The 137,617-nt window shown below is 43.3% G+C and overlaps 4 protein-coding genes and 1 long non-coding RNA gene across 12 annotated transcripts; 3 read left to right on the top strand and 2 right to left on the bottom strand.

The window, feature by feature from the left end:
- Positions 1–26,140: 26,140 nt before the first annotated feature.
- GTF3A (general transcription factor IIIA) lies at positions 26,141–30,913 on the top strand. Of its 2 annotated transcripts, XM_015852049.2 has the most exons (9): positions 26,141–26,425; positions 26,514–26,614; positions 26,934–27,030; positions 27,210–27,298; positions 27,801–27,874; positions 29,599–29,682; positions 30,017–30,246; positions 30,333–30,386; positions 30,629–30,913. In XM_015852049.2, the coding sequence occupies exons 1-9, from the start codon at positions 26,198–26,200 to the stop codon at positions 30,788–30,790; spliced, it is 1,119 nt and encodes a 372-aa protein (XP_015707535.2). In that variant the 5' UTR covers positions 26,141–26,197; the 3' UTR covers positions 30,791–30,913. The 2 variants fall into 2 exon arrangements, 1 of the variants encoding a protein (XP_015707535.2); XR_014942178.1 differs by lacking the exon at positions 27,801–27,874 and having other exon boundaries at positions 26,142–26,425.
- Positions 30,832–34,999, bottom strand: MTIF3 (mitochondrial translational initiation factor 3). 3 transcript variants are annotated; one of them, XM_015852050.3, is made up of 5 exons: positions 34,947–34,999; positions 34,058–34,261; positions 32,429–32,892; positions 31,636–31,781; positions 30,832–31,110 (listed from the first exon to the last, which is right to left on the bottom strand). In XM_015852050.3, exons 2-5 carry the CDS (start codon positions 34,069–34,071, stop codon positions 30,901–30,903), a joined length of 834 nt encoding a protein of 277 aa, XP_015707536.2. In that variant the 5' UTR covers positions 34,072–34,261; positions 34,947–34,999; the 3' UTR covers positions 30,832–30,900. The 3 variants fall into 3 exon arrangements, with proteins under 3 accessions (XP_015707536.2, XP_085392460.1, XP_015707537.2); XM_085536334.1 differs by having other exon boundaries at positions 34,708–34,990; XM_015852051.3 differs by lacking the exon at positions 34,058–34,261.
- A 95-nt stretch (positions 35,000–35,094) lies between these two features.
- On the top strand, positions 35,095–46,490 carry LOC146762813 (uncharacterized). The gene is made up of 3 exons (XR_014942179.1): positions 35,095–35,299; positions 42,538–42,713; positions 43,849–46,490. It is a non-coding gene; the product is annotated as an uncharacterized LOC146762813 (long non-coding RNA).
- Positions 46,491–54,047: 7,557 nt separating this feature from the next.
- LNX2 (ligand of numb-protein X 2) lies at positions 54,048–107,750 on the bottom strand. Of its 5 annotated transcripts, XM_032442150.2 has the most exons (11): positions 107,656–107,750; positions 92,056–92,153; positions 78,844–79,364; positions 70,754–70,989; positions 69,062–69,261; positions 65,388–65,762; positions 63,415–63,561; positions 61,672–61,849; positions 59,925–60,156; positions 58,113–58,271; positions 54,048–56,427 (listed from the first exon to the last, which is right to left on the bottom strand). In XM_032442150.2, exons 3-11 carry the CDS (start codon positions 79,242–79,244, stop codon positions 56,292–56,294), a joined length of 2,064 nt encoding a protein of 687 aa, XP_032298041.2. In that variant the 5' UTR covers positions 79,245–79,364; positions 92,056–92,153; positions 107,656–107,750; the 3' UTR covers positions 54,048–56,291. The 5 variants fall into 5 exon arrangements, with proteins under 5 accessions (XP_032298041.2, XP_015707541.2, XP_085392458.1 ...); XM_015852055.3 differs by lacking the exon at positions 92,056–92,153; XM_085536332.1 differs by lacking the exons at positions 92,056–92,153; positions 107,656–107,750 and adding an exon at positions 91,819–91,931.
- Positions 107,751–108,044: 294 nt separating this feature from the next.
- LOC107308285 (uncharacterized) lies at positions 108,045–123,958 on the top strand. The gene is made up of 3 exons (XM_015852056.3): positions 108,045–108,135; positions 116,139–116,213; positions 122,597–123,958. Exons 1-3 carry the CDS (start codon positions 108,110–108,112, stop codon positions 122,880–122,882), a joined length of 387 nt encoding a protein of 128 aa, XP_015707542.1. The 5' UTR covers positions 108,045–108,109; the 3' UTR covers positions 122,883–123,958.
- The last annotated feature ends 13,659 nt before the right edge of the window (positions 123,959–137,617 follow it).

Raw genomic sequence — 137,617 nt, 5'->3', positions numbered from 1 at the left:
CCTGGGCGAGGAGCATGGCATGGTTTAGATCTCAGATTCTCTAGTGCAACCCTGTCCACGTGATTTCATTTCTTTTCTTTTTGTTCTGTAACTAAATGTAATTTTTAATGAATATCTCCCCGGGTATCAAACAATAACCTAGCTCATAAGAAATTTCCAGTTTAATTACCCATGTTTGTGTGGGAGTGTTTTCTTTTCCTCTGGCAAAGTGTCCTTATAAGGAGTAATAACCCCGAAGAATCTGTTAGAGAAAACTGTTTACCAGAGCTTTACTATTTCAACAGGTTTTGCTGTAGAATCATTTACGCAAAGCTGTGAGTCACAAGCTGAAGTTCAGTGTTTGAAATTGCTGGCAGAGTGAATGAATTTTGTGCATCACAAAGAGATCAGTAATCTGCATGCATTACAGTCAATTCATAATTGCTTTAAAACCACATGGCAAATGATTATAATTAGGACAAGGGCTGTTAAAATCAAGAACAAAAGGAGGCCAGAACCTGGAGTTATTTGCCACTACGTTTCTTCTCCTTGAAGTTCTGTGAAAGACATTCTAACTCCTAACCGGAAAATGCAATTGAAATTGTCGGTGACCCTTTTGGCCACTACGATGGTGGTACATTTGGTCAGGACATCTCCAGAGTACAACAGTTACTCACAGTACCATGTCACAGGGACCTGGGCGTGAAGAACCAAAATAGATAGGTCTTGACAGTAGTAATGTCATTGCCCTGCCTAGATGGCTGAGCCTACCTAGCAAATTGAAATGACCCCTTCCTGCAGCTGCTCTGTCTGCTCTGCATCCAGGGCCAGTGATATCTGCTGGTACAGACCTTCATTTAAGAGGTCCTCTTTCCTTGAGCAAAGAGGAGTGATGTCTGTGTGTGATGGACATCTCTGTGGGTGAAAAGTGCCCTGGGGACGTTTATGTCACTCCTGAAAGAGGCGGCTATCCATCAGCTAAGGGACTGCAAAGAACAGAACAGGATGAATATCTTGAAAAGAGGTTTTTTTGTGGTAATAGGCTAAAAGCAAGCAACCCCCGGCAGTACAGGCAGTGACTGAGCTGGGAAACTGTCAGAGCAAAGATGAGTTTTTAAGTGAGACGTAACTGCAAGCCATGGCTGTTGCCTGTGGGTATCTGTGCTTTCTGCATGCACGATGGGCAGAGCAGCAGTGCTCATGTGAGCTCCCCCATGGGAGCAAGAAGGTTCTGAAGATGGCTGTGCGCAGAAGGATGCTGACTGCAGCATGCGTAGGCATAACTGAATCAAAGAGGTGAACTCAGCCAGTTTGTTGCAGCTGGTACAGATCATTATTTAACTGAATCAGTGCACAGCAAATGCTTCCTATCCTATAAATCCAGATGAGCCTGAAATATATATATATATATATCTTGATTTTGTTATCAAGATGTTGTATTTCCATTTCATTTGAGTATTTATTTTGGAAGGTCCTTTTTGACAAGGCCAGCTGTTGTGCCCAGCCTACTCTCTCACCTTTTTGGCTAATCCTAACAGGGATATTCACTTTATCATGGGCATGGTTTGGTGATGATGGCTCACGACCTCAGGAAGGGCAGCATGGATCCCCGTGCTGGTCTATGGAGTAACACAGCCTTGCATCTGATGCAAGGACTTGGGCTTCCTGACTTTGATCTACTCTTTAACACAACTTCCATCACTCTGACTTGTTGCTCTCTGCAAACCAAAGAAGGCAGCAATCCTACCAGGATTTCCCTTCCTTCTGCCTTGCAGGAATGGCTAATTTGTTCCTGTGTGAGGCAGAGGCCTCTCTTTTCCTAGAATTAAGAATATTCAGATATTTTGGAGGATAACTTAAAGTCTCCCTGAATAACAGAAGGAGCAATATATCAGGGCCCAAAAGCATAATAACTAATATCATCATGCCATCATGAGTTATAGCCCAGATTTTATCTCCTGTCAGCTATAAAAGAGCTAGAGAAAAGAAACTTCAGTAGGACCAGTACATTTTCACTGCTACCAAATCTAGACAACAGAGGATCCAGGATGATGCTTTTCAAGACACATGTGCAGGTCTCAGTGCAGCTGTTTCCAAGACATGAAGTGTTTGGAGTGTTGTCCAGAGGTCAGTGTGCCCATGCTCTGACCGCTCAGCAGCAGTGAGAGCGTACAATGTAGTGACTATGGAGACAATGCTAGCTAGGAAGAAAGGTGTGTTTTGTCAATAGCCAGTGTGAAACCAGATTTTTCTAGCTTGCACATGTGGCTGGTTGGATGACCAAGTAACAAATCCTATTCATCTGCTGGAATAAGAGTGTTTGGCATACAGCTGTCTCTTCTAGCAGAGCAAGGAAGAAGCCTGATGTGCCTCAGTTAAATGGTTAAGTGCAGGATAAGGCCAAAGAAACCGCAGAACTGAGATCAAAACCACTAAGTGCAAAGAGAAGCTATAGACTCTAGGTGATTCAAAGCTGTGCATTTCATTTCCCTAGATACATGTAAAACAATCTGGCTCTAAGTTTATCCTTTGTATGCATACCATTCTATGCAAAACCTTTGAGCACAAAGCCAGAAGGGTCCTATATGAAGGTTCCAGGAAGTGGACTTCCTCTGGGCTGACTCACGAGCTGCGTAGTGGGCTCAATTGTGAGCAGCCATAAAGAAGATCTGTGGCTCTGAAGGTTGTTCAAAGACACATATCCTAAAGACTTGTCACCTGTGTGGCTGTTCATTTTGGGGATCATGTGATTATCATTTAAGAGCAGAAAGGGTGGTTGGGAAGGCTTTTCCCATTTGTGGCCTTATCAAATTCTTTATATGTCTTTCTCAAGCCTCTCCTGCAAGCCAACAATTTTGTTGTAGCTCTGACACTTATTTCTTCTCTTTTCTGCAGGTCTGCAAGGAGATCCATCTCCAGTGAGATGTTCTAGTCTTATGAGAGGCAAACTGTAGTCTACAGCAACTTTAATTCAAAGCTCAGTCTTTTACAGGATCTACTCATGGAGTGGAAAGACCAAAAACCAGCAAAAGAGGCACAGGTGATGTGTTATATCATGGTATCTATATCAGGAACTAAAGACAGGTATTCACAAAGACCAGCCATATTTCCAGTATGCATTTGGAGCCACTGGACCTTTCTTTTCTTATAGAAAACTGATAGTTATTATAAATGAATGGATATCTACACCTTGCAGGACAGCAGCTCAGTAAAAGTTCATTGGAGGTTCTTAGAACCTCAGCTGTGCCCATCAAGTTAGTTTAGTGTGGCTTAAACAAACTGGAGCTGGGTATATGATTGGCCAGAGAGACATGTAGGTGGCAACGGGCTGAGGAACAGCGAGGAAAGGGAGCAGCAATAAATGCTATAGAGAATTTTCCATGAGCATTTCATCAGCTGAACCTTTAAGGCTGAGTTTGTCTTTATTCTCTGACTTCCTCTCAAGACAGGAGAAGATGGCTACAAAAATAAAAACCTCAAAGAAGCAAGATTCAAAGAGGTCTAATGCTGTCTGTAGGAAACCACTGGACGGCAAGGTGCAGTTGGCCTCTTATTGCCAGAGAGAAGGTGAGATGTCAGACTTCATGTCTTGACTTGACAAGGATCTCATCTGATAGGTACATTGTCATGTGGATATTACTAGTGCTTCTTGAAACTTGGCATGAAAAAGAAGTTTCTCCCAGGATATCAATTCTTATCTGTTTAGTGGTACAGAAAATTATAGGGAAATTCCTATCCAGGGCATCTTCAGTTGTGGGGGAAGATGCTGCTCAGTTGTTTATTCAATGGGCACGTCATTAGAAAAGTCACTGGTGAAATAGCTGTGTCATTTGTTGGACTTATGCAGACTTACTGTTAACTTCTCTGTCTCCTGTCTGCAAGCTTTCCAGTCTCACATACCAACACAGTTCACATGCTGGATAGATTTATTGCATTTCTCTCAGTTAGAGGCTACCCAGCCTCATTTGTTTTAGTTTCAGGTTTTCCTTGGGTGGTGAAGGCACAACTTTCTGCATTTTTAAAGAATGTTTAAGCAATTTCCAGAAAATAGATACTGATCAGGACTTGCTCCAGCTTTACCTAAATGATCCTTAAGAAATAGGCAGCGAATGTTTTAAGACAGAAAATCCCAGCATTTCACAAACAGTCTCAATTCTGTTTATTTAAAGAATGGACTTGATACGTCCACTGGGAGCATAATCATAAATAAAGTAAATTGGATGCATTTGCTATGACACTTTTAGCTGGAACTCTTCAGGAGTTTGTTTTCTTTGGAGTACAGTGCTAGCTGAAGACCCAAAAGCTGACCTTCATAATTCATTAATCATCACAAACCTCTTCCTTGAGGGGAAAAAGAAAGTATGTAAGGCATGTTCAGTGCTGAGAGGATGTCTTGCTACAGAGGAGACTGAGAGCTTGGGATCTGAGCCAGAGGATGGTTTTTCTTAAAGGAATGGTCCATCCAGCCCCTGTGTGCATGGCCGATCCACCTCGCCCTTGTATGCACTGCTCCCTCTCTTCAAGGGTCAGTTGCTCAGCTCTCAGCAGATCAAATGAAATGTAGGGCATGGTGACTTGGCCTATCACTCCAGTTATGTCTTCACACTAACTCTCTTACTACCATCATAGACGGTTTCTGGCATGGCCCATCTCTTTGTGGGCATCCTTTTGGTCTCTGGCTGCATCTGTGCAAGTAAACTAGCCAGGGACAAGCCATGAGCTTTGAGCACCAGCATGTAGCTGTACTGATTAGATGCTCATCAGCACATTCCCTGCATGGTTTTGGACTTTGGCAGCTACTCCTCTATGCAGCAAATTTCTAGGCACAGTTAAGGAACAGTGGAGACCAAGGACTATTCCCAGTAGGCTCAAAGGATGTATAGACCCAACAAGCTGTAGGATCTACACTTTAGTTGTGGGTTAGTTCAGGTTAGCCAAGCACACGCACGCTGTGCTGTGCCTCTTGCCCTCAAAGGCTAGAGGAGATGCCCTAAAAATGTTCAGTTAACACATTAGGTTGCAGTCACTTGGGTCCATTCTTCTGTGCTCTCCTCACACTAGGTTTCTCTGAAGACAGAGAAAACCTGTTCTGGTACCAAAGAAACAGTAGGAGCCCACTAGAAAGAAACTTTTTTGCCTTTCTTTCTCAAATACATGAGACTTATGAGGCCTCAGTTCACAATAAAGTATGCCTGACAGAAGCACTGTCTCACGCTTGGAAGAGTGTGAGCCTGTGCTTGGAATACACATAGGCCCCAAACTTCTGTTGGGAGAAGTACAGGTACAAGAATGCACCTGGAGATACAAGTGATGATGGGCAGTGAATCAGAGAAATGTCTGCAAGAAAACACTCTTGGAATGCCATTCACACACACACATTATGTTATAGAAGAACAGGTGAAAATTGCCTTTCTAATAGGCTTGATGCAGAACAGGCAGAGCACTCTAGTCCCACTCCAGCACTACAGCATCAGAGCAAGGCTTTATTTTAAGGGCATGTGTAATCTCTGTAAAACAAATAGGATTACTCATGTGCTTAAAGTTAAGCACAGGCTGAAAATTGCTTCTCTGGCTTTGGGCCAGAGTGCTTACCATGCTGGTTGTCTTTGGTGCCTTAGCAGCTCTGCTCTGCTGCCCTGGAGTCTGCCACCACCCCCCAGACAGAGTCCAGGATAAAGCAACAACAATGGGAGAAGACCAGGGATATTGACTGGTGGTCTCAGGGGGAAATCCTGAACACAAATAGAGTTTATCAAAGATACAGCACTGCGTGGGCAGAAGTGAAAATAGTCTGTAGATATCTGGGGAGAGTAAACATCATTGATAAAGAAAAATTGCTTAGGCAACCCTGCTGGCAGCATAATAACGGTAAATGGGAGGAAATTAAGAAAAGGAAAATTGAAAATAAACACTGGGAATGTATTATAGATGAGAGAGTTGATATGGTGAAACTGCTGCCTGCAGTTTTGCTAACTTTTGTGCTTCCAGTTCTCAGGGACTCTTCAGTCTGTAATCTAACAAGTTAACACTAATCTGGGGCTTTTGCTTTCATCTTAGTTTTAATTGAAATGTCCTTGCATGGTTCAATGTCTTTCTGTTACACATCAGACCACTCAGTGTCACGTCTGCAAGAAGAGAGATAATGAGCCGAATTCTGTTCTGAATACCAGTGCACATCTTCATTACCCTTATTGGTTTTGGGGTAGTGCAATGGAGATCATAGAATCATAGGATCCTGAGCTGGAAGGGACCCACAGGGATCAATGGGTCCAACTTGTGATCAGACACTGTTCCAGGTCGTTCAGGTTTAGGTGATGTAACATATTTTGGATGCCTACGTAATTTTTTTTTTTATCTTCTACTTGACATTTTGCAAGATCATTCAGGCAGCTCGTTCACATGGTGAAGGAAACCACACCCTGAGACACTGATATGCTCAGTCTGTCCAAACTGTGTGTGTCACTGAGGGAGAACCAAACACTGTGGTCTTGATGCTACAGTGTGAATATGGGCCCTTTGCTACCTGTGTGTTTGAGTTTCAGGTGGCTTTGCTTCCACAGAGGACACATTGATGGCTCAAACCCTGGATCCAGACCCACGAGACAATGTGAGGACTCCAAATGCCCATGTTTAGCTAGGTAACAGTGGATAGAAATGTTTGGCCATCGTTGGCAGCACTGCTTTACAGCTTGATTCATTGCTGCAGCTCTTCCCCACTATTTTCCTCCTTGTGGTCACTAGAAGGAGCCCCCATCAGAGCAAGGCTGGAGGCTTTGTTTACCTTCCATGGGAATCCTTTCCTTGGCAAAAGCATTTTCTGTCTCCACAAGCATTTGCTGGCTGAGCAAATCATTTAAAACAAGCTCAGTTTCTGAGGAAGCCTTGCATGTGCCCCTTACTATAACTCTCCATAAACACTGATGTCTCCACGAGATCAGACGGCATTGCTGCATTTCATGATAAACACAGATGGTGTTTGTACTTAAATATGCCAAATGTGCTAATGAGAGCAAACTTTGAAAGGATTTATTTTCACGTTGTTTCCATTCTGGCCTTTGATAATGAAAGCTGCTCTGACCTGCCTTTGAGAGGAGGCAAATATATTTATGTGGTGCTATTCAGGTTTCTAAAATAACTCAGGGAGGTTTTGATTGTTTCTGCTAAAGGACACTGAGCTCCTGTTTCCCAGAACGTTTTATTGCCCATCTTGAAAACTGTAGACCAAGAGTTACAGTGGTAGTGTGCTGCTGCTGTCTTAATGGATGTCTTAACTGCTTCTAAAGAATCCTTCCTTCCTTCCTTCCTTCCTTCCTTCCTTCCTTCCTTCCTTCCTTCCTTCCTTCCTTCCTTCCTTCCTTCCTTCCTTCCTTCCTTCCTTCCTTCCTTCCTTCCTTCCTTCCTTCCTTCCTTCCTTCCTTCCTTCCTTCCTTCCTTCCTTCCTTCCTTCCTTCCTTCCTTCCTTCCTTCCTTCCTTCCTTCCTTCCTTCCTTCCTTCCTTCCTTCCTTCCTTCCTTCCTTCCTTCCTTCCTTCCTTCCTTCCTTCCTTCCTTCCTTCCTTCCTTCCTTCCTTCCTTCCTTCCTTCCTTCCTTCCTTCCTTCCTTCCTTCCTTCCTTCCTTCCTTCCCTCCCTCCCTCCCTCCCTCCCTCCCTTCCCCCCTTCCCTCCCCCCTTCCCTCCCCCCTTCCCTCCCTCCTTCCTTCATTCCCGCTCTCACAATTTCTCTCCATTTCTCTCTCTTTCTATCTAGAAAATGGAGTTAATATAATGACTGTGAAACTTTTCCTCTTTTCTACGTGGGATTTTATGCTATTCTTGTGCCATTACACTGAGCCCCAGTGCATAGTGTGCTCAGCCATGCAACTGGAGCATGTCTTCTCTTATCCTGGCTTGAAGCAAGCATGTTGGGAAACCCAGTTTCAGATAAATGCTGACACTGGCAAGTGTGCCACAGGTGCCTCTCTGGAGGCAGAGATTTATCTTCTGTCTTTTGGCCAGTATGTGGGACATCATACAGAGCTGGTGTAGCCCTATGCTACCAACACTGGTGATGATTTAACTGAAAGAAAAGAGGCAGTGTGAAAAAGATGCTCATGTGGCAAATTCAGCAGTAACACACAGCTGCAGGGGGGTCCTCTGTCAAGGCTCAGCACCAGCCACACTGCACATGGGCTCTTGGGATTTAGATTCTGATCCTTATTATCCTGCTCTTTTATTACACTAAAGGTCACTGCCTTCCAGGCACTTCTTCTCTTATCAAATATAACCCACAGTAGAGACTCTTACAAAATGATCTCTTAAATGTCTCTGCCCAAATGTCACTTTTCTCTGCACCCAGGTGGGGCAGAGATACTGCAATAAGAGCAAACTAAGCAGAATTAAAGAAGAAAAAATATATTTTCTTTATATTATTCTAAATTTTTGAAATCTTCTTGATGTAATCACATCATGCAAACAGCTTTTGAGCTGTTTGAACTTTGGAGAATGCTGGGTTCTTTGATAATAACAAAAGTCTCACTGCATATTTTATGTCTCTGAGATCAAAATGGTGTTTAAAATCTTGTGAGCTTACAAGCAGGAGGGGGTTGGTTTTTTACACAGTCTGATAGTGATAGGACAAGGAATAGCTTTAAACAAAAAGAGAGGAGATTTAGTTCAGATGTTAAGAGGAAATTTTGTGCTCAGAGAGCAGTGAGGCACTGGCACAGGATGCCCAGAGAGTCTGTGGATGCTACAACCCTGGAAGTAATCCAGGTCAGGTTGAATGGGGCCCTGGGCAGCCTGATCTGATGGGCTGCAACCCTGTTCATGGCAAGGGGTGAGGGCAGGGTGATCTTAAATAGTTCTCCTCCAATCTAAGCCTTCCTATGATTCTATGATTATGTGACTCTATAATCTTTAGTCTCCCTTCCTGTGGTTTGCAGATATAGTGGGGAAGATATTAGGGTGCTTATTTTCTTCTATGGTTGTTACTATTATGATCAACAAGAGCTGTGTTATGGGCTGTATGAGTCTGTAAGACAGCAGCTGTGTTAGAGGAGGCAGCTGTACATATTTTCTTTGCTTCAGCTTGACAACTATACCTGTATTTATAAGCTTACATTTCCTGCACTGCCAAGCCTCCTCAGTTTCCATCTTTGAAAACAAGTGATTATGTATACTGCCTAGCTGAGTAACAGGGCTGAGCTCAGGGAACAGGAAATATCAGGTTCCATGGCTGCCTCAGCATCACAGCACCAGCCAGTGAGGCTCCCATATGCAAACCACAGGGCAGGAACTGCTGAGTATGCTCTTTTCTTTTTCTCACAGGATGCTGTCTACAGAGTCTATTTGCATTAAGATCTGACACAACTGAGACATTAACAGACTTGGGAGGAGAGGTTGACTGATGGGACCTTGGTGTGCTGATGGACAGTTGGCTGAATATGAGCCAGCAGTGTGGCCAGGTGGCCAAGAAGGCCAATGACATCCTGGCTTGTATAAAACCAAAATCCAGTTGGTTGCCAACAAGTTGGTTGTTCAAATAGCTGGTAAATACTCATGAAACTTGGGTCTTTAAGTCTGTGTTGTGCAGATTCCTCCAAGATCTTTAGCAACTGACCTCACACTAAGATTGTATCACCTAACTTCAGGTATTAAGTCATCACTGGAGAGACAAGGGCACTTCAGAACTCAGTCATCCTCCTGGTCTTCAGGAGGTTTTCCCTGCAGATAAATGTGTGCCAGCAAAGCCAATGGCACGGTGATGGAGCACATTAATGGTGTGCTGTCGTACATGGGTTGATATCCTTCTGGTACTGGAGAACCCAAACCTGGACACCAAATCTAGATGTGGTCTAATTCTTCCCTCAATCTACCATAATGCTTGTGTTATTTCAGCTGGTAGGAGCAAAGCCTGAGCAATAGTTGGTGAGCCCTGCCCTTTTTTCACTCAAGATCCCCATGATGAAAATACAGAACTCAGAACAACTGGTTTCTTAACAGAAACATTGGATTTCTGTTTGATTTTAGAAAGATTAACAAAAATCGTCACAGTCGAGTGTTAATCCAAAAGAAATGAGGCAAGAAAAATGAAGACATGGAGCTCATTACATTCTTTCCGCATCACTTAATATTAAACAGTTGTTCGGGATTAGATAAGACAGTGAAAGTGCTTTTCTTTTTAGAAAAACAGAATTTTTGAGGCAATGCCAACTGCCCTCCAGCATCTCGGTCTGGATCCTGATTGAAGAGCAGTGCAGAAACATGCGGAATATCTTAGAAGCAGTTGGAAAAGTTTGTAATTACAGTCCCTTTCTATAAGCAGAGCAAAGAGGTCTTGTAGGGAGGATGGCCCGGGGGTGCCAACCAGAGACGCAGTTGGGTGCTCGGATAACAGAGCCAGTCCCTCGTTTCTCCTGGCCGCGGGCTCCATCTGGTGGCATGCGGACCACCGCTCATAGCAAAGCTGACCTGAAGGCAGATGAGGTATTCCCATGTCCGGGGAATAGTCAAGGCTTGGCAGATGTCCAAGATATACTGAATATCCCTGACATTTATACGGCTTTAAATTCCAAAGGACTTGAAAAGCAACAGTTATAAAGCACCTCTAAATTGTCTCTAGTCGAGGAGGTGTCACTGAGGATAAGTGAGCAGAACATCTGATAGAAGTGAGAACGTTGCCAGAGGACACATAAGCTAAACCTTATTGCAAAAAAAAATGAGTACAAGATCTTAAAATACATGAGCTTTCCTTGTAGGACATAACACAGAAGAGCACTGCAAAATAATCTGTGTTAATGTTCAGCAAGTCTAGCATTAGAGATCAGATATTAAAGCTACTAAACACCTTTCTTCCGCATAGTCAACAGTGTGAAAAACTCGTTTTCTGCATGATTGCCATTCTTATATCTCCTGAAGGACTTTTGTTTTCTATTTCACAAGATGAGGCATCCCATTACTCATTCGTATCACATGTAAAACACATCATGCTAGTGTTCCAGTTTAGAGTGCTGGCTGCTAACTACAGGGGAGTAGTGAGTAACAGACCAACCGACAGCCTGTTTCTTATTGTTTATTTGTTTTAGAAGTTAAGCACGTGTTTTTGTTAATATTAGTTTCTACCCTTCGGAAGATAAAAAGCATTGGAGAAATGACCTTTATTTTGTCGTTTTGAAACAAACCCTGGGTCCAATGGCACAAAACATCACTAATATTCAATGGAAGGAACAGCTCCGAGATTTAATCACAACGAGGGATGAATAAATCTCTGCTCACGACTAAAGGTTTCCTGTGCTGTTCCTGGAATCCATTCTTGGCCTCCCGTCAGAAACACGAAGGGGCTTCTGTCACAGCACACACATTCTTCATAGAGTTATAAAAGGATTTATCAGCTCTCACCTTGGGACGGGTAAACAAGCAGTTAAACCGGCGTGCAAGCTCGGGTATCGTTTTATGGGCACGGCACTACCTACAGCCATAAAAGCGCACCGAGAGGCTGAAGATCGCTGCCGACGGACCGAGCGGAGGCAATGAGCGCTATGTCGTGAAGCCGTCGGTTGAGGGGGATGTTGTCCACGAAAAGCCTTGAACGTGGCACTTCGGGCCGTTTTCCAGCTTCTCCTTGGCTGTGACACTGTGCAGGGGACAGCAGATGTCACCCATGCAGCCAAAGCCGCCTCCAGTCGCTGCCACTGTTACACTTGTCTAATTCAGCTCATGCTGGATGCAGTCACTGAAAAGGTTTGTTTATAGAAAGGAGCCCAAAGTTTAGCTCCTGTGACAGCTGAAGCAGCCACAGGGAAATCCCTCGGTTCACAGGGTTGGTATCTACCCTGGCAATGCCTTCCTACTGCTGTCCAGCCCAGCCATCACCTAAATGACCATTTAACTACTCTTCACTCCAATAAGAGGCACATGGCTTGGACCTTAAGCAGCTGTCAGGAAACCTTGGGGGTCTCAGAATCACCAGCCTTGAAATAAAACCCATAATCAGAACAGCTGATGAGGCAGAGAGCAGCAGGTGAGTGTGCATCTGATGAGCATGGCCTGAGGCTGCTTCCAGGAGCAGCCAAAGCAAAATGTACTTCTTCGTAAATAAAAGCCCTGAGCTGGCACTCAGACTGGGTCTGCGGGGTCAGATTCTGGGCACCATTCCCCCTCCCCAGGTACCAAGGCTGCTCAGCCAAGGCAAGAAGCTTCATGCAGAAGCGTGTTCTTGGCAGGAATTATTTGCTTCAGGCAGCAATCTCACAGACACAGGCATTTTCCTCGTTTCCTCGCACTTGATATGAGCCATGTTAACATCCCAGTAAACATGTTTTCTTTTCAGCTACAGTGCTTGTAACACTATTTGCCTGAATTAGAGTGAGTTTGTTCTGCAAACTGCATTTACCTTTCCCAGATACAGAGCAGCTGTTCCCTGTACGCTCTCCCAAGGTCCTTGTTTGCACAGACTTTTGTCAGCAAATATACCCCCCTAAACAAGCCACTCACTTAGACTTTCCAGCACTGATAGGGGAGTTGTGAGCCCTGCAAGACACCTTCCTCCTTGCCTTTTTCTTTCATTAATAGGCACTTGCCTCCGAGACGGCGCCAACAAGGGTTTGCTCATGTCATCAGCCGTGGCCATCAATCAGTGTTCAATTGTGAGCCTTCCAGGAGTGTGAAAGAAAGCAGCAGATGTTATTAATTCCTTCTTGGGTGAAAGCTCTTCGATCACACCCTGCTGACACCTGCTACCTATCCCCACCAGCACAAACGTGAAGGCTACCAGCTCCCAGTTGGTACCCAATAGAGAACAGCCCCACCATGTCACCCTCCAATGGATGTCCCACTGAATGTTTTGGGTTTGGAGTGGGCAAAGAGGGAGCACCAATCAGGCTTCACTCCATCACCTGTGGAAACCATGTTAAATTGAAGTTCGGAACATCTCTTGGAACCTCCTTCCGACAAAGCCTAGGGAGGAAATATCTCTAATGGGGGCTTCTTTCTGTAGATACCTAAATAAAATGCATCTAAGCAATGTAGAATCTCATTAGATTCTTTAGACCGCTTACTGAAGATGCCATTACACTTTTCTCTCTACATGCATTGCAGTCTTTCAGCTATGTCAAACAGGCGCTCAGCTCACCACCATTCTCATGCATCACACAGGAGAACAAGTCATAAATGCAGGTGTAAACGACCTGCCCAAAATGTTAGAACCTGTAGCAAAACCAGTGACTGTGCTTTCATCTCTTAAGTCCCCACTTCGTGCCTTATCTTGAAGATCATCATTCCTCACAAATGCGTGAATGAAACCCAGTGCGAGAGGAGGTGAGGTGCTGGCAAATGTGAATCATTTGAGTAGGAAGGACCCTTGAAAGTTGTCTAGTCCAACTCCCTGCAACAAGCATGGACACCTACAGATCCACCAGGTGCTCCAAGCCCTGTCCAGCCTGACCTTGAATGTCTTCAGGGATGGGGCATCCATCATCTCTCTGGGCGACCACCCTTGTAATAAACCTTTTCCTTATGTCCCTACACCAATGGAAGCTCCTGACTGTGGCCAACCTGCCCCAATTGGCTTCAGCAGGGGTTTTGGTTCTTGCCTTCCTACTCCTAAGCAAGTCCACATTTAGTCCTTCTCTGCTCTCAGATGCAGCATTCCTACAAATCTGCATCTTCTGATCCAAACCAGAGTTGGCAGCTCACAACATTTCTTATAAATGTGTAAAAAAGCTGGAGTCTCAAAGCTAAGTTGTTGCCTAAAGTAAGAACGCAGGTTATTTCTGTGTCCATGGTACAGCAGTTTCAAACCTGTTTTCACTGGTTTATCTGCTCCCAGATTCCTTGTAGAACAAAAGCAGACCCCCTGGTAGAGAAGTGCTTGAGGATGACATTCCGGTCAGGTCCAGCTTTCAGGATGAGATGGGAGATGATCACCTCATACAGGCAGTGCTCATACAGGCAGTGCTCTTAGAACATGTTATTTTCCTTTCTCTGAGCTTCCTGCCATTGCAGATCTCCACCGGCCTTTAACAAGAGAGAGTTGGCCATGGGTGCTTTTAGACTTCAGGGACATGAAGACAAGACACGGCTCTCTTCCTGGAAAATGCCTGCAGCAACCCCACCCTGTGACTTGGCTCAATGCTATCTGAAGTCATTCGAGCTGACATTGCATGAGTAAGGAATGTTACACATCAACCACACATGAAAAGACAGCACAGTAATGGTCCTTGACTTCATCTTCAATGGCCTGAGCTGTTATATCTGGCCTATCTTGGGCTGGGAACACGTCCCCCTGTCTTGATAGCAGTCAGGTGCAAAGCTATTACAACAGCGATTCATGCCCTCAGCTGACTCCACAGTTATTACCAGGTTCAACAGTACTAATTCTAACTGTTCTGAAATGAAGTTATCCTGGAAGCTCCTCTGATTCATTGAGAGATGGACCATGGACAGAAGAAGCCATAGCTGCAGGCTGCTCTCAGGTAAGGGCTGTGGTCTGTGGAGCTATGCAGAATGATAAAGGCTTTTGTTTTCACACTGATTATTCAACGATAGGAAGAAACCATGGTGATTTTACCTCCTATTAGATAGTACGGGTGAGCTCAATAGATCAAATGAAGGTGGAGCTGGAATCTACAGTAACTTCTCACTAAGAATTTAGAGAAACTTGGGTGAACAGAGACGGGTAATATTTTCTGTCTATGAAGGCAGAGTAACTTCAATCCAATTGCACCAAGATAAATGTCTGCCATCAGAGCTGGCATTTGTAGGTGCCCCAGCCAATTCTCAGCATGGGCCCATTGCCTGTAGAGGCTTGCAGACTGTAGCTCAAACCTACGTGAGACCCTTTGGGCCTGGAGTGTGTTAGCAAGGACTTATTCTGGTTCACATATCTGACTCTGTCAACAAGGGATGTTGTAGGAGCAGTGTGGGGAGACTGCATAGAAGTCATGTGCCATTTCTTGCTGTACTGAAAACGTTATCACAGCAGGAAAGATCTGACTTGGTGCCTCCCCAAGGAATGTATTCCCGTGCTATCGATAAAACACTCTACTGAATGTTGTCTTATTTTCATCATGTGTTGGTTCTTTTCAAGGAAGATTGAGTTTGCTATTAAGGGAGATAACTGTCTGGCTTTATTACCGCCGTCTTCTCACTATTCAGGCCTGTTAAGCTGACAGAGCACTGGAAATGCATTGTAACCAAGTGACCAATCAAGGGAAACTGAGCCAAACCTAACTGAAGGCTGTATCAGCTACATCAAGAAACCTATGGAAAGAAGCACAAAACCTGCTTACTGCGTTATCGCTTCTTATCAGGCTGGGATTTACTTTGTGCTCAACAATTCAGTTTAACATGATAGTCAGCGGTGAAGAAAGGAGGGGAACGTGGTGACAGTCACAGCAGCATGGAAAGGCTTTAAAACGAACCAGTGAATCCAGAAAAGGAGAATGAAGAATGAGGGAAGTACAACATGGAACATAAACTGTTTGCATAGTCTTTAGGAGAGTTATATTTACTGAGTAATCTTGGTTATCTGTGCACATGGGCAGGGCATGGCTCTCATTATCTGTCCAAACAGCACCTGGCAAAATGGCACGTAAATATCATTGATGAAAATTTTGTGTTAGCAGCTACAAGCACAAAAGCAATGAAAGGCGATGTCTGCATGCAGGAAGCCCTTCACAAGAGTGGATGGCAAAGTTTACAGCTAGAAGGCCAGAAGGATGCAGACAGCATTCGAAAGAATGAAGGTGATCTACAACAGCGCAGTCATTAATTCACAGCATGGATGCAAAAAGCTTAAAAAATGCAACCCTAGTGAAATCTGATGAGTGGTACCAAAAGGAGACAATGACACACCTGGAGAACCTGAGTTTTTAGGGCTGTTATCTAAGAGCCCACTTTCCTCTCTTCCATACAAAAGCTTATAAAATGTAGGTACTAAATGTTGCCATCTGGTCGGTGGATGGGATGGCACTTTGTGCTGACATTGATTGGTGCTGGGAGGCAGTGGGAACCAAGCGGTGTTCCCCTACTAATGGTATTGATTGCACTCTGTGGAGATCCATCACGTGCTTGGGGATCAAACACAGTCCTTTCTGTGCCATGTGAAAACACAGCTCAGACTGCGTGCTGGGTATACAGCAGCACCAGTACTGCTTGGGGTCAGTGCCCATTTGAGCAGCCTTGTTGAGGTGCAGCTCGGCTCCCTTCCTGCCCTGTGTCTTCTTCTGGAGGAGATCACAAAGCCCATCCTCTGGTCGTGGTCATTGGCATGCATGTTAAACTGTGTAAAAGAATGTAAAGTTAACCCCAACATGGGGAAGAGAGCTCTCACACATGGCAGGGGCAGCGAAAATAGTCAGAGCAGCTCTGACAGCATCCAAGTGAAGGACATGAAGAGTGAAAGCACTTGGCAGCCCCAGGAGATGCACCCAAGGTGAAATGTGGTGACCTTGTTCCATGCTTGCTATGTCAAAGGCATGGTCCTTCAGTGGGACCATTACAAACACAAGCCACTTGCCCAAGGCACACAAGGATCTGAAAAGCAACATGGGTACCATGCAATTAATTTGCTTTCAGACAATAAACACTGGTAAACATATTCTCAGAAAGAACAGTAAACTAAGAGTAGTGAATTAAACTTTAGTAAGACTACAGGGTGATCACAGTCTCAGTTACTCACCAGCTGATGTGCCACAAACCATTAGGGAAATGCCACATGATTCAGTGTGAAACAGCACCGATCCTTCATTTTCTTCTTCCTAAATGTATTTTGGTAGCAATTCCAAAAGCAGGCCATCATGAAAAGTGCTCCTCAAGGACATCAGCACAGCCCTGATTCACTGATCCATTTGACAGCAGCACCACTCTCACTGAGTAACATCAGCATCACTGCAGGGCAAGGCAGCAAAAAGCTTTCACTGCAGCATCAAGCCTTCAACTGTGCTGGAATGGGACACCTGGGATATATTGAGGGACACCTGCAGTAGGTTGAGCAGTCTAGTAAAGCAGTATAAAATGGAGACTTGTTGAAGATAGTGCAGCTGTGCCTGCTCACCACACATGGTGGATGCAGTCAAGCTGCTCTTCAAGAGTAAGATAGCTGAAACTATGGGAGCTGCCTCAAAACACATATATATATTGACAAGCTGCTCAGGGGCTAAGCTGTGTAAGCAGAGGACTATTACTAGCAATGACTGCAAACACAAAGAAGAAATTGTTATTTTGATGCAGGTATGTGTACATATACAACCAGAAAAAGCAGAGGATTGCATGAAGCACTAGAAAAGCATGAACTGGAGAGAAAAGCATGCGTTTCTGGCTAGGGAAAGTGCCTGCTTCAAGGAAGGAGACCTCCAACACAGGCCTTGTTCCTCCAGGCCATTGTTTTTGTTCATTTTCTTCATTTTCTCCTTCCTTTTCTTTATTTCTTCTTTCTTTTTCCTCCTCTTGTTCTTTCTTCTTCTCCTTCCTCTTAATCAGCCAGGAGAGTTGCCTTGCAGAATTGCCTGACTGTCCTTCACTGTCCTCAAAACCACACAAGCATCAGCTCCTCTGGAAAGGAGTGGCAGCCTGTATTCAGACTGCATTTAACATGCTCATCTGAGAGGTCATGGACAAGCAAAATCCTTTAACTGCACGCTCAGGAGCATTGCATTATGAAGGAACACGAATCTTTTGAGCTGTTGTAGAATGACACAACCATCTGAGTTGGGAAAACCTTTAAAGGCCATCAGGTCCAACTCCCTGCAATGAACAGGGATACCCACAGCACCATCAGGTTGCTCAGAGCCCCATCCAGCTTGATCTTCAATGTCTCCAGGGATGGGGCATCCTCCACCTCTCTGAGCAACCTGTGCCAGTGACTCACTACACTTACTATAAGAGGTATTTTTCCTTATATTCAATCTACATCTCCCCTAAAGATGTGATAAATTGCATTTTGATTTGGTACGTAAATTAAATGATACTCGGTCACTTGTATCTCCATTTACAATGATCTGGATCAGATCCCACCCCAGTTGGAAGCGTTGTCCTTACCTTTCCCTATTCCCCTAGTAATGCTGCTCCTGTATTTCTAGTAGCAAGGCTCCAAAGATAGCTGGAGGTTGCTGTGGAATATGCAAAGGCCAGTTTGACACTGCTTGCTGACACCTAAAGAAACAAATTTCCTCTGGTGAAGGCTGCTATAGAAAATACAGTTATTATTATACATTAAAAAAAAGACACACATCTAAATCACGCACAACAAGCATGAAGGAAAGACTCCTATATAACCAACTTCTTTAGAAGCCTTTTATTCCCTTCTGAAGGGAGAGTCAGCCTCATCCCAGTCAGCAGCTCTACAACCAGCACTGCCAGCAGCTGTGCTGCTCCAGTGGCTTTGCTGATTCAGACTCTGAGAGTTAATAGCTGGCCACAGCTGCTGCAAATGGAGCTCTCCCTTAACGATGCTTGAAGTTACCGTCACATAGAATGATCAAAACACAAGTTTGGTGCTCTTTGTTTTTGTATTTTGTGTTAGCGTTTGCATATTTATCCTATTCTTGCTGGTTTGGCTGTTGGCAAAGAGATGGAGGAAAGAGATGGATAAGCTCATTGCCTGTGAGCCATTGGATGCACTGGGGTTCTTTCCTCCCACAGCCTCCTCTGAGCACAGCACAGCTGGGGCTGTGCTCCCACACACCACGGGGACAGGATCTGCAGTCCTCTGAGCATGGTCTGCTGGACCTGGGGAATGAGGAGGAGAGATGCTTATAATAACAACCCACTTTGCATTTTGTGAGTGTTGCCTGGAGCCATCCAGGGTCACCTGTTGGGAAAGCCTTCCACGTGAGCCAGCTTACGTGAGGGCAGGGAATGGCCTCGTGCCCCGGGTTCCTCCATCATGTCTTGCCTTGTATCCGCCAGATCAATTTTATCTGAACTGTTTGCTGCCCTCAAGCAGCAGTGGGAAGGCCGGAATGCTGCAGATAACTCTGCAAACAGAGAAGGCATGAAAGGGTCAGAGCCCCAAAGAAAGATCGATATGTTGGCTTTGCCAAGGAGATGAGCGAATTGCATCTGAGGGCTGGAGAAAAGCTGTGAGAGAGAAAAACATGGTGTTCTCTCCCTTTGCCCCTCTACCCAGTGTCTGCAGCCATCTCCTTTTGCTGCATTTCTCGTGCTTCAGTTCACTGCCCATAGGTTGCTCTCAGCAGCTCAGAAACACTGGTTTTTTCCAGGTCACTCATTGGCTCTTTCCAGACACCAATGCACAGTAAAATCATCTTCATCTCTCCTTGTTACCTAATGCAACCCTCAGGGACCTGTTCCATTCAGGATTTCTCCTGCCCATTGGATCCTCCCTCCCTGCCTCGTTTGATTAATGGCTGAGCCACGGGCACACACAGCGGCACACACCTGATCCGCTGACGCAAGCACTTTGTTTTTCCACCCTCATCACCATGGGATGATACTAATCAAACAACCATGGGTATAAAGCCAAGCTGAGGCTCCCTTCTGATAACAAGGCATGGTTTTCCCTTCAATATTACACTCCGTGGGAGGGGGGGGGCACTCAAACAGCCCTGAGCTGTTTCTCTTGAAATAGAATAGTAGTTTTTCCCCATAAAATGACATCTGGCCTAGTGAATGAGAAGCTCACAGGTTTGGGCATCACCCAATCATAGAACATTCAGAGTTGGAACAGATTCACAAGGATCACTGAGTCCAACTGCTGGCTCCAGATGGGAACACACAAAAATCTGATCATACAATTGAGTGCATTGTCCAAATGCTCCTTGAACTCTGATGAGTTTGGTGCCATGATCCTTCTGCTTTTAAGGTCATCTGGAGTCAAGGAATCTCCTCTCCAGGTAGGACTTGAGGTTGCCTACGCAGAAACCAAGAGCCAAGAGCTGTAGGCAAAGCAGCCCCCCACCAGCACCACAAGAGGCCTTCCTACATGCGCCCGGAGCATCCAGGTGATGCCAGCCCTGGGAAAGCGGGGACGTTATAAGCCTCTGTGTAAGAGTAGCGTCTATCTTTGCTTCCCTTTTAACAAGATTAGTCTTGCTTTTCTCTCCCTCTTTATTTCACTGTCTGCTGGCCACCTCAGTGCTCTCACGCTAATGTGATTAGCGGTGCATGTGGACCATACTGGCAGCAACTGTCACAAAGATCTCTGCTTACTTGAGTGCACCTCTTTCCTGAATGAACCGTCTTGTGTTTATGGTCACAGGGGGTATTGTTAACTCCTGGATCCGAATAGAAAGGGATATTTACGGCCCTCCTATAAAAGTTGATTCAGGGAGACATTGAGGAAAGGAGCGGACAGAAGACAGATGTGTTTCCTACCACAGATGCTGAGGATGTTCAATTGTTCTGCATATGTAATGACTTTTTATGGTTCCTTACAAATGCTTTTTACACCGCAAGAAAGGTGCCAAAGTCAAATACGCAGTCACCTACCGAAGACAATTTAGTGACCATATCACACCCTACAACTTCATATCTAGTTAAAGCAGTTGGAGATGGGCATCTCCCAGCGTATAGCCCAGATACAGCAATCTCTCACCTCTGTCTCCACATGCAGCTCTGGTGTCCCTCAGTGTCCCCTGAGCCTTTCATAGCATGTGTACTGTCATGCCCAAATGCTTAACACTTAAACAATGATGTGGTTTTTTTTTCCAAGTGAGGCACATCATCAATGTCAAGTCGCCAACTCAATTGCCTGCAGTTTACCTTGCTCCAAAAGAGCAGGAAAAAAAGTGCTCCTAACTGAGCAAACAAATAAGTGCTTGTAGGTGGCAGAGCCGGAACGGCTGTTGGATCACAGGGCTGGGGGGGGCAGATGAGCAGTGAACAAAGCCGACATAATTACAGGTAAGGGGAGAGGAAAAAGAAGGGAAATTTTCTTGTTGTGCCCCTATGGCCAGGAGGCACGGCTACTTGATGCCTCTGCCCAGGGCTGTCAGTTTTCACTCCCTTGTTACCTCCCATACTGTGACAAGGGAAACAGGAGGAAATGTGTACCTCAGCTGGTGAGCAGGCTTGGGGCTATTTAGAGCCAGCAACAACTGACCCTCTGTGCTCCTGCAACAGAAGGAAAGCAATTTCCCAGAGATCTTGCACCAAAAATGTTCAGGAAAATGCAGTTGTTTGATGGGATGCCCGAAGGGAAGTGCTGTCATCCTGCAGCTCATCTCAGCTGCACACAGCTCTGTGATGGCAGGACAAGGGGAAACAGCTATAAGTTGAAGGAGGGGAGATTTAGGTTGGATGTCAGGGGGAAGTTCTTTTCTATGAGAGTGGTGAGGTGCTGGCACAGGCTGCCCAGAGAGGCTGTGGATGTCCCATCCCTGGAGGTGTTCAAGGCCAGGTTGGATGGGGCCCTGGGCAGGCTGGTCTAGTATTAAATGGGAAGGTTGGTGGCCCTGCCTGGCAGGGGTGATTGGGGGTTTGTGATCCTTGAGGTCCCTTCCAACCCAGGCCATTCTATGATTCTGTGATCCAGGGGATCACCACTGACTGAGGACAAAGTACTCCTGTTGCTAACACATAGAGGAAGGGAAAGATGGTTGCAGGTTGGATATCAGGGCAAGTTTCTTCTCCAGAGGGCAGTGGGCACAGCCCCTATGTGCTGGAGTTCAGGAAGTGCTTGGGCAGTGCTTTCAGACATTGGGTTTGATTGTGAGTGGTGCTGTGTGGAGCTGGGGTTGGATTTGATAATTCTTATAGGTCACTTCTGACTCAAGATACTCTGTGATTCTATTATTCTGTTGGCAGCACAAGATAGCCAAGGAGGTTCTCTTTGAGCTCATAGGCAAATGGCCAGATTGGGACAAGATTGTTCAGCTGGGAGCCAAGCTGCTCTGATTCAGTCAGTGCCATTGGGATGGCTGCAGCTTGCAGGCTGCAGTGTGTGGTCCTGCACTGGAAGGACACAGAAGGGTTCCTCCCAGGGATAAATAAAGTGATTTTTGGTGACTTGGTATCAATGGACACTTTAGAAAGGGCCTGTCTGGTACCACGCTTTATCTTTTAGGGTCTAGTAGAGCCTGTACAACACCACTCATTTGGGGCATAACTCTGCTAGATCCTGCTCTCACCTTGTACATGAGGAAGGAGCATCACAAAGCTACTGGTGCCCTGACATGGGGAATAACCTCAGTGACTCTGTCTTTAAGTGGAAGATACCAGCTGCTGCCTGGCCCACTAGCAATAATCCACGTCACTTTTCAAAACTACCCCTTCAAGTTCTTCATTTCCCCAGCCATTTACTTCATCACACCTGAACCAGACCCACTGCCATACAGGCTTGGGGGGGAGGAAGGGGCAGCCCTATAATAAAGGGGGAGTGCTACGGGCATTTAGGAAATGAAGACAGGAACACTGCAAGTCCTGGGCCATAAAAAGCCTCTGCAGGCTGAGTCTTGCTGGGCAGTTTTAGTTCCCGAAGTTGTTTTTCCCTGATTGTTGTCATAAAATCTCAGGGAAACCACCTACAAGCTTCAGAAGTTGCATGGGGGAAGGGAGCATGTGGGGAGGTGGTTGTTACAGCCTGGAGGTGCCGCAAGTAGCTGGTCTTGGTAAGACTTAGCTCTGTAGGATGGTAAGAGAGCCAGGGATCCATTTGTAGAATCCCAGAATCCCAGAATGGAATAGCCAAACACACAATCTGACCCCAAACCAGAGGTCTTGTTTTGGAGTGTTTTGTGATGCAGACGGTGTTACATTTGTTTCCACCCTAAGTTGAACCAAACTTTGAAGCCAGAGCTTCTTCCAGAACTGCAGCTCACATCCTTCCCCTCCCTTCACTGCCCACTGCCAGCCCGGTGTCTTCAGCCATCCCTATGCCAAGCTCCCACAGGTACCTTCACCCTCTTGCTGCGAAAGCACCACCGTGCTGCACCCATTTCAGATGCTTTGAAAGTGATTTCCACTTCTCACCCACACACAAAGTGAAGGTCCTGTATGGAGAACCTCATGGGGTAAGGAGGAGGCCTCGGCTCGAGGGCTCTGTGGTGGAGACACTGGCAGTTTGTCTTCAGCAGTGTTGATTCAGGTCCCAAACAGTCTTTGTCTCAGCTTTATTGAGAGCTGCCTTTGGTCTCTCTTTGCCCTGGAGCAAACAGTGTCACCTCTGTGTCTCCACCAAGAGAATGCCTTCCTTCACAGAAGCTCTACAAGACCCGGACTGTGCTTGGAAAGGCTCACACAAAAGCTATCCTGGCTGCCTTATCTTCTCTATATAAACACAAAGTGTGTGCTGCTGCCAAGAAAAACCTAAGAAACCTCATTATCCCTTCATCTGGGGAGTTTACTGTAAAACAGCAGGTTCTGGGTCTTAATTTGCTGGGAAGTGCAGTAATGCAATTAACTAGACTGATAACGAATTGATGGGTGTGAATCATCCAGAGGAGAGGGGGACTGTGGTGGACAAAGAGAGAAGGGAAAGGGAAGAGGAAAAAGGTAAAGATTCCCCTGCCAAGAAACCTGGATCTTTCAAGATGTTGGTGATAGGGAGTTTTCCCTTGTTTGGCTCAAGCAGCTCAAAATGGATTTGTGGGGAAATCCATCCTCCCAAGAAATACATGAGCTCAGTCTGTCCCATCAGGATGATCTGTAGCTGAAGCCAAGCCTTGCCCAAGCCTGGCACCCCACTCTCTTCCCACTTTTCTGAGGCCTGAAGCCAAACCTTGCTGATGACCCAACACACCCTCATTGCATTGCACTGCCCTCCCTGCACCCAGCTCTCCAAACCTTTGCTGGCTTTGGGCTGCTGGGAATCAAACGAAGCTCCAGCTGCGTGAACACCATGAGATGCATCCGTGGGAGAGGGGCTCTCCTGCCGGCTGGTGGTGAATATTGACCTTTGGGGGCCTCTGTAGGTCTGTGAAATGAAGAATGCATTTCTCATGTCACTAGATGGCTCTATCTGCTTTCACTAAAGTCACACGGTTTTCTTTTCACATTCCCAAATCAGCAGCCGCGTGCTTGTAGGGTCAGCAGCCACACAAGGTGAAGGTAAATCTCTGGTGGGTGGAAAAATGGGCTTGTATCATAAAACAACCATATTCTACAATATTACACAGTATATTCAAGGGATCCACTGTTTGTATTGGTTTAAGGCTGGGTATTTTATCAGTCGACAGATCTCTCAAATGTCTTCAAGAAGTATTTGAAGCAAAATTCCTGCCAGGAAAAAGTTACTATCTGAGGATGCAATACAAACCCATTGAAGACTGTGAGCACCTCTCTCCTGATTTCAAAAGGATTTGGATCAGGCCCTGGGGAACAAGTCACATCAGCTTCAAGGAGACAACCCGAGCGAGGACAACTGCTGGCAGGGCAGTCTGCAGGACAGCAGCCTCCAACAAGACACAAGACAGGTGACAATAGTGGGAAAGGAAGCAAACTTGCACACGTAGATAACTAATATGGATTTGATTCAAGCACAGCTGTATAACGGTCAGTGGCAGACTAATGACTCATGAAGTAGCAATTGTTTTACTGACATCACAGTCCACAAAGACAGTCCTCCCGAAGAGGATGGGCAAAATTGTATTTCTCCAAGCAAACAGTCTACGTGCTGGAGAAATGCCCCGAGGGCTCAACTGGAGCAGGAAGGACTCCCACATCTGCTGTGTGGCAACACTTCTATTACAACCAGCCTTTGGAGAATGCCTGTTTTTTATGGCCACGGATAGCTGCAGGCATCATTTTGCACCTGCAATTTTGGTCGGATAGATAACTGCCTTCCTTACAGACCCACGGAGCTCAGTGCCTTCAGAGGCCTGTGTTGGGAGCACAAATAACTGTGTCTGATTTTACAAAGCACTGTTTGCAGGGCTGACACAATTCTGGACATTGTGCCCCTTTGAAAATCAGCAATGCCACGAGGCAGGAAAATGTGATACCCCCTGAGACGTTCTTCCTTTGGGAACAAATCTGCTTCCTGGAGTTGTCCTGGCACAATTTCCAATACAATGGTGCAACCGAGAAGAAAATCTGGTCCATTTTGCTTTAATCTGGTCTTGTCTGGCTCTTACCCCACAAGGTTGGGACAACTGATGGCAGGCTGGTTGGAAACTCTGGCAGGCAGCTCTGAGCTCTGCTCTGCTACTTCAGTCACCTGCAGCCCGTGGCCCCTGCAGACAGGAGAGAAAATTGGGTAATGAGGATTCCCTCTATTTCTTCTGTCAGGGGAATCGGTCTCTTGAGAAATGCATTAAAAACTGCCAGGCCAGAGAGAGAAAAAACATCACCTGAAGGGACAACGCTCTTACAGAAACCAAGTCTCTGATAGCTTGACATGCTCACTGAGCACAAGGAAAGCCAGTCAATAAAGTTCCTCACGGCCTAAAAGCAGAAACATCTGTTGGAGTCAATTTACTAAGCTGAATCTATAGCAGCAGGAAAGCCCAACTGATTAACTCCATCCTCCTCCCAGCGTGTTTTTGTGCTGATCAGAAATCCAGAAAGGGCTCCTGAGGACACGGGCATCATTAGGAGCCAGCCATAATTCTGTAAACAGAGAGATCAAGGACGCATTATCCTGACTGCAGTTTACCTATGGCATCCAGTGTGTGTAATTCACACCAACTTCATTGCTCTCCCTTAGTTGAGGGACAGGGAAAGAGGAAGAAGCCATGATGTGATGGAGAACAGAATAAAGCTGATGTTGTGAGGAGGAAAACAGGGCTGCTTTGCTTTTCTACAGCTATATCTAAGCGAGAACAATCGAAAGTGTATTACTTGTAAAAGGCACTGAGCAACTTGGATACTGTTAAATGCATTTAAATCAAATAGTTGCTTTTTTAACTTGTATAATCAAAATGACTTCAACTTGGAGCTCATTTTAGAGTGATACTGAATAACTTCTTTAGCTTTCCACACCCAAAGAACTAATTTTCACTGTTGCATTTCACACAGTCATAGTAGTTAACCCCATCACTTCTGTTGTTCACACAACACCAAAACGCTCCTGTAACCTTGGTACTGCTCACAGCTTTCACAGCCCAGCAGTGAATTAACTCCAACCCCTCTTTGCACTGGCACAGGCTGCCCATGTAGGCTGTGACACCCCATCCCTGATGCACTCAATCCCAGGCTGTTTGTGGCTGTGTGGTACCATGAAGGCCGCAGTCCCCGCCTCTCCTCTCTGAGGCCCAGCCCTCCACGCACCGCGCATGCGCACCGCCACCGCCTCGGCCATCGCGGCACCCGGGGTTGGGACCGCGGTCACGTGACCTCCCGCATGGCCGTGGAGGGCGCGGCGGGGAGCGAGTGCGCGCCCGGAGGCAGCGGCAGCGTCGGGAGCGCGCCCGCGGCCGCCGGCAGCAGCGGCGACGGGAGCGCGCCCGCCGGCAGCAGAGTCAGGAGCGCGCCGGCCGCCCGCTCGTTCATCTGCTCGTTCCCCGGCTGCGATGCCGCGTTCAACAAGGGCTGGCGGCTGGACGCGCACCTCTGCCGACACACGGGAGCGGTGAGCGGGGCACGGCTCCGTGCCGGACCGGGAAGGGCCGGGGGCTGCGGCCGCCGCCTCCTCCTTTGAGCCGGCCTGTCTCTTTCAGAGGCCGTACGTGTGTCAGTACGAGGGATGCGGCAAGAGCTTCACCAGGGACTTCCACCGCACCCGGCACTACCTGACGCACTCCGGGGAAAGGCCGTTCGAGTAAGGCTCGGCCTCGGCCGGCTGTGATGTTACTGTGGTGTTACTGTGGTGTTACTGTGGTGTTACTGTGGTGTTACTGTGGGGGGAGCGGGCTGGGCTGCCCCTACAACGACGGGCAATGGGCTGTTGTGGGGCAGCAGCGAGAAACCCGTGTGCTGTGCTGAAGCTCCGCCTTAACATGACATCCGGTCGCTTTAGATGCTGACTTTACCTTCTTTACCCCCGGCTTTTGGTGTCTTTCAAAAGCCTTCTTGTATTTGGGTTGTGAGCTGGGGGTACGTGCTTAGTGTTGCAGTAAGAGAACTTGCTTTGTTTGCAGGTGCACAGCTGAGGGATGCAATCAGAAGTTTGGAACGAAGGCAAACTTAAAGAAACACGTTCAACGCAAGCACGAAAATCAGCAGAAGCTCTATTTGGTGAGTCGTGACCTGTGGCATTACAGGACGAGGCTAAACAAGCTCCTCGTGTGGTACCTAAGGAGATACCTGGGCTTGTTATGCATAGTTTGCATCAGTTCATGTGACTGGGGTATCATGTGTGGACTGGGCTGCTGTTGTTTGGCCTCTGATGATTGATTGCTTCATTTCCTCAACAGTGCAACTTTGAAGGCTGTGGCAAGTCCTTTAGGAAACATCAGCAGCTGAAAGTTCACCTGTGTCAGCACACCAACGAACCGCCCTTCAAGTAGGTAGAGCATTTTCCTAATGAACATTTAAGAGTTGAAACAATAAGGTCGAAAACAGGTACCTTCACTTAACCTTTTCATGGATAGGGCATTTCAAAGCTGTAAATAAACTCTCAGGAATATTGCCATGGTTGCTAGTACACTTCAGTACAGGTTAATGGGAAAATCAAACCAGTTTTGAATGTACACAGTCTGAAACACACGCATAAACACTTGCATGGCTGCCCTAATTACTGTTGTTGTACAAGTCACTTCAAGCTTCAGCCTTCTGTGGGTTTGGACAGCTCCCTTTGTAGGGAGGGATATGAAGTTTGGTTCTACAGCTGAAATTTAACTGGTTGTAATGGGAAGGGTTGTGGAACTGAATTTTACAAGGGATGAAGCAGAACAAATCTCTGGGCAAGGTAAAGTCTGGGGTATTTTCCCCTTTTGTTGTGTGTGAGTTGAAGAAAAGATACGCAGGTGTAACGAGAGGAATTAAACCAGTCTGTTTTTACCTAGATGTGATCACGAGGGATGTGGGAAGAACTTTTCTACTCCAAATAGTCTAAAGCGGCACAAGAAAGTACATGAAGGTAATACAGCTTTTGTTTGTTTCAGTTGTGTTCTAGCAAAGGAAAAAGGACTCTTTCCAATGAGGGTAGTACGTCCTGGTGCAGACATGGAAGTGCTCTGTGCCTGATGATTGAGATGGACAAAGCCTTTTTGAGTTGCCATGTGGGTTACAGTATCAGGACACTGCATCGTTCCAGATGCAATGGGCTGAACCCAACCCTGAGTCATTTTTGACTTCTAAAGTGCTTCCTTGTCAATAATCTGTCTTCTGGAGATTAGATCAACTAATGGTTAAGGCTCTAGACTTGATGCCCACAAGATTAATTGCCAGTTCTGCTGCATATTTCTTATGTAACACTGGCAAAAACCACACAAGCTTACATTTCTAATGTTCTCACATGAAAGGTATTGAAGTAGAATTGTCAGGAGGTGGTCATGTAGATGTTTGAGCTTATTCTGCTACAGTGCTATCCATTCTTTTAGTACTTTGACAGCTAACTTTGTTGTTGTTGATTTGAATTAGCACTAGGAAGCAAGGAAACCTGCGACTAGGAAGAGTATCCCAAAAGCTATGACTCATACTGTGGTCCTTTCTTAAGGCTTGCCTATAGCTCTTTGATCTTTCCAGTCTTGGTATTTAAATAGCATTAGTTTTCTGTGGTTCGTTTAAAAGTCATCTTGTCCGCTTGATAAAATGGTAGTTTCTTTAGGCTTGGGAATATTGCTGTATGGTCGAGTTCTATTTCTAAATATGGAATACAAATATTTAGATAGAAATACATTATTACAGTTATATATTTGACTGAAAGTGTACAGTTGGTGGGATGTAAATTTTACTTAAGACACAGGGAGGTAGAGTTCCATAAAGGGAAATGGCCTCAAGTTGTGCCAGGATAGGTTTAGGTTAGACGTTAGGAAATACTTCTTTACAGAAAGGGTAGTCAGGTACTGGAATAGGCTGCCCAGGGAGGTGGTTGAATCGCCAGCCCTGGATGTGTTTAAGAGCCGTTTGGATGTGGTGCTCAGGGATATGATTTAGCAGAGGGTTGTTAGAGTTAGGGTACTATGGTTAGGCTGCGGTTGGACTTGATGATCTTCGATTCCAACCTGGGTAATTCTATGAAAGCCATTTAGGTTGGAAAAGAGGTCATCTGGTTCAAATCTGCTTCATTAAACCAAGTTATTTGGGACTGCATGCAGTCACATACTGAATGTCTCCAGGGGCAAGGATTTCACAGCCTCTCAATACAACTGGTGTCGGTGATAAAAAAGTTTATTCATAAAACCCATTAGGAGATTCTCATCTCCTAACTTGTAACCATTGCCTTGTGTCCTACCACGTAGTATGGGGAGGAAGATGAGGAATATTCAAACACTGAAAATGGAGTTCACCTTTGTAAAATTAGACCGTCTGCCAGAGTGTTAGCAGGACATGGGGAAATGGTTTTAAGTGGAAAGAGGCAAGATGTAGGTTGGATGTTAGGGGGAAGTTCTGCACTGGGAGAGTGGTTAGGCCCTGGAACAGGCTGCCCAGGGAGGTTGTGGATGTCCCGTCCTTGGAGGTGTTCAAGACCAGGTTGGACGGGGCCCTGGGCAACCTGATCTAGTAAAGGTGTATGTTTGGTGGCCCTGCCAGGCAGGGGGTTGGAACTACATGATCCTTGAGGTCCCTTCCAACCCGGGTCATTCTGTGATTCTGTGATCTGAGTGTTTTGTGACTGTAACCATCTGTCGTCTCTAACAGGATATGCATGCAAGAAAGAAAACTGCTCATATATTGGAAAAACTTGGAGTGAGCTTCTGAAACATAATAAAGAAAGCCATACAGGTAAACTTCAGCAGGCCAAGCTGAACTCACTTTCTTGTCATTGTGCCTAGACCAAGTGTTTACTAGCACTAAATGGCAAAATAGTTGTCACTCTGGCTAGACCTTTGATAGACGAAAATGTTAGCATACTAACTTTGACTTGTGATTCAGTTAATGAATAATTGCATAATGTAGGATTTTATATCTGGATAATTCACATTCTTTTCTAGTCTCTGAGTTCCCTACCTTTCATGTGAGTTTTTGCAGTCTTCTAAAGGATTGCTAGGGTTTAATTTTGAGCTCTTGCAAGAAGCTGTTCACTTATACTCTGCCTCTCTTTCCTTCCCTGACTCAGAGCCAATCGTTTGTACAGAGTGTTCTAAAACTTTTAAACGCAAAGATTACCTCAAGCAGCATAAAAAAACACACGCTGTGGAGAGGGAAGTCTGCCGATGCCCAAGGGAAGGATGTGACAGAACCTACACAACTCTGTTTAACCTTCAAAGCCATATCCTCTCTTTTCACGAGGAGCTGAAACCATTCTCTTGTGATCATCCAGGCTGTGGAAAAGTATTTGCAATGAAGGTATCTATTTTCACACTTTCCTAACCTGAACTGCATAATGTGAAATAACATAAATAACATTGCTTTTTTCTTCCTTGTAACTGCAGCAGAGCCTAGCGAGGCATGCAGTTCACCATGATCCTGAAAAGAAAAAGCTAAAAGTAAGTCAGACTCTTAAAGTCCTTCTCTGTGAGGTGACAGAATACAATTGAGAGGGTATTATTAAGTGTTCTAGAATGTGGAGAAGTAGAAAAGCAAGCCAGCTATCTACTTAATTTGGGAGATTTTTGTTATCTGAAGGTCTTGTAAATAACATGCTCTCCTTTTCGCTATTTTTTCTCTTGATCTCTATTGTTATTCTGTACACACGTGAAGTTGCTAATGCTGACCTTATTTCTGCCAGGCAAAGCGTTCTCGTCCTAAGAGGAGCTTGGCGTCTCGTCTGAGTGGGTACGTTCCCCCTAAAACACAGCCAGGAAAAGATGAGGCTGTGACAGAATGCAAGACACCAGATCAGCCCGTGGAAAATGGAGTAACAACTGCTGAAATTCTGACTCTGCAGTAAAAGTGAACTGCAAATTTTCTTCATGGAATGACCAGTGCAAAGCCCAGCAAGAAACCTTTATTTTATAGTCCTTTTTGTAATAATATTGTTTATACCTCCTCATAAAGTCATTAGCGCAACTCACTTGACTCTGCTTCTTCATTTTCATCTTTCTTTACCGTACTGTTTTTCTGTTTTTCCATCTTCTGATATGCTTTCAACTCTTTGTCAGACATGTGTCTCAGGATGCACGTACTCATTCCTTCCTTAATAGCTTTTGGCTTGGAAAGATAAGTGGCTTTGTCAGACACAGTCCCCAAAATCTGATCAAAAAGCGTGAACTGAAAAGAGGAAAAGATAGGATAAAATGCACAACAATGGTTAGAAAAATATTTCAGGCTGTTTTGCTAGTTTTGGTTCGAACATTTCAGCTTGTCTTTCCCCAACCATTTATTCTTTATTCATTAAATTCAGTTTAGGGAAGTCATCAGGATTAAGCCATTTCCTAATATTTAGGCTAAATTACTAATTCATTCATTAATAAGCCTTACTGCAAAAATACCTCAGTTGGCTTAAGGTACAGATGGGACAGTTTTACCAGCCCCCTTAATGAGGTGGTACTACAAAGAAGTAGGAACTGCCTGCACTCTGCTGTTAAGTCCCACTGTTTTGCCTGTGTTCTTAACAAAGCCTCGTACTTAATTGTCTCTATGGGACTGCAGTGTTTGAACAGATGAAGTGACTGCTAACTTCACAGGACAGACATTCACATCAAAACCGAATGATGCATTAAAATCAGAAGACAGAACAGTATGGGAGAAGTTAATACAGCTACAGCTGCTTCATGAAATGGACTGCCCACTTACCATATCTGTATTGTTATCTTTTGCCTGTCGGATAGTCACTTTAACGTGGTATTTCTTTTCAATCCACTGTGTTATCTGTTTAGTCTTGGTCTCCAAGTCATTCTTGGCAATAGCTGAAGAAAAGGATAACTCCTTCTGAACCAGCACTGTTTAAAACAGAACTAAGACCGTGTTAGCATAGCATGTGAGAAGCCTGTAATATCTGCTCTCTTTCAGCAGACTCTAGTGCTTTGCTTGACTCCTTTTTCCCCATGCTGCTTTCTCATACACAGAATATCCCAGCCTCACTGTGTCAGCACTTGCCACTCTCACCTTAGGTGGGGTAACTGCTATCTGTCACTGTTCTAAAGGGGAGACTCCAGGGTTTTTCCTCCTAGCAGTGGGCTAGGAAGAGAAAGTTTTACAGCCATGGTTCATTATCACTGGAGACAAGTTTGTGTATGGTACACAGAGCTGTAAAGTGTCCATCATTTATGCCTTAGTAAAAGAGAAATTCAGTGAGCCTTACAGAACCCGAGTCTAGCTGTATTAACTTCAATAAAAATAGCTTTAAAAAAAAAATGCCAGCAGATGCCAAAGTAGTAAATCCTGAGAAGGCAACAGTAGGCTTCCCTGGAGAAGACTAAACTAATCCAACATTTTATTTTCACCAGTGCAAATCCCTAATAGCATGGACTGCAGTGACGTTGCAGGATTTACACAAATGCAAGTAAGAGGATTTAATCCGCTGAAACCACTTTTAATACAGCATTTTTCAAAGTGCTCAGTGTTGTAACATTAACAATGTATGTACCTGTTTTGGAACTTGCTTTTTCTTTCTCTGCACGCTTCAGCTTCTCTTCGTGAATCTGCCGCCCAGTCATCAGTCTGTACACAGGAGGTTCTGCGTTCTCTCGAAGCAGAACCAGTTTCAGGTCATGTTCATCCATCAGTCTGAGCGCCTCTGCTCTGTGCATCTCTCCTAAGCTCTCTCCATCCTGGTTGATTACGTGCAAAATCCGATAGGGAATTCTTCGCCCAACGCTTCCAAACGCTGCTTTCCTTTTTGGATCTTTGCGAGATTTTTCAGCTGTACAAAATGGCTGAGTAAATACAAGCACGTTTGTCTTTGTAGTATCAGGTAACGCCATCCAGAATGGAGGGAAAACTCCCTTTTGTGTTGTCCATGACAGGAAAGTACCATAGAATCTTTTTGCGTATCTAGTCTCATTTCTGGTTGTTTGACATAAAAGCTTCAGCACACAAAAGTAAGTCATTCTGAGGAACAGGAAGAGTAAAAATAAACAAGTTACCCCCAGCTGTCAGATTCACCTAGTTAGTATTATTGCTCAGGGATATGATTTAGCTGAGGGTTGTTAGAGTTAGGGTACTGGTTAGGCTGCGGTTGGACTTGATGATCTTCAAGGTCTTTTCCAACCTGGGTAATTCTATGATTCTATGATTATCAGAAAGACCCAATTCTGGTTCAATAAACCCCAGTCCTTAGAATCCCTCTTTGGAAAAGATGCAGCGTTACTCTACAAAATGAGCAACCAACAGGAGCTTGACAGTAACAAAGAGGGCTTTAAGCCAGAGAGAAAATCTGACCATGAAAGAAAACGTACAGAGTTGATGTTCTCTTCAGTATCTTAACATTTGAGCCTGAACTTCTTTAGAGACTCCCAAACTTCCAGCTCATTTCTCCTCATGTGAGTATCTATTCTGCCACTGCTGAGCAGAAGTAAGCCAGTGGTTCATTATTTCTATAACCTAAAAGCAAAACGGGCTCACTGTCTCTAAACTTGAATTCCTCATTCAGCCATGCCCCAGAGTTGAAATAATACCTTAATTATACAACTATTTTATCAGGCATTTTAAGTATTTATTGCCTTTTTCAGTTTTACACGAACATTAAATTGAGGGTGGCATAATCATAATGAGCTGAGCTTTTTTCCAGTCGTTAAAACTAGAAAGATTTCTTACACCCAGCTATACGCCTATGCAGCATTAGTTGTTTGGGAAGTGCAGTTTATGGTAGGCATGTAGGTACGTCAGTATACAGAGTGCAGCCTCAGTTTAAGTTTGCAGATGACAACAAGGTGTGCGGTGTGGTCAACACATTGAGGGATGGGATGTCACCCAGAGACACCTCAAGCACTGGGCTCAGGAGAATCTCCTGAGGTTCAACAAATCCAAGTGCAACATGTTTTGTACCTGGGCGGTGGTAATTCCTGCTATCAGTATAAGCTGGGGGATGTAAGAATGGAGCACAGCCCTGACAAAAAGGGTTTGAGGGTACTGGTGGATGGGAAGCTGGACACGAGCAGCAGTGTGCCCTTGTAGCCCAGAAAGCCAACTGTATCCTGGGCTACATCCAAAGCAGTGTGGCCAGCAGGGTGAGGGAGCAATCCTGACCATCTACACTGTGCTGGTGAGGCCTCACCTGGAGCACTGCATCCAGATGTGGAGTCCTCAGTACAGGAGAGACATGGAGCTGTTGGAGTGCATCCGGAGGAGGGCCACAGAAATGATCCAAAGGATGGAACAGCTCCCTGTGGGGACAGGCTGAGAGAGCTGGGGCTGTTCAGCCTGGAGAAGAGAAGGCTCTGGGGAGACCTGGGAGCAGCCTTTCGGTATCTAAGAAGGGCTGTAAGAAAGAAGGGGACAGACTCTTTAGCAGGGTGTGTTGTGATAGGACGAGGGGGAATGGTTTCAAATGGAAAAAAAAAAAATCTAGATTGGATATAAGGATAAAGTTATGTACAATAAGGGTAGTGAGGCACTTGCACAGGTTGCCCAGAGAGGTGGTGGATGCCCCATCCCTGGAGACACACGAGGTTGGATGAGGCTGTGGGCAACCTGATCTAGCTGCAGTGTCCCTGTTCACGGCAGGGAGCTGGAGCAAATGACTTCTAAAAGTCTCTTCCAACTCAACTGATGCTGTGTGACCGTACAACGCACCCAGTCCCTGCCATGGCAGGGCTGCCCCACAGCAGCTCAGGCTGCCCAGGGCTGCACCCAGCCCGGCCTTAAGCACACCAAGGATGGGGCACCCACAACCTCCGAGCGAATAGATTTCCCCCGAATCCTGACCTAACCCTCCCTTCCTTCAGCCTAAAGCCGTTCCCTCCTGTGCTGTCACCGCAATCCCCTTCAGGCGCTGGAAGGCCGCTGTCCCCCCACCGCAAACACGGCAGTGCGGGCCGGCAGGCCGCGATCCGGTGTGGCGGCGGTTCATCACAAAGCACCAAACTCGCATTTATCTCAGCGGATCCCGGCTCCAGAGCAACACACCCTCCATCTTCCCGCAGCGCCCCACTGACCGCCCTTACCTGCCCCGGCCCGCCGGGAAGGTGGGGCTCGGCCTCCCTTCCTCTTCTTCCCCCTCCCCTTCCTCTTCCTCCTCCTCCCCCTCCTGGCCCTGTGGGCGGGCATGTTGGTACCGTCAGTGCCTGCTGTGCTGTGGGATATTCCAACACTGAGTGCTGAGCAGCCCCAGGGCTCTCAGACTGCCCTCACCTCACACAGGAGGTGCTCCGAGGCATTGATGCTTTCTGCAGCAGTGTCCTGACGGTGTAGGTGTTACCTACACGCTCTCATGCTACTGGGAAGCTTCCTCCATGTTCGTAGTCCTATCTGGGGGTCTCTGGGTTCATTTGTCCCTGAGGGGAGGAGGGTGCTGTAGGTAGGGAGACCTCATTGTGGCCTTTCAGTACTTGAGGGAGTGTATAAACAGGAGGGGGAACAGCTGTTTACAAGGGTGGGCAGTGATAGGGCAAGGGGAATGAATCACAGAATCACAGAATGGTTTTAAACTGAGACAGGGGAGGTTTAGGTTAGATATTAGGAGGAAGTTTTCCACACAGAGGGTGGTGACGCACTGGAACATGTTGCCCAAGGAGGTTGTGGATGCCCCATCCCTGGAGGCATTCAAGGCCAGGCTGGATGTGGCTCTGGGCAGCCTGGTGTGGTGGATGGCAACCCTACACATAGCAGGAGATGTGAAATCTTTGCAGTCCTTTTTAACCCAGGCCTTCTATGGTTCTATGAAGACTTTTATCACATAACTCAGCTAAAAACTCCCTTGTGTTGAGCTGAGCATTGCCATATGCTGCAGAACACACTGGAGTTAATGCATACTTAAAGGATATAGATATTCTGGGTGAGCTGCAGGTCCATGTTCCTGGTTCTGCAGTGCCTTGCTTACTCTCTTTACATCCCCGTCTTTTGAAAGCTGCTTAATACACACACTCCTCTATTTTTATTCTAACAAGGCAGCAAAAAATAAAAGCAAACCCAGAAATTCTGTAGGGTGGTAAGAACGGTCACTGCTAGCAGAGCCCTGCACAGAATGTAATAGCCAAAGAGCCACAGTTTAGTTTGGTTCCAAGAGTGTGCCTCTGTTCTGTGAATTAAAACAACTCTTTTGAAGATGCATGCTGTCCTTTAATTGCTCGGTCTGATTTAAAGAATCCAGGCAAGAAACTGATTTTGCTTCCTGAAAAGGGAGGCTGGCTGAATTTATTAAAATGGTAATCATAAAGCCAGCCTGTAGGTCCCCGCGGCGAGGCACAATTAAAGTTAAAACTTCCCAGTGCGGTAAGTTTTTTAAATGCCTGGTTTTACGTCTTGACTGTAGGGAGAGGACTTTCCACTGTACATCTAAGACATTGTTCAGCAGCCTTTGCAAGTTGCTGGGTTCAGCTGCGAAGATTTTAAAAGCTGCTTTTGTTGGCAGCCTAGGACACATCCGTGACCTTATTAAAGTGGAAGTGAAAGCTCTCCCCCCCTTTTTTTTTCTCTTTTTTTCTTTTTTTTTTCTTTTTTTTTTTTTTTTGCAACAGTAAATCTACTAATTTTACAGTCAGTTGAACAGCAATAGATTAATTTGTTTAAAGTCTGCATTCACAAAGAAAACGTGAACTTCGCTGCCTTGAATACCCGAAACTACAGTGTGATATTTAAAGGGTAGAAACTATTACAACTTGCCCTAGAATGGTCCAAGCAGTTCCCTGTCACCTGCTTCTCAGCACAGGTGCTGACCTCCCCGTCTATTCTATCCCTCCTGACAGCCTAGCAGTGAGGCTGGCTCTTTGTGTGCAACAGAGAGAGCTTTTCCAAGCGCTGGGCCAGTTTTCTTCAGCAACCACAGGAAGCAGAATAAAGAAGAGGTTAAGGGCCAGCGCCAGGGTCAGAATGGGTTAAATTTAGTTAACATCAGAGGTTATAGCTTTTAACAAGAGCATGAAGGAAACTTATTCGAAGATGCAATTTGTTTCTTCTTTGTCAACCATTATATTTTTTTTACTCTATTGATAGTGACAGCTTAACAAAGTTTTTATACGCCGGGGTTTTCATCCTTTAGAGGATAAAGAACTGTGATGCAAAAAAGAGATGCAGGTGGAAGACTTTATAAAGCCTCCATGATTTTCAAATTGAGGGTTGAAAGTAGGCTCCCCGCATGGCTAAGTCAAAAATAATTTGTAAATGTTAAAAAAAAAAAAGCATGTTATGGACAGAGGAGCTGTTTTGTTGGCTCGCTTTTTACCTTCAGCGTTTGCTGCCAATAGCGGTGCTTTATGGAACGCATTACAATCAGACGGATTTTGTATGTATGTTTGTTTTTTCCCAAGGTAATTTATTTCTTTAATAAGAAGTCTAAAGATGATCAAAGTGAAATGTGCCTTACAACAGCCTTGATAATCAGGATTTGTTAGTGTGGAGCATATCGTGCTTGTTCTTTGGTTGCTTGTTACTTTCCTCCCTGTTTAGTAAACGAACATAAGCTATGAGATACACTTGGTAGGTAGCTTTGCTGGAACGCCTTCATTCAGCTTCTTGGGGAGGAAAGTTTGAATCAACACTCATGAAAAATAAAAACAAAGAATACATTCAGGAGGGTTTTCCTCGTGTTTCTGCTCAACAGCTTCTCTTCTGCCCATTGGTCTTTAAAATGAATTTGTAAGATTACTGTGGTTTACTATTGTTTTATCCTGCTACAAAGTAAAGAAGTGAGACCTGAAAACACTTTAATTAACTCTGATGAGAATTCATAGGTGCAAACTGAGCACTTTCCTTAAATTTATTTTTTTTTTTTTCCCCCTTTAGAAAAACACATTAAAAAGCTTATGGGATCATTGTGCCCGCCTATTGATCTGTCTTATTACAGGTTTGCTTAGAAGAGCTTTCATCTCTTGGATGCTTCTGCCAACTTTGGTGAAGAGATAGCGGCCCCCAAATTTCCAGTGTGTTTATAATAGCTGTCAATACACATCTCTAAAAAAGAGAAATTGCAATAATTGGTATTTAAACAAAAGGAAGACACTCAAATTAACGTCTTGATCTGGCAAGAGATTTCATCCAGTTGACCAGGCAATATGTGCTGCTCTCATCTTTTTACCCACTTAGACAGAACCTCTTTGTTGCAGGATCTTTCCCTAATTCTACGTTTGGGCCATGCCTACAGCCAGGGAGCTGTGCTCTCACATGCTGGTATAGTCTTAATGAACAGGAAAGAAATACCTAGCCAGGGCTCTCCTGTTATCTCAGAGCTGGCAGTCTTAATAAAGTAAAATACTTGAAAAGATTGAGAGCTGTTGCCTACTGATCTATTGCTTGCTTTTTGTGTAGCATCTTTAATGTGGGAAAGTACCAATTGTGATACCTAGGTTGTTAGGAAATTATTATTTATAGTATTTTATGCTATTATATATTTGAGTGGCAGTCTGAGAATTTATTTGTTAGTGATTTTAAAACAGTTTAATTGTGTTGAGACATCTTTACATCCTCAGTAGTTTCTGTATGTATTTGGATTCATATCAGTGGTATTTACACAGCATCAGACCATGGGTTATTTACATAAATTAAACACAGATGCTAGAGCTAGAAGAAATGAATCATAGTTGTTTCTATAAAGAGCAGCAGGAGGTAATGGTTTGGATGGGAAATTCAGAAACTAGATCTGCGTGAACGCATAGAATTCTACTCAGAAATGAATTGAATTATTCCCATATTCACTGTGATCTGGTAACTCACAGGCATATATAGTATTGAAGAGACCAAAGAGAGTTTATTCATACTGTAAAGTCTGAGATGCATTAATTCTATGTAATTCTGTCAAACAGAAAGAGTTCTGCGACATGCTTTAATGAGAAAATGAACTTTAAAAATCCTGATTCTCTAACCTGCTGCCTTTGAGCATGATCCTACCAAGGGAGGGAGTGGGCATGCCTAGAGGAGCTGAAGCTTTGCATTTGTCAAGGACATGGAGCAACAGAGGCAGAACACTGTTTGTAACACCCCAATCTCATACTGATTCATCTAAACCAGTATCTTTCAGCATGCTATTGAAAAGGATAAGTTATTGCCAGCTGTTTCATGTCTGTGTGAAAACAAAATGGAAAAATTACGGTGTATTTTATTAAAAGGCAAAAAAAAGGGGGTTAAAAATAAAGTAGGCCCAAAATTAGTCCAGCTGATGCTTTATTTAGTGGTTATTTTTTTCCACTAGCACACCCTGCATTTGTAAGGTTTGATGAGGAGTGTTGTGTTATAACATTAACATTTACTTCTACAGTTTCTTGTGTGGGTAACGAGAAACAACCATTCTTTGTTAGCATGCAGTATAATTAAGTGACTCTCTAAAAGGTAAGTGGCTTCTTCTAATTATGTCTAAAAACAGCCAGAAGTCAAGCAAAGCGATTTTTATAGAGTAAATATAACAAGTGTCTAATAAGTATGTATGTTTCCTTCCATTATTTTTATATGTATTAACTATAGACTATTTGGAACACATTCATTTTAATGATGACACCAAGCTGAGTGGTGCGGTTGACATGCCAGAGGGAAGGGATGCCATCCAGAGAGGCCTGGACAGGACTGAGCGTTAGGCCAATGCCAACCTCATGAAGTTCAACAAGGCCAAGTTCAAGGTCATGCACCTGGACTGGATCTGTACCAAGCACAGATACAGACTTAGTGAGCTGAACCCGGAAGAGGATCCCAATGGGTGTTCAGGTTGGCACGTCCTGCTTGAAACGGGCTTTGTTTGTATGCAGAGCTCACTGAGACAAGATGTGCAGAGTATCCTGCAGACAGAAGACATCCTTTCAGCAACAATGAAAAGCAGTTCAGTTTTAAATGGGAGTTCTTCCATAGAGCTGTTTAAGTGGGGGAAAAAATGGACAAGCTCTAAGTGATAAGCACTCCCCAGATTTGCCAAGAGAAAGGGCAGAACACCACCGTTTATTTACCATATAAGCCCTTACCTTTCTTGTAACTTATATGGGTTGGAGATGCCTCCTTTCCACTGAGCAAGTCCTCAGTAGTGTTAGTTCAGTCGCTAGAATCGCATGTCATTTGCATAATCACTGCCATCCCAGTAACTACTTGATAACTCCGCGGGCAGAGGTAGTTCTGTTGAATGCATAAAAGAGGAATTACAGGAGCTGCTTTTCCTCCCCTCTTGGCTCCTGTTGATATAGAAAGGTCCTGTTATCTGGGGCAGGCACGTAGGGATGTGCACTCGGACAAACGGTTGCGGGCCATGTTCATTATATGCAAATTTGCAGGAACGTTAATCTGCTACGCATTAACATAATATCAATCAGTGCATCAGGGTAATTCTCATCTGATCTAAGACATCCCTCGTGTAAGCAAAACAGTTTAGCCATATAGAGAAATGATGAGCTAATTCATTCTGGATCTAACCATATCAAAATCAGCAACCACGAATCAGAGCTGAATGTGACCTGATTATATTTGTAGAAACCACTGCCTTACAGGCAGTTTATTCATTTAAATAACCAAATTAAACACGATAGTCCTAAATGCATCTTACTTAACTTGATTATTTAAATAAGCAGCCATCTGCTGCGAGTGGCAGAAATGAACCTTTTCTTTAAACATTTCTTCCTTTCCTTCTTAAGACCAGAACTACTTTACACCCTCAGACTATTTCATGTTATGTCTGTGCTGGAGAACCTTCATATAGGGATTGGGGACAGAAGTTAATAGAAATTATAATACAAATACAAGCTGAACTCAATGTCTCTAATAGTTGGTACTAATCAGCTAAAGGGAGTACATTAGCATCCCTATTTATACAATCATTTTAGCCACAGCGGAATCCATTTGTTACTAGAGGAATACAGCTGAACTCTATTGGGATTAAAGGGCAAGGAAGGATATGATCAAAAAGCTGAGCAAAAACCTTAGCAAGCTGAAAAAATCCCATTCTCTATTTGAGGTCAGGTCCTAATTTTATTAAAAGTATTTTTGTCTTTTTAAGTAAGGAACAATTTTTACTGTTCTTCATTAAACAGAGAATGCCTTTGGGGTTACACAGCATTACTAATGGTCTGGTTCCAGAGGCGTGTGTGTAGAGCCGCTCTACGCATGGGCCCATCCTCCTGCTGAATCTGAAGGGATAAAAGGCCAGAGAAAAGTTATGTATGCAGTAAAGTGCTGAAGAACTGGGACTGCAGATGTGCTCATTGTTGAGTATCTGTGTGTAGTATTGCTTGAAGCTTTCGATAATTATGGTTGCCAAGGTTGTACTACAGTAAAATCAGTAAAAGAAAATCATGTTTGATTGCGGTGGGATGGTTTTCACGATGACCTAACATAGACTCTCTCATAAAACATGCTGCCCTGTGGTGTGTACTATCTGAAGAAAGAGGACCCTCGGTTTTGAGACTGATGTGACATGTGCATGAGTAGCATGACCAGAAGTTGATTCTCTTGAGGATTCAAGCCTGTGGAAGAAAATCAAACAAATTTTGAGCTGTTAAAAAAGATCAACACGAGTCAATGCTGACAACTGAGACTTTAAGGCATTCCCAGTGTCTACATGCCCTGAAATCCTGCTCTCTTTACCATGTGGTTCTGGCAATCCCAAGTGTGCAGTGTTGCTGTGGCTGTCACGCCATGCACACCCTAGCACTGACAGCTGGATGTGGTGCTGGTCCTGGTTTCTAACTTCCATCAGCTTCAGAAGATATCCATCCTCTTTTGAATATGTTTTTCCTACAGCAATCAAAGATCCAATATGGAAGGAAAATAACACGACAAGTTTGCCTTGGTCCAAAGTTATTCTGACTGTTTCAATTTGATTTCAGTGTGAATGGAAGAACGGGAGATCTTTTATTATGCTAAAATAACCTTCCTTCCTCCCTAGCCCACACATGCACACACTGCTAGTGCCGCTAGTTGTAGTAATTAGCTCAGTGTGCTAATGAGAGTTTCCAGGGAAAATGCTGACAGGATTAATTAATGGGTGAATTTCACTTTAATAAATGTATAGGCAATTTTCTAAATGCAGATGGCATGGTCCACCCTGAGAGGGGCTCAGTCTAGAGCTACTTAATACAGTAACTGTCTGGGGAAAGTGGTTAATTTGTAATATGCTTCATGATACAGATTAGAAGAGGAATAATGCTTATGTTTGCTTCCCGATGCATTATTCATTTCTCAGCAACTTGACAATGCGGTGTCCTTTTCTGTTTGCTGCTCCCAGCTCTGTCCATCAAGTCACGAAGTGGGAGCAAACATGCGGTGTCATTAGAGCAGCTTCAGCCATTCTTGTCTTGTGAAGTGTTTCAGGCCACAGATTTGTTGCGTGTTGTAACAGAGAATGACAGCAACAGGACCCTCACTTTGTTGGTGACTCAGCCTAGGGAGCATAGAAACATAGAATGCCCCATGATGGAAGGGAACCACAAGGCTCACCGTGTCCAGCCCTGGCTCCACACATGCTAGATTTCCCATGCTAGATTTCCAATCTTAATAGATTGGGATGGGGAAAAAAGGTGTTGTTACCTGTGAGATCCCAAAAGACTTGAGGATTTTGCAATTCGGTTTCCTTCTGACAGTGATGTGAAGCGTAGATTACTTTTTTACCATGCCTTTCTCATTCACACACAGGTGCTGCTCTTTGAGGTGTTGATGTGCACATGCACTTCCTGAAAGCTCAAGCCAGCTGCCACCACCAGGTACTGATTGTGTGGGAACCATCAGCTCCAGCCAGGACCTGAAGGCAGAGAACAAGGCTTGACAGCTGTGACGGGTTCTTAGAGACGCACCTGCTATGAATGGAGCAGGTACAGCCACTCTTTCTTGGTCTTTGTGCTGTAGGAATTGTGTTTCTGTGCATGTTTGTATTTATACATCCACTCCTGTTTGTATGCCATGATTAAACGCAATTTTCCACTGTTTCTATCAGAAACATTTCTGTATTTCCACTGCAACCCAAAGCTGGAGGTTGCGTTGACATTCTTATTTTTATCCTGACTTCTTATGCAATTGGTATTTAATCTCTGTTACAACTCACCTGTGCCTTCACATCTCATACCTTCTAATAATGTTCTCTATGGTTTAAGTAAACAAGCTCTCTTTTAATTTCTTTTAAAACTAATGCCCACTGATTTATTCCTTGAGAAACAGCAGGTAACCATTCTTTGTTGTTATTTTCTAAATGATATTCATAATTTAACATATCGCCATCTTATTCCCCCTCAGTCATTCTTTCTGCAGACTTCGTTGTCCTCATTTTGGCAGTCACTTCACCCAACAAGCCATTCAATTAATGTCCTTCCCAGTTATTTCTGTCCTTATCCCATTGTTAGTGAGTTCCAGTCCATGCTTTTAAGAACGGAGACCAGAGCTGTGTAGAGGACTCAGGGTTTGAGTACAGCTCCACTACAGCATAATGATGTTTTCTGTTTCACTCTCTGTTTTTTTCCTAATAACTCCTGACATTCTATTTACCTTCTTGACCACCACGGAGTAATGAGCTGGTATTTCAGAGAGCTATTCAAAGATCTCTTCCCTAGTGATAATAGCTAATTTAGAACCCATTGCTGAGCATGCACTGTTACGATTGCTTCCCCCATGCACATTACTTAGCATTTACCAATGCTGAATTTCAGCTTCCATTTCACTGTCGAAGATACTCTGCAGCCTGAAATCCTTCTGTAGCCCTTCAGAGCCAGTTGTCATTGTTACTCCCTGACAATTTTGCAACTTCAGCAAACTTTTGTCTCTTCACCATTCGCCCCCTGTCCAAATCACTTATGAAAACGTTAGCCAGCACAGCTCCCCGGTGCTTGTATTCATCACTGTGAAGAAATGCCTCATCTTTCCCATCCTTCCTTTCATGTCTTTTAACCACTCTGGGTTAATTATTAGTTCTCAAAGGAGAATTTTTTATGACCGCTTCATTTCTTCCATTTGTAGGGCCCAGAGCAAGGGATTATTGGAAACCCGAAGAAGTGATGACACAAAGCTCCTTATCCATGGAAGGAAAAGTGCTTTCGAGGTCCTATTCACCTCAATGGCCTCAAGTTGCACCAGGGCAAGTTTAGGTTGGATATTAGGAAGAACTTCTTTACGGACAGGGTAGATAGGTACTGGAATAGGCTGCCCAGGGAGGTGGTTGAATCACCATCCCTGGTTGTGTTTAAGAGCCGTTTGGATGTGGTGCTCAGGGATATGATTTAGTGTAGGGTTGTTAGAGTTAGGGTACTGGTTAGGCTGCGGTTGGACTTGATCTTCGAGGTCTTTTCCAGCCTGGGTAATTCTATGATTCTATGATTCATCATAGGCATATCAAAACCTACAAAGTCCAGACTAAGAATGTGAGGCAACCCTTTGGGTTAAAAGCACTGATGGAGCAGAGGTGTTGTCCAGTCAGCCAAGGGCTGGGGAACTTCAGTCCTTGGAGTGCTTCAGCCCCTGGCTGGAGAAACCCAATCCTATTGCTTCTGGTTCGAGCTTTGGATTAGATGAACTCATGCTTCAGATGTCCCTTATGATACCCATTTTTTTACAGTCCTATGTTTGTAAGCATATACAAGGGCTGAATGTATTAGCACAGGGTGTCAAAGGTTTGCCAGTCTGAACATAACTTTTAATTTATGTACAGGGTCTGATTTTGGTTTTCAGCAAACAAAAAAGGGAAAGTTGTGCCTGCATTCAGTGGGAACAATTGTCTGGGTGGCAAACAGCCCTGTTTGTTCATAGTACCACTTTTATATCTCTTCTTGGTCCTTGTCTGCAATCTAAAACCATGACTTTGAGCAGCACCCGAGTACAAAATCACTTCACATCCCTCACTTGGGATAGCAAATTATCTTTGTCCCAGACAAGCCCGGTATTAATAGTCATTTATGACCACAAATTAGAGAAGGTTCACTATTAATGGGCTGTAAAAAAAAGGTGAATTGCTGTTTAATTCTAGCTGCCATTTCACTATTTAGTCATGACCTCCCTGTGTCCTTCAGGCCAGCAGGAAAGGTGAGCCTGGAGCTGCACTGCCTGGAGAGCTCAGCATCCTCCCAGGAGGAGCAGGGCTCAGGGCGGGGGGCACTGCTCACCCTGGTGCACCTGGCTGTAGGAGGTGATCAATTTCTTATCTGGAAGGGAACAGCAATGTGAGCAGACAAGGCACAGCCCTGTGGCTCTCTGTGCTCCTCCAGAGCCAAAACATGTTGCAGCACTGGGCAGGTGAAGGATCATGCTGCAGGAGTGAGGGGATGCATTCTGCTCCGCACCCAGCCTCATTGGGAGGCAGCTCTCCACCAGTCACCGCTCCCTCTCCTTGCCCTGCCCTTCCCTTCCCACCCACCATGCTGCCACCTGTGCTGTGCTGGCACCACAGCCTTGTGCTGCATGGAGCCAGGGAGCTGCTACAGCTGAAAAATGACTTTGCACAGAGGTGGGCGATCTTTCCTCTGAGCGCAGCAGTCCTGGTCACCATATGCTGCACAAATGAGAGCTGGCAGAAGGGAGCAGAAGAAAAACTCTGGAGGTGGGGTTGGGAGGAAATGCAGATTGACAGTCCAATTACTGGCAATGGAGAAATGCACACGATATAAATATATCTGGAATGTTTATAGTGTGAGAACCAGGATCGGTGTTGTCCCTGTCCAATGTGCCCTACCAGACTCCTCCAAACATTGGGGCCACAGAAGCATTTGAGTTGGAGGGAGCACTTAAAGGCCACCTAGTTCAACCCCCTGCAATGATCAGGGACACCTACAGTTCCATCAGGTTCTCGGAGCCCCGTCCATGGCCTTGAGTGTCTCCAGAGATGGGGCTCCCACCACTCTCTGGGCAACCAGTGCCAGTGCCTCACCACCCTTATTGTAAAGAAAAAAGTAAAAGAGCACACCCTGCCCTGCACTCACTGGGTAATGCCCCACATGCAGGAGGGTGGCCACGAGCGGTGAATGCTCAAGCTCAGACATCACAGAGGCATCCTAATGCGTTTGCATTAACACCTTTTCCTTGGCTCTTCAGCTAAGAGCCATTTCTGTGATGCACAGGACGGAGCCAGCGTTGCTTAGCAGCTCTCTGTGTCAACTGTTTGTGTGTATCTGTGCATTTGTACTTTTCCTCTCCTCACTCTGGACCAAACGAAGGCGATGCTTCTGCTCTCCCTGTGAGCCAAGGCACACAGATGGCACATCGCTGTGCTAAGCTGGTGCCCCATGCCTGCCTCTGAGCCTTGGTGAGGTGACTGTCCTCTATTTTCTTGCCCCGGAGATTTCTGGATCAAATAATTGCCTATTTTAATGTGGTTTGTTGGGAGCAGGCTGTAAATAACAGCGGTTGTAAGCATCCTGCCCATAATTCTGAAGCCAGGAGCACCTTATTGGTGTGGCGGTTTGGGATGGTCTGACAAGTTGGACTGGATGATCTTAGAGGTCTTTGTCCCTTTGGTCTTCCTGGGCCAATGAATGTGCTCAGGTCTTTGAGCCAAGGACACTGATGGAAACAGATGCAGCTCCTGTTATATCTAGTGCAAACTCCAGGTGTGTAAGCAAAAGCTGGATTTCACCTTTATTCCGTAATAAATGACTAAATGGATTGTCAGATTTGATATTCTGTCATGAATGTCTAATTAAGGAAAAAGCAAACCTCTGCTTCATAAAATCTCTGGCTGATAGTACTAATAAAATGGCATAAATGCAATGAATGTTGTGATAATGCTTCTGGAGAATAATTGCCTTCCATCATCATTAGTGCAGAACTGATTGGCAGCCACCTGCGATACCACCGTGCTGTGGTGGCTGGGATGGGGCTGACCAGGGTTGGAGGTGGGATGTAGGATGTGGGATGCTCATGTTTGATACTTGTTACTGCCTGTCCCTGGGAGGAGGGAGCCCAAAGGGATGTGCTATGCCCTGTACCAGAGTAGGCAGGTGGGGCTGGTCCCCATCCCCAGGCCCAGCACTGATCCCCATCAGGCCCCCATGCACAGCATCTCCCAGTTGATGCCCCAGTGTGAGGCTCCGAAGTGGTGTGGAAATGAAGTATGAGCATGCAAATTATGCCATTATGTGGCTGGCAGTGGATGAAAGCTTGGCAGATGGGGATGTGCTCAGTGCCATCAGGGGAAAATGAATGGGAACCCGGGGATGGCAGTGAGCACCCGCTCCTCATCCTGCCCTCCTTGGGAAATGGCCAAGGGACAGCTTCCAACGTGGGGTCTGCTCAGCACTGCAGTGTGCTCTGCTGGCACTGAGTCACACAGCATGAAGGAGGGCTGGGCAGGATGCCACTGTCCAAGAGGAAGATGTATCACAGAATCATAGAATGGCCTGGGTTGAAAAGGATCTCAAAGATCATCCAGTTTCAACCCCCTGCTATGTGCAGGGTCACCAAACACCAGACCAGGCTGCCCAGAGCCACATCCAGCCTGGCCTTGAATGCCTCCAGGGATGGGGCATCCACAACCTCCTTGGGCAACATGTTCAGTGCATCACCACCCTCTGTGTGAAAAACTTCCTCCTTACATGAAACCTAAACCTCCACTGTCTCAGTTTAAAACCATTCCCCTTGTCCTATCACTATCCACCCTTGCAAAGGGCCGTTCCCCCTCCTGTTTATACACTCCCTTCAAGTACTGGGAGGCCACACTGAGGTCTCCCTAGAGCCTTCTCTAAGCTAAACAAGCCCAGTTCCTTCAACCTTTCCTCACAGGAGAGGTGTTCCATCCCTCTGATCATCTTAGTGGCCTCCTCTGGACCCATCCCCAAAACCCCACATCCCTCCGGATGTCCCCAGGGTCCCTCTACTGCTCTGTTCCTTCTGTCAGTCTTCTCTGGGCTGCAGGTAGAGCCTTCTCCTTGCCTTTATTTACCCCTGGCATGGTATTCCTTTAAACTCCAACAACAAAACTCGAGGCAGAGCTGCTATTGTTGCCTCTAAAATGTTTACTCCTGGCTCTCTTTAGGACCTAAAAGGCTGAAAACTGCATCCTAATTGCCCAATTAGTCCTAATGCTGCGTAGTGTTGACTGTTTAGTTACCATATATTGTGTACAGAACTAATTGTGGTGAAAGTAAATGAATGTGAAGGAAACAAACAAGCTACTAGAAAATAATTACTTGGAGTGTTTCTTTTTAGTACCTGTACAGCAGATTTCATTATAGTCAACAGCTTCTAAAGCTGCTTGAAATAGCGGTATTTGTCATTTTCATAGAAACTTGATAATGACATTAATTTATCTTAATGGTCTGTTCTATTGTTATAAATAGTAAAATTAGCTTAAATTGTCTTGCTTTTGCTGGTTTTGGATGGCTCCGAAGGGCCCCACAACAGCAGATGAGTAGATAATTTGGTGTGCTTGACAGATTTCCAATAATTTGTTATGTGGAACATGAGGTAATGCTAGTACCATTAATGTTCATTTTCCTCTAAATTCATTACTGCCCTTTTCCCTTTTATCTTTTTTAATGTCTGGGCCATTTTTTCTATATTTCAAGTGGAGCTACAAAGCCTATTCATATTCAGCTATAGTAGCTATTAACATTCTGCACATAGAGAACATCATGTAGAAAAACAACTCTTTATGAAATGATGAGGCTGGTGGCTATTTGTGCTGGAAAGCCGGCAAAATGGGTTGTTTGCTGGTATTAGGGATTGGCCGTAATTAAGTCAAATGTAATTGGAAAGAAATTTAAATGTTTTCGTTTTTATAGCGAAGGTAAAACACAATTCAGGGAGATTCTAAGAAGGTGTAAATGCATTCATAAAAATGATGTTCCTCTTTTTCTGCCACTTCTGCTTAAACTTCACAGAGGGTTGGATGCGGGGCTGTTTAGTCACACAATATTTTCTACCCGATTTAAACCTAATTAGTCTTGGGAAAGTATGAACATTAATGCTACGTTGGTGTGGGTTGGCTGATATGGCAGTGATCTGAGCAAATGGAGCTTCCCAGCGGTTGGAAATTACTTTGGGTTCTTCTTTCCTTTACTTTTGAATCGGACCAACATTTGCATCTTCTTCTTCCCAGCCCAGGGCCACCTGGTGGGAGCTGCTTGGACCCCTCTGAGTGCTCCTCCACTCGGGGCTCTCCTAAGCATCTCCATCCATCCCCTAAACTGAAGGGACCAGGAAAAAGTTATTTATGATAAGGATATTGAAGTACTGGCACAGGTTGCCCAGAGAGATGGATCCCCCTTCCCTGGAGACGCTCAAGGGCAGGTTGGATGGGGCTCTGAGCACCTGATGGAGCTGTAGGTGTCCCTGTTCATTGCAGGGGGTTGGAGCAGATGGCCATCAAAGGTCCCTTCCAACTCAGATGGTTCTATGATTCTATTATTCATGCAACATCAAACCGCCCTCAAGAAACCAGGGCTGCCATGGAAGGGACGCCCACACTCAACTCGTGTAGGTGAGCCAACGCTATGGGGGAAATTCTTTGTCCTGGAGCATCTGGACAGCTCAAGTTTGCAGACTTACAGTTGAGATTGTGCCTCAGGTTATGAAGGCTCAGTGTAGTGACGTATTCAAAGCCTTTCCTGATGTCCAAAGCTTGTGTTTCTCTCAAAATTGGTGCTGAATGTTAGCTGTGATTTCCCCACAGATCTACTTTGCTGTTTCTGTTGACACAGAATCATGGGATCATAGAATGGTTTGGGTTGGAAAACCTGCTGCTATGGATGGGGTTGCAACCCACCAGATGATGCTGCCCCCATTAATATAAAATCTTTTATTTTCTTCTTTTTCATGTCCTTTATAACCAGTCCTGGTTCTGTCCCTTCCTCACTGCCCGTGCACCCCAGCCCCTCACTGGCCAGGCACTGTGAGTGAGGAGTGAAATGTCCTTGGCTCTGTAAGGCACTGCTCAGCAACAGTGAACACACTGATGTTATCAGCATTGTTCTCATCCTAAATCCAAAACTCCTGGTTACTTTTTTGTCTGTCTGACATGGAAAAATCCTACCAAATAAGGGGAACATCTGCATTGAAAGATGGGTGCAAGCCAGGATGTGCACTCCTATTCCTCACTGTGAATGGGAGAACATGGGGCAGTGACACAGAGTGTGAAGGCAATGGCTGAACACATGCAATGATGCTGCTGACCCAACAGACTGCTTGAATTACCCAATTAACAGATTTAACTGAGAGGGTTTCCTCTTAGACCAGGTAACAGGTGAGGGGAAGGAGCGCTGGGAGATAATGAAGCGCAACAAAATGTGTGTGTGTTTTCCTGCCCACTGAGCAATCCACAGCTCTGAGGAGGCAGAGATGTGCCGCGAGGAGCTCCTGTCCAATGGAAGAGCCAATGCATCAAATTCAGTCTTGCCCATGCTGGGTCACCCAACAGGCTGCAATCTTCTAGGTGATTTTCTATAATTTGTTACCTATAATAATTAGATAATTACGATTAATTCTACGGCTGATTTTAATATATGAGTAATATGTAATATATAGATCATAAAAGCGTGTGCATCACCATACAATATATCAGAAAACCACTTCCCAGTTCCCTGCCTCATAGTTTTGTTTGAGTGGTCACATCTCAGGGCAGCACGCAGCCATCACACCACGACGACGCCAGCAAAATGGTTTTGCATCGTGTGAATTATTTTCCTATTTGAAACACAGAATCTCTCTCAAATAGCTTGAAAACCCATCTCACAGTGAGGCATCCAGTTTGTTCCATTAGCTACTCGGAGAGTCAACTGGAGAAACACTGTTATTAATTTCAATGGAAAGCTAAAATGCAGTTCATTTGCTGTAATTGCGGGCCCGTCACCTAAAGACCTGGGAAAAGCTTTTAATCCGAGGTGTTTTTAGAAGGGTATGATTACACCACATGTCTTCACAAGGTGCCTAATTAGTGTGGCGTCAACCAAAAAGAAACACAAAGAGCATAACTTTGGGGCTGCCAGCAGACAGTCCCCACCCTGCCCTAGTGGGGTAGGGAGCAGTGGGCGCTGGCATGTTCATGCAAGGGGCACCACTCCCTTCCCATCCCACCCATCTGCATCCAGCCCCCAGCCCATTGCCACGGCTTGGTGGCTGCCTTGAAACTGAGGGAAATGCTGACATAACTGAGGGTCATGCAGCCATCCAGAGGAACCTCAACATGGTCTGATGGGAACCTTATGGCGAAGGATAAGAGCAGAGTGTTTCCTTGAGGAGGAAAAGCCACAGTGCACATGAGGGCACCCAGCTGGAAAATGGACCTCCAGAACATGGCCTGGATGTTCTGGTGGACAAGAAGTTGAATATGAGCCACACGGTGAGCCCTGGCTGGTGTTCTTGGCTACATTAGTCAAAGTAAGGGTAGCAGGTCAAGAGGTGTATTCAACACCGTGGTGGATTAGCACTGAGGTGGGTAGTAGTGCTTGGGAAGTGATTTAGTTGGAAATAACTAAGAAAGGAAAAGGCCAGGCCATGCATCTGCTGTGCCGCCTTGAATCTGAGTCTGTAGAGGGCTTTGCGCTCTGGGGCTCTTTCTGAGCTGGCACGTCTCCCCAACCACGCTAACATTTTCAACATTAGTGGATGACATTTTGTAATATGTTTAAGGATCTGTAATATTTTATGCTTGTAGCTCTTTGTGATTGTTGTTCCAATATGGCACTGATGCCAGTATTAAAGTTTAATATGATTATAAAGCTCAATTGTATAACCGAGGGGTTATACTCTTTATCTATCCTAATCTGATTAAAATGCTTCTCTTCAGTGGCTTGCTGCAATCGCTTTACAGCAAACCCTGGCAGCCAGGCTGTGCGTGCTCCTGCCTTCATTTCGGCTCGAACTGAATTGTTTTCTAATACAACAGATTACAAAATAAGGTTTCATTACTAATATACATGAACTATACTACATATGAGGGCTACCCCAAACATAATGCCTCCTGTTTTATGACGTTGGCCCATGATGTCAGAGGCGGATGTTGGTGGTATGGCAGGAGAGGCTGAACCTTCCCACCAATATTCTGTTATATGTTGCTGTGGTGTGACATGGGCAGTCTGATAGAGTGGGGTCTGACATGGAAGAGTGGATGAAGCAAAGATGTGCCACTGAATTCTTCTATGTGGAAAAAACAGCACCCACTGACACGTATCGATACTTGCTGAGTGTTGATGGACACCAAACAGTGGATGTGAGGATGGCGAGCAGTGGTTGGTGCATTGTGGCAGCACAGCATGCAGGCTTTTGTTCATCTCTGACAACAATGTACAGCTAATAGTGGTGACTATGTTGAAAACCAGCATTGTGTGGCTGAGAACTTGCTCTATCAGGTAGTGTTGTTGTGCTCTTTGCATCTGTTGCAGTTTCCATGGAAATAAACAGGAGGCATCAGTTTTGGTTCAACCTACATATCTACAGCCCAGGACAATTCCTTTTCACTCAGTGTGGCTCAGGCAAGCCAAAGGCTTGGACACCTTTTGGTGCTATAAGGGCAGAGGCACTCTGGGGCTGCTGCTTTGCATTGACGTTGCTAAGCAATGGAGTAACTGCCAGCAGCAAATGTCACCGCTGCATCTAAAACCCATCACAGCACTAAATTCATCATCGTAATTAAATTCTCTCTTTGCTTATGATACCATCTCCTGGATATGAAGTACCTGTCCAGCCCAGTGGAACACCAGTTAATGCGGGTGCACATATCCAGCTCTAATTTCTATGTCCATTTAGTGCTCATGTGCCACAGTGTGTTATAAATGCGAAGGTACAGGACAGAAAATGTGCTGTAGAGAATGTGATTATTGCATGTAGAGGCAAAAGCATGAGGAGAGACCCTGGTTTTACTGAACCCACCTCCACTCTTCCTCCAAAGACCTCCAACACTCATATGACTGAAAGGCTCTGTAAGACCAAATTGTGCTCTGAGGCAAAGCAGAACCAGCAGATGAGCCCAGACACAGCACTACTATCTCTGTGTGCTGCAGATCTGTAGCACCAGGCACTTCTCAGGCTGGAGCTACGGAGTGTGAGCACACACTTGTTCTGCTGGTCTGCTTGCATGAAGACCCACAGCTACAGCCCAGGAGGTGGCAGCTCTGCAGTCATTATTCACCTCATCAGGATATTGTACTTCACATCCCTCATAAACTTCCACTATCTATTCAAACTGCCTCAGAAGTAAATGGTTATAATTTCTTGACTGAATAGAACTTGCCTTGCTCCCATTATCACCTGGCACAACATATCCGAGAGACAGGCTTACATATGATACCTAGTCCAAATACACTAGAGAACCTGCAAATGAAAGGACTCTAAATTTTAATACTTAATTTTCCTCTTAGTTGTTCCTGAGTCTAAAAAGAAAGCTTAGAGCAGCAAATAAACTACTGTGTTTTCATTGCTTCATTGGCATGCAGTGAAGTAGAATGAACTGCTCTGTATTCTGAAGATTCATATGGTTGGTTGGGGAAGGCGTTCCTCCCATGAAGATGTAGCACACAGATGCTTCAGTCCAGCTCCCCACAGAACAGCTCTGTGCACGTTCAGCTGCAACAACAAAACCATTAATCTGCCTGTAAACCAGAGCCCTCATAGTGCGACCCTTCCACTACAGAAGCACAAGAGCCAGGAAGCCACTGGCAAACACTGCAGCATTGTGCGCTTTTGCACATCAACATTCTTCTTGTTTTAAGGGGATTAATTTATTCTTAGCCCTACTACTACTGCAGAGGACAGGAATCCAGGCTCTGGGCAATACGAATAGTAAAAACTTTATGGCAAATCATCCAGAAACTGATTTAAGACTCATTCTGGCTTAGCAGACATCTAAAGATAGAGCACAGCTCCCTGCAGGAGATGGAGATGGGAACTGATTACCAGGAGGCTCAAATTACAGCCCCAGGTTCCTAAAAATGTGACGTTTCCAGCAAGACTGTCTCCTTGCATCAGATCTGTGCTTTGGAACATCTTTGGGCTGATCAGCACCAGCTGGCAGGAGGTGGACTGAGGGAATGTTGTTTGTGGACTAAGAACCACAGGGCAGGGAGATTACCTTCCCTTCAGAACGTTTCTCCAAGCTGGAATCACTACTTAAACAGCTGACAGGTAGCCCAGGCTGGCTGAGCATGTGGTTTGTAGTAAGTCACATCAAAAATCCTCCAGTTCAATCTGCATTTAGGCACCCGTTTCTTCTGCAAAGAGTGAGACGATACTTGGAGTTATCACAATAAGTAGAATGAACTTTATTTCCATTCACCCTTCATTAATACCATACAATTAGATAGCAATATATGAAGGAAAAAAAAAAAAACAAAAAACCAAACCTTGAAATAATTTAAAACAGAAGGCACGGAGAAACAAACCCAACTATGCTGCTACGAGAGAAAGGGGAAAAAAGATCCAGGAAAGGAATTCAGTCCAAGTTTTTAATGCTAAACATTCTGATAAAAGCTACGGCACACAAACAGAACCGCACCGCTTAGGCTAACCCATGCTTTTGGTACATACGTATAGAGAAAAGAAAAAAGAAATGCTAAAAACCTGTGTTTTTTGCAGGGTTTTGACTGAAAAGTGAATAAAAAAGTTAAATCTAGTACATATGTCAAAGTCTTCCCTAAAGTCTACACTAAGACATACTTTACCCCCACAAATCTGCATGAGGAGCAAGGTATACAATTCAACGCCACTTTGGAATGGGAGGAAACTCCTGCTCAAATCAGCCAACGTATCAAAGACGTTTGGTGCTTGCATCAGAAAGTTCTCAATACAGTAATATACTGTACAGGACATTCTTTGAGTATTATGAAATTCAACCATTATCATACATCCTAGAGAGGAATTAAACCATTTCATTCATATGAGATTCCTTTCTTTTTTTCCTTTGAACTGTCATTTCTTTTTAAAACAAAGCTACTGGGATTAATGACATGCGAGAATATGCCCCCATATTACAACAGCTAAGTGTGAAAGTAAAGTTCATGCTTCACAATTGAGATACGCTGCGATTCCCCGATACATTCTCTGGCAATGAATAATACAATACAGAGGTCATTCAGGTGTGAACGTGGTTTATAAACGAAGCCGTTTCTTAACTACGCAGAACTCCGACAACCCGCGGGGCTTTGCTCCAAGTCAGCACATTGCTTTATGTGCCCCACACTTCTTTGTTTTAAATAGATGGGTGGTGCTTAGCCTGCAAAGATCATGGAAAGGCAAAGTCTGGAAGTTACAGGTTTGTTTGTAAAAATACTAAATACGATCCAAGATAAATAGCATTTATCTTACTGACAGCTTAATAGCAGGTGCTCTCTAAAGGAAAGAAAAATCCTGCAGTGCAAGACAAATTGTTTCAGCATTCATATCAAGGCATTGCACATTTGTCAGGAGGTGACAGAGGAAGAGTGAACTTTGCAGCTTACTCTCCAGTTGGAGTTGAGTGAAAAGAGGCGTCCTTCCCGCCTGCAAACCTGGTGTGTGTTTCCTTAACAGCGGGCTTTTCTCTGTAAGTGATTCTCTCATCTACAAGGTGTAAGTCAAAGCACTGCTTCCACACGTGGAGCAAGAGAGCCGACAACTACAATATAAACGGTAAAAATGACCTTAGTAAAAATGTTCATCAAAATTCCCTGACATAGCAAAACATTCATTTGTAAAGGGAAGTCTAACAATGCAGGCCATTCACTCAAAGGCGACCTTGGGCACGTGTCTTCTTGCCAGCACTGCAACAGTAATTGCTTCCATATTTCTGTTCGTTAGAGGATACAAACTCTGTAATATATTAAAGTTTCCTAACAAAGAGTCCAATTATTGCACTTTATAAAAATTCCAGTAATATCAGGCTTTCGTCCTACTTTTCTGTGAACACTGATGCCCTGAAAGGAAAAGTATGGGAACCCAACCATTTCTTAGGAGTAAGATGGATTCCTTGAGGGAGTCTGAAATACTGACTCAAACATGGAAAGGCTTTACAAAGGGGAAGGGCGTACCTTTGGAAATGGGTTCTGATTCACAGCAGCAGGTAGGTGCATCACTGCGATACTGACACACATTCTCTTCTCAAAGAACGGGTACGTGGCTGTTTCATTTTTATAATACATAGGAACGTAGGGCTGTTCAGGGAAACCCAACCAACAGTTGGGTTCTTCTGCTTACTGTAAGACTATTGCTTGACTGGGAAGGCTCAGTGAGAGCCGTATCGCAGTAGGAGTTTCTGTGTGAGCATGTGTGTATTCGCATTTGCATCGGCAATGGATGTAGCAAACAAAAACAGACAGTTCAGGATGGAAAGATACATACAGTGTGTCTGAAAAGCCCATGAAAAAAGAGCCAAGAAGAAAGTGAATACAGCAGTTTTGGCCCTGCTTATAACCAGCTGTATCAATAGGGGAAAAAGGAGATAAAGGAGATTTTTGTGCCAACTATCCAGAAAATGAAGCTGCTTGAACCAAAATGATTTCATCAATCTAGATGAGGCTTCCAGGCCAGCAAATTACGGTTAAAGTTACTTTGTTCCTCTGCTCCTTCAGCATGGGAACAAGTGCAGAATGGCTCATTCCAACCGTTGACAGTCCATTTACAGCAACAATCATATCACCGCACCTAAAAAACACAAGAAGAAAACCCAGTGATGAGTGCTGCTCTGCTGTAACTGTCACACGCCAGCAAACAGCACTTTATCTTTGGAGAGGCGTTTCCACCAAGTTTGAACTGTAGCTAAAAAAATAAAACATCAAACAAAATAAGGGTTCAATTTTTATCTGTTTAAGTAATGACATTAATCTGGGAAATTCTCAGATCACTGGATTTCAACTTGAGTCTATTTGGGATTCCTCAGAGCACTGGAATGTGATGCTGGAGACTGAACAGGACTTTCCGTGTAACTAATCCTTCCAGCTATTGGGTGCACTACTGTGGATGGCAAAAAGGGCTTTCCCAGCACCCTCCACTAGGGCATAATGAAGGAAGAGGAGGCAGTGTGGCCAGCACTGGTCAAATGTGCATTCAGGAGTCCTTCTCTGCCTGAACCAGGTATCCCATCTCCCAAGTAAGCATCCAAACCACAATGCTGCCATTGACTAAGTTGGGTCTCACTGACCCAACAGCTGAAGCCGTTTTATCTTCTATAAAGTCATACCAGCCAGATAATGTAGGCAGAAAACAGTCTTAATTACCGGACTGTGTTGTTTTCCTTCCCAGCTTTCTCTCTAGCCTAACAAAAAATTCAGATAATTTAAACCAAATGGAACAGCTTAAAAAGAGTGGTCCCATGATAATACACTATGCATGTTCTAAGGAGCTCTCATTTGTTGATGGCAGAGAACCATTTTTAAGTCCATAGTCTCAGTAAGAGAATGGATGTGAGCACAGGGTACTTACTGCATCTCAGTATCACAGAAGAGAACCTTTTCTATTCCTTACAAGGAGTAAGCACAACCACAAGCACTCTTCCCTTCTTAAGAATGATGCTTACATTTCCATCTGTGTTAAGACTTATAGTCATTAATTTCCCAATCTGAAATTATTTACTTTAGACTGAACTGAAATCTTTCATTTAATCCAAACTGGTTTCATAGTTGGCCAAAAAAAAAATGTAATTTTGTGTTAAACCAAACTTTTTTTTTTTCATTTATTTATTTAGTCATTGAGCCAAAAAATCAATTACTGGCAAGGCTCTACGCATAAGCATGCGGTTTTCTTAGGTTACCATGTAAGTAAATCTACATGTAAAAATCACGTCATAAAACTTCAAGCCACATATTGTTCACAAATCCAGGGCATATTTTTCACTTCACCTTTACAAAAGATATATCCGTTTATGAACAAGAGACTCTTTAGTAGGAATTTTAAATCCTAATTCTGAAATAATCCTACATTACGCAAATGCATAGTATGAAAAGTAGATCTGGAAATTACATCCTAGTGTAGAGTGTAAGTAGAATCATTTAATCTTTAAGGCCACACAAGGGTACACCACCTTAGCGGCCTCTGCTGAACTCACTCCATTTATCCACGCCTTTCCTGCCAGCCAAAGAATCAGGGCACTGTTCCTTGATGATCTCTTCAGAGATACTGACTTTTTCATCTACTTTCACACCTTTATATTAAAGCAGCAACATCGCTTTTTAGTACCAGGGTTTTCAGCAGTGGTTTCAGTAAGCTTTATGAAAGGATAAAGCCAATGGGCTGCACCAGGTGCTACCCTACCGTTCATGAAGCTTTTACTTGCACTAGCATGTGCTTATTTTCAACTGTTGATGATTACTATTACTTATGTTTTAACTTACTTTAATCTTCCATCAAAGTACGCGGGAGTTCCAAGGACAATGGTTTTAATGAAGAAAGGCTGGTTTGTGTGGTTCTCCTCATAGCCACCGACAATGCTGAAACCCCAGCTTCCCAAATTGCTCCGTCGCAGCACTACATCGTGACAGCTATGCAGGCAGCTGTGGAATGGAAGCACAGGACAGCAAGAGAAAAGCTGTGTGTACCACGTGTAGGTGTTTCTGTACCAGGAACAACACCTGCTCTCTCACATCAGCGCTGCTATGCTGCCCACGGACAGGGTAATTTTGCAATATCCAAACTGATTACAAAAAAAAATCCACATTTTTCAGACATAAATATGTTTAAAAAGGAATAATGCAAAGCTAGAATAATTACTTAACTCTGTAAACTGACAGTACTAAAATGGCATTATAAGGATTTCACAGGTGGTGAGAATGTGGGTGGAAAACGTATATCCAACCTATTTACTTTGCAACTCAAAAATGAAGTGCATGTTTCTTCCACCTCTTGTCGGTTTAGACATCTTCCTACTTTAAGTACAGATTTGGTAGTTCATGTGTGACCTTTTCTACCTCTGAACTGATTCACCATCAGTAATGAAAACACCAATGATTAACCATTTTGATATGCGGCAGGTAAACAATCCAGATCATGCTCCACTAACTGTACTGGTGTATGTAATAACTTCCTTCATGAAAATTAATTCTTGCCAGTGAAATAGTGACCGTAATTAAAACAAGTAAAGAAACAAACAAAAAGCCCTAGAAATTAACTTCCAGGCAATAATGATGCAAAGTTCTTCACTGATATACAATACTCTTTAAAGAGAAGCAGCAGAATGAGTAACATGGGAGCAACACATCATCTTCCATAGTATCTAAGGAGTAAATCAATACTAAGGCACGGAAAGTAAGTACACTTTCCAAAGCCGAAAGCAGTTTATTGACACACTGGATAACTCATAGTTCTGTTATATTCAGACATATTTGTTATCTGCAGACATATTTTGCCACCAGTATGCTTGTTTATTTTTGTTATTTTATACTTCAACTACAGGCCCGAGCTTGGTTAAGTCCATCAGTAGGAGAGGAAGTAGCCTGAACACTGCCTGAAGTTACCCGCACTAGTCACTGTAGTGCGAGCTCTTCTTGTGAGCAATGCCAGAATGAAGCCACAAGAAACTGAAAAACAGAACAGTAAAAATGAAGCACGATGATGTCAAGCAGACTACAGATTAGGAATGGGAAGGGAGCTGCAAACCTGGAAGAGATTTCATGTTTGGCAGAGACGGTAGGTGGGTTTTTGAAAAGAAATAAATGAGGATTTGTAACTCCAGGCTCGTGTGGAAGAGATTTATGTTAAAAGTATGAGAATGGAAAGTCTGATCCAATATTCCAAAGTTGTATGTTTGGCCTTGTAAATTTATGTAGTAAACCAGCACAAAGTCATATGGATAAATACTTTGTGTTGTTATTAATTATCTCTCTGATTTTAGATACTATACTGGAAACTATGATACAGTTAAGCAATGGAAAAGATGAGTTTTATTAAATGAGAAGAATTCATGTGAGTAGCTACTATTGTTTTTGAAGGGATAAACTGAGTCTCTTCACCTCCCAGTTTCCTAAGAGAACACTGCTCCTGTTCATGGTAAAAATGATGAGCACAATGCAAATAGAGTACAATCGAACTGGTTAGGCAGGCAGAAATAAAGGCAGACGTGTTGCAGCTAGTAATGTCTCTGCTTTTGTATTTCTCTCCGACTTAAGTTTAAAACAGATAACTAATTACTGTATTAATTAATTCAGTACCTTGGGAGTCCCAGCCACATGACCCATGATGGTGACCAACTGGCATCGTATTCATTTTCACTGATGGTACTCAACTGTTCTTCATTGGCCTGGGGTTGTTCTTCTACGATCTGGACTTCCAGTGCTTTCAGGGCAACTACCGAGGAGGCAGCACTGGCTTTCAGCATGGCCACCGCCTCACTGTGACTGAGGTTAGTCAGATCGATGCCATTGATGTTCAGCAACACATCACCTGTTTAGAGGCACAAATAAGAACACAACAGCCTGTCATGATCTATAGTACCTCTCTGATCAGGATTTCACCTCATACTGTAATCTTCTGGAGCCAAGACAATCTGAACAAACAACTTGGGAATGTGAATAGCAACATTAGCTCAATTAGCTACAATTCAGGCACCACAACTATATCTTATAGACAAGTGAAGCTCCACAGAGCTTTTTAGGTTTTGGTTTTTCTGAGTTTGCAGTTTAGGAGAACGAAAAATGAATACAAAAACAACTGGAAAGGCTGGTGCAAAATCCAATCCGTCAGAAGGAAAAATGAGCATCTGTGCAAAGGTAATAATCTGGAAAGAGTCCAAGACAGTAAAAAAATAGCCACAGTTTTTATTTTATTTCAGAGTAATATCAGAATGCCTCAGGGTGAAAACAAAAATGTAATTTACTGCTCAAGCTGTAAGAGTCTCCTCCTCCACACAGTGTCTCACTTTCTGATGAAAGCCAGGAAAAACAAAGCAAACATGTGAACACCTGAGCCACATTTGGAATGAGACTCATTTCTTAAAAGCTTTTGCCTCCCAAGGAAATCAAGTTGAGGTGCAGCACAACTTAAAACCATTTTTGTGGCTCCTTTATTATTACGGGACAAAACTATCATTGTGATTCTTCCAACAGTTGTATTTTTCACATGAGCATACTGTGGTATGTGGGTGTAAATCTCCCCATCTCAGAAGCACAGAAGGAGGTTCCCATGCAGTTATTTCTCAGTTCCAATTTCTGAAGTTCTGCCCCCCCTCCTTCTAAATTTAGTTCCTAAAACAATTTGAAATCCTGTGAATTCTGAATTGCCAGGTCCCATACACGGTGTTTGTTTCACATATGGCACAATACATTCTAATCACCAATGCTTAGCTGCTAATCAGTAAGGACTGTGCTCTCCTATCCTGTGTCTAACCTTTGTATCCACATTCCCTGTATCCTTATGCAAAGCTGAGGAACAGGGGTGGTTGTTGCAGCACACCTGAAAAACAGCAAAACCAGGCTGTGCTGGACAAAGGACAAGGTAACATTTAGGTTCTATGGTCACTACAGATGAAGCCTTGAGGGTAATCTCCACGTAGGTTACTTGTCATCAGGAACATGTGAGCTGTTCAGATATTACAGGGAGGATTCCTCCAGCAGAAAAGGAGCCCACCCCACCAAATGAAACAAAAAACAGGATGCGTGCACTAAAGTACAAACCATCACATGAGACCCTCAGCTCAGGGGATTACAGCCAGCTGTAAAGAATGTAACCAGACATTTCCTGATCTCATCCACTTCCCCGCTATCATTCTCTAAACATCCCTTTCCTAGAAAAGGTGGAAGTGTGATACTAAATACCATATTTCCACTACTGAAACACAAACATCCATCATTGCTTTGTTACATTCGTTAAAAGGTTTTATGACACCCCGTGATTTCAGTGAATGTACTCATCAAAAAACAATTGGAGGTCATCCATGGCACCAGGAAAGCCAAGCCCTACCTCGTTTAATCCTGCCATCTCTTGCCAAACACCCATGGGGCTGTACGCTTGTCACGAAAATGGGCAACTCGCCACTTTTGCTGCCTCTGCCTCCTGCCACTGTCATTCCAAGAGATTCATGTGGCTCTTTTTTCACAGTAATGTGCTTTTCTTGGCATGTAACACACTGGGAGAGGTCCTGTTTGACAAGAATAAACAATGTAGTTAAAGCTCGGAAAAACAAAACCCAGCACACACCAAAAAACCCAAACAGAACAGAACACAACTAAGGGCACCTCAAAGCTGTGCTCTGGTGCTTTAACAGAATGGTTTAAAGGACAAAGTCTGTACCGCAAATTGGCTTTAGTTGGATTTCCTCCAGGTCAGAAAAAAATAAAAAGCTACTGATGTAGATGCTGAAGTGTAGACAGAAAGTTGACGAAGGCCAACCTTGAAAATCTCACTCAAGTTTCTTTTAGCTCTTACACAGGAATAGGCTATATTTTAAGACTGTGCTATGAAATCATATGGCCAAAAGTCAAGAAACCAAACAGAAGCAAATCTTTTGATGTCTTGGTGAACATCAGCATTACCTCACTCACAAGTAAGAACATGGCCTGCAACTACAAAGAAGCCCCATAAGAAATGAAAACACATGTATTCACAGTCACACAGAGAGGCCATTTAAAACCTCCTATGTCATGTTTGTTTTTACATCTGGTATGCAGCCTCTCTCGGAGCACAGAGTAGCTAAAGTCAATAAATGCTTATATGTGGCTGCTAATAGAAGCTTTGTGCAGGCTCCCTAATAACCATAATGATAACCCAAACCTGAAGCAAAACAAGAATATTTCATTTCCTAACACATGAATTCTAAAGTTTAGCGCATATTTAGTTTTCCCTATCTAAGGATTTAGACATGAATCAAAGTTTATTTCACTTGCTCAAAACTTTCCTTTTCGGTTTATTTAGCGATACACTGAAATCACTGCACACACACCTGCAATAACATCTTAAATCAACAAAATGCTCAGAAAGAATCCAAAATAATGGAAGAAATAACCTGGAAGATTCTTCCAAGTACAAACACTTCTTTATTCCTCTGCTTTCTATTAGAAAAAGGAAGCGCTGCTTTCCTTTACTTTCAACGCCACACGCCTCTTCTGATTCTGCTCCTTGCACGTTCATGTTAATCACATAATATACAACTCATAGCTTCTGGAGACAGCTCCTCCTTAAGTCTTCAGGCCTAACTGGCAGGTGCCACACAATTACATAAACTTTGTATTAAGACAAAAGACTTCTATGCCAACTACAGATTAATAAGAGAGAAATAAAGATAGTAACTCAACCTTTAAAAGAAAATACTACCAACACATGTAAATCCTCCCAGTAGAAGGGTGACATTAGACACTGATGCTAAAAGACTGGATGGGAGGAAAGGTGGATTGACTGGCATGGTCAACAGGGCAATTACTTCACAGAATCTGAATAGTAAGATGTCATATTGGTTTAACAAGAGGAAGTAGTTAGAACTCAAGCACAGTCTTACAGATAATCTGATACTAGCTTTGTGAAAATCTCTTCATTCTGCCTTTCTCTCCCATTCTGTAGTCTGGCAGTCAGCACTGCTGGCTCATGGAGGAGAGAACACATCCTTCAACAAGACCTTTATATGCTGTGTACTAAACACTGCATGTCCTGTCCTTGCTGGTAGCAGTCAGCACAGTGGTAGAAACACAAACACTCTTGAATGCCACCAACCTTATGTGAGTTGGGTCTGCAGTGAAACAGCTGCTGGGACTGGTGTTGGTGTGGGTTGCTGTTGTGAGTCCCCGTGTCTCGGATAATACTGACCGTCTGTGACTTCATGGGTCTAGAGATGATCAAATTCACTCTCTCCCCACTAGCCTGTCAAATATATAAAACAAAATAAAGAAGTTTGTAGGATAGACATAATGAAATAATAAGTCAGCAGAACTTGTTTTTCCAGCTCCCAGAGGTGCCGCAAACTTCTCAGTCTTCTTGCTGCAATTTCCCCTGGATTAGAGGGGATACCAGCATTCCTTTACTTCTGATGTTACATCCGCTTCACAGGAAAAAGAAAGGGTAGTTAGGTACTAGAAAGGGTAGTTAGGTACTGGAACAGGCTGCCCAGGGAGGTGGTTGAATCGCCATCCCTGGTTGTGTTTAAGATGTTGGATGTGGTATTCAGGGATATGATTTAGTGTAGGGTTGTTAGAGTTAGTGTACTGGTTAGGCTGCGGTTGGACTTGATGATCTTCAAGGTCTTTTCCAACCTGGGTAATTCTATGATTCTAAATGGGTGGAGCCTGGTTTCAGCTCATGATCAATCTGGGATCTGCAGATTTTAGTCAGAAGTTCTGAACGTTCTGTTTCTCAGATACTTCAGAGAAAGATGTTACATATGAGCAGATCATTAAATCCTAGAGATCTGGGAATATCAGGAGACTCAGATATGAGATATTAAATGAAATATCAGCTCTTTCCATTACTGCAAAAACACAAGAGATACAAGTTACCTGTTGTAAAATCTGACCATTTCATTGTATCCAGAAACTGAGAAACAAGCGTTAAACCCCCCAAATCATTGTTATTTTCCTCTTAACTACAACGGAAGCTCTTAAAATGATTCCTGAAACATATATTTTCTGTTCATTTGAACTGTGGTTCTCATTTGGTATTGGAACTTTAAGTTAAGCAAATGCAATTAACTGTGCTAGACTGCAAGAACCTGCTACTGGTCTATCCCAACTTCATCAAAACTGGAGCATTTTTGCCAACATCCCATCAGAAGGAAGCAGCACATGCTGCAGCTGTTTCCTTACAGATTTGGAGGAAGGTGTGCAGTGAAGTTTTTCCCTACAGGAACAGGTAGGGCTCATGTGTCTGACTGCATCATGCTTTGGGTAATCTCTGTGTCCAGAGCAGAGACAGTCATTTGGAATAGCGCTTCCCTAATGCTCAGGAAATGAATTTTACTACACTAGGTTAATAGAAGATTGACTTTTTGTTCCTAGCGGCTGTCTGTTGCTTCCATGAAGTCTGGCAATTTGCTGTCCCATTCGGGTCCACCAACGCCATGTGCAGGTAAACCAATGTCCACTTGCACAGAGCTCACTCAGACAAGAAATTAAACCTACAGTACAAGCAGAAGTATAGTAACATATTTATTTATTTGTTTTCCTGTTATGTAATGGGCCACGTAAGCAGCCATCTAATGATCAGGCTGCGTGCTAGGGAAGACTAAGTCACTTTTCACTTCTACCAAGACAAACTTTGTCTGCAGGATGCCAAAGTAGACCCTGGTTTGCTGTATTATTTCCAGAACACAAATCACAGTGAACTGCACAGCCACAAGCTTCCAGAATCATGGAATCACTCAGGTTGGAAAAGAACTTAAAGATCATCAAGTCCAACCACAACCCAAGCATAGTACCCTAACTAACAACCCTCTGCTAAATCATGTCCCTGAGCACCACATCCAAACAGGTTTTAAACACATCCAGGGATAGTGACTCAACCATCTCCCTGGGCAGCCTATTCCAGTGCTTAGCTGCCCTTTCTGTAACAAAGTTTTTCCTGATATCCAACCTAAACTTACTCTGGTGCAACTTGAGGCAAACTTAAGGTATTGCTCACAAGCTGTTTTATTTGGGATAGAGTCTACCCTATTCATCACTCAGAGCCAAGCTGACTTAAGGAATGCAAATTACCTGTATAACCTGAGCAGCAAGCTCGGGTGTCCCATGCTTCAAGTCATGCCCATTGATGGCGAGCACACGGTCATTGCTGCAGAGCCGACCATCCTGGGCAGCCAACCCTCCTTCTAAGAGGTCAAGAATGAAGACTCCCGGCTCATCTGTCCTGCGGACTAGCTTGATGCCAAGCTGCTCACTGGAGTCACGTTTGTGCAGCGTGACTTGGAAGCTGTCGTCCCGCGAGGAGGTGGTGGTGGTGTCAGTGTGGCCATGGGTACGGCTCCCAAACCGCCGCTCCCGCAGCACGGTGAGGTGCAGCACCGTGCAGGGCTGTGATAGCACTGCTCGTGCGTGGTTATGGGACACATTGCTGATGTCAAAGCTATTCACCTGCCAAAAAATAAGTAACAGTGATCAGAATAGTGGTCTCATGGTTGTAATTACTATGCATTATGAACATAATGAAATGAAATTATGAACACAAAGTCCATTCCAAACTACATTTGCTGCAAAGCTCAAGAAAACCCACCTGGAGCAACCTAATTATCTGCCTGTATTGGGCTTTCTTTCTCTTCCTTCCATCCTTTTGTGCATCCCACTTTGTCTGCCCAGTCTACAAACCTACTTCCCACAAAGGTGACATCTCTCTAAAGGTGAACACCCTCCATCCTCGTGCTACAGGATTTTCACTCTCCTGGTCTCCTGTACTTCTCAGATCTTTTCCTGTTTTATTCTCCAGAAGAAGAACTTCACGAATGCTTACCAGCAAGCCCAATATTACTTTAATCTATGAAACAACAGCTCTAAAAACAATTCATTGAAGTCTCTGAGGAAACATCTAACATCTAACGATATGCAGCACTTCCACAATGTGAAAAGTTAAAAAAAGAACTGAAATTCAGAAAACTTAAATTTGTTCACTGAGACAAAAGAGAAGGTGGATTTATGAAGCCTTAGTGTGAACTTAGGAGTTTTTCCACTGACTTCAGCGTGGTTTTGGATTTGCAGCCTATGTTGTTTCAAGTCAGTTGTAAATGAAAAGACTAAGCCCGCCCTCTCTACACACAATAATTGCTTGTTATGTGGCCCGCTAACAAAGATCAGTTATATTCAGTCATTTATTCTACTACAGCCAAGATAAAAATTTATAGTGCAGTAAGATTTAACTGAAAATAGGACCACCAAGAAGACAAGCACAAAAGCAGTGTGTGTATCATTCTGTAAGAAGTGGCTGAAAGTTAACATTGAAATGTCATCTTGGCACATACTGTTGTGCCCTGATGGAAGAGCCCCTGTCCTCATGATTTCAGGAGAGGTAAATATTATTTTTTACCAAAAAAAGGCATACCAAATTTTAAAATGCCAAGCTTTTATCAAAATACAAAAAATATACACTAAACTATACAAAATAAACGCCCACATACTGACCCCCCCCCAGGCCCTGCCCAAAATCCAACCCGATCAACAGCAAACCCAATAAAAGCCACCAACCAAAAGCTGGGCAGATAAAGGACTCAGACATTTCTGTACAGCATCCATCACATTTCCACCACAAACCTGAGCTGAGGCGGGGGGTGTCAAGAGGCCAATCTCAAACAATGTGGCCATATCCTGTCTAGTGCTGCCCCAGACAGGTTGTCACCTTGACCAGAGGGGAGAGGAGGCACAGCTTGAAGAAAGAACAGTTAAAGCTGCCACCAGCAAAATCCACCAGGGCTCATCTGTCAGAGCCTTCAAATTAAATTTAGTTTTATTTTTAGCTTCACTTGCTAAAGCAGACGTATAAAATATGGAAGCACGCAAAGGGCACAGAAGAATGTATGCAACATGATTTAATTCTTCTTTCTACAAAGCAGTCCACAATTTCAGAATAAAACATACTTAGTTTTCCTTGTAGAAACAGATTCTTGTTAGAACATATTTTAGGTGAATTACTGTCACAGTCCTGTACAAAAAGAGACCAAAAGTATCAAGCACTTTTAGGCACCTACCTGTACGTTGTACACAACATGCACTTTTATGTAGCAGTTACTAAATAGTGCTCTCTCAGATCTTAAAAGGGTAATACTTCTTGTTTGACCAGACAAGTAAAATGCTAAGTTTCACTTTGCAGTCTGTCCTGGCTGTATTTCAGCACTTTATTTCTCATGAAAGTCTTTGAAGACAATTTCAGAAAGGACTGGCTGAAGCATATACTGAACTGCATCTAACTCTGTACTTAATTACAGTCTGCACAGACCAAGCCTGGTAATTTTAATACAACTCAGCACCAGCCCAGGCAACTGTGCAGCTATAAAGACACTGTATCTTCCAAAAAACTTCAGCTTTTCCTTCCCACACTTCGTCCTCATCGTGACAAAGGGACTCTGATGAACGCCTTCCTAGCATCTGACAGCCTCAGTGTCAGCACGCTGATAGGGAGAACACACTGCTGCTTATAAATCCTATTTATAGGCAACTTATTGCCACTTACGGCTTTGGAAACTATAATTGACACCTGCCCAAATGGCAAGAATTTCCAAAGCTTTGGCGCTAAGGTCCTTATTCTGCAACCTATGAGAGCCCTTGAGTATGGGAATAAATTGGGAGCGTTCAATCAGCGCCTGCAACTGCTTGCTAAAAAGGCAACATTTTGGAAGACCCTTGCGTTATTCTATGCCAGCAACTCTCCTAATACTCAACAAGAGGAAAAAGACACGTTTTTCAAAAGGGACTTCTATTTTCTGAAGTGCAAACTAATTTCATTCCAAGTATAACTGCATTGCTTAAGCTACTTTTCTCTCCCAGATGTAAAAGAAACAACGGGAACAAAATGGGCTGATGCTATTTTTGGACTGATCTTGGGCTATCACATCAAAAGGAAGCATTTTTAGTGAAGTCAGTTTGCAATGATGGAGATGTATTTGTTTCAGGTGGAAGGATTCAAAAATAGAAAAAAGGCGGAGGACTGAGTTGTTTATGTAGAATTCAATTACTGTCATTCTTCTAAAGATAACTCCGTCTACAGATTACTGCATTTAGCTCCTTCCCCTATGATAAAATCAATAGAGTTAGATCCTTTTACACCATCTTTGGTTACTTACTTAAAACTGTAACAAAAATAAACATTCTATCACAAACAACCTAAATTTTAACCAGTTGTGAAAAAGTTTAAAAAAGAAATACTCAGAACACTTTGCTTCAAATCACACCAGTGAAAAATACTATTGATTTTATCTCTTTACAACTACTGAAAGATGCAGATCAGCTGCTGGGGCTGCTCAAAAATAGCACTGAAATCAGACTAAAATAACAACTCAGACAAAGTCGGTCTAAGAAAATACAAATTGCTTTTTGCACAGAACAAACTTTGCCAACTTGTTACCCAGAAGCATCCTTCAATTTAGAGATAAAGAACAAGCCCTAGAACACTTAAAATCAGAAAACGAAGCTCATGCTTTAAAAATTGATACGAGGAGAAAAACAAATTCTATGGGGCTGATCCTCTGAACCACACAAAGCATCGCAGCCAAAAGTGCTAGAACAACAGGCTCTGCTTTGAATGTTAATTGGCTTTCTAACTGATAATTGCAAAGCTAACATTTACACAACACAGTCAGACAAGGAAAATCTCCCATCTCATTTACCAGGCAGTTCTGCAATGACTGAATGGTAAGTAAGCAAACAGAATATGTAATTAGATTCCGTACTTGAAGTATTTGGTCTCCAGCAAGAAGTCTTCCATCTCTGGCAATGATCCCATCTCGATAAACCTCCTGAATAACAATGTTGATCAAAGGCGTTTCATTGCCACCCACTATGCTAATTCCTAATTCAATATAAGGATTGGACCGATGGATTTCAATAGTAGTGATCTCTCCCTCAGGCAAGGTAGGTGGCTGTTGATTTGCTGCCAATTATTTAAAAAAGGAAAGAAAGAAAAAATGATTAATATCCTTTATACCTCATCCACTTTCAATAAAGCAAATTACCAGAGGACTGTATAGAGCATAGCGCACAATGGTTTCAGGAACTAAACAACCGTGATAATATTAGTTTTGTTATTTATTGGGACACCTTGATCATTAGAAATAATCAATGGTAAATTAGCAGCATTCGTGCTTTGTGAAATTGAGGTTAACTGTTTTTTTGAAGATGATATTATGAACCTTTTGACTCCTGGCCTTTATTATAATAAACATTTCCAATTTGATCACATGTATTCACATTTGATGATGATGACAGCAAAAATTCATTTGGGTTTGCAGCCCACAGCACATCTTCACTACATTTCTTCATTAGCTGCTATTATATAAATTATGTGCTTCCACTGAGCTAGCAAGTGCCAAGAAACAGCCCATTTCTGAAGTAAGTGTGGCAGCAACAAAGGAGGATGCCAAGGGATGTTGGATACACAGAGGAAGGAAGGGGAAACGACCACCTTCCTCTGTTAGTGGTGGTAAGGTTGAGTGCTTCCTCTCTAAAATCCCAGATGCTACAGGCGTTACTGATAGCTCAGAGCGAGTGGATGCAGGAGTTACTCAGCTACCTTCTGGGCTGAGCAGGGCAGCACTCGGTGTGCAGGAAGCCTGCTGATGCAGAAGGTACTTGAGAGAGAAGAAATCTCATTTTAGATAACAATTGATGCAATTTGAAAGAAAACAAGTGACCTCGGCCTCACTGCCAATAGGTTGGCATGAACTATCTGAGTGAGAAAGTTCCATTACAACCAGATTTCTACTCTTGTCTGCTCACAGGACATAACAAACCTCCATTAGTGGCTGACCACACAGCAAAGCTGCAGCATCTCTATATGCCGTGATAAGTGTTGCTCCTCAATTGGACTAGACCTGTTTCTTACATGTTATTCCTGTTTTCAACATCCAGAATGGGGAGAATTCCCCAGAGTGCTAGAACAAAGCTTCATTTGCCAGGGGAGGTTCAGTTTGCATATTATGAATAATTTCTTGTCTGATAGAGTGGTCAAGCATTGGAACAGGCTGCCCAGGGAGGTGGTGGAGTTACTGTACCTAGTAGTGTTAAGAACTGTGTAGATGTGGCGCTTAGGAATGTGGCTAATGGGCATGGTGGGGTTGGACTCTATGACCTGAGAGGTCCTTTCCACCCTTAAAGATCCCATGATTCTAATGTATGTGTAGCATACAACACTGTGACATCCAGCACATACACACATACATATTTCTTTCCTTCCTAACTGTTATTCTAGCTCAGCTGCACAGTTGCCCATAACTAAAACCTACCAGCATTCATTTGCAAAAGAGCAAAGAAAAAGAAAAAAACAACAAACGTGCATCCAGTCTTCCAATTGGAAGAGACAAGCTCTGCCACCATAACAGCTCCTACACTTGATAAGCAATCTGAAAAGATAACTGAGGACATACTGTCTGCTCCTGTGCTCTCTTCAAAAGGAGGATTGTCGATGCCAGGCTCATCTGCCCAAGCAGGCAGTGTGGGAGTAAAGCTCTGCTCGGCGGGCACGATGCTCTGCTCTGTATCCAGGGACACGCTGTTGGGATGCTCCAGCCCACCAGGCCCAGCCTCACCCTCAGCCTCGGCCTGCAGCTTGCTCGCTTTCCGCCTCTCCAGGGCAACCCTTCGGTGAGAGGCCCCAGGGCACCTGCAGAGAAAACACGGACATCAAATCTGCAGCAAGAACCACAGTGCCAGTTCTCCATCAAGCAGTATCAGTCCTCCTCAAAGCCATGGCTTTAAATGAGTCATAAATGTTAACCTGGATTGATCTAGTGGCTGGCAGCCCTGCCCATGGCAGGGAGTCAGAGCTCCATGATCTTTAAGGTCCCCTTCAACCTATGATTCTATGATCTAAAGACCAAAACACATATCAGCGGACAGAGACCAAGATGATACTGCTTACTTCACAGAATCTCCCCTATGTAGCTTCCTGGCCCTGAACTAAACGTGCTGTGATTCACTCTGAATGAGGACATTTTTTGCTACATGTATTTCAGTTTCTGGAAGATAAACCATTCTGGAAATATTGCACAGGCTCAGTACAAAACCCAAAGAGTAGGAGCCCTGTTTCATGTGAGCACATGTGAGCACCCACTGGAGCTATCACGCTTGGCCCCAATGAGCCAAGAAAGAAGCATTACATTTTCCTGGGGCCACCTTGGAAAGGAAAGAGAGAGATGAAAAGTTAACCTAGACTGTCATCTAAGTATTAAAGTACTGAAAAAACATTACACTTGTCCATGAGTTTCCATGAAAAGTTTAACATAAATAGTTCATGACTTCTTGAGTCAGCAGAGTTTCATTCTCCTCATCCTTTTCTTTTTCTTCCTGAAGTCACAACGGAAGTTCAATATTGTTTTGCTTTCCCCCAAGTAGCAACGTCCCATCAGCATTCTGTTCTTCCCATGGTAACCTGACTTTCATAAGTCCCCATTATTTTAAGGCAATGACTCTGCACTTGTGCTTAAAACACTACAATAGTTTATTGTAAAGAAGGGCTGCAGTGTTGCAAATTGATGGAAAGCCTTCATTTATTGAACAGTCATATCTATTTGTAAATGACTAATGTGGACATTGAGCTTACTTTTGCTGTGTTACACAGTTTTGCCAGCTTCTGATATTTCATGTCTTACAGTATTTGATGTCCTTCTAAAGCTTCTGCTTTGGGAGCTGCTGACCACATAAAGATGTTTTTACTGTAGCACTGCCAGAAAAAAAAATGGAACTGTGTTCTTGGAAGGACTCCTTGTTTGGGAATCTGACTGATTGTTGTAATAAAAGGAGAAATTATTCACGTCTGCTAAAGGATAAGGAATGTGTTTACAGGGTAGAAGACATCAGAAGTCTAGATGTTCAAACCTGTTAAACTGGAGTGGTCTGAGAATCAAAATGTGCTGATATTCTGTGAAAAGGATGTAATATTTGTAGGGTTGGACTGTTCTGACATGAGGGATTTTTAAGAAATACTAACAAAGCCACTCATCTCTGAGGAATTTTGATAAACACTCGTGTATATTTTCTGACACCCCACTCCAGCAGTTATACATAATCCAAGACAGGTATTTACAGGTGAATATAAGTGTACATATACACATATTGTGATACATGTTTAGAAGAATGAAATGACCAAAATGTGAAATACGCATAAATGCAGAGCCTAAAAGGTAACATCATGAAATTACACTTTTATTAAATCATTTCTTGGGGTTTACCTCTAGACAATGAGTTTCACACCTGGACATCTTGCTCTTTAAATTCCAGAAAGTGCAAGCATGAAAGCTGAAAACTACTCAAGTGAATAAAGCACAAACTCCAACATCATTCACCTCTTGAGCAATGTGTGAAGAAGTAAAGCTCCTGCAGAAACACCTTGCTCACTGCAAGCTCTGACAAGTTTAGGACAAAGCCATCCTATGCTGCATGTCTGTACTGCCCCTGAACAGCAATGCTACAAGAGGGCTAATTTTAGGCAATGATGTTAATTGCCCAAAACTGACATTGTCACACTGTGATGCTTCAGTCCTACAAAAGATCAGAGCCCAGTTAACCGGGCCACTTCTGTGAACACACTGCCTTCTACCATATCTACTACCAGATATGTGCCAGACCTAATGCAGCCTATTCAGAAGGCCTATGGATCATGGAGGAGTTGGTGTAGATGGCAAAACTCACCTTGGAAATCTATGGGTTCTTTAAAAATAAATATAAATAAATATATAGGACAGGACAGACCAAACCCATCCTTGGAAGTGTCCTCTTTCTGTCAAAGCTTTCCAAACCACAGACAGGTTCTCCCCACCCTCGTTCACACAGTACATTCCCCCATCACTGAAGAGCAGCTGATTAAAGCTGTCATATGAAATATAAATAGATTTGAGGTTTATTTTTGCCGATGATTTTTCATTATCATTTCAAAGGCTAACAGTGAGAAATGTAGAGAACATCCTGAGCACACCTACTTAGTTCAACAGAATCCCTTTTATGCATCCAGACAAAAAAAGAAAACAATACAGATGAACTCTGTTAAGATTCCTCCCCTTCTTCCCCAAGTGAGCTGGTGATTTTGGAGGACTAAGACTTTCAGCTGGTACTGTGGAACTGGATGGCCTTAAAAGCAGCTGTCCAGTGGACACATCAAGTCACACCATGCCAATTGCTGGGTCCTTAAACGTGACATGCCATCTACACCAAGCAACAAAAACAAGTGTTGGTATTCAAGCACATAAGTTGATGCTTTTTTTGCAACGCAAAAATGTATTTATTAGCACTAGGAATGCATTATTCACAAACAGTGAGACCATAGAGCAGCTGTTAACAGTTAACAAGTGCCAATCAATCTCTAAAGGTGCACACCCTTACTAACACTGCTTTTGCCAAATGTTTGAGATAAAGAGCAGTTAGGACAAAATCCTGTGGCAACTCTGTGAACACAGATGGATGCTTCAGGTTCAAAACTAGCATCAAAGATTCTTTTTATGGATACAGGAACTCATTCTCCTACAAGAAATTGCATAAATAAGAGCCTGAAACTGAAATATCTCTTCCAGGAATGACATTTCATATCCACCTACAAAGTCAGAACAATTTCACTAAGAGTGAGAAGAAAGCAATGATTGTGTTTTTTAAACTTGTGAGTGATTACTTTATGACTCCAGATGCCTAAGAGTAGAAATGCTGGAACAACCAGCTAAAGCACCTCAGTGATGCTATTTATCAGGAAACTTGAAGGGCAGTTGTTCTTGGGATGTAAAATGAGCTTCTTGTTGACTCCCTCCTCTCCTCCACTCAGCAGCAGGAATGGCTTTAGCTCAGTTCTGGATGTTGACAGAGTGTGAATTTTACCTTGAACCTCTTTTAATCAGTTTAAATAGCCAAGTCTGCTTGTGTCTCATTTAAAAGCTGACTTCTTGGAAGGCTTGCAGCAATCTCTCTGCAAAGAAAAGACCTTTCACACAAAATTAAGATGTAGTTTACAATGTATTCCCTGGAATAACAGTAGGGGCTTGAAAAACACATTTACTCACTGACTACTGAAAAGATTTCGTTGTAACTTAGGCCATCGGTTTCTGCCCAGTATTGAGGTTCCATAAAAGCAAACACACCAAATGGCCTCAAAACAGTTGCACTGAATCGCCCTCCAAAGACTCCAAAGAAGCAGCTGAAATGCCTGTGGTATTGCTCATAAACTTTGCCAACAAAATGACCTTAAATAGTGATTTTGGCAGGATTTACAGCTGCAATTCAAAGTAAAACATGTTGCCTCTTTGGAAAGCGAAATGTTTGGGTTTTGTTTTTCTTTTGCCAGGGGAGAAGAAGAAAAAAAAAGAATAAAGAAAAGGAGGCACTAGACTTGTGAACCAGAAAAGACTAAGATCTAGGGAAACGCACATAGCAGAGGGCTTTTGTTGCGTGTTTGTCTCTCACATCTAATGACTTGAGGAGCCCACAAAGAATCAGGTGGCTTCACAGAAGAAGCCAACCACATACAGACCCTTCTCTTTTCCAGCAATGGAGAGAATCCATGGGGTACGTATGGAGAAGCTCTAACTACATCTCTTACCTACTACTTTTGTGTAAGGAAAGACAGCCCAGAAGAAGGCTAAATATTACATATGCTCTTCAATCTGCTTGGTGTTAAAAACAGAAATGTAGGGACAGTGCTGCCAGCTCGCATGAGAAAAAATAGCTCAGAAGTCCTATAAGAAACACTAAAATAACTGATATTTCCAAATTTCTGAATGATAAGGTTTTCTATTTATACAAATGATTTTCATGTGATCTCCTCACTCTAAATTTGTATATGAAGCGCGTTGATCAAGACACAGTGAACAGTTTCATCCTTTTTGGAAGTTCAAGTGAAGCCTTCCACAAAACTGGCCTGGATGTTGGCCTCAACATTTGGTAAAACGCCTCCATCCACAATGACAACTCCAACCACTGCAGCAGAACACGGGAGAAGAAGATTGAAGCCTGTCTCAAAACGAATGCATAAATGGGACACTTAACCCTCCTGTTCAAAAGCTGTACACATTTAGGACTATTGTTTTGTATGGTGGAATAGATTTTGTCCAGGACTGATTCATCTGTGAGAATTAATTGAATCCAAACCACAAATAGAAGAAACTCTAGGAATGTCCTTAAATTTTGTTCTGATAAATTGCCTGTGATATTTAGAAGTGGAATTGGCACCTACTTTGTTAAACATTACCAGTTTTTCTTACCTGCCACTTATCAATCAAGTGACAGGGCATAAGAGTACAGACCGGAATTATTCATGTGTTGTTTCCTTTAGGGCAAATTACACCGTGTTCAACTTCAAAAGTCACATTTCCCAAATGAACCTGATAAAAACTGAAAGATTAATAAATCAAGAATATTTTCTTTAAGCATTGAGGTACCATGGAGGGAAAATAGTGATCACAAAGCAATCAAATTATTGTCTCATGCCTCTTATTTCCAGAGTGGCTTGCAGTGACCCTGCATTCCAAGTTGCCTGGTAGATACTATGACATGTCCTCAAGCTTTTATGCTTAAAGACAGTAGACTGTAGTATCCCTGGAAAACTGAAGTGAGAATGTTTTTTAACCTCCAAAACTAACCAACCAGATTTCATTTCTTAAAAATATAAGCTAGTTATTTAAGTGCTTACTGAGACTGGTTTATATTAATCTATATTGAAAACTGTAATAATACTGAAGTATTTCTTTCCTACATTTAATCATCAGTAATAACATTTTACTGGAATCACTAATCCATACCAAATCAAATTCAAATGACACATCTCTTATGTCAGCAATGATAATTTACAGGTGTTCAGATGTTTGCAAATAAACTTAATTGAAAACCAAAAACCACCATGTACTTAAAATGCACATCGGCATCCTGAGACAACAGAAGGAATTCAAGATGAGCAGCTTTCTGAACTGAAAGCTTGGAGCTGACAAACAGGAAAAGCCAGTGACTCAGCTCATGCAGATTTCATAATAATCTTATGTATTAGGAAAATGAGTATTTCATATATATATATCTGAAGGGAATATACATGGTGCTCCAAATACAAATAAGCTGTAAACTGACCTAATGTCACTCAAAAAGATACCAGTCAAGGAAAATGGACTGAAAAGCTGAGAGAAATGTCAGTGAGAAAGCAGAAGATAAAATGAATATGCAGCAAGAGTCTTACTAGCATTTTGGCTCTTATCAAAACCAGATTGGTTTAATATTAGGATTATAAACCTAACAGTCATATTGTCTCTCCAGCTCCCTTTAAGTCATCATATAGGTCAGAAGTCATCTGCCTGAAAGAAATGAACATGCCTAAGATAACACGGAAATGTGGAGACTTAGAGAAGAAAAAAGAACAACAAGGAACAAAAAAGGCTACTCTTTATTACCTGTACTTCCCTGAAAAGGATGCTGCATGTGTGCATGTCCATGCAGTGGGTACAAACACCAGCAAAACTCAGGCAACTCCACACGCACCCCAGTCAACAGTGATGCTGCATGTTCACAGTCCTCTTGGCCTCCCAGCTTCAGCAAGTCTTTGGGCTTAGAGCAAGACGGAAGGGGCTATGCTGAAAAAGCACTTGACCAAAGCATACCTCTCCTGAGCCTCCTTAGCACCAAGGCCTGAAATGCAGCTCCTGCCTGTGACAGGGGCTGGGCTAACACCACCTGCACTTTGGAGAGAAACAGGAGGGAAGGAACCTCTCCTTGCAGTCACTGCTTTGCTCTGGTCTGAAGCCTATTCAGGTGTCTTGGTGTCCCAGGACAAACATAGGGACCCACTAAGCAAGGAAACACCCTTCATAAAACAGGCAACTTTTGAGGCACAGGCTGATTTAAAAAACCCAAAGTATCACACTGAAATAAAACAAAGCATGTAAAAGCAAAACCTGTTATTAAATTAACATGGGATGGAAACAGAAAGTTCTTGTCTCAGTGCAGTGACAGATGAGAGGAAAAGAGTTAGGCCACGTACCATCCACTTTTGCTATCAGTCACCAGGCAATGTGTTTGTTTTTACAGACACTGCTGTTAAATGCTCACACACTGAGTTTTGTTTCTTTTACACTTTGTCTACATGCAACAGAGATGCACAATGCTTACTCCTCTGGTTTTGATGCTTTTCGTAGAGACAATTATATGCTTTTCTGAAACCTCTCTGAAATATGAACATAGCTTTTCCAAGTTAAACACAGTATTGTGAGCTGAATTGAAGGCGAAAATGTACCAATCACACTGAGTTGTACACAGGAAATATTATCTGCTATCAGAAGCAATTCAAGTGAACAGAATCCTCTGAAAGCAGAGGCATTTCCTTTGAATGCATTATTTCCTTCTCAGTGTAATTCCCCACTATACTTGTCTTGTAATTTCTTAGATTTCCAATCAGTTTAAAAATGTGTTGCTTTGTCTGGATGTGCATAAAACCTTTTAGCTCACTCACAAATTCCATCTCGTTCTTGCTTTAACATGAGTGTTATGTTCAAGCTTTTGTTAATGGCTCATATAATAAAATAATTAACATTTGCTTACTGAAAGTATCCTCTGAAACTACAGAGAAAACCAGAGCAGTTAAACGGACCCCTCAGATCAAGTCCAATATCAGTCCATTGAGATAAGTGACATGCTTTACACAGAAGAATGAAATATGCTCATGTAGCAAGTACCTCCAACAGTAAGGATAATTTTCTTTGTCGGAAGAATGAAGTGCTCTAGTCTGCATAATATTAAATATTATTCCAACCTGAACTTGATAATCTTATTTCCTCTTTTTCTGTCATGCCCTCCTGTCACTATTTAAATGCTTAGGGTAGGAAAGCATAAAATAAAAGAACAATACAATGATTAACAGTTCAGAATAAGCTCCTGAACCTGTGAATGGGTTTAAAACAGAACAACAAAAAGCAACAGAAAAATAGGTCTTGCAGGAGTCTCAAGAGGCACCCTGTCCATATGCCTATCTCAAGGAAGAATCGTGCTGCTCCAACTATTCCTGACAAAAGTTGCTTTAACATATTTGTACAGACTTCTGAAAATGTAGAATACATAACAGTCCTACCCAGAAATTTATGCCAGTGCTGGATCATTATAAAGGTTGTTTTTTTTCCTAAAATCTGAACTCAGTTTCCTTTGTTCCTACTGCCCTGCTTCCCTCCCCCTTTGCAGACATGGTCTGCATTTGCCTCACTCCTCCCTACTCAGTCTTTATTTTCCTCTACCTTAAATAACCCCATCTCCTTTCACCTTTCCAAGACTCCTGCTGACTCACCTTGTTCTTCCCATGACTCTCCACATGCTCCCTGATATTCTCTCTGTGCAGTGTCCAAGACTGAACTCAGCACTCTGGCTGGGCTCAGTATCATTTCCTACAGAGCTGTACTGTGGATTTCATAGCCATCACCAACCCTCGCCTCCCTCTGCCTTGCACTTTATCCTGAGCTACGAATCACTGTGTAAGTATTAGTCTACCAATTCCATCATCTAAACAGCTCACCTGTTTTTGAGATGTGCTGCCAGGTCACATCGCTGCATGACTTCCTGACACACCGATGAGAAGGGGCACAAAACAAGTAACTTGTCTAACAGTTTATGAACGAGAATGCTGGATTTTTTGCAGAGTTTAAAATGGAGTCTTTTTCGATCCAGCGGGCAGAAATCTTTCTCCTGCAGAAAGTTCCTTAGGCACTTGTAGCAGAAAGTGTGTCCGCAGGGAGTGTCCAATGGCTGCAACAAGGGCTGAAGGCAAATGTGGCAGACCAAGTCGTCGTCCACTTCATTCTGGTAGTTGTACAGGTGGTTCTCTCTTGTCCAGTGCTGCTGGCCACACTCGAAGCACAAGGGGTTCAAGGAGGCGTTCTGCTCTGCCAAAGCCATGTCATCACCTGTCGTCCCCATCGTGCAGCTAGGAACGCAGAGGCGTCCTCCTCCTCCTCATAGGATGGTCTGCTCCTGCAAATCCCAGAGGGAAGCAGCCTCTGAAAAGGTGGCTTCTGTTCTTCACTCGAGCGTCACTTTCTGCAACAGATAAGTAAGTAAAAATTATTGACATGACAAAGTATGGCGGCTCTCGTCGGAGGTATTGACTTGTTCTGTGTTTACCAAAATCCACTAAGGAACAACAGTTCCATTAAGAGAACATTTTTGTTTTCTGTAAATTTGTCATGGAAGAGAGCAATGAAAAATACACAATTCGTTTTGTGAGAGAAACATTTCATGGCTTTGTAACAGCTGCTCGGGAGCACAGTGTTCACCTGCAAGAGAAGCAGTTTGCTGAGAGCAAGGACATCACATTATGCAGTGTCACACCAGATGCACGCAGTCAGCGTCTAGCACAAAGACACTCCATAGTGGAACGCTGGTTATATGCCCATGTAATTAAATGTGGTCTTCAATATGCAATTAGGATTTTATTCAGCAATCTGGCCCCACTTTCTTTTATTGTTGTTGTTTGTTTTTGGTGGGGTTTTCTGTGTATTAATGTGGAATATTCCACATTAAAGGTCTAAATACCTCATATTAAAAATAACAGAAATGATTGCTTGCCCTGTTATTCCCAATAGTAATAGAGTGTATGCCACCCTTTACCTTCATGTTCTGTCTGTGAATTCCTACACAGTAAGAGGGGCCGATTCTAACCAATGTGACACATTTGATTTAATATAAGGGCAGAAATAAAAACACACAATAGAATAATTATGTGGAGCCACTGGTTCCAAACAACTAAACTGTTCTGCATACTCAGTGTGACAAAAATCATGTCAGTCAAAGGATTCTATGTCTATTACTATGGGATTTATTTCCTAAACTTTGTAAGTTATTAGAATTTGCCCATCTTAAAATAGCTGCATGGTCAGGAAATTGCAGCCATCAGTCTACAGTTTCAAACACCAAATCCTTAACCCACCCAACATTATTTATCTTTCTCTCCCATATGAAATTACACTCTTTGTATCTTATAACAGGATGATTTAGGCAACAAAATGAACTTTCTCCCATTCTTAACAACCCGATTAATTAGTTAGTTTTGGTATAAATAATCTCATTCAAAAATAAAAATCGAATTAGAATGCTGCTTGTTTTGTGCCTGAATTCTTTATCACAAACTCACAACACTCAAGAGAGAGACTGACTGTATCCTAACAGACAAGTAGCAAGCATGCACTGAAACGAAAACCACTAGCTTAGGCACTGTCCCATAAGCTTTATTTTTAGCTGTTGAAACGTAGTCATAAATGCATTCCAAAATTTACATGGAACAAATGCATTTCACTACGTCTTACATTTTAAGAGAGTTTTTGCTTCAGTTTTTGCCTCTTAACCTCACACACAGCCAAGCATAAGACTTAGAGCACATTTTGCAAGGATTATTATATCCTTTGACGCAAAAAGGATTAAATAGTAATTTGTAATCCAGGATTCTATTCTGCTGTGGAAATTGATGCTCTTCATTGCCCTGCCTTGTAGCAGATAATGTGCACCTTCTGGAAAGGATTTCAGGAGGGAATAGCACAGCAGTTCTTAGTTACTGGAGAATACAAATGCAAAATGAGACCCCAAAAGAGATTACTCAAAACCAGTCTTAAGTGCATTATGTAAAAATGCAGACGGGCAAGCAGATAAGGAGCCCAGCACATAGGGCCCTCATGCATAAACCACAGCTCTCTAACCACACACTCCTCCTCCAAGATAAACACAAAAGGAATGAGACCCACCTAATGGCTCTTCCTTAGGAGATTCAAAAGAAACCAGCTCCATGTTCTAGAAAAACACTGCATTGATTCAGGACTTTACCAAATCATTTTGCCACATAGGTGCCACACAGCATGACCAGTATGGAGGGACTGGGCATGCAGAAGGACTCAAAGCCTCCTGACAGTGTGTTGTGAAAACACGTGGACAGTGATGCTTTGTTCAAACTGCTCCAACTCATCATGAAAATTAGGACTCCTCCTTCTTCTCCACATAGCCAAGATGCCAATAAAGGAGAGTTCTACACCAGCAAGGTGCACTCCAGTTACAGACTCCTAACAGTGAGTACCTCAAATTCATAGAATCACAAAACAGTTTGGGTTGGAGGGGACCATAAACTTCATCTAGTCCCTAACTCCTGCAGTAGGCAGGAAATGAGAGGAAAGGCCTTGAACACCTTCATGAATGGAACATGCAGAGTTTCTCTGTGCAACCTGTGTCAGGGGCTCACTGCCCTCACAGTAAATAACTTCCTTCCTTGTACCTAATTGAAATCTACCCTCTCTTGGGGTAGATCCCCTTTTAAAAGTAACAGGTAGCACCTCTGCCACTCTGTAAAGTGGTTTACTCACATCATAACCTTCTACAGAACACAATGCAGTGCCAAACAGCAAATATACCCGTGCTGTACTCGCTGCAATCAAAGATTCCAGCACCAGGCTTCTGGAAGGTTGTAATTAAATCCTTTTTGATCAGTTTACTATAGATTTTGAATGAAAATTAAGGGAAGTTTTTGAGAGAAGCAGCATTCACTGTGATTTTTTACATCATCAGGATGAGCTGGACTGGGACAACAGAGTGCTGGTCGGGTTGAGATCACGGGGCCAATGGCAGCCAGGGCCACAGGCAAACATGCTGAACCAGATCTATTTCTGTTGGCTGCTGACGTGACTTCTAGCTGCTTCCCAGTGCTGCTGCTGCCAGGGATCAATAGAGATCATATGAGCTAACCTGAGCACTCCTTCAGCTGATCCGCCAGCCCTTCTGTGGTGGAGCAGGCTGCAGCAAGGAGGGACTGACAAACAGACCCACAGCCCAAAGCCACAGCCTTCTGAAATAGGAACTTTTCTGAAATAGGAACTTTGACTGTGGCTCAAAGACATCCTGATTGTGTAGGACTGCTTCCATTCTGCTGGCAGAACCTTTCTGAAGGAAAGACCTGCCCTTCTGATCCTCCCCTGTAAGCTTTTGCTTGTGCCTCGATTCCTCTTCCCCTAGTGCTGCAGCAGGGCTCACTGCAAGAAACAGATGGTCTGTTACAATACAGAGTGTCAAAAGAAACCCCAAACCTCAAAACCAAACACACATGCCACCCCAAACAAAAGAAAACCTAGAGACTTCATCACTCCAGCAATGCTGTCTGCTGCCTTTGCATTTAGGGCAAGCATATTCAATAACAGGAATTATTCACTGGATTTGTATTGATTATATACCACAGCTGCCAAGGCTTTCCACAGGCTGTTCCCAGTGCAAAATCTCACAGCTGATTTACCAAGCCCACAAGCACAGCATTCATAGTCCAAACAACAATCAGGATAGCAAGCAGGGTCTAAATTTCCCTGACACAGAAGTACTATATCCTGAAATACGCAGCACCAGGGCCCTGCCATTTATATTACAGCACTTCATTCCTCTTTATGTATTCCTTATATTGTTTGCTGTCTCTCATATTACTGCAGATCCCCAGCTCCACAGGATGGTTTCAGCTCAGGAGAGCTGCAAACAGGAGTAAATAGTTAGAATTTTAAGGGGGGGGGGGGGGGGGGGAAGGAATAAGAGGAGGGTAAAAGAACCAGCCAGGACTGGTTTTCAAGTCAAGCAATTCCCTAGAATATAATTCACCTGGGACTTCATTACTATAGCATAACAGTGCAGGTAGTGCCCTGCTTTCAGTTTTAAATCACAGTTCATTTGGGAACTGAGCAAGACTGGACATCCAGCTGTGCATTTTTAATGCATTTTTTATGCAAAACATGCATAACAGCAATTGTAGATTGAAAGAAGGAGCCTTATTCATGGGCCTCCCGTAGGGCTGATATATTGGCTCACCCAACATTCTTTGGAGAAGTTTGGCACATTTTTCCATAAGCATTAAAGGACAGGCTTTATAGCTACATTGCATTTTATGATGCTTATTCCTTCCATTTGGATGGGCATGATAAACAACCAAACAAACAGAAGAACAGGATGGACAAAATATTATCACTACTGGAAAGGCTTCCCACGAACCAGAACTCATCCTTTTCTGGTCAGACAGATTTGTACTTGCCACATAATTGTTCCGATATCCCTATTAATAAATCTGGATGGTAGCACAGTCAGCATCCTGGGTTTTAGGAGAATTTTCTTGATTTACAAATTTGCAGGATTTCTGAAGCCTGTTCTTGGTCTTGCACTACATCCCCACTTCTAAGGCACCCAAGCTGGAAAAGATCTCATGTTTTCTAAATTCCCCTTGCTCAAATGCTATAGCTGTAAAGAGCATCCCTTAGCAGCCAGGAGTTGATAAACACAAGCCACGGGAGAGGGAAACTAGACAGTGGTCACATTCATGGCTTTAAACCACATCATAACACGAAAAATCAGTCCTTTGTTCCTAGTCCAGTATCCTTCATGGGAATTACAGCATCATACTGATGATTCAGAACTGTTTTCAAAGCAGACCACAGTTTGCGTGGACTAACATAAGATAGCAGAAACTCGGCAATAAAATACATGGTGAGAATAAATAGCTGGCAAGCAGTCTTAGAGGGAAAAAGTGTCATGCCACATCTTCCAAAAAGCGTGACCTAGCTCATTAGATACAATCTGTGTTTTAAGATTAAAGCCATACAGCAAACAAGCGGAGCAGAACCAGCAACTTGTGTCAACTGCATAACATCCATGTTAATGATCCAGATGTCTAAGGGCTCTGCTGCTGTCCAATACAAAAAGCCAACTCGACTCCAGTGCAAGACTGTGAGAAAGTAATCCCACTTGACTCCTACTCTTTTGAACACATAAACAAAACCCAATGTTGTAATGTCAAAAGATGACATCTGGTAGCTCAAAGTCAGGAAAACAGAGGGAGATGGGATGAGTACAGGAATTAGACTTGAACGGATTTCTCTTAATGCACCAGAAACACTTTCACTGAATCCTGATTATGTTTTCTACATTTTTGAAGTCATTCCGCAGAATGACCAGAATTTTTTATAAACAAAACTAAATCCAGTTGCGGCTGAAGAAAACTGAACCACCATCAGGCAGTGCTGGGCTCACAGTATAGTCATCTGCTGGCAGATTTGTCAACCCTTTGTGTATCTTTCTGTTCAACCGAGGCAATGCCTGCACAGCCCAAGCGCCTGCACCACACCAGGTGCTGGCACAGCATCCCCACCAACAGAGCCCTGCTTAAAGCTGGCGAAAAAAGGAGCATTTGGGAAAATGAACCTGTGTTTGTGGAGTGCTGCGTTTCCACAGCAACAGGAATGATGGGCTTTAATTACGGCAGCTCCTTTCGGTAGGGGTGGCTCTTGGCAGGGCACCTGCTGCATGGGGCTGTGATGCTTGGGCCAAGGCAGGGCATCCAGCATGGGGACACCTGTGCCATATTGTCTGACTGAGGAGATTTTGGGGATCCAAGCATCAATCTCAGCAACGAACATAAAGATGTAAAGAGAGGTGAAACCACACACTCTGGGAAGAGAGGGGCCATCTCTCCATTGGACAGTGCATTGGTTATGCCCATCTCCCCAGAACCACTGCTCCAAAAAGTGGAGATCCCTGATTACTGGACAAAATGGAAGGAAGTGGCTTGGAGAGATTAAAGAAGGAGCCAGAAGGTTTTACTCAAAGCAAGCGAAGAACATCACACAACCATTTTCTACAGCACAAATGGAATGGCTTCTATTTTGGGACAGGGAGATTAAAATAGCTTCAGTTTAGTCAAATCAGTCTCAAACGAGACAGGGAGGATGAGGATTGTAACCATATGAAAAATCTATTCTTTATAGCAAATACAGGGCTACATCAGATAAATCACCTCAGAATAGATGAAAAAGAGACAAGAACATGAATCTTTAATGAAGATGCACATTAAAACAAACAAACAAAAAAACACAGATTAAACTTTGAATATTCATATCCAGCAAGAGAAGCACTAGAAAAAGAAGGAAGTGAAAGGCATAAACCAGGCTACAGGAGAGAAAGCCTCGTGCTGTCTGACAGTCGGAAAACAGGGCTCTGAAAGCCCTTGGAAGGAGAAAGGTATCAAGTTTGTTTCTTCCTCCATAGGCAGGGCTGGCCACTGCTGCCCATGGCACTGGATTTCACCCTTCTCAGCTCCTAGGTCTTGCATCAGATATGGGCATGACAAGTTTACAACCTGCAGGCCTGACTCTGCACCAGATCTCCCCAAGGCCCCACATCTTTTTTGGGATCTAGTGAAAAAATAAATGAGAAGCAGCAAAGTGAAATGAAAGTGGAAATGACACACGCTTACCTGGCAGTAGAGCTCAAGATAAATTTCCATTCTGAGCAAAGAACATAGAAAGAGCAGGATTTGGTTACCACTGCTGGAACAGGTGGGTTCTTACATCCAGTGGGAGAGCTAGAAGTAGCCCAACAGTCAACAGTTAACTGCAAGTAGTCAATCAGATGGCTTTCTTCTTGCTTATGGGACAGAGGAGAAAGGCAAGAAAGAGTAAAGCATTTGCTCCACCAGAATGGTTCTTTTCTTCAGTGCAATCTGTCCTACAGCCCCTGACATATGTGCTACCCTTTCTGTCGGAGAGATGAAAGCAGCAGAAAGCTGTCGATCAAGATGTTAAACCTTCTGCAGAGCCCTCCCCTGTGCTCTTTGCCCTGAAACGAGGACTTCCACGGATGAACAGAAAACACTTAACTAGATTAAACATAGCTGGTTCCTGGCTGTGCACAGATACAATTTGATTTGATTAACAGGAATTTGAAGGAGCTGATGTAATTCAAAGAAAACAGAGAAGAGGTGAGCCATATTCCCATTCCCTGCTTTCCTGTTGATTATCTGTATAATAAACCCTAATCACTATGGGTGTGAATGGGGAAGAAATCAAGGAGACAGCAACATTCCTCAATTGCTCTCAGAACGGCTTTGATGGCAAAGACAAGCCAAGGGTTCATGGCAGGACAGGCGGATAAAAGCTGTTGGGGTGATTACGCTGGTAGATGAACTATTTTCAGAGAGGCACCAGCCCCATCTCTTCCGTTCTTCATCATGTGTAACATGCCACATTGGGTGCCCCTTGCCATCCATGGCACCTGTGATAAATGGAGATTTATTCAGCAAATTAAACTATGCTGCTACCACATCAATCCTCACCTCAGCCAAATAGTTAAAAAAACGAATGTCCTCCCTGCTGAAAAGGTATTATGTGTTTATATACGCATAAAAATAAACCAGAAGAAAGCTGTCCAGTAGAAGTGCTTAGATCGCAGCAGTCATCACACAAGCAAAGAGGGGAAAAGGCGAAAAGAGCACGGTGGGGTGGGGTGGTCCCACAGCAGGTCCATGAGAAAGTACAGAGGGCAGTCTGGATAGAAAGGCCCATCCACCATAATTGTCTGAGCCACAGCATCACCCAGACCGGTCTGCCTGGCCTCCAGCCTCCATGCATGCTCCCTTATAACAAAACATCACTGCATAAGCATGGGGCAGCTCTTCAAGATAGAAGGAAAAAAACAACCTTCTGAAGTCACAGTCTAAATATTCAAAGCAGCATTCAACTCAAGCTTCCCAGACAGGCACAATTAGCCAGGAGACACTGCTGCTTGTTGGCATGGGTACTGCCAATAGAAAGCCTGCTGCACCTAAAAACCATCCCCACTTGCCCCTGAGAGCCACCACCTACCCCTGAGAACAGTGCTGTGCTTTGGTGTGCTGTGGTGAAGCTGAAGATGCCATGGACCAGATATCACTTGAATAAGCCCAACATAAGGCTAGTTGTTGGACTCTCAGATCTCTAAGGTGATGACTGCCTGTGGGTTTAGCTCTGCTGAGTACACCTGCATCTATGGATCTGAGCAAAGAGGGTTTCTTCAGTCCCAGTTGTCTGATTCAGCTTCGTTGCATGACTAACTCTCATGCTCTCCAATATTTATTCAAAACATTCCCATAATGTTTTACAGGACATCTGTCAGAAAATAAAAGCCTCCAACTGGGACCTTCTGCTTCAGCTCCCTAGACATGCGTGTATCATACCTCAGATACATGCACTCTGCACCCAGACGCTGCAAGTAACTGGCTCTGTGCATAATCAGAATTTACATAACAACAGCATGTTAGATATAGGACTTGTAATCTCAATTATGATCTTAAACAACAACAACATGTAAATATTTTGTATTTAAACAGCTCTTGTTAGGCTAGAACTTGATTTGAGGCCTTCAGACAGGTTCCAGAGGGGACTGGATGCTGAGCTGACCCTGTGAAGGCAAGTCTGGTTATACAAATAAACGTGACAAAGAACAGGCAAGCAAAGACAACACTGTGCTTGTTTTTAAGTCAAACTAAAAGCAAGCATCTCTGCTTCGGTCCCTGTAATTCCACAGCCACAAAGATAAACAGGGATAGCATTTACACAAACAACCAAAAAAACCCCAAACAAAAAAACCCCAAGCAACCCCAAACCAGAAATGCACATTTTTCCTATAGCATTCCTCTGTTTCCTAACTATGTTTGTAGGCTGTTTATTTCAGTCCCTTTCCCTATTAGCCTGGCTGACTACATACAAATGCATGCACATGTATATTACACGCATATTATGTGTACACACCAGATTACAGCACTGATCAAACAGAGAGGCTTTTGTAACATGCATGTGCCTGAGGTACAGTTTGGCTGCTGCAGCACCTTCTCTGTTACAGCATCCTTGGAAAGAAACTGCTTCAGCAGGAAAACTGTTGGAAAACAGTCCTTCAAGACTCAATGGAATGCGTTAGCAAAGATGCTACAGTATTAGCATCCTACAGCAACCCAGCAGTTCAGCTATGAGTGATGGGCTAAATATCTGACAACAATCTTCGACTTGTCCCTCACTAAAAAGAATGACATGGAGGAGCTTGTGCTGAACTGCTCGCTTTCTTTCTAGGCTCATTAAACCAGACAAAAGATAAGATTCTTAAACAAAGGCAGACAAATCAAAATCACTGCCTTCCAAATAGGGCAAACTACAATAAAACTGAAGGAAAAAATGAACTAGTGGCAAACAATAGGTGGTACCTATGCAAACTGGAAACCACTTATAGAAATTAGGTATTTAGATACACAAAGAATTAAACTAGAAGAAAACCACCCAGTGTATGAAGTGCTCAGACCAGCCTCCTATTCCTGCCACTGCCCAACCTCAGCATGCTGACACACTTTGCATTCCAGATTCTGTGAAGGTTGATATAGTTTTCACTCCCTCATTTATTCTATGTATTCAAGCCTTAAGAACCAGCTCTTAACATACCAGTCTTACTTTGAGGGATATTACTTCATTACCATTGCTTTTGGAAAAAGGTCTTTAAGAGCAGAGTGATCCAGCCTCAGGAGTACCTGCTCACTTTGCATTCTGTAACCACAGCACTCATTTTTCAAGTCAAGCACTTCTCAACAAGTTAGGTTAGATTCAAGGAAATAAAAATTCAATCTCTCGTGTATTTCCATATTTCTTTGTTACTCCCAACTCATGCTAAATGTTTTCACATGTTTTATGCCAGACACTTAAACAAAATGTTTTTTAAAATTCACAGATCCTTTATAATTGCTGTACCATCCAAGAAGCCATAACGAAGCTGATTTTGTACTATGAATCGTACAAACCTGAATGTGTCTGTGTGAGATAAAGACCAATATCCACATGCGAGAAATCAAACTCTTGCCATGAAAAGTGAGCAGCCCTGTACATCCAGATGACGAGACCTAAATACGCCACATGCCTACTGAAGACACCAGCCTGCTTCTAAGAACAGCAGCAGCAATGGTAGCAGGTGTGGTAATAGCACTGCGTTGGCTTAATGTGATGGTGAATTTGGAAATACTGTCAAGCATTGGAACGGGTTGCCCAGGGCAGTGGTGCGGTCACCATCCCTGGAAGTATTTATGAAAGGTATAGTTGTGGTACTAAGGGATCTGGTGTAGCAATGGGACTCGGTAGGTAAGGCTGATGGTTGGACTTGGTGATCTTGAAGGTCTTTTCCAACCTGTGAGATTCCATGATTCTGGGAAATAGCAAACTTCCAAACTTTCTGTGCTCCTATGAGCAGAATAACATACAAAGCAGGGCATTAGTAAAAAGCTGATCCTCAAAACTGCAGTTCAGACTCCAGATCTTGTCAGAAACCTGGTACCAGATTCAGGACAGCCTATGGTCCTACAGGAACAGTGCAGTAGGTCAGAAAGACTACACCCCATGTCACCTTCACCTTGCAATCACCAAAGAGAGTAACTAGAGTGTCAGTGAGCCCCCTATCCTAAGACAGGTCCCTTCTGCATTATGCTTGTAATAGGAGAAGTGCAAGGGAATTTATGCAAGAAAACCATCAAAACTAACAAAAATCTCCCACAGAACAAATACCCTACCAGTCTGCTCTACAGTTAATAGCTTCCATATAGACATACTGATCGATCAGGGAAAAAAAAAAGGTCTACATTACTGTAAACAGCTGTTTAATATTACAATTAAAAACAGCCTTCATTTTCACTGGCTTTAAGAGTTAAAAAGTTAATCATTCAAATTGAAATCTAAAGAATCAGAAGGTGGGTTACAGCATCATTAGAAGCCTTCATTCTGTGTACAACCTGAAAACCAGAAATACAGTCAAGAATACAATGAGATTTTCATTCAAAGGAGACACCTTAACGTAAAAGAAGTTAACTGCTACAAACAACACTGCCTCTTATTAATCATATGGAATAAGGAGAAACAAGTTCCCAGGCAACTAGTCTGCCTTCGTGTATTGAACGGAGGCTGCTGTAAAGAAAACATCGGAGGAAAAGAGCAATGAAGAGGCCACCCCAGCTGAACGATTTTAAGACAGAAATGGCAAAATCCTTCACAGAACCTAGAAGTTACCCTAGAAACTTAGTGCAATAACAGAGCGTACTTTGGCTTAGGGAAATTATTTGCATATATTTCCCTTCATGAACTCTGGAACCAGAAATACGTGAACTGAGGTCCACAATTTGTCCTCACAAACCAGTTTAACTGAACATGAGATTTTCACTAAGTTTAAAATCTTAATTGATACTTATTTTGTTTCTGGATCACATTCTGCTGCTTTGGCTTCAGCCAACGCTTACTATTAGAAATAACTGGATGTAAATTTGAACCTAAAAGGGTTCAGATGGAGTCTTACATTTTTCACCAGTTAAATGAAAATAAAACACTGCAACTTTCCCATAGGCTACAGAAGATGGACTTATTTCTTTTTAATACTGGATTTGGAGAAGGGCACGCCTGCTGGGATGCCAGCAGGGTCAAAGCATGCAACGAAAATATAAGACCTTGACAAAACTGCTGGACATCTCTAACAGCTTCAAATCTTAAAGCAGAAAACCTCCCAACAGTCAGAGCTGGCACCTCACTTGCTCTCCAGTTTCTCCCTCCTTATGCCCCCCCAGCTCCCAGAAAAACAATGAAACAGGAATTATTTGCCTGAGCCAAGCAGTTCCATTAGCAAGCATTACATACAGTTACTTCAAAATACCCACACATACGATAGCTCTTAACTTTTGCTTTTCCTATGAAAGCATTCTGAAAAGCAAACAGGATTAACAAACAGAGGCACGAGTGATCTTTCATTTCTTATTTTATTTTTAAAAGCATCTCGGTCCTTTTGCTTTGAAAAAAGTCTTTACCTGAGGACCCATTTCTCAAAGCATGCATGCACTACACAGAGCACAATGGAATCAGGAACCTTCTTTGCAAGGTGGCCATAAAGGCCAGATACAAGTTAAACATGGTCTCTATTGCGTCTATGGGAAAACCTTATGGATAACAGTACAACTCTTACTACATACGTATCCTAGGAGACCAAAGAGCTTTCACATTTAAAAGCTTATTTCCCAGCCACGCTCTCAGTATCCATCCGATGCATTTACAAACAACACAAACAGCTGTGAGAGGAGGAACTTGTTTTAATTTCAGCCAGAATGTACAGTGACCTCTGCTAACCTCCGCACAAACATTTCCTTTTATTTCACTTCTATGTCTTTCTCACTGAAGAGATGTCAGAAATCTCCTGTAATTAATGAAACACGCTTTTAAACTTGGAATTTACAACTGAGCAGAGCCTGAATTCTCAAATATTTCCAGCAAACGATTCACACACATGCTTGCAAATCGTTTTACAAAACATCAACCTGTTAAATTCAATGTAACAGAGACCCACATCATTTAGGAAATACCCTCAGAAGGAGAAACAATAAAAAAAGAAAGAAAGAAAGAAACAGAAAGCACAATGCATCTAATTTAAGCCTCTTCACGCTTCAGGTTAGAATCACCTACTCACTCAAAACAGGCTGAATTAAGGGATTTCCTGCATTTTGTGTCTGCAGCTCTTCTGGAGGGTCCAGCCTGCAGATCTGGAGGAGATCATCTCTCTGAGGCAGAGCCTTCATCACACAGCTCCAATTCGCTGTGAGCCCCCAGGCAGCTGGCACCAAACACCCATCCCAAAGCCCACGGCAGCCCCTCGCCTCCTCGCTGCTTCTTACCCTTTCATTCCCAGATTGAGAGGAGGAGAGGAGGCAGCCCAGCACGCAGGGCAGGGAGAACACGCTGCTGTTCTCATGGAGGAGGAGGTGTCTATCACATGACAGCGGAGAACTTCAAGGAAAAAGGTTGTCGGCGTGTTGTCGTACACAACTGAACTGATTCACCAGCAGGCAATTAAAACAGGGCCAGCCCCTCCTGTAGCTGCTGCAGCATCCCACAGGGTTTGCTTTACTTACAGCAATAAATCCATCTGATTCCCAATCTCACGTTGGTAGCTGGGGCTCGGGGAACACCGACAGCAGCCAAGGATCCACTGCATCTCTTACGCCGCGTCCTTTTCAAACACAAAACCTAACATTAACATTAACTGCGGGCTAAAATGTCGTCAGCAATTTCTCCTGAATGCATAACGAAGCAGGGCTACCAGATCTGGCGCTTTCATTTTTTAAGCACGCCTGGGGAACACGAGCGGGCGGCGCACAGAAATAGTTACAATAACTCCGTGCATACAGCAGAGCAGCTTTACTGCACACGCAGGACATCTCTGCTCTCTGTCATGCTGCCACGTGCTGCAAACCTCACACAAATCCTACTCCAGTCACAGCCATTCCCCCCCCAAAAAAGCCAACAGATCAGAGCCTTGCATTCCGGAGCTCAGGGAGCGTTTGGACAGCGCCCTCAGACATTGGGGTTGGATTTGGGGTGGTTCTGTTGGGGCAGCATGTTCTTGCTCTGAGCATGAACTTATTTCCTGCATCAACGTGAAGCTCATCACACAGATTCTGTACATTTTGCAATGTGTTGCAATCAGGGAAATCCAGATTTGATTTCAGGATCACAGCATATAATATCCCAAAGAATATCTAACAATATTTGATTAAAAAATAAAATGCTGTGCTAATCTCAACCTGATTTCCTTACAAAGAGGTAAACAACTTTTACCCTCATTAAAAAGTTGAGAAATGTGTACACCATCACCAAAACATAATTAACGCACAGCCTTTAGAAGAGTCCAAAGGAGCAATTTAATTAACCACCCGCTGATTTCATAAATGACAAGAACACACAAAGGTAATGGCACCTTATAATTGAAAAAGTTCCTGTTTATTTAGCTGAGCAATTGTGCTGCTCTACATTGTGCATAATTATGAGGAGAAATGTTTTGAACTCACTGCATTCTAACTTTGTAAGTGTGAGGGAACAACACAACACGCAAGACAGATCTTCAACATATTCCACTCCTTTAACACCTTTACCTAAGAAGCCCAAAATCACTGGCAACTATGAAGGTCAAAGTCTACCAGACTGAATACGAAATAGTAACAACTGAATTTATAAGCTGTCCATCTCCCTATCCAATGGATGCAGGGAAAGCAGACATTCATACCTGCTTTGCAGCATATATAATTTTAACATGAAAAACAGACTGTAAAGATTCAGCAGATCCACAGAGTAAAAGCCTTAACGTGAAGCACAGCACGGAACAAGCTGCAGGGGCCTGACCCCTCATCAGCCCTGGTATGCAAGGATATATGAAAGCAGCTGCCTCGTAAAGCAGCCCGAAATTGCCAGTCCCACCTGTCCCTGGGATGACACACATGTGGCATTGGCTCTCTGTCCATCTGCCACAGGAAGAGTGTCTCATAATACAAATTATATCGTTAAGTGCTGATCCCAGCAGTATGACTGTGGGATGTATCAAACTGAAGCAAAGAGTTTGCTTTCACATTCAATATACATTTCTACAATTCTTCATCTAACAGAGATCTTTACTCTTTGGTATTAGCTATTTGTGTTAATTGTTCCTGAGTTTCTCATTCTTCAGAGGTATATTTGTTCAAGCTGCAGCAACCCATGGTCAGGCCGACCCAGCCACATTTGCTGCCTGTCCCAAGTGCCCCTAAACAGCCCTTTGAAGCGTGAAACCTTCCATTACTACTACACACCATGGTTTATCTACTAATTAGAGGAGGACCGTAAGTAAGACCTCTATTCATTTTTCTTACTCTTTTCTAAGTCTTCCCAGTCTTCAAGTGTTAACTCTGTAAGTGCTCCAACCAAACCTGCAGGTCACAGGGGCTGCCTGTGCCCCATACCATCCACGCTCACCTTCAGTGCTCCCTCACTCTTTCCTCCTTCCTCTGAGGACTGCTAAGCACCTTACCACAGAACTGAACATGGAGCTGTTTTCCAGTGGTTAATTCTGATGACTCCTGCATGTTTTCAGGATGTATTTATTCAGCCTGTAAAAATGGTTTAGGTTTTCTGCTTCTAAATGCTGGAGAGAATATATCGCTTAAATTGTAATACATGATTCAACAGCCTGCAGCTTCCAAAATGATCTGGACTGCACAATATTGCTGACTCGTTCCCACCATTTACTACTGCAATAAACTTTATCAGAATTGCTTGCTTTCTTCCATGCTGCTAAGAAATCTTGGAAGAAAATGATGCTTCAAAGCTCCTTAAAAGAACTTTGTTTGGCGGACATGGTGGTAGTGGGTCAATGATCAGACTACATGATCTTTTCCAACCTTAGCTGTTCTATATTGAGGGGGGAAGTCAACCACTCAAGTCCTCACTCTTGCCTCCTGGTGATCTCTGAACACATTTCTATGGAAATGAAGGGTGGATGCAAGAAGGTAAGTTTTTAAGTTATCAAAATACATAAAGAAGTTCGTTTTACATCTCACACAGGCAAAATGCATTTTACACAGTGGAAATAACTGTTTATCCTAGATTAGTTTCTGCTTCCATTAGGTCGTGGCGCAAAGAAGCAACTTAAATCAAGGGATTTACAACTCTTTAGATAAGTGTCACAACAATAAAGCTCACCATATATATTCACCTATTTAACTCAGAAGAGCTATTTTTTTTGCTATTTAAAAAAAAATAGCTTACAAGTAAAATGTATTTCATTATTTATTTCTGGTAGTCAACTTTATTTAAATTTTAAAAGAATAAGGAGCATAAGTGATACAATTTCCTGAAGGAACTGGGCTCAGAAAAGAAAAGGCTGCGGGGAGACCTCACTGAGGCTTTTCAATATCTAAAGGTAGTTTATAAACTTGAGGGAAATTAACATTTTTACACGGGTAAATAGCTATAGGACAAGGGAGGATGGTTTTAAACTGAAGGAAGAGAGATTTAGATTGGATTTTAGGGGAAATTTTTTTACTGAGAGTGATGAGGTGCTGAAACAGGCTGCCCAGAGTGGCTGTGGGTGCCCCATGCCTAGAGGTGTTTAAGGCAAGGCTGGATGGGGCCCCAGTGTTTCAGTATTTGATCTCGCAGCTGGCAACCCTGCCTGTGTTAGGAGGGCTGGAACTTGATGATCCTTGAGGTTCCTTCCAACCCAAACCATTCTACAATTCTAAGGATTCAATGCTTAAATACAGCTTTAACCTTTAAACTCTAAACTACTGACTTAAACACAAATCACAGCACTTATTTCTTGCTCTCTCTGCCACCAAAGAAGGCTTACATTTGACTTTTACTGCTGAAATGCCACAATAGCTGGTGTTTTGCTGCAGAACTTGATTTATTAAGTGACAGAGTCTTGACTTGAGGGCAGAACTACTGCTGCCAAAATTCTCATCTCTACAAAGTTTCTTTTATATTCTCAAAACAAGGATGAATAGAAAATAAAGCATGGTCCAAAATGTTTCTCAGGTTTTCTCTGCACATAAGCAACCTATAATGTGACACCAATTCTTCTGCATAGAACTGAATACTGGACAGCCCACTGAGGTTCTTCAACTGAATCACTTGTTATCTTTTAGCAAATAGATGGTAGCAGCTATTTGCATTTCCCAGGCTTTTCTGTAACTTGGAGCTGCAGGAACAGCCTCAGGGTGGCTTTCACTAGCGTTATCTCATTCCAGATTTCAAGAGACAAGCAGAAGCACGCATGCTCAGCCATGACATCTCAACTGAGGCAGCTGCTAGCTCAGGGGCAAACCTTATGGATCCCTACAACTACCTGAAATGAGGTTGCAGTGAGGTGGGGGGTCAGTCTCTTCTCCTGTGTAACTAGTGATAGGATGAGAGGGAACAACCTCTAGTTGTGCCAGGGGAGGCTGGACATAAGGAAAAATTTCTTCTCTGAAAGACAGATGAAGCACTGGAATGGGCTGCCCAGGGAGGTGCTGGAGTCACCATCCCTGGAGGTGTGTGAGAAGCATTTAGATGCAATACTAAGGGACATGGTTTAGTGGGGAAATACTGGTGGTAGATAGATGGTAGGACTGGATAATCTTGGAAGTCTTTCAACTTCATTGATTCTATGTCTCTAAACTCAGTTTTCTCAATCAAGAGGAAGGTGCCCCGGTACATTTTATACACAATTTCTTATTAAAAAGAAAAAAGTACATTAGGAGTTGAGAACAAATTTAGTTCTTTCCACACAAAACCAACCTTCACTGTGTAGCATCAAGGCTGTCAAACTCACAGAAACCTCTTAAATAAAACACCAAGAAAATTTTTATTCCAGAATTACATTGCAGCGTAACAGAATAGTAACCCCTCCATTACTGCAACGTTACTTTGTGGTACTAACTCAAAAGTTCAAACCATTTTCATTTCTTTATTACCAGTAGCAATCTAGGAAATGCTGCCATCAATAGTAAATCTACATGAAGTCACACTCCTCTAGTGCATTTTGTGCATAGCAATCAGTTCATAACGCAATCTTGTGTTGTTTAAAATTCAGTTTATTCTCCAATTACTCTGCTAGCTCAACTCTAATTTATTATGTTTTCTGGTACATTTGATTTTAGATATTATGACATCCTGGCTCATGCCATTAGAGGGGAAACATAAAATGGTGAGGATGTCTAGAGACAGCTAGAGAATAGGATAGCAACAGCCTGGAAAATTAAGAATATCACTGTCTGTACTCAGCTAAACTTCTCCTGCGTTAGCAATAAAAAAATACGTTGGCAGTATTTCTCTGATTTTCTTCCTGACATCCAGGAGTAGCCTCAGGGGCACCATAAACCTCAGCAGCTCAGGTACAGGGTGAGCTCACTGGGAACGCGTGGCAGATTTGCAGTGGTAATGAAAGCCAGAAGTGGTGAGTTCTGTCATCAGGCAACTCACCTCAGCAAGCAAAAACTGCTCTCATGTGTCTTTCCACCTTTTCTGTCAGACTTGTGAAAGCTTAGCCTAGAGGTGATCCTTCCTCTCTTGCCAGAACTAATGAGGACAGACCTGGAGTGCTGGGTCCAGACCCAGGCCTTCCAGTACAAGAGATACCTGGTCATACTGGCACCATCAGCAAACTTGCTGAGGGTGCACTCAATTCTGCTATCCAGGTCACTGATAAAGATGCTGAAGAACACTAGTTCCAAGACTGGTCTCCTGGGGAACACCACTCACTGCTGGTTTCCACCTGGACAATTGCAATTGATTGCAATCCTTTGGCTGCAACCATCCAACCAATTCCCTTCTCTCTGAGCAGTCCACCTTTGATATCTCTCCAATTTAGATAAAAGGACGTGGTGTGGGACCACATCAAAAGTTTTGCAGAAGTCCAAGTAAATGACATCAGTTGCACTTCCTTTGTCTGCAATGATGCCATCACTTCATCACAGAAGCTCACAGTATTTGTCAGGCACTATCTGCCCTGAATGAAACCCTGCTGGCTGTCTCAGATCACATCCTTACCTTGCATGCACCTTCATAACATAGTTTTCAGAAGGATCTATTCCATGACTTTCCCAGACACAGACATGAAACTCAATATCGTGCAGACTTCCAGACTTCTTCTTTTCTCTTTCTCCTAAAAAAAACCCCAAGTGATATTTCTCTTTTCCCAAACACCAGGGACTTTCAAGCCATGACTTGGTTTGAATACAATGGAAAGCGGCTGAGCAACCGCATCAGTTGAGACAGTTTAGAATGGAGAAGAGATGGCTCAGAGAGATCTCATCAGTGTCTAAATACCAGAAGGGAGGGTGCCAAGAGGCAGGAGCCAGGCTCTGCTCAGTGGTGCCATTACTGTTGGCAAGGAACACACAGAAATTTCCTTGTGAGCATTAGAAAGCACTTCTCTGTCACGGAGGTGGTGAAGCACTGAAACTGGGTGCCCAGAGGCTGCGAAATCTCCTCCTTGGAGATATTCCAAAGCCGCCTGGATACCCTGCTCTGGGTGTCCCTGATCAAGCAGGGTTGGGCCAAGCGGCCTCTAGAGGTCCCTTCCACCTCAGTTATTTTGTGAAGCCCTTCTGGAGCCAGCCACTACATTGGAAGGCAGAGGGAACAGCTGCGGGCATTGGGGAGGGCAGCTTGTCCTTCCATCTGCTACTTCTTTGCTCTGCTCTCCAGCAACAGCTGGGTGTCCAACTGCTTTTTATCACTTGCTCTGGCTTCGGTGCCTGGAGGGGACCAAAAGGGGTTGCCACAAAGAAGAGCCAGGGAATTAGTGTGGAGGGAGGCCAAGGAACAAGAATGACGCTGCACAGAGGACAGGCGACATCTCCTGCCCCAGCCTTTCCACTGCCCTGAGTGCCAAACACAGACACAAAATGCCATTTCTCCTGCCACTCAGCACACACAGAAGAAACTGAGACACCTCTAAATGCAACCGATACTACCTAAAATTGATTTATTTCTTTTTAAAGCCTTGCATACCCTTGGTCCTAGCTACCAAAGGGCATTTCTCTCTCTCAGCATCCAAGGTAAAGCAACAGAGGGCAGCTAAAGCCCTCACAGGGATGTTTCTCAAGACTGCGGGCAGAACCAAGGGCTTGGAACACATTCACCTATGGGCACAACGCCAAGCCCACCTGCTTACTCAGGGTTTTGCCAGCAAAGGCAGCTATCACCATACTGATTTGTCCTTCGAAGGTACATCCTATTGTGCTTGCTTCTGCTGCTATGCCTTGCATGCAAACTCCCGCACATAAGGAGGAAGGATGTGGAGGGCAGATGTTGCTGGTGAAGAGGCCATCTGAATGTCTGGCGTTTTCCCCCATAGCAGATTCTGACATTTTCAAGCTAGAGAAATCCCTCATGCCTACATAGCTTGCAGCCTCCCAAGAAAAAATTATATGAAAGACTGGGATGCAAGAGACTCCCCTCACTTATTAAGCACAAGACCCAGGGTAATGTAGCACCACACTGCACAAGCGCCACAATAGTTTCTCTCACTTTAGTATATGATTACTATGAAAAACATACTGAGCATATTCTTCAAAAGCAAATGACAACTTCAGCTCCAACTGTTTTTTCCTCTGGAATTCCTTACACTCATAAATGACTTGTCTATATTTGCACTGCAAATCAATTCGGATGCTCTGGTGCCCTAGCGTACCTGCTCTCATTACTCTGCATTGCAAGTGAACTGTGAATCAAGACAGGAGACTCAATTTCACTTCCCACTGTGACTACAATAATCATCAATAATTTACATTAGTCAGTGAATGTAACAGAGACTTAAAAGTACACACCAAGAAGAGCAGGATTTGTGTACAGCATGATTTGATAATCTGAAAAATCCCTCGGTAAACAAAGGAAGTTCACAGATAATCTTTAATACGATTAGAGTTGTTTTAAAACAATGAATAATGTATTCTAGAACATCTGGGAAGAAAGATGGTAGTTTTAAAAATCAAAACCTTGGGGAAAAATAGTTTTCCCCTCAAATACAAACAGTAATTCACTTTATTAAATCCTAATCCTCTCCAATTCATGTTAAAGCAGAACACTTTCACTGAAGAGTTTTATCAATGTACTTAAACACAATTTCATAAATAAATATTGAAATACATTTTAGTTTTAATATTTCACCGTCATAGAATCATAGAATCATCCTGAATTGGAAGGGATCTTTAAATGTCACCTAGTCCAACCCCTGCAATGAACAGGGACACTCTACATCTAGGTAAGGTGCTTAGAGCCCTGTGCAGCCTGGCCTTGAGTGCTTCCAGGGATGGGGTATCCACCACTCCTCAGGGCAACCTGCACCAGCACCTCACCACACTGATTGTAAAAGAACTTCTTCATTATACCTAATCCATATCTCCCATCTTTTACTTTGAAACCATGCTCCTTGTCTACCACAACAGGCTGTTTAGCAGACTGTTCTTTCTTACAGCCCCCTTTTAGATACCAAAAGGCCACTCTCAGGTCCTCCTTGAAGCCTGCTCTCCTCCAAGCTGAACAGCCCCAGCTCTCAGCCTGTCCTCATAGGGAGCTGCTCCACCCCTCGGATCATTTTTGTGGCCCTCCTCTGGATACACTCCAACAGCTCCATGTCTCTTGTGTACTGAGGACTCCACATCTGGATGCAGTGCTCCAGGTGAGGCCTCACCAGCACAGAGCAGAGGGGCAGGATCACCAACCACAAGGTGCCATCCACAAACTCACTGAGGGTATACTTGATCTCACTGTCAGTGTCACTGATGAAGATGTTGAAGAGCACCTGTCCCAGTACTGAGCCCTGAGGGACATCACTTGTCCCTGGTCTCCATCCAATCATTGAGCCGTGGTGACCAGTACCCACTGCACCTAATGAAACAATTTGTTATTCACCATTTTCATTGTTGTTGCTTCTATTTCATTCCAGATTTGAAAAGCAGGTTTATTTTAAGTCAGAACACAAAGATTATCCGTTTTTTTTTTTAAAGATAGAACTTAATTTCTGGGCTACAGCATCGTATAATAAGTTTTCCTAACCAAAGCAACCCAGTGTCTTTTTATATTCACCTACGCATCAGATGGAAAATGAAGAGAATAATTCCTATGTTACCTCGTAAAAAAGTTTATTACTTCTCCCATCACTAATTTACTGTTTTCCAAAATGTTGTGGTGGAGATTTATGTGAACCCCCTCCCCCGATAAAACCTGTTAATGACAAGCAATGCTGTTAATATTTATACAGATAATCTATTTAAAGAACACAGCATTGAAGCTCCTCACCGCTGTAACTGCTGACAGCACCAGAGGAATAAAGTTACTCCACAACTAGAAGTAAAGCTACAGAGGGAACAGTGGTTAGGTTGGTAAAAAATAGTCTGGATCAGATTTCTGTAGAGTCCCTTTACCTACTATATTTCAGTTTCATTCACTAGCTTCATTTTATTCACATAGAGAAGGTCGTTACTATGTAGAAACTTACTATATATGAAGTTCTAATAAAAATAGAATGCTAATGAGATTTGTACCGGCAGCAATTCAGCCCCAGCAAAGCGATCCTATAATGGGTGCATTGCTATAATCACATAACGAGGCTGAATTCAGTGACTTTCCTGCAAGCAGAGCTGGACAGAAGGATGCGTGTGCCTACAAAGGATCTCATGAAGTCCCACACATGAATTAAATTGTACAATCAAATTCTAGGGATGACTGAGTATTACTCAGCATGTGATGTATCATCATCTAAATATCTGCACATATGATATGGGATAGCAGCTATTCCTAACATCTATTAGTGTTTCGCAGGGAAGCCTCTCCCTCTTTCCATCTCATTTAGCCTTATAATGTAGCAGGTTTTATGGTATGTGATACCTCACCCACTTAAGCAAAACACCTTTTCTACTCAGAGTCAATATCTTCCCTCTTTGAAATGACAACATCTCGTCATTACTGCACCCTAACTGCACTGCAGCTCTGCAAAGCAAGTTGCCTTCACTAAACTTGAGATTGTTCTTTAAAGACAAATGGGAGCTGTTGTGAGATCTGTATTGTTGTAATAATTTATAGGAAATAACATGTCAAACTGTATCCAAAAGTTCTTCATCAAACATCCTCCACTTCATAATGTCATGACACCTTGCAACAAACATTTCCTGGCTTCACAGCTTTCCAAAATTCTCAAAATATTATTTAGGAAAGTATTACACTTCTGTGGCATTTCTATACTAGCATGGCAAGCATCTCCTACTGCTGAAGAACTGTAACAGTTTCATTTCACACTCCAGTAATCGGGAATTCTGCATTACCACTCACTTTCGTGTCTATTTTCCCATAGATTCTCTTTTTCTGCTTACACGGCAAGACAGCTCAGGTCAAGAGCAGAGACACTCGGGGCTGCCTATTTTTCCTTTTACTGATACTCATTTATCTTCACTTTTGGTTTACTGGTGTTTTAGTTTCAGCTGGGACAGAATTATCTTCTTCAGCAGAGTCTGCTGTGATGCCACAGTCTGGTTCTAGTAGAAAACCAACACTGATAACACATCGATGCTTATAGTTGCTGCTAAACAGCATTGGACAAAACCAAGGCCATTCACAGCAAAAGGTCCATGGAGCTGGAAGGGAACAGAATGAAGAAAGCTAACTTATATGGCAAGCTAACTTATATGGCATATCCCTTTGGCCAGCGCAACATCACATGCAAGTTGTTCTGAATGGGGGTAGCAGTTCATCTGGACCTTTTCTGCTGCTCAGGGCAGGGGGAACTGGGCATTGGTCAGGGGATGGTGAACAATAGCTTGAATATCACTTGTTCTATATCTCTCACAGAGAGAGAAAAAAAAAGGCTAAAAGTTGTGGCTGTCTTAGTAAAGAGTTTTATCTCAACCCACAAGTTCTACTTTGTTCTTTCAAATTCTCTCCCTCATCCCATTGGGAAGCGGGGGGAGTAAGTCAGTGTCTGTGAGGTGCTGAGTCACCTGCTGGGTCAAACCACAACAACTGGAAAGTTCATTTTCCCTGCAGAAGGCAAAAGAACCACAGTCAATAAGTAAGTCAGCAGCTATCTGTCAAAATGGATTTCAGAGGGGGGAAAACTCCCCACAGCTACAAATGCAAGTATTATTTATACTGAACCATGCCCACACTGTTCGAATATACCACGAGAGCTTACTGCTCTACAGACAGTGATGCCTAATTCAGCTCCTCTCATTTTCAACTGGACAGACACATAGCACAAGCTGCAGGATATGATGTATCAGCACTGAGCAGACATGCTGAGCCATCCAGCAAGTAACAGGTACTGCACAGCAGTTATTTGCCAGACAAAGTGGAATTTTAATAGATGATTTGGAAAGAAAACATTTGCTTGGTAGTCTCTGAATTCCTACGAAGCTTTATTATGTCCATGTGAAGATCCAACATAAACATTTTTGTAAGGCATTCAGATACAATGCACAACAGATCCATAAGCACACAAACATATCTGCATATACACCCCCAGTAATGTTGATGAGAATAGCTTCACCTTTAACATTTTAAAGGCATTAGAATAGTTAAGAAGCAAAAGGCAATTCTGAAGGCAGTGCTGAAAAAAGTGCATTTCATACTCCTTTGCTGTAAGGCAGGACACCTTGTGATTTTTAAGGCTTCAGTCTTAATTAGAAGAAGCAATGACAGCTTGGTAATGGACTACTTGTAAAATAACCCTGCAATGGACTTACCCTAATTTTTAGTTAGCATAAAAGCAGGATCTAGCATGGAAGCAGAACTATTTTATTGATTCATTAGGATCTGCATGTTAGGTAAGCTTCATTTATTCACACAAAAGGCTGAGAGATCTCCTCCGGAACAGACAAGTAATAAAGACAAGAAAGAGGCTGCACAGCATGCAGTCCCAGTCAACCTGCACTCAAAAGATAGCTGACTTTAAAAGTGTTTAAAAGATTTAAAAGAGAAAAAAAAAAACCTTCTTTCAATTAAAAATATGGACAGCTTCGTGCTGGATGAAGGGTGCGATTAAAGCTGTATGAACATAATGGAGCTCACAGTAAGCTCTTAAAAAGACCAGAAAGCCTCTGGAAGAAATTAGGATCTATGTGGTCTGGTGATGCATCAGCTTTCACTTACAGTTACTTCAGTCTGGTTACAAGCACGTTTTAAACCCAACAAAAGAACTACAACAGGAGAAAATGATGATGTGGAGAAGGGGAGTAAGAACGAAAACGCATTAGAGGACGGACCATTGATAAGTGAAACAGCAATAAGGCATCCCCTGAATGAGGCAGAATAGATTACAGTTGTTTTTTTCTTTTCCCCTATAACTTGGAGCCTCCAAATGTGTAAAGGCATCATAAATCAAATCCATAAACACAAACCATATGAGGAACTACCTGTGTTGGCATTGAGATGCGATCAGCATCAGAGCATGGGGGGGATTCTTAGTTTTGCTTTGGTTTTGCATGTGCAGCAGGTGGCAATGTCAGGGGAACGATCCTGATAACATCGCTATGCCAGCGGAAAACTCAGTATAGATCTATTACACAGACACAGAGAACATCTGCTGATGCAGCTCATTTCCTGTGTCAGTAAAACAAGGTACCCAGACAGAAGCGCACTCACATTGTGACAAGCTAAATGCATTGACTAAGGAGGCTCACTGATAGCAGCCAGCCAATCTCCCCACGCCTCCCCCCAAAATGCCTACCAGAAAACTCATGGCACATTTGGGTTTTGAAGCGTTGCATCAGAACAGCTCACCACATGCTGGTCCTTATAGAACAAACAACATTGAAAAGTAGTTAAACATTAGAGAACCTGCAAGGAAATATGAAGACACTCTTTACTGTGGAATGAAGGGAAAACTGCCAGGCAAATGCAACACCCACCACCCAACCCAAAGCAAAGCAACTCCACCTTTCCACAGACTAGCTGGCAAACATTAGCTTAGAACATAATATTCAAAGGATCACAGAATTATTTGAGTTGGAAGGGACCTTTAAAGATCATCTAGTCCAACCCCTCTGTAACAAAGCAGGGAAACCTACAGCTCAATCAGATGCTCAGAGTCCCATCCAGCCTGACCTTGAATGCCTCTAGGGACAAGGCAACCTGCGCCAGAACCTCACTGCCCTATAAAAAATATCCAACAAATTTATAACCTCTCAGTTGCTTCATTGACTGATTTGGTTTGCTTTGCTGTAATGACATCGTCCAGAGATTCTTAACAAAACACTGGGAATCCAAAACAACATCACTGCTTGCTTCCTTCAAACAAAAAGGAAAAGGCAAATACTGAGCTGAGTTACCACAAGGAACCATTAAAAACAACAACCACCAAAACACTGTGAATTGGGTGGGGGATTCACAGAATAAGAAAGTATAACTTAGAGCCTTGTCTTTTCACAGATTATTAGATTTTAGAGTTGCACTGAAATAGAGGTACACAGCCACCTCTGACTAGTTTTAGGATAACCCAAGAAAGATCCTATCTACAAGCTAGTAATAAGAAAGGAATAGCTTACTCCTCACTCCCAGGGCCTCATCCAACCTGGCCTTGACCACCACTAAGGGATGGGCTGATTAAAACATAGAGCTTAGAGATCAAAAGGGGCAGATATCCAGGCAAGCCTGCGCCACCACAACAACCTGATGGACACAGCAGCTGCTGGCAGCACATCAGAGCATCCTGGTCCAGCCCAACCTGCACCCACAGAGCAGGCAGCATCTCTCGTTGCCAAGCCAGGAGCCAACAGCCACTTGTACTGTTACATGCAAAAGAGAGCGCGGTCAGTATGAAAACACATGACAGGTTTAGCCTATGAACTTTGTGAATATAAATCCTGACCCTGAAAACGTTTACATGCAGGCTTAGCGCTAAGCCTAAGAACAGGCCCACTAATTCCAAAAGAAATACTTGGATGCTTAGAATTAAACATATGTAAGTACACAGATCTGTAGAATTGGGGACAGAAAAAAGCACACACCACAATTTGATGGGTTTTTATTGCTCTGTGGATACCACAGTGTAGCAAGTACATCATTCATGATATTTACAAGAATTTTCATCTGCAACATGCCCTGCAGCTCCTCAGCAAACGCCACTGACCTAATAAAACAATTAAGAACCACAAGACTTGACGGTGCCACGTTAAGTTGTTTCTGCAGACCGAACCAACTGAGAATTTTCCAGTCCCGGAGACAGGCCACAGCTGCATCTGATCAGTCACCAGGCGCCTCTTACACCAGGGAACATCTTAGCACAGCGCGAGTGCTGCTTTCTTACCCATTGCAGACCATAATATCTCACAGCTTTTTAAGCAAGCAGCATCGGGCTGATTTATGACACCAATTTGTATTAATCCAATATCTAATATATATCATACGTTTAAACACTTCACTTTTAAAGTGATATCACTGGTTACCACATCTCCTTAACAGTAGCTTTCAGCTACATCAAGCCATTCATTTTAAGAGTACAGGAAAAAGTGAGATTTTAAAAAGAGGGGGGATATTTTCCAGTGTTTTACAGCAGACAGTTATAGCTGGAAGCCAACAAACCTCTATTGCTTTCAGTGAGACAAGCGCACAAACAGACCCCCAGTTTGAGGCTCAGAGGCCACGCAGTGCAGGTAAAGGCTCATGACAATGCCAGGTTTCACTGAGGTCACCAAGGCTCCTGTGAGAGCAAATGCCCAATGTACACAAAAACCTGCAGTATCAAAGCCAGCATTTATGCATAATAGGTTTTCATAGGCTTCATTTTTAAATGAACCTCACTGTCTCAAGAGAGCAGAACTTTTCACCCAGGAAGCTGCGGGCATTTCTCTTGCAAAGTCCACTGTTAAGCTGCAGCTTAATATTAAATGATGCTTTGGTTAATGAAAGATGTAAGCCTGCCTTAGGCAATAATGTTGATTTAACCATTGTAGACCCAAGTCCAAGGCCCTGGACTATCTCTTGCTGAAGTCACAGACCAGAACTAGAAGCCAGGACAGTTACAAGTTCATTATAGAAAGCTCTCATTAAAGAAAAAAATGTGCATTTTATAGGCACTTATTCCAAGATTTTAGAATTTCAATAATACAAGCACTTAAAAGCATGATATTTTTCTTTAATATAAAGAACTTCAAAAGCCAACAAAACCTTAGTTGAGCACAATTGCAATCCTTACAATTCCCTGCATTTGGAGTCAACCATATAGAACTGGCTTCAGGAAAGAGGGGATTTCTCACTCTAGAAGTCAATGCAAGAAGGTCCCAGTCGGTTTTGTTGTTCCCAAAGGTGTGCTCATAAACCTTGTCTCTGTTTGGAGGGATGGTAATGAAGTCACGGCAGCATATGGCACGGCCGTGTTTGCTCCCAAGTGCACAGCCTCTAACCGGAGCCATCTGATGCTCCCCCTAAGCTCCCTGATCTGCGGTGGGATTGAAGCTTACAGCAAAGCTTCGTGGAGCCCAAAGGAAGACAATAGTTTGCAGACGCACAGAAATCACTCATTTACTTTAACGGGGGCCCAGCTCGGAACTGGGTCTCTGCTGAGCAAAAGCTCTGATGCGTTTACGAGCAGGAGTGCATTTCCAGAGAGCATCAAACACGACCCAAAGCCGATCCGTGTCATTTTCCCGTCGCACACAGAGAGCAACGAGATCACGTAATTAAAATAGGAATTAAACGAAGCTCGGGCGTACTTAATGGTGGATTCCTACAGCAGGAAACAACCAACGCCCCGCACCGGGAGCGTGGTCACAGGAGCCCCATGGGGCCGAGCAGCCTGTCAGTGCCATAGCACTCCCTACCCGCTCGGCTGAGCACCAACACAGAGCGAGGAGCAGTAACACGGCACGACTCGGGAAAGTTCACAAGGCGCCGCACTGCAAGTTTTCCAACCGCACCTTCGGTGTAAACGAGAGGGGAGAGAAAAGAGCAGCCTGGCATCGATGTGTGCGCTCCGGCGCTGCCCACAACTCTCCCTGCCCTCCGCCCTCCTCAACACAGCGGTAACGCGACTCCGGAGTCACGGCTCCAGCACAACTCCCCGAAGCGGCCCGGCGCTGCTCTCCCCCTCCCGCACTTGTTGCGGCCCCGCAGGCCCCGCCGCAGGCCCGGCCCTGTCCCGGGGGAGGCCCCCGCCCCGCGGAGCGCAACGAGGGGCCGGGCCGCCCCCAGGGGACCGAGCGCGTTGCGGGGCACGGACTTACCACGGCGGCACCCGGCTCCTCACGGCGGCACCCGGCTCCTCACGGCGGCAGCCGAACTCCGGGCGGCCACTCGGCGCGGCGCCTCCCTCCCCACCGCCCGGCCCCGCTCCCCGCCTCCCCCGGGGCAGCGTAAGTGACGCCGCGCTCCGCCACTCCGGCGGCAGCCCCGGGGCGCGGGGCCGGGCGCGGGGCCGGCTCAGCCTATGGCGGAGCGGCCGAGGCGGGACGCACCGCAGCCCCGGGCCGGGAGGGACCCTCCGCCCTACGGAGCGCAACCCGGGGCGGGGCGGGGCGGGGTGGGCAGCGCTGCCGCCAGGGCTCCATCCCCGCCCCGCCCGGCACCGCCCCCTCCCCGCCGGATCCGGAGCTGCGCCTGCTCGCTCCGCCTCGAGGAGCTGGGCTGAGAGCGGCTATGGCGTCTGTGTCAGCGTGAGGAGCCGGGCTGTAGTCTGCCATGGAGGAGGATCTGGAGTTGGAGAGGTGAGGGGCGGCCGTACTGTGCTGCGGGTTCTCCTTCGCTCTGGGCGGCGCTTGTAGGGCCAGTGGGGCCTTGGGGCTGGTCCTGTGTCGGCTCCCGGCCTGTAGGGCCTGGCTTGTGCGGCCTGTGCTCGGCCCTGAGCCCTCAGCCCATTGCTACGCATCTCTGCGTAATGCGGACCGCTCTTGTAATGTCATTTATAGGCGAGAGATTTAAAAGTCGTATAAATGGGTGGTTAAAGTTATTTGGTTAATGCGTAGAGGTTGAACTTTTTGCAAGCAGCTGCATGGAACTGTTACAGTGAAGTGATGGCTGAGAATCTCATGGTTCCATCTCATAACTTTTAAGAAATGTGTTTGAGAGTGCTGATGGGAAGGCCTGCTAAAAAGGACCCGGGGGTACTGCTGGATCACAAGCTGAACATGAGCAGCAATGTGCCCTGGCAGTCTAGAAGGCCAACCTGTGCTGCATCCAAAGCAATATGGCCAGCTGGCCAAGGGAGTGATCCTGCCCCTCTGCTCTGTGCTGGTGAGGTCTCACCTGAAGTGCTGGAGAGACATGGAGCTGTTGGAGCACATCCAGAGGAGGGCCACAGAATGACCCAGGGGATGGAATGCCTTCCTACAAGGACAGGCTGAGAGAGCTGGGGCTGTTCAGCCTGGAGAAGAGAAGGCTCCAGGATGACCTGAGAATGGCCTTTCAGTATATGAAGGGGGTCTATAAGAAAGAAGGGGACAGATGCTTTAACAGAGTCTGTTGCAATAGGACAGGGGGATATGGTTTCAAAGCAAGAGAGTAGAGACATAGATTAGATGTAAGGAAGAAGTTCCTTTACAATCATTGTGGTGAGGCACTGGCACAGGTTACCCTGGGAGGTGGTGGATGCTCTGTCCCTGGAAGCTCTCAAGGCCAGGCTTGACAGGGCTCTGATCTAGCTCTAGATATCCCTGTTCATTTCAGGGGGGTTGGAGCAGGTGACCTTAAGGGATCCTTCCAATGGAAGTGATTCTCTACTAAGTTACTTCTTTCAGCTTAGATTTACCACATCTTTGAAATGAGATACATATGATGCCACTGGGGTGGTGGGGGGGATAGAGAATGTAATGCTTTCCAAGAAGCCTTAATTCTTGGTAGGGCACTTCCTCACTCAGATCATCAGTTTAATTATTAAAGCTTCTTTCTATATGGACATGAATGCTCTTTTTGTTAGTGCCACTCCAATCTCCAGCACTTTTTGCTTGCAGCCAGTGCTTTGGGCTTCCAGTTCTTAAAGGGAGCTTATAAGCAGGAGGGAGACTAAAAGTTTTACACAGGTAGTAGTAGGAAAATGGGAACAGTTTTAAACTAGAAGAGAGAAGTCTTAGGTCAGATATTAGGAGGAAATTCTTTACTCAGGGGGTGGCGTGTCACTGGCACAGGCTGTGCAGAGGAACTGTGGGAACTATAACTATTTTTGTATGTGTTTTTTCAGGTCTGAAGTAAGTTTTGTTTCTTAGCATTCCAGACTGGGATCTGCTAAGAGAAGCTACTTATCTATAGTTGTTTAGGAAGAGTCTTCATCCAGCTTGCCCTGTTTTTCCATGTCTGACTCATGCTTCATCTTGCATCTGATGCTTTCTTCACTTCAGTAGGAGTCTCTGTAGAAGGGGAATGCTCACCTGCAGGTTACAGTGCAACTCTTGCATAGTATGGATTTAAAAAAATAAGGAGTAGTCTTAAAATCAGTAAAATATTACTGTTCACTGCATTTTACTGAGTTATTTCCCATTTCACCCAATAACCTTTGTTGGAAACATAAGCTGGTGTTTTTTCCTCTGGTATGTCAGTGCAGATCCAGACTGTAAGCCAGAAATATCTTGTGATCCTAAGGAAATTCTGGGATTAATCCTGTTAGTGTATAATGATGATGTTAAGGTATACCCAATAGTCACTACTATAAACCTTATGGATCAGCTACCAGAGGCTGTTTGTTTCTGCTATAAGCATGTGTACTTGCTTTTGCTACTTAATTTCTACTGCATATCCCCATCTCTTCCTCCCCCACCTCCCCTTCTAAATGGTCTCTGTGCTTTGTGTCTTTGTTGGAAGCACAGGGAGAAAAAAAAATGAGGTTTCTCTGACAGTGTAAAGGAAGAGATTTTATATTACCATGTATCAAAATTGTTCTATAGTCAGATCTGCCTCTCATTAGCTATAAATATTTCAGAATCTTATTAGAATTGCCTACCAAGCCTTCTTGGAGCATCATCTCGGTAGTAAGTGTTTCCTAAAGGGGATACTGTTCTAAATTCCAAGACCATTACTGGGTTTAGTAACAAGAAGCCTCTTGTTGAGTTGAGAATTCATAGCCATCTTGCTGCACAGATGTCCTAATTACACTCCTTAACAAGTAAGCTTTGCACCTTGGTAAAATTAATTGACATTTCTTGCTATTGTTTTTAACAGTAAAAATAGAAATGTCGTAATTAGGTCATTATTTCCCATTTTTGCCCTGTCTCCCATGGCAAAAATTGGTCTGCAAGCTGATATTGTTTCAGATTAAGTGGTATCTTCACTGTTGAGAATATCAACGTGGAAATGTTCTGAAAATAGCACTTATGAGACTGACAAATGGAATATTTAAATAAGCTACAATCTTGATCTACGAAAGATGATTGTGTCAGCATGCCCCATGTATGTTCAAAGGCAAAGATGCTCCACATTGAGAATTTTGGGGTGTATTTGTGCCTTAATTTATCCTTGCTCTGAGTGTTCTGGCTTAGGCTTCTTTTCTGGCATCCTGATTGCAGTAAGTACTTTACCATTGCAGTTCTTTGAGATCTTGAATAATAAGATGATTACATGAATGGCAGTGGCAGAGTTAGTGAACTTTTGTGCTTGTGGAGGTATAAGGGCAGCAGGAGGCCCTACACACCACCTTATTCCAGCTCCCCCATCCCTGGTGCCACCAACCCACAGGGCACCAGAAGCCCAAGGCCAGGACTGGAGGGATGAGCACCTCCATCTACTGCAGTGACTCAGTGCTGCAGCACCTTTGGGACTGAAGGATGTTGCTGCCTGGGATATGGGACATGTGAGATGCTGAGGAGGAGCATTTCAAGGTTGCTCAAGGCTTATTATGGGATGTTTAGGGGGAAACCAAAGGCTGATGTAGGTGATTTAGGAAGGGAAAAATAAATGAGTAAGGAATAAAAAGGAGTGGTCACCTGCGAACAGGCTGCTGGTAGTTACATGTGTCTGGCCATGCATGGTCTGTCCTGCCTGAAATTCCTTTCCAGCTCTTTCCTGCGTGAGGGCTCTGTTCTGTGGGCCTGTGAGTGCAGTACCTGGGAGTCGGAGCAGGGTCAGAGGGACCTTGTGTCTGTGGTGCCAGCAGCTGGGCTGGGACCAAGAGCTGTCACGTTGCTGCCAGCACCTGGGGAGACTGGAGTGGGTGACACTATGCCACTGGGTGGCAACTAGTGCAGTGAGAGAGGGTCCCACATGCCTGCAGTGTGTGTGTGTGCCTGCTGGCTATGGATTTTCAGCTTTGCTGCAAGTTGAACTTGGGGCACGGGGCTGTAAGGCTCTCCCAGGCTGCCGGACCCAGCATGATTTATTTTCCCTTAACAGTTTTGTCTATAATTAAAAGCATTTGACGGTCTCTAGTTATGTGGTGTTTTCATTGCCTGTAGCTGTATCTCATGTACTTGTTTGCTATCCATATTTCAGTTTATAAATTTATTCTTTCAGATGAATGATGAAGCCCAGTCCTTGAAAGAAGAATAGAGAGCAGATGTGATTTTGCCTGACTTTGGAGCTTAACATTCTCCCATTCTTAGGGCATGTGCGTTTAATAATACAAACTGATAGAGTTTATGAGGTAGAAGTTTTGCCTGTGGCCTTGGAATACAGACGACAAAAATCTCATCCTTCAGAAATGTAAATAGGTCTTGGACAATACTCATGAAGATAGAAAGCATCTGTACACCTACACTCTCACGTTACTCTATTGTTCAGCAAAACGTGATTGCTCAAGAAGAGCTGCCATGAATTCAAAATAGTGCTTGCTATCCTTGCTATGAGAGGTGCCAGAATGATTACTGTGCTCTCAAATATGCCCCTGCCCTTCATTTTCCACTCATGATTTCCATCTCTTTGGGTTCTTCTCATGTGAAAGCTGTGTGCTGCTTTCCCTTTGTTTATGTTGTTCTTCTTGGAACTGAATCTGCTGGCTACAGGAATGCTTGAGTTGTAAGCGAGCTGTAAAAATGAAGACAGGGAGGAATGCTGAGTCCCAAGAGGCCTTTAAAAGCAAAGTAAAATCCCTGTTTGCATAGCTTTTAACTTACTTATGTGGAGAATGTGGGTCCAGTGAGTGGAAACACATCGTTTCAAAGATGATCTGAGTGTTTTTTTCCCTTGGTCTGTGCACGTCAGAAGGTCTTTGTGAAGATGCAGTGATTAGGCATAACAATAATAGTAAAAGACAGTATTATGGCATAAATTCTGTTAGGAGCTGAAGATGTTGACTCAAGGCTGCTAAGGCAGATGCCAAGTCAGTCTGATCAGTGATATAAACATTGCAAAATAATATCTCATCGTTTATGGCTTGTAATTCCTACCCAAGTTAATAGAATTGATATCACCGTATTAATTTATCCTGATGTTTCCACTGAAGCTGAATTACGGCTGTTTACAATATTGATGTGTGTTTTATTAGTGTTTTATAGCCGAAATGCTTTGGTTTATGATTTTTTAAATAAAACAGTGGCAGATATAGCGGCTTTTAATCTGACTGCTATATGGATTTCTTACAGTCACAAAATCTGGCAGCTACAGCAGTAACGGTGGGGAAGAGTTTTATCCCCTCTTTCCTTCCCTTTGTCTGGTGCTTCTGTTTGAAGGCTCAGACAGGTTTTTGGAGGCTGCATGCTATTGCTGTGCTCTCTCTGAACTAGTTCATGCTGCCCAGGTAGTAAATTCTAAGTCTGGAGAGGAAAAATACCTTTTGCTTCCACAAAGCGTGTGACATCTGCTACCTTTTGGTGGCTGAGCCTGCATTTCTTACACTCCTTGCAGTACTAGGCCGTGGCTGTACCACACAACCTCTGCTGTCACCTGGGAATGCAGCTGCACCTGGGTGGGTTGAGAGGACACTGCGTGCATAACTCTGACACAACAGCTTACTGTGCTGATGCTCCATTTCTGTGAATGAGCAGATGTGCTGAATGTCATTGCAGGGAAATATGTGCTTAAAAAGGGACTTGAAGTACCCCAAGCACAGCTGCTGCTCAGATCATACTGATAACCTTGGAGGCACTTCTATGAGAGACCTTAAGCCAATGTGTCATTAACAGATGAGTGAATGGACAAATAACACAGGAGTTTTTGGTGCATTTTCCTGCTGTTGTTCCCATGGGCTCTTTATTCTGCAGACATTTCAAATGCAACTTGTAGTCTGTGAGTATCTGCGTATCTGCCTGGCATAGATCTCTTTTTCTGGATGGAATTGTTTCTCCTTGAAATGAAGGGCTCTATTCAGACACACAGGTTGATCAAGGGTTATTCCCATGCTCTTTAAGGATCGATGGCTGATTCCAGAAGTTTGTTTGGAAGTCTTCAGTTAAAACAGTACTTGCTGTAAATTGCTCTGAAGTCAGGAAGCACCTCAATGACAGATTAAGTATAAAATTTGCTCATGCAGAACTGCAGACAGTTATACAAAGAGTGGCTGTACTTTAGTGCATGTTACACTGAACCCATTTAGCACCCGTTTGTTTTCTCTTACCAGGATAAAGCAAAACATTGCCCAAAAGCAATACAGAAGAAAACGTGTGTGTGCATATAAAATGTCAGCAGCCAGTCCTCATGAATGGAGCTGGGAAAACTTATGTTGAGACCATAACAAACTGAAGAGGGGTAGACTTTGCCAGTCCAAGAGTCTTCTGGAGTGTGTGGAAGATAGCTTCCTTATGCAGCTGGTACGAGAGCCTACTGGGGTGGTGCCCTGCTAGACCTGTTCTTCACTAACAGTGAAGGACTGGTGAGTGATGTGAAGGTTGGGGAATGTCTTGGGCAAAGCAACCACCAGAATTGCTGAATTCTCTGTTCTTGCAGATGACACCAAGTTGGGAGGTGGTGTCGATCTGCCTGAGGGTAGGAAGGCACTTCAGAGGGATCTAGATAATCTGGATTGCTGGGCTGAGTTGAATGGGATGAGGTACAACAAGGCCAAGCACCAGGTCCTGTGCTTAGGCCACAATAACCCCATGCAGCGCTATAGGCTTGGGGCTGAGTGGCTGGGAGACTGAGAAGAGGGAAGGGACCTGGGGGTGTTGATGCTCGGTGGAACATGAGCCAACAGTGTGCCCATGTGGCCAAGGCATCCTGGCCTGTACCAGAAATAATATGGACAGCAGGAGCAGGGAGGTAATCATCCCCCTGTACTCAGCACTGGTGAGGCCACACCTCAAGTATTGTGTTCAGTTTTGGGCCCCTCACTACAAGAAAGACATTGAGGCCCTGGAACGTGTCCAGAAAAGGGCAACGAAACTTGTGAGGGATCTGGAGCACAAGTCTTATGAGGAGCGGCTCAGGGAGCTGGGGTTGTATAGCTTGGAGAAGAGGAAACTCAGGGGAGACCTCATTGCACTTTACAGCTTCCTGAAGGGAGGCTGTGATGAGGAGGGGTTTGGCCTCTTCTCCAAGGCAACAAACAGGACCCGAGGAAATGGGTCCTGTTGTATCAGAGGAGGTTTAGATTAGACATAAGAAAGATTTCTTCTCTCAGAGAGTGGTCCAGGCACTGGAATGGCTGCCCAAGGAGGTGGTGGAGTCGCTGTCCCTGGCAGTGTTCAAGAGGAGTCTGGATGAGGAGCTTCGAGATACGGTTTAGTGGCTTGTGGTAGCAGTGGTGATGGGAGGATGGTCAGACTAGATGATCTCATTGGTCCTTTCCAACTTTGTGATTCTATGATTCAATTAAAGCCAAGACCTTTTCTGTTTTGTGTGGAAGCTCAAGAACTCATACCTTTCTTTTCTTGCACTAGGTAGATGGTGATGCTCTTGGTTACACAAGGCCATTCTGCCACACCACAACTGGAAGAGCTGAGCAGTGCTCAGCTCTTGATTTCCTCCTGCTTTCAGTTCCTTGAGCCTCCAGTCCTACCCACATCAGTACTGTTAATGCTTAGCTTCGTGTTGTGGGTTTACAGCCAGTGAGGTGCATAGCTCTCCTATTCTGTCTCACAGTTCTTGCTGGGTGACATCTATAGTTGCTTGCAGTTAACTAATCTAATTGTTAGCTTATGCATCCAATTTATGAAATAAATGACTCACTTTATTTCCTAATTGGCTTTCCCATTAACTTCAACCACGTACTGTTGAGCAGTTATTAAAGTTTTATTTGAAATTGAAATTAATGTGAAAAGAGAGCTGAAAAGATTGACACTGTGGGAATTAGCTACAATTTGCATAAGCTGCATTCTCCAATGAGTTTTTAAGTCAGCATAGTTATTTAATTGCTTTTGTGTTCAACTGGCTGGTTTGTTCCAGAAGATCCTGGTAAGGTGAAGTCCTTTTTGAATGGAAGCTGTTCATAAGCACAGAGATGAGCTCCTTTCTTCTACCATTGAACCAGAACTGGTACAGTTTAACAACTGGTGGAGGTAGTGATAGAAATAGTAGGTTGGCTGCTTGGTATTTTACTGGTATTGTCTAATTGTGTTCAAAATAGATCTGCTATGGTTGAAGGACTTGAGGAAGGACCAAAGTGACAGCAGGGGAGTGTGTTCCCAAAACCTTGTGTGTGGGCTGTGCTTTTTAAAGTAGTGTACTGGTTCCATGCACTTTACTTCTACTCTCCTGTTGGAAATCAATATTGCAGTTGTTGTGTTTAAACAGTTCCTCTTTCTTCCCTGTAAAGAATTAAACAAAAAGCTTTCCCCCTTTATTCACATAAGCACACGATGTAATAAGTTCTTTTTTTCCTTAAGTTGTAACTCTTTTCCTCTCCTCATTTTAGGAAGGCTGTGGAAGAGTTACTGAAGGAGGCAAAACGTGGGAGAACCAGGGCTGAAACAATGGGAGCAATGGGCTGGTAAGCTGTGTCAAAAGGAACTGAACGACTGATGCCAAAATAAATGTTGTATTTAATGGGTGACAGAAGTCTTTATGTTTTAATTTGCATCGTGTTTAAATATTTTCTTCACCCAGGTATTAATTTGTCTGGGCAAAATTAGAGCCCAGATAATAAAGAAGCTGAGGAAAATTCTGCCAGCATAAAATTGCTTGGCTGAATGTGTTGAAGGCAAAGTAATTGGAGAGCTGGATGTTGCATCCTGAGTGGTATTTCCTTACTACTCTAGATTGAATTATGTTTTGAAGTTTAGGTCAGAACTCTGAGTCTTTATGAATATAAATATATCAATATATATGTACTCTCATGCTGGCCATATGTTACTTGGTTGGATCCTGCTTAAATTGAAAGAATTGATAGCACAGGAAAGAAGCCTTTGCGTCCAAAACAATAAAAATAATAAATTATCCTCTAGCAGAGAATCCACATATAAATTTCAGCTAAACAAAATCTATAACCTGTCTTTTGGAAGGAGGCTTTTTTTTTGTTATACTATAAAAGCTCTATAATGCAGAGGCTAAATTGTTTAGCAAGTGAGGAAGAAGGTATCAGTATTTAAATCTTATGTGAAATATGATGGTAGGTCTTCAGTGCAATATTTCAGGTTTTACAGGTAGATTATAATGGAATAGTATATATATTATTATATATATATTATATATATATTATAATTGCAATTAAAGAAAAAATAACACGGTGAAAAGAGTAATTTATCTTAAAGAAATGTATATAGCTTTGATAAGAGGCTATTGGATCTAGGATCTATTGGATCAAGCAATACACCAATTGACTGTGGTAAACTCATTTGTAGATAAGGTCTGGCTTCCTCTACAAGATAAGCCTGTGCTGTTTATGAAGCTCACAGCTGATTTCTTAGCTATATTTGTTTTAGTGGCTCTGAAGAGATGAAAGTTGTCTTGCTCAAAAACACAACCCTTTGTGTTCTCTAGACAAATGTTTAGTGCGTGTGTGTAATTTTTACCCAATATTTCTGCTAGGGATGTGATTTATACCCTTTATATGAGAATAATTTAAATGATTTAACCTCCAAAAGTGGTTACAGTTTTACTAATGCAGCCTGCTTGTCCTCTGTGAGCCTTGCCAATTCACCAGATAAACCTGTGCAGATAATTAGCACTGTGAAGTGTTGTATGCACCCAAACATTTGCAGGTTAATTCCAGGTGTGGAAGGTTTCTTCTGGAAGATATTCTGTCATTGCTCTCTGACTTCGGTACCATTTGTGAAGACTGGAATATCTTCCAGGAGTGTACATGGGCCTCTACTCCTGGCCATTTCTTATTCCTTGTCTGTGTGAGAGCAAAGGTCCCACTCAGCTGTCTGTGGTTACTGGCAAAGGGGATTAACATGTGGTTTACAAACATCTGATGCCCAGAGACATAGCAGAGGGTGACCTGTTCTTTGCAATAGCAGCTGGTTGGGCCAGAGTTGTGCTCAAAATGTAGAAGAGGATTGCCAAGAATGATTGAGGAAGAGAAGAGCTATTGATGTGAGGTTTGGCACAGTGATAACCTGAACTGAGATTGTTGAAGGATCTTCTTAACTGCAGAGAAACGTAATCGCTGTATTGTACTGTCTCAGACAAGGGGTCCATCTCTGCAGTGCCCTGTCTGCATCAGTGACCAATAGTTAGGGTCTAGGAAATGGGGCAAGAATGGTATGAGACAATAGCAGTACATCCTCAGTTTACAGTCCCAGCTTCTAACAGCCTGCAGCTCAGGGTATTCTGCACTGACAGGTGATATTTTTGTACATGACAGTTCTCTCAAAGAGAGAAAAATCCCTGGAGACTGTACAAAGCTGAGTATTTTAGTGCAGCAAAATGCCATTAGATGTAAACAACATTAAACAGTAAATCCCATAGGGCTTCAGAGATTACATCCAGTGCTGATGTATACTCTTGCAACTGTAAATTACTGAAAAGAATATAGCTGCTGTTTTGAGCTTTGTGGATGCTGAATGAAGTGAACAAAAAAGCTAGTTCATGAAAATATATGTTGAAAGACTGAATCTAGGAAAGCAAAGAAGCAAACAGATGAGATCATTACCAACTTCATTAAAGCACAGTATTAATGGGTCAAGCACAAATCATCCCTTCCTTGCCAAACTCAAAATGCTTACAGGTGTGGTGCACACACAAAGACCTGTGGGATTACCTCAGCGTTTTGTTACCAGAGTCTTGGAGGAGCAGTGTAGAACTCCTGGGAAGATCTACCATATGGCCATCAAGTAACTGGACCTATGAAAAGAAGATTGGTTTTGCCATCTTTGGATGAGAGGAGAGGCAAATGCAGCTACTGCTCATACTTGACAGATTCCAGTTTATGTTGCTCTCCAGCAGTTCTTGGATACAAGGAAATATGTCAGTGGTATTTGACAGGAATTAGTTATTAAAGAGAAGTGTGTGTCAAGGTGCTGTTCACAGAAAACTCTGTTGTACATACCATTACAAAAGAGTAGAGTCTCCTGGTGGGTGTTGCTGGCAGTAAAACCTTAGCCAGCAAGGCTCTGAATGCTGCTTTGGGACTGCTTGTCCCAGCAAGGAGATGGACGCTGACACTAAGCAAAAGCTTTATGAAGAAGAGTTATTTGAGACTCATGGATGTGTGTATTGGGTTTACATGGCAAGATTTTGCTGGAGTGAGGTGAGGGGGCTCTGAGAGTGGCCTCTGTGAGCAGAGCTCAGCCCAGTGTCAGAGAAGTTCCAAGGGATCTGCTGTGCTGAAGCAGTATGTGCCTGAAATGATAGGCCCTGTGGTATAGAGCCATGTTGGAGCTGCGTTGGAAGAGCTGCAACCTATGGGAAGCCTATGCAGGATCAGAAGGATGGCATCCTGCAGAAGGGACCCTACTTGGAGTGGAGGCAGAGTGACTATAAAGGAGCAGCAGAGGCGAGCATTAGAGACTGACTGCTGCTCCATTCCCCCATTCTTTTTGGTGAGAGGATGGATGGATGGGAGGAAGGTGTTTGTAGTTTCCTTTTAGATCTCACTGCTGTTGTTCGTTACTGATTGCCAATTTCCAGGTCTGGACACAGCGCTCCAGATGTGGCCTCATCAGGGAACTGTAGAGGAGGAGAATCGCCTCCCTGCATCTGCTTGCCATGCTCTTTGTAAGGCATCGCAAGATCCTATTGGCCTTGGCCACAGGGGCAAACTTCTGGCTCATGGTCATCCTGCTCCCCAGCAGAACACCCAGGTCCTTCTCCATAGAGCTTCTCTCCAGCAGGTCAGCCCCAAACCTGTGCTAATGCGTGCAAGTATTCTTGATTCAGCAGAGGGTGATTGACACAGAATGGAGTAAAGCTATATTTGGGGATTTGCACAATGTGTTTTTGGGTAGAATCAAGCAAGAAGCTCAGCTTTCCTTAAAGATTTTGTCAATCCTATGTGTGTAATTCATAACCTTCCTTATAGCAGTGGAGTTAGGTTTCATTTTAAGGGCTTTTTCTGCTTTGAGAATGTCAGTTAAAATGCTGCAAAAGTGACTGTGGGGACACATTCTAGAGACTCTAATTATTTTGTCTTCTGGTATATGGATTTGTTCTTGAAGGATCCTGGTACCAAGTGAACTAAAGGCTGAACTGGCTTCCTAAAATAAGATATGGAAAACAGGATATTTTGGGATGGCTTGTTCAGCTCTGCATTGTCAGAGCAGATGAAATTGGAAGAAATAGATAAATGTTGGAAGCACTGAATTATCTTTAGCCCTCTTTCTTGCAAAGAGATTAGTTTTATGCCTATATATAGTTTTGTGGCCAATACTGAATCAGTTGGCCAGAAACATTGCAGAACGTGAAATAATAAGAAAGATTTGAGGGCATAGGAACAGAGATAGGCAATGTTGCATCTGGTCTTTGAATGGGTGTTGGGTCATTATACGGAAACGCTGCAATGTGATTCTACAGCATCTTTTTCACGTGGCTATAAGGAGGTGGAGGAATGAGGTACAGATGGACGTTGTGACATAAGTATGTTGATATGTTATGGTCAGAGCACTTCAGCGTCTTAAGCAGTGTTAGTGGGTTTTACTGAGAAGAAGCCATAATGTGCACTTGTGCACTGAACTACTGTGCTAAACTTGACAGCAGGCATTGGCTGAAAAGTAAGATGATTATTGCATAGAACTGAAGACATAAGGGAGAGTAAGGCTTGATGTATGTGTGCAAGAATGGTTTGTGTCTCTTTTTCTTGCTTCAACTGTGAAGTTGCCATTTCATCATTGCATAGCAGAGAAATGTGAGGGGTTGTAAGACTTGCCTTTGGAGGGAGATGGAATTCTTTGTGTAAATATAGCAAGTAAACTGTTACACTGAATGCTTTGCTGCAAAACTGAGTCTGCAAAACTTGATTGCTTTAGAATTGTAGTGTGCATTCATGGTCGTGCCTGCAGTTCTGCTTCAGGCAAGTTTGAGTTTATACCTTAATGCTCTTTTAATGTCTTTATTTACTTATTCAAAGCTTTTTGCAGTTTGTTCTGTGGGACAGTTCCATAGCCAGGAGGTTGTGATCCACCTTGCATAGGCTGAGCTTTCTTCCCGGTACTTCAGAATTTACATGGAGTGCTTTGTTAAAGTCTGAGGCCAGTGAAACTGATGTTTCTCTTTGGTGCTATGACTTACTGCTGTTCCATGAAACCCCAGGGGCTCGTTTTTTATCACTGTGATAGTGAATTAATGGAATCTCTTCACCAACCCTGAATTCCTGCGTTTCTCATCAGTTTTCATTCTTAGTATAGCTCAGGCAGCACTCCTAGTGCCAGAAAGAAATAAATACTTCAGCAAAATGGATTTATTTAGGGTAGACTATCTCATTCTGGTGCTATATATGTTAGTGCTTAATCAATAGATTAGCTTTTAAGAAAAGGAAGAGGAAAGAGGCAAACGTAAAATAGCTTGTACCTGAATGCATCCTAGAGAAAGCTTCCTGGTAGGAAGCATTGAGATACAACAGTTCAATGCTGGCATAAGATGTGCAGAGGACTTGGATGTTGGCTGGTGTTTGCATAGCCTTTGCCGTGGAATTTTGTTTGCCATGTTCTTAGCTGATGTTGCTTGAAATGGAAACACTCTTCTACTGACAAATGTTAGCTGTATGCTTGCACTCAGTAATACACCTAGTACATAATAACACTCTCCCAAGTTTATAAAACATCTATACAAAGCATCTTAATTATTATTCTTTTTCTTTAGGCTAGATTTGACCTCACCGTGGACTTGCAGTACTTGAATGGAGCTATCAGGAGGAAGACCAACTTTCAGCACGGGCAGAAAATGATAGGACAATGGGGAACAGCTTTTACATTAAATGATGGGAGAGTTAGATTAGATGTTGAGGGGAAATTCTTTACACAGAGGGTGGTGAGACACTGGCTCAGTCTGCCCAGAGAGCTGTGGATGTCTGGAGGTGCTCAAGGCCAGGCTGGATGAGGCCCTGGGAAGCCCGAGCTGTTGGGTGGCAGCCCAGCCCACAGCAGAGGGTTGGAACTGGGTGATCTTTCAGGTTCCTTCCAAGCCAAGGCATTTTTTTACTCTATGAAAATAATGTCGATTTATATGGATGAAATCTACAAGGCTCTAAACTATGGTGTCAGAATGTCAAGAAACATATAGCAGAAATGAAACAATGTGGTTGTTTAATGCATACTTCTAAAATGGCTCTAAGTTCTTTGAGGACAAGAACAAGTAGTGCTTAATAGGCGGATCTGAAGTACATACAATGCCCCGTTCAAAGGCAGATATTCAAAGCTGTATTGTTTTCATTCCATTCTCTTAAGAGAGGAAAAATTGGGAATAAGTGTAGAACTGATACCAAGAGGATAAATGCAACATAGAGTATGTGTTTACTAAAACAAGCTCATAAATTATGTGCAAGAATCATGCAAATGTTTCTTTTTACTTTCTAAATACTTCAGTTTATTTAATCTACTACAGACAGCATTATAGGCTTGTAGAACATTCTCATTTGACTCAGAATGTTCTTAAATATTTGTTTCCTGAATAGTTAAGCACTGACAAACTAATATATTGTTACCTTACAAAGAGCATGGTAAACATGAGCATTGCCCCATCTGCTTCCTGCTGCCTTGTGAAAATCATGTGGATTTTCCTTGCACCAAAGTAAAATAACCTTTATTCTACAAAATAAGGTAAAGGAAGAATGGAGACAACCTTGAGCGTCTCTTTCTGTACTGAGAGCTTACACTAGGTGGCATGCAAGGAAAGCCAAAACACAAACAAGTCTTAAAATTATTGAAGTTAGACTCTTGGTTTTGTCTCAGGATGCTTTTATCTTGTCTTTTGATTGCTTCTCTTATGTCTTTACAGGTTGAAATGTCCTCTTGCTGGTGCAAACAAAAGATTTCTTATTAATACCATCAAAAACACATTGCCATCTCAGAAAGAGCAAGACCAAGAAAGTGAGCAAAAGGAAGTCAGCAAAGAGCAGGAGCCGAACAAAAGCAGGAAAGAAGAAAAACCAAAGAAACACAGAATTCACCCATACACACCCAGCTTTCAGTCCAGAAGGAGAGTCAGCTACTCTCCTCCTAGGCACCGAAGCAGGAGCCAGCACACAAAGGATAAGTATGAAAAGCGATCTAGCAAACGATGAGGACAAGTGAATATGTGTTGTACAAGCCAAGAATGTCATTAGACATCAGACTGCAGGGATGTTTTGGTCTTTTTCAGAAGGAGATGCTGTTCAGAATTGATTTTTGAACAGGCTACTTGTGTGAGAAGTAGCTAGAGATAGCTTTATAAAACTTTTATTCAGGACCTTTAAGAGAAAAGTGAAGTGCAGCATAAATCTTTCAGTTCTCTGAGAACAGACGTTCCCTTCCTTTTACTCCTTTCCTTTTTTCTGACTAAGCTTAGGGTCTTTAATAGAGAGGAATGTGTGTGTCACTGTCTGATACAATTTGTTTAGTCATATTATCCTTTTGGAAAAAAAAAAGAATTAAATTAAGCTTAAGTCTATCAATTGTATAAAGTTAGCAGAACTTCTTTGCTGCTTAACCAATTGAGAAGTTTTGCTTGTTTGGATTAATTTAGTTTTACAGTATCTAGAAGAAAGGAAAATTGGTCAATGCTTGGCCAAGCACATATGTTTTATATAGAATATAAGAGTTTGGTTTCTTTAGACAGTATAAAATTGAACAGATTTTAAATGAGCAACACTGCTTTCTAGGAAGGACTACTAGGAAATACTGATCTTGTGTGTTGTATATTCACAAATCTATCATGGATAATAATAAATGTTACCCCTGAAAAGCCATAACTGCAATAATTGTCTCTGTTTAGACTTCCCTGTGTAAGGAAGTAGTTTGAACAGTCTGTTGTCATGGTTCTTTCAAAACAAACCGTGAAGACAAAATTATCGTGTCTCTGTCCACTGCTGTAAAGTTCCCAAGTAAATGTGTAAAACTAGAAATGCAGAGGAGATATTGAAGAACAATCAAATACTTTCCAAAACACTGAGGCAATTTTTTGTTAGTACAGTTGTTAAACTTGTGACTTTGAGCACGTACAATACACATCAGCGTATTCTACATGTTTCTGTTTGTGTTCCAGTAACAAACTTCTGTGTGAAATACTTTATATTTTGATGTTCTCAGAAGTATGTTGGTTTTGAACATAGGTTTCGGTTTACGAGTGTGTCGACAATAAAACTTAAATTGTTCATTAAAAGTGCTTTGTGGTATTTATGGTTTTAGTAAGTTTCTGAACTGAATTGGGTGTCTGTTGTTTAACAGAAACTAGTGCTGATGCTTGGTGGTCCTTCAGTGTTGTGTCAGGGCAAGAGTGCCACCTATAGGCACGTCTATACCTCATCTTGCTATGCGTACCTGTCCCTCTTGGAAGGATTGTGTTTAATTAGGAAATGGGGAAACCAGCGTGGAGATGTACGGTTGCTGAATTTTGATGTACCAGCTGAGAATTACTCTTCTGAATAATCGGAAGGTAGTTAAACTGGTTCTGAGGCCAGCTGCTGCTGCCAGTGCATCCAAGGAGGTAAGGTACTCTTGAATTTCCATAGAAGAAAACAGCTATTTTCCTGAATTCCCCTTCAGGAGCTGTAGCGCTACAGTAGAAATCCCACCACCTCAGAAAATTTCTAATGACTTAAGTGGGACTAAGGAAAAAGTAAGGTCTTTGAAGAATAAAGGATTATCTTTGGTTTAATTTAACAGGTGTTGTTTGTAGTCCTTAATTTCTGCACATTGCTTTTTATCTCCTTAGCAATTTCTTCTGAAGGGCAGCAACTACAATTCCAATCAGCCTCTGCTGCAGTGCCACTGCTGGGTATGTTTGGCTTTGCAGTAGTGAGTTCCTTTCCCCATTGCTCAGCATTAGGTCTGAAGATGTCCTGCAGGACAAATTCCCATGAATTTTTGCAAGTCAGGCTTATGGTAGTAGCATGGTTTCCTCAGAGCCTCCCATGTGTGAGCCTTTGTATACCCCTTTAGTGTAGGCCCTGCTGTTAATTCTGTATCTGTGTGAAGTGGACTTTCAAGACAGGGAAATTATGCATCCAAAATTAATATGGATTGTTGATAGACAGTGCTTCCATGGCACATGACCCAAATCAGATAGCTGAAATTCCTATCTTCATTTGTGGAGGTAGGTTCTAATGCAATGCTACTTTATTTTCACTTGGAGAACATCTATGAAGCATTAATCTTTCATAGGTTTACCCCATATACCAGTGCTTCCTTTTCCAAAAATACATAGTGAAAACAAAAACTGTGCTGCTGCTTCACTGTTCTGAAGGAAAACCTTCATCTTTCCATCACTTTTTGAAAATCAAGATTGGCACGTGAAGCCAGGTTTGTATTAAATGTCTGCTCATAATATATGACAGTACCATCACTTTTATGAAGTATGTTGAAGACAGGATTGAAAGGCTGAAGGTTGAAGCTGAACGTGGCTTTTCAAAGCCTGTTATAGACTTCTCTAACTGAACACTTGTTTCTTCTAAAACTGTTTAGTTCTTAGCAAAATGAAGTTTAATCTTTGTCTCTTGCGGTCAGCTCCCTATAGTAGTGCATTGCAGCCCAGTGCCTTAAGTTAACATTGCTGTAGTAGTACTTCAAAGGAGTTTCTTGTTTATCTGTAAGCTCTTAATGTTGTATTTGTTTAGTTTCAGTGCGTATTGTACAGATAACAGAGTTTATACAGGTGAGGGTATTGCTCTTGCCGTAGCCACAAGAACTGTTTAATCAGACTTCATTATCTTGGGCAGAAGTCTTCCAAACTGTACATTTTCGCCACGCCAACACTGAATATCAATCACAAAGCAGTGTAAAAGAGGAGGAGAAAATACCTTATGTTGGATTTTACAAAGTCCTTTTAATTAGTTTTGACTAAATGGGCAGCATAATGTGCAGTTCCTATGCTCATTGTACAGCCTCTTCTCTTTTGTAAATCCAGTTTGAATTATTTGTGATGAATCATGAAAGCCAAGGACGTGCAATAAAAGCCTAAGATATACGACGTACAAAACTTAGAGGCAAAAATAGAATCTTCACAGAAGATCTCTTGAGGTGCGCTTGTAATTCCTCAGTGATTATGAAATTTCTGCTGACAACTCGTTAACAAAGGAGATGTAAATGTTTTTAGATCAATGGGATAATGTAGCAGGAGGGGGTTGCTTTTCCTGCACAAACAGAACTGGTTATTTTGTGTTTGGGCTGCAAGTTCATCACCGAGAAGCATTTTTCCTCTTCTGCTCTATCAGAGTTCTCATTCATAATTATGTGTTTTCAGTTAATTAAGCTGGGACAACACAGAAGTAAACTTGCCTCAATAAGTGGCAAGAAAACACGTCTGGATGGTGTTTGGAGAAGGATTTCATTCATTTTATCAGTAGAGTAACTGAGCCACCGAATCTTTATTCATGTGAGTGATCTTTGCTCTTGCGAATAATCCTGTTGTAGCTCATGCTCTGTGAATGAAACTCTTTTCTGCATTAATATACAGTCAGTACACGTTAAAGAGGGCCTGGTTCCAATTAAGTTTAAAAAGTCTTTAAAAGTTGTGAATTATATATGTAAATATATATGCACACTCAGTTTTAGTTTTCTAGGTAGAATAGTGTTAGGGAAAAAACACAAACTCTTTTACGTCAGATATCCAGCAGCTTCTCAACATCTTAAATCAACACTGTAGATGTATCACCATTTTTAATTTATAGATCAGTTTGGTATTGCTTAGTCTATGTATCTATCAAATACATTTTAAGTAATTGTCAGGACATTACCCTGTAACTTATAAGATGCTTTTGGAAGACTGTATCTATATCCAAAAAGCATTGAATTTCTGACTATATGCAACAAAATTAGACTTCCACAAGGAAATCAAGGAACATTTGAGTATTTGCGTGTGTGTGACTAGAATGTCAAACCAAAAACTTAAAGCTAAAGAGCAGCGTAAGTTACACATTGTTCTCATAGTAACCTGCATGTTGTACAGTGAGATAGCTCCAGAAGCCATGCAATGGTGTTGCCATGTTGGTGTACAATAATGTCCCACATCTGGGGTCCTCCAGATCCATGAGCTGATTGTGGATGTGGGCAAACCAGGGCCACCGCAGCTCAGGCAATGATCAGGATGACTTCTGGGCTGACTTTCTTTGCTGTAAATGGGGATTGGATGTGTAAGAATGCACATACTGAGGACTGTTGTGAGAGAATTGTATCACCATGTTGGTAATGACATTGGTAATCTCAGGTGTTCTGTATCACTTGCAGAGGACTGTTATAGTCAATCCTAATGAAAACTTTGCCAGAAAGTAAAGTCAGTGCTACCTTTAATGGTCTGAATAAGAAAAGGCTTCCGGATCACAGCAGAAAACCAATGCAAGAGGGTTTAATTGGACTTGAAGCTGATAGTACAAGAGAGCCCCCAGAGACCCCTGCTAGAAGAGGAGTAGCACTGCTCCTGTTGCTCTCTCCCATCTGCCTGGTCATTCTGCTTCAGGTGGGAAGAACCACAGGTATCGCATCCCAGTCAGTTCATGTTAACAGTGTTAAGCTGAAGGAGAGCAACGCAACCCCTGCATGTAGCTGCTGTGATGTGTGGCTCCTGCCTGCGTCTGCCTGGGGCAAGCCCTGACACAGAGCCCAGTGCCCAAAGGCACCTGGCCCTGCCACCTCAGCTGCTGGAGAAGCACATCTCCACTTTTCCATTGCAGGACTTTGTGTTTTCTGTCTGGTAGAATCCCCTCTAGCTTTTATACACATTAAACCAATAGTGAAAACCCACAGGGAAGAATTTTACCCATACTCTATTTGTCTCTGCCTGGTGAAAATCATTTCCCAGCCAGCCCTGTCCTTAGGATGCAGCAGACATCCCCCACAACTCCCTCATCTCCAGCCGCCACCAACTTCCTTTCCCCCCACCCCCCCACCCCCTTTTTACACTCCTCTAGGTTAACATTAACAATTTCACCTCTCTTTCAGCCTGAGCTGCAGCCTGGGAACAACAAACCTGCAGGCCTGGCGAAAGCCGAGTGCAGGCAGCCCAATTACTGGCATCCCCACTGTTCCTTGGGCCGGCTGCTGCTCTCCCGCCTTTGTCTCCTCTCCTTTTCCTGCTCTGAGCAGCTTCCTTTGACTCTGTGCCACGCAGCCAGGCAGAACGGGGTCTTTGCACTGAAAACGTTCATTCCTTGCATGTGGGCATGGCGGCAGTGACATGGCCCGGTGGTGGGGCAGACAGGTTGGGGACCTCCACTGCGGGGACATTACCTATGCAGGGCCACGTCCCTGCTTATGATGAGTGACATGGGGTGGGAGGCAGCCGGTCTGTCTATATGTGTGGTGTGGGCGGGGTGCAGAGTGAGTTCAGGTATGGAAGCATCTCCTCACCTCTTCACCCAGGATGGTATCATCCAGTTTGCCCTTACCTCCCTAAATTCTATGCTGAGACATAGATAAATGCACATCACCAGTATTGTACTACAATTATTCTGATCTTATAAGTGCTGGCATCAACCAACTACAGTGCTGGAACAACAAGGTGGGTCTCTCCTGCCAGACACCTCAACAAGCTCATGTCAGGGTGTAGGATGTGGGGCAGGAACTTAGGAGGAGGTTTTTCACACAGAGGGTGGTGACACACTGGAACAGGTTGCCCAAGGAGGCTGTGGTTGCCCCATCCCTGCAGGCATTCAAGGCCAGGCTGGATGTGGCTCTGGGCAGCCTGGTCTGGTGGTTGGTGACCCTACACATAGCAGAGGGGTTGAACCAGATGGTCATTATGGTCTTTTCCAACACAGGCCATTCTATGATTGTATGATTATATGATCAGCCCCATGCTCCTCCATGTCCTCCTGAGCGGTGCCCTATGGTATAGGTGCACGAGGGCTAACTCTTTGAGTTAGCAACTAAAAACCTAATTTTGAGGTGAGAACTGATGTAAGGCATATTTATTTCCCCATATTCCATTGGCAGAGCTCCAGCTAGAACTGGCTCTTTTGGAGCACTGACAGTTTGCTAAGGGTTTGTGCATGGGGAGGGAGATGCAGAAGCAAATTGTTAGGACATTTCTCCATCCCGACGCTCAGTTTAGAAAACAAATTCTTCAGGCAGGTGCTTGAATTCACAGCCTCTTTAGAGGGAATTTATCAGCCCCAGGAATATACTGGTTAAGAAAAAATACAACAAGGGAAAAAAAACCTATCTACATCAGCTGCTAACAGGGCAAAGCTAATCATCCAAACTTTGCTGCGGGAGAGGTGCAGCTGTCAAAGCAATAAGGTAAATGAGTCTGGGGCTGAAATGGTTTTTGCGGCAGAACTCTGCTCCCTGCTAAATAGGGGAGATTGAACTATAGCACCATTCCACTATTCCTTGGTAATGCACCATTTTGGAGCTGACTGGGTGGTCTTAAGTCCATTGCCACAGTGGCTATATCGCTGATACCAATCAAGGCCCCGCAGCTGAGACCCTGGGTGACCTGCTTCAGCAGCTTTTTTCAAACCCCAATTCACTCATTTGTGTGGGATGCTTTTCTGCTACTTTATTTATGGGATTACATAAATGAGCCATTAAAAATGTAAATCTTCAGAACAGTTGAATAATAAAGATTTAAACAATAAGCTCAGAGCGGTACAGTACAGAAACTTCCCCAAACCAGCAGTACCGCACCATCGTGGCTATGGCAACAATAGCGGGTTAAGGGAAAGAGAGAGCAAGCAGAAAATAAAACATCCCAGCATTGTTACAGTCATTGGCACCACAGAAAGATTAGGGATCTTTCTTAAGAGTATTAGAACAATAATGAAGATGTGCCATTATGTGCCACAAAGGAGCCCATGCCATCCCTCACATCACGCAGGTGTCAAAACAATCGCTGCTCACCACAGAATTGAGGGAAAGTGAAGTTTGTCCCACCTCACCACAAAGCTCTTAACCCTTCCTGGGCCGGATCCGGCTGCAAAAATGCCATGGATAATGCACAGGCTGCTTCCTCCTCTCTCCTGAGCATCCTCCCTAAGCAGGGGCAATGAAGTTGCATGGAGCTGCTCCTCCAGAGCAGATCTGGGGATCCATATAAAAGACATATTACATCACTCTGTCAGATATCCCCACCCTCTAGATCTTGTTTCTAACCTATCTGTGAGGACAAATGCCTGCCATCCCTATTCATGTGCTGGAAGAAGGGCAAGGCGCAGACCCAGTGCCCAGTGCTCACCATGCTCATGTGGCTCACAGGAGGGTCCCACCAAACCTGAGCCATTCTCACTGGTTTGAACGAGGTGGAATCGGCCACACTGATAAAATGTTCTGAATTTTTTGACTAGTAAAACATTAAGTTGCACATGAAAAAAGGGAAATTGGAGTTCGTTTGTAAATAGCATAAGTTATTTATGGCTCGACATGGCATACAAGTGAAACATAATACAAGAGCATCTTTTCATGCATTGCTGTATTTGACTGACCTTTAAGAAACATTCTTGTTTCAGAACCAGGTGATTTGATCAGGATTCCCATCTGGCATCTGTGCAAACCCAGAGACTTCAGCATAGAGTTGAAGCTTTCAAGTATCTCCAAGGAGATGGGAATGCCTCCAGGTATCCTAGCGTTACATTACTGTATTGTGATGTTTTCTTATTGGTAAAACCTGCACTGGTGACAAAGGGGCTGATGTCACTGTGTGTAAATACATAAGTTGCTCTGAAAGTAATGCCTCCTATTTATTGCCATGGAAATTACAACAAATACAAAGAGCACAGTTACACTACTGGATTGTGCAAATTCTGATTTTCAACATAGTCATCACCATTAGCTATGCATCTTTGCCAGTGATGAACAAGAGGCTGCATATAAATCACTAGCAGAGATGATGGACTGTTTCACAGCTGCTATGACAGTATAGTTGCTAGGAAACTATTACCCATGCAGTCTATCTTTCATTGGCCCAAACGGGGAAGTCAGAAGGCACCAAATCTGGACTATGCATTGGGTGTGGTAGGACAGTCCAGCCAAGAATGGCAATATGTTCCATGATATCCAAACTGGTATGGGGTCTGATGTTCATCTTCACCCTTTTATTCTGAAAACAGAAGCTTCATGGAAAAAAAGTCTTAAGAAGATCATCCACTCCATCATCCTAGTGTACTTCTTTTTCACTTCATTCTGTGTCGGCTTTACTCTGGCCTGCAGGGTAAGCTGCAGAGCATCCCATGACATACAGTGGTGTATTTCCTGGGGATCAAGATCTCTGTACAAGGAATTAAGAGCCTGGATAGCAAAGGCAGAGGGGTAGCTTTCCAATTACCTGACAGAGCACTTTCCTTACCCAGCAGTGTGAGTACTTATAGCACGGCTGAAGGCCACAAGAGACACAGCTGCAGAGTTCTCCTGCTTCCTCCAACTCACTGCCACGATCAGTGTGTGATCCTCACTTTTTTACTTGCTTCAAGAAAAGAAGCAAAGTGATACAACAAGCCATTCTTTGAATGATGGAAGAAAAAAGGCAAGATATCTCTCGTCCTTTTCCTATTGCTCTGATGGGTGTGTAACTAAAAGAGTTGCTTAGCATGGCCAACAAGCAGCAGGAAAGTGAATTTCCTTTGAAACCAAGATTGATGGAGCTTCCTCTTAAGCCATTATTTTCCTCCTTGTGCCTTTTAGCTACTCTGGAAGTCTAGCTGTAGATGTGCCTGTTCATTGCAGGGAGCTGGACTAGATGACCTTGAAGGGTCTCTTTCAACTCAAATGATTCTATGATCCATCTTCAGTCCTCTGATAGGACCCACTGCAGAAGGTGGCCAGGCACTGAGGTCTGTGGAGATGCTGCCACTCCCTTAAGCCATGGGCAGATGAAAGCTGTGCAGTTTTGGATTGGCAGCAGCCATGGTTGGGGTGGTTGGGGCTGAAAGCAAAGCACTGGAAGCAGAGGCATCTGCCAAGCAGAGAAAAATGTGCAGGTGCTTGGAGCAGCAAGTCCTCCTTTGGACCCCAAAAGGAAGCAGGAAACTGCTGAACCTGAAGCCCACGGCTCCTGTTGCTGGCCTGGAGGTTTGTATGGCTTCTCCATCCCTATTTCTTGACTAAATGAAAAGCTTCCATTCCCCTGACCTAGGATGTGGGGTTTTTTGCCTCTTTCTTCTTTCTTTTTTAACATGAAAGTTAATGAAAGTGATAACTTGACACTGAAAAAAAGATGAATTTTCCCTTGCCATGAACTGTGAATGTAATTACTTGAGACAATGCTGAATATCTCCACACGACCAGGAGAATAAAGAGAAAAAAAGAGGAAAAAAAAGACTCAAACAACCCAAAATAACCACTGAGAATTCAGAGTGGAAATGAATGGAGCCTGCCTCATTCATAAATGTCATACTAGACTTTGGCTAAAAAGGCAAGCCTGTCATCCCCAGGACAGCAGCTGTTGTTATGTTGAACAAAATGGATACAAATGGGCATTATTTTAAAGTGAAATGCTTAATACCAGACCTAACAAGCACACTGTCCTCTCTGTAACCCTGTGTCATACAAGCCACGATCTCCAGTAGAGGGCTTGATTGCACAGGAAATAAAATTCACTGGCTGTGCCCTACCAAACCGACAAACACACTGGCAATGTTTGAGTTACTATGGCAATCACAAAATAGGAAGGCCTTTTCTTCTTTTCCCCATCTCTGCATGCAGCCGCAGGCTGCTCCTGAATAGCTCACATCTGCAAAAAGTTTTAACACGGTACTCAGATAAAGAAAAGGATCCCAAAAATGGGCATTGACCCGTCTCAAAAAATGTTGCAAATTTTATATACAAGAACTGGGGAGCTGTGCCACTTTGCGCAGGTTATGTCATAATGTGAACAAAAAGGGATAAAAGCTGATGAAGGCTTTTGCTGTCAAATATGGAGAGAGGGGAAAAAGCAGAAGTAAATGACAGCTTTAATGCAGATGTAAGAAGAAAAGTCAAAGATGGGTGACAGAAAGTTAGTAGTCAATGAATAAGGGAAAATTTTCAGACACAAAAACCAGACAAAAGGGTAAAATACAATAAAAATCTCACTATAGAGAATACTGAGAAAAGTCCCAAAAGCACAGTGAGCAAAATCTTGGAACTATCAAACCATGTGAAACCGCCATGTGGTTCTTTAGAGCGGCCCATTTCAGGCATTAATAGCTCCCATTATAAAGGGGGAACCTGATCTCTGGCCTGGAAAGCTTTCAAGAAGCAGACTTTTTACAGCAAAATTGAAAAGCAAAACAAAACTAAACCTTTCTTCCTTGCACGAATCAACCAGGATTTGGGTCTTTCTACAAAATTTAGCCCTGCATTATGAACTGTTACACGTTTTACCAGTTTTCCTTTGACAATTGCTTTCCAGTAATGGAGAATAATTATGTATTTAAATGGAGATTTGTTTTCTGGCAGATATTACAACTGGGGGGTCTCTGATTTTATGCTTTCCATCATTCAAGTATGTTTATTGTTGATAATAGAAACTTACCTTTACCGGCCAGCTGACTTCTACCTTCTGATTTAGATGCCCGTGCAGAGAACACAGATGTGTGCTAAGTGTCTGACTGTCTCAGAAGACTATTTTATCCTATGGAGAGGAAAGGTGTGAATCCAGAATTTAACATACAGGCCTGCTGCTTTGTGCTAGTTTTGCTTCAGATGCCTGATGTGGAGCATGGAAGCTTGGAGGCACCATCACCACCTTCGTGAACCGAGCTCCATTTGGCAAGAAGACTCAGTAAGAGTAAATTTAATCTTAATTTGATCTTCATCTTGGGTTCAACTGACACATTATAGCTTCTGAAAGTATCATTGCACTTTAAAAGCTCTTACTGACAAGTCACATTAATCACTAGCGTCTGAGAAAGGTTTAATGAGGGAAAATGAATGAAAATGGCATTAAAATTCACCAAAAAAAAAAAAAAATAAAAAAAAAATAAAGAAGTCCAAAGGGCCGAAAGAAGCCCCAAATCCAGTAAAAGTTGGGCTGCATTATACATTCATTGACTCTTGTTCTTTTGGGGGTGTTTTGGTATGAAAAGAAAGAAACAATAGAAGACAATAGCACTACCTTATCAAAGTTCATTCAAGCAGCTATTTCAAATACTTTTAACGGCTTGTCACTGGGTCTTGCAAGTCTCCGAGAGTCTAAACATTCTGTCACATTTGTGTACTAACCACTTAAAGTGCTGCTAAAGCCTTTTGACCTGGACTGACTCTCCTTTATCTAGGTCAAAATGCAAGGCAAAGCCTTTGTGTTCCACGGCCTTCATTAAATTCATTGATTTGACCTGTATTTTAAAGACCAAAAGTCAAATGGAATGGGAAGTTAAAGTTCCCATACAAAATCTTCCACCGAGCACTTCACTGCCTCCTTGAACTATGTAACATTCAGAAAAGGCCATCTCACGGCCATTTGAAGTGTGGGCTATAGCTGGAGTGGCAGTTTTGTCCAGTTTTTTTTCAAGAGCATTAAAGAGATTCATCAGAGCTTTCTCTCTCTTAAATGAGGACAAAAAGTTGAGTCTTGCAGACGGTTCCACTTACCATTTTTTTTCTTGCTCAGAGGCATCTTTTTAACAGGGCATAGCATATTTGTATCTCTAGCACACGGAGTGGCAGAGATAATGGTTCTTGCTTTACTTCAGACTCTTGATGTGCTCATGGTCAATTGAATACTGGTGGAAAAGAGCTTTTCTGTGTGAAGAATTAAACCCTCTTCTGCGTATGGAGACTAAGTTTCGGACCCAGCTTTTGGGAGTACAGGTAAAACCCAAGGCCTTTAGAGGTAAAACAGAGGTTTACATCAGATATAGTTTTAAACTAAGACTGAACATCATGAAGCTCAAAATCTGGAGGTTTCATTCATCATTACAAAAGAGTTCATTGCTTGGTGCAAGACGCATTTCACCATGTGGCTGACACATCCCAAGTTGTGAGTGTGAGAAGGATAAGAAGAAGCCTTCCTAAAGGTAAGGATGCACAATCAGTAGAGCTCTTCCCCTCAGAAGGACTGATGGTCAGACATTAGGAACAGACCAGGCTGTCCAGAGATGCCCTGCCTTACTGGGATGTGGAAAAGCAGGAACACAAAGGGCCTGTGGGATATACTTGTGTAAAGCTGGGGCAAACTCATGACCCTATCCTGTGTCACGTATGGCTGAGGTTCAGCATTCAGGAACAGTGGGATGAAAGGAAAATAAATTACAAATATCAAAGTAAATGTTAACCTAATGGCAGTTCTTGTAGATCTCCAAAGACATAAACTTTCTTCGAGATGGTCTGCAAGCTTATAAAATAAGCTTTTAATAAATAAAAAAGATTGAGATATCTGATACAGCTTTCCAGAAGCTGATATTTTCATGACTGACAAGGAGCGGGATTCAGCTGCCTAGAGGCGCAAGGTTATGTGATTAAAGGCTCATCTCCAGCAAATAAAACTGCAAAACTTGTACTGTACTTCCCCTTTCAAGTGACCCATGGACATGTCCCCCTTGGGGTGTCACCAGCTTGCACATGAGCCCGCACACAGAGTGACTGGTGGGCAGGCTCTGAAAAGATGAGGGATGAGTATATTTAAGAGATGCGGGGGATCCTTTCTGCAGAAGAAATCCTTTGTGGAGCTTTTCAACGAGTCTCACAGTAGCTGCTGAGTATGAATTTTGGACAGGGAGACAAACTGAAGGTTGTTTTGCAGTCAGATGAGGAAAATGTGATTTATTTTGAGACAGATTCTTCTTATCATCATGAAAAATTGTTATCGTTATACAAAGAGATCTCTTGAGATCTTCTCTTGAGATCTCTTTGTGGGAGTGAGCAGCTGTGAAGTTAGAAGTTGAAGTGCAGAATTCAGAGCTGTGGTGGCAAGCAGGTAGCAGTAGACCAGGAGGCAGGATCGTCTTCATTGAGATCACATGGCGTGTGCAGAACAGCTGAGTGATCAGGCCCAACCAGCATGGGTTCATGAAAGGCAGGTCCTACTTGGCTAACCTGATCTCCTTCTATGATCGAATTACCCACGTGGTGGATGAGGGAAAGGCTGTTGATGTGTTCTACCTAGACTTCAGCAAAGCCTTAGTCACAGTTCCCATAGTGTTCTCCTGGAGAAGCTGGCAGCACTTGGTTTGGACAGGTACACTCAAGTTGGAAGGAAGTGTGAGTCAGCCTGGGGGTAGGAAAACCCTACAGAGGGATCTGGACAGGCTGATCACTGGACTGAGGCCAATGGGATGAAGTTCAACAAAAACAAGTGGAAGGTCCTGCCCTTTGGCCATGACAAACCCAGGCAATGCTACAGGCTTTGGGTAGTGTGGCCGGAAGACTGTGGAAGAAATGGACCTGGGCGTGCTGGTTAATACTTGGCTGAACAGCAGTGTGCCCAGGTGGCCAAGGACAATGACAGCCTGGCTTGTACCAGAAATGGTGCTGCCAGCAGGAGCAGAGAAGTGATCTACCCTCTGTTCTCAGCTATAGTGAGGCTGCACCATAAGTACTTTGTTCAGTTTTGGGACCATCACTACAGCAAAGATATTAAGACCCAGGAACATGTCCAGAGAAGGGCAATGAATCCATGAGGGAGGTCTGGAGCACAAATCGTATAGAGAACTGGGATTGTTCAGTCTGGAGGAGTCTCAGGGGTGACCTCATCACTCCCTGCAATGCTCCACAATGCTACGTTGTGGTGAGGTGGGGGGCCAGCCCTTTCTCCCATGTAGCAGTGATAGGACAAGAGACAATGGCCTTGACTTAGGAAAAATTTCTTCTCCAAAGCAATGGTGAGGTGCTGGAATGGGCTGCCCAGGGAGATGGTGATGTGTCTGTCCCTGGAGGTGTTCACAAAATGTGTATATGTGGTACTAAGGAACATGATTTAGTGTTCAGCATTGGTGGTACATGGGCAGTTGGACTAGACCTTAGAGGTCTTTTCCAACCTCAATGATTCTATGATTCTAAAAGCAGACAGAGGGGCAAAGTGGGAGGGAGTGCTGTCTTGATTCCTAGTCAGTGAGTTTGGCCATTCCAAGCTATCCTCTTTCTCCTGGAACACAGCTATCTGCTTCTGGAGCTCCCACTGGAGCATCAATGTTTTCAGGAGCCTTTGAGTGGGTAAAATATTGTCTCAGGTGCTTCCAGTGCACAACATCCAGCTCCAAACTGATGCAGAACCAGGGCAAACCAAGAGCTTTAGTGCACAAATGAACTCAGTAAACACAACTGTTCTAATGAGTTTAAAGTTCAAAAGAAAGTCCAGAAATAGATGAAGTCATTGTCATCTAGCAATAGACCTATAAGGGTATATAAATCATTTCTAGTACAATATAATTATGATTTTTTGAATCTTACCACCTAAGAGATCTAGAGGAGAGGAAGCAGCAGAAGCAACATAGGGAAAGCCTTCAGTATTGAGTATTGGTAGATTGCTATCTTATAGAAAGTCTGACTGGAAATATGTAGGCAAAAGGACTTATTTAGCCTTTGGAAGAAATGTCCTTAAAAAGAAGAAGAAGATTAGTCTTCTGAAGTCATAGAATTTATTCAAAAGAGAACTTAAACCAAAGAAAACTACCAAAGTCTAAACCAGACCTTTGTCCCATTATTTTCTGTTATTCTGCAGGCATAATTCTAGATTCTAAAACATAGAACAGAACTCTTGGCCAAGGAGAGTTTATGTGACTTTTTCTTCTTTGGAAAAATATCTGTAAAATAATGTTATTTTTCTTATTTTTTATTCACCTGCAGTTATTTGATCAGCAGTCAGACAGTCTTTGGATGGTCTGCAGACTCTTTGTCTATAGCTTTGTGAATTCCTAAGATTCTTTTTTTAATGTTTTGTGACTGGGCCATAATTGGTAACTTAGAGACTTAT

Source organism: Coturnix japonica, chromosome 1, assembly GCF_054131305.1.
Source record: "Coturnix japonica strain WE chromosome 1, WE-NBRP24, whole genome shotgun sequence".
In the NCBI taxonomy this organism is placed as follows: domain Eukaryota; kingdom Metazoa; phylum Chordata; class Aves; order Galliformes; family Phasianidae; genus Coturnix; species Coturnix japonica.
The sequence above is the reverse complement of the archived record's forward strand: the minus strand, read 5'-3'. Positions and strand labels throughout refer to the sequence as shown.

Excerpts from the sequence above, each read along its gene's own strand:
- MTIF3 (XM_015852050.3), bottom strand. Across the intron at positions 31,782-32,428 it reads AAAAGCAAGTTCCAAAACAG|TGCTGGTTCAGAAGGAGTTA; the intron begins GTACATACATTG and ends TGTTTTAAACAG. Across the intron at positions 31,111-31,635 it reads AAGATAACAATACAGATATG|TTCACGCTTTTTGATCAGAT; the intron begins GTAAGTGGGCAG and ends TCCTCTTTTCAG.
- LNX2 (XM_032442150.2), bottom strand. The coding sequence starts at position 79,244 with ATGGGGACGACAGGTGATGACATGGCTTTGGCAGAGCAGAACGCCTCC. Across the intron at positions 70,990-78,843 it reads GCAGCACATCTCAAAAACAG|GTGCCCTGGGGCCTCTCACC; the intron begins GTGAGCTGTTTA and ends TTTTCTCTGCAG. Across the intron at positions 63,562-65,387 it reads TTGCTGCTCAGGTTATACAG|GCTAGTGGGGAGAGAGTGAA; the intron begins GTAATTTGCATT and ends TATATTTGACAG.
- GTF3A (XM_015852049.2), top strand. The coding sequence starts at position 26,198 with ATGGCCGTGGAGGGCGCGGCGGGGAGCGAGTGCGCGCCCGGAGGCAGC. Across the intron at positions 27,031-27,209 it reads ATCAGCAGAAGCTCTATTTG|TGCAACTTTGAAGGCTGTGG; the intron begins GTGAGTCGTGAC and ends TTTCCTCAACAG. Across the intron at positions 27,299-27,800 it reads ACCAACGAACCGCCCTTCAA|ATGTGATCACGAGGGATGTG; the intron begins GTAGGTAGAGCA and ends GTTTTTACCTAG.
- LOC107308285 (XM_015852056.3), top strand. The coding sequence starts at position 108,110 with ATGGAGGAGGATCTGGAGTTGGAGAG. Across the intron at positions 108,136-116,138 it reads GAGGATCTGGAGTTGGAGAG|GAAGGCTGTGGAAGAGTTAC; the intron begins GTGAGGGGCGGC and ends TCCTCATTTTAG. Across the intron at positions 116,214-122,596 it reads ACAATGGGAGCAATGGGCTG|GTTGAAATGTCCTCTTGCTG; the intron begins GTAAGCTGTGTC and ends ATGTCTTTACAG.